The sequence below is a fragment of the Pecten maximus genome, chromosome 11 (genome assembly GCF_902652985.1).
Source record: "Pecten maximus chromosome 11, xPecMax1.1, whole genome shotgun sequence".
NCBI classification, from domain to species: Eukaryota; Metazoa; Mollusca; class Bivalvia; order Pectinida; family Pectinidae; genus Pecten; species Pecten maximus.
This window is the reverse complement of record NC_047025.1, coordinates 28,301,899-28,446,077: the sequence shown is the minus strand read 5'-3', so window position 1 is coordinate 28,446,077 and position 144,179 is coordinate 28,301,899. Positions and strand designations below refer to the sequence as shown.

General features: G+C 35.8%; 6 protein-coding genes across 7 annotated transcripts; 3 read left to right on the top strand and 3 right to left on the bottom strand.

Annotated features, from left to right (window-relative positions):
• Window positions 1-22,164: 22,164 nt before the first annotated feature.
• Window positions 22,165-23,202, top strand: LOC117338536. The gene is made up of 2 exons (XM_033899894.1): window positions 22,165-22,171; window positions 22,775-23,202. Exons 1-2 carry the CDS (start codon window positions 22,165-22,167, stop codon window positions 23,200-23,202), a joined length of 435 nt encoding a protein of 144 aa, XP_033755785.1.
• Window positions 23,203-30,025: 6,823 nt separating this feature from the next.
• On the bottom strand, window positions 30,026-38,251 carry LOC117338307 (T-box transcription factor TBX20-like). Its single transcript, XM_033899599.1, has 7 exons — window positions 37,910-38,251; window positions 36,453-36,642; window positions 32,753-33,026; window positions 32,438-32,599; window positions 31,554-31,630; window positions 31,141-31,247; window positions 30,026-30,856 (listed from the first exon to the last, which is right to left on the bottom strand). The coding sequence occupies exons 1-7, from the start codon at window positions 38,121-38,123 to the stop codon at window positions 30,597-30,599; spliced, it is 1,284 nt and encodes a 427-aa protein (XP_033755490.1). The 5' UTR covers window positions 38,124-38,251; the 3' UTR covers window positions 30,026-30,596.
• Window positions 38,252-59,968: 21,717 nt separating this feature from the next.
• Window positions 59,969-67,333, top strand: LOC117337269 (ras-related protein Rab-22A-like). Its single transcript, XM_033898163.1, has 7 exons — window positions 59,969-60,166; window positions 60,690-60,769; window positions 61,944-62,025; window positions 62,251-62,322; window positions 62,955-63,078; window positions 66,801-66,893; window positions 67,033-67,333. Exons 1-7 carry the CDS (start codon window positions 60,131-60,133, stop codon window positions 67,173-67,175), a joined length of 630 nt encoding a protein of 209 aa, XP_033754054.1. The 5' UTR covers window positions 59,969-60,130; the 3' UTR covers window positions 67,176-67,333.
• A 4,876-nt stretch (window positions 67,334-72,209) lies between these two features.
• Window positions 72,210-81,924, bottom strand: LOC117337270. The gene is given in 5 exon segments (XM_033898164.1): window positions 72,210-75,263; window positions 75,265-75,622; window positions 75,850-76,051; window positions 76,332-76,638; window positions 81,479-81,924. Coding segments are annotated over 5 exon segments (2,229 nt in total). The 5' UTR covers window positions 81,551-81,924; the 3' UTR covers window positions 72,210-73,973.
• Window positions 81,925-84,775: 2,851 nt separating this feature from the next.
• Window positions 84,776-93,002, top strand: LOC117338099. Of its 2 annotated transcripts, XM_033899298.1 has the most exons (6): window positions 84,776-84,859; window positions 89,158-89,331; window positions 89,617-89,814; window positions 90,899-90,997; window positions 92,325-92,509; window positions 92,692-93,002. In XM_033899298.1, exons 2-6 carry the CDS (start codon window positions 89,179-89,181, stop codon window positions 92,693-92,695), a joined length of 639 nt encoding a protein of 212 aa, XP_033755189.1. In that variant the 5' UTR covers window positions 84,776-84,859; window positions 89,158-89,178; the 3' UTR covers window positions 92,696-93,002. The 2 variants fall into 2 exon arrangements, with proteins under 2 accessions (XP_033755189.1, XP_033755188.1); XM_033899297.1 differs by having other exon boundaries at window positions 92,325-93,002.
• Window positions 93,003-97,149: 4,147 nt separating this feature from the next.
• LOC117338098 (RNA-binding protein 39-like) lies at window positions 97,150-129,407 on the bottom strand. The gene is made up of 12 exons (XM_033899295.1): window positions 129,295-129,407; window positions 128,538-128,608; window positions 108,008-108,048; window positions 106,351-106,464; window positions 105,974-106,165; window positions 104,964-105,081; window positions 104,105-104,395; window positions 103,761-103,826; window positions 102,044-102,248; window positions 100,580-100,781; window positions 99,016-99,200; window positions 97,150-98,788 (listed from the first exon to the last, which is right to left on the bottom strand). The coding sequence occupies exons 2-12, from the start codon at window positions 128,589-128,591 to the stop codon at window positions 98,622-98,624; spliced, it is 1,635 nt and encodes a 544-aa protein (XP_033755186.1). The 5' UTR covers window positions 128,592-128,608; window positions 129,295-129,407; the 3' UTR covers window positions 97,150-98,621.
• Between the last annotated feature and the right edge of the window lie 14,772 nt (window positions 129,408-144,179).

Below are 144,179 nucleotides of genomic sequence, written 5' to 3'. Positions count from 1 at the left end.
TGGTAGAATTTGAAAAGAGTGCCCTGCTCTGTCATGTGCGCTATATTTTTAAACAATTGTCGAGAGTACTTCCATCTGTTCAAAGACACTACTGACAAATGTTTGAGGTGTAGTGAGTAACGGGCTCTCGAGAATGCAATTATCATGTACAGAATAAACCCGGTAAGAATTAACAATATATTAATTACGCTATAATATATTACACATATTAACCGGATATTTGGGTAATATAAACTATTAATTGTGCATTTGTGATGAAAATAGTTATTTGTAAGTATAGATATTTGATCGACTTTTTCAAAAGTAAACTTTCATGATATTTTTCAATTAATATAAATGTTTAGAAACAATTAAAGCGTAGATGATAACGCCTTGCCTGACCCTGGAACAGGACCACCTGGGTTGTTATTTTTGTTCAATACCCAGAAAGGATTTCACCTGCACAATCGTCAAATAAAGAAGTACATTGTCAAACATTGCTTAATTGATAGGCAATCAGGACTTAAACAGTCATAGCCAAACTGCAGGTGCGCACCTTTCCTTTGGAGCTTCTGTCAAAGACGTGTAGGGTTCAAATCGAACAGTAACACGATCGAGGTGTGAACAACTCTATTCTTCAAACACAATCTCAGTCTTCTGTATCAGGCAGTCAATCTTCCGCAGCAATAGTGTCGTATAGTGGGTTCACGAGGGCATCTGATCGGGAACCTTCGTATCTTTCCGGACGGTTGACCACAAGTATTTCCAAAGGGCTCCTTCTTACGTTTTTACATCCCTGATGAAATAATTAACATGATTCACAATCACCTATAGAACAATTGTTCATTGTGTTGTTTGATCACAGGTGAAATTCTAACGAATTGTTTCAGATACATGCTATGGGAGCATTTTGTTCCTGGTTATTTCGCTTTTATTTGTATGTATTGTTAAGCTGTTGAAAGGACTTTTGTGGCTGCCTCAGTCAATGGTGGGAGTATCTGACTTGGTGTATGATGTCATAGCACGGTCATGCGATCAAAGTGTGAAGGCCGGACTGCCAATACTTTGTAGTGGTATTTGTAAAACACTTATATCAATAGAGAATCTTACACCTGTTGTATCAAGATTTAACGGTTTGTTACAAAGTAGCCAATTATAACCCAGTGGGTAATTAACGCCTCGCTGGAGCAACTACAACTTGTTATATCTCCTTTTTTCAGAACCAGGTTTGTTTCTTTCGCGTTTTTACCTGTCAAGGAAAACCACCATGCTATTATGGAACTGGAACATATCATAGTGATTATGTTGTTTCTAGCACACCTCATGGTACCTATATACCATTGAATAATGTTAAATGTGGAGTTTATGAATTATTATCATAAGAAAAATATCTTCCTATACATGTGGGTAAAACAAATGACGAATTCTGTAAGTCTTGTAAAAGGTTCGGCTTGAGTTTGTATATTATCACTGCAAGTGAATTATGTTCAAATGATATCGTAATTTTCCAGTAGTATTGTTAACGTCATCCCTTAAAGGGTCAAGCCTTTATTTGAAAGGTTTAAATCCAATAAAAAGAAAAGCTATTGTTACTTATATGTTTGTTAAGTGAATATAAACAGACCAAGAGTCAAATTAAGGGAGATGTGATGGGACTTTATATTGAATAGACTTTAGGTATTTATGTATTTATATCCCCTGAATGAAAAATGAAAGAAGATTAACGCTTATATTTTCTGCTTATATTTTCGCTATGTGAGGTTTTGTATGGTTAACACAAATCAAATTCAATATCAAATACGCCTATAATTTATGGTAAATATTTTACATGGTTTCATCGTATGAGGTAAGTAAATAAATCTGTGGTGCGCATATATAATCTTAGATTTTCGCAGAGTAGTCTCCCCTTCTGTTTTCTATTGTGCAACAGAATCAATTACATAAAGGAAGCTGGCTGAACGCAGCGGAGAGAAAATTTCGCGTGGGATTCAATTTCGCTTTATTCGCACCCATCGAATATTACTAGAGCAATCATACCATGAATTGTAATTTCTGTTGTTATATATCACATACATTTAACAAACACAAAAACATCGAGACGAGCTTATCTGTTTATTACAGAATATTGGCAAGGTGATGTTACTTGAAAATGTATTACTCGCGGACTAGTTCAGACTACCACGATTTGATTTGCAAATTCCAAATTACCACGAAATGATTTGCAAAGACCCGCGAAACATTTGCAATGCTACTTGAATGGTACAGACATATCATAAAGATACAATAGTGCTAAGAAATATGGCGGTCGGCTGGCACAGTGGTGACACGCTTGATTTTCTCCTAGGCGGGTTCGATTCCCCGATCGAACGTGCAAAGATATGGAGTCACCAGTCCGACCACGCGGGTTGTCTCCGGGTACTCTGGTTTCCTCCCACAATGAGACCCTTCGTCCTTTTTCATCCGAGCTAAAAAAGTGTGATTAATACAAAATAAATGTATATGCTAATATATCTTGATTTGCAATTGGTGTAAAATAAATAAAGGTTACATTTTAAAAAAATATATGGATATACTAGATAATACTTTGACACTTTTATCACGTTTACAGCGGCAATGTTTCATACTTTCAAAATACATTAAAATCTTTTCCTTTTTTTCAAATCCCAATATCACAACCAGTTCTTTTTGACTTATTAGTAGTTACAATAATTGTAAGTTGGATCGACACATCTATTGGAGTTTGTATTAGGGAGCTGGCAAAGCTGCAGCTCCAGCAATATACAGAAAACATAACATCAAACGATTAACCTCAAGATAATACGAAGTTGTTATTTAAACATAGTATTTATCGAAAAGACCAGTGCAGTATAACAAAAATCATGTGTATATCATCAATTGTAGATTTTGTGTGGAACAACTTCATATTCCCTAGAAGGGGCGGTTCCAAGGCCTTATCTCATGTGATACCTATTGATCTCTACTGTGTATTATGAATCATCTCCTAACATCATTACCAGACTCGTCCGTCTTCCTACCCTACAAAGTATACATATCTGTATAACTCAATCTACGGTGTGTCTTATCCTGTATCCTAGAGTTTGTCATTTCAGCCATACAGAGAACTGTTTATCGCCATGTCAGATTGAGATTCATATTATGTATCGCTAGTCATATTGGATAGGAATTATGGTAATGCTTTGGAGGTTTGTCTGTATTGTCGTGCCGATTCAAGTGTTGTCCCATCTCGGACGGTTCGACATGAAACTCACCCCGGTCTGTGCCAGACCACGATTACACATGGCCATCTTGTCAATCAAAGGATGATCACATATAAACCATAAGAGTGTCGCTTGCGCTTAATGTGGGATTAACCTTGGCTAGAAGTAAATGCACAAATTCCTTCTTGGGAGAAAAATCCTGTTACTTTCCAGATCTTTCATTATCTCAGAGAATGGCTAAATGTCTGTTTCTTTTCAATTTGCATAGTAAAAAGCGTAGATGGACTCAGAGTGGCACCTCTAAATGCTGAAAACATATTAAGATTGTAACAGATATATAGTGTTCGGTCCATCACTGGCTCTGCTTGTCTTAATGGTCATGTGCCTTAATAGAGAACCACGGCACAACAAACAGGCTGTCGTTATGACCAGATTGAGCCAATACTGCCTCGACTAAGTTCTAAAGCCCCCGAGTTTTGTGTAATTTACAAGTGTAGATAATATGTTTTTGTTGTATCCGGATAGGCGCCAGCCTGGTAAGAGAAACATGGTTCCTATTCATTTGCAATTCAAAGTTTTGGAAATGTTGTAGACTGGTAGTCACTTAGCTTGTCTCTTTGTCTCAATATCTCTTAAATTTGAAGCACGTTCAAAAAGTTTGAGCTATGGCGAAAAAAAGATAGCATTAAATGCACATACGATGTGAAACTGCTGCCTATGTTCTCCGAGGATGCACAGCAATATCTCTAATTAACTGTTTCTCAGACAGTTGGTGAAATCCCGACAATGTCTGCTTACTCTGTCTAACTGACAATTAATAACCGATTTGATTGTTTCTGTAGCAATTCTGACCTTTTTATTCTTGCGTTCGAAATATTTTACACAAAATACCCAAATCTAAATCAAACTAAAGTCATATTTTGAAAAAAAAACTTGAAGAAATTAGTGTAGATTTACATACAAATTGCTTTTAACTTTTATAGATACCCAACGTAATAGTTTGACAAAGTTAAAAGTAATTTATAAAATGTCTTTTATATGTATGAAATCTTCTTTTCCCGGTTTTGCAAAATACTTGCATATCTAGTTTTCGTATTTAAATGCGCATGTATGAGACTTTGTGGCTTTGCACTTGCAAGTCTACGGCTTGTGTTCATTCGTGATGGCAGACGTGCCTACTCATTGTGAAATGCTCCCTGACTTCTTGTTATTTATGCATAATATAACCGGTAACCTAATTTGTACACCAGAATCCTTACACGCTCGACAATAAATCCGGCAATATGCTTAGCGATAGCGCTACGCATTTGCAAAGCACTTCATTTCTTAGATAAACACAATCGGTGATAGTATTTCACGATATTTTTGTCTAAAACACCAATTTAGGCAAACTAATCGTAAACATAATTGTATCAAAATGTCATTGTTTTCTTGGCTTATATCACATCAGCTTGTTGGCGCTGTTTAACACACAGATATGCCGGACATTCACAATACCGCTAAATGGACAGAGGCGGTTTTATTGAATACAGAAATACAAGATAAGGCATGTGTTTTATATGTTTTCAAAAATATGGTTATTACGAGTAGTAGCCAGTCGAATGCCGACGCACTCTCTCTCTATAAAGGGATTGCTCACGGAGTAACAAAGTGCTGGAATTACTTTAAGAGATAGTTGTTTTCCCTTTTGACCACTTTTGTTAGATCCATTATTTGGCCAAAGCAGGATCAAAATGTGGATTAGCTGGAATAATTGATGCCTGAGTGATCGTATTTCCCTTCTGTATCAGCCCCTAACTGCATTTAAAATGGCCCTGTTCTGTGACGCTCTAAATGTTAGATTAGAGCTAGGACTGCCTATCGGGATTACGTATCTTATCTACGCCGTATAGTACATTTGAACTGATGGCCAATGGATCACTTTGATCACAGTCCTCAAAACCCTTAAGATTTGTACATACTTATATAAGGCCACAGTGACTATGATCAACACAGACCAGACATACGTGAACTATTTCATACTGAAATTCATCATTAAGAAAATAATATGTAATATATTTTTACAGCTTTTATGTCTTTGGAGATATTTATCATGTTTTTTTTGTTAATCATCGAAACGTATTCATATGATACCATTGCAATATTTTGAGGCTGGAAATCATGATACAACACCTATCCTTTCAGAAAATAAATTTTGCAGGTGTTAAGTTTATGACTGTCCTTATCTAACATTGATGCATTATAATTGATCCAGAGGAAACTCATTAGATTTAGTTATATTAAGCACAAATAAATTAACAGAAATTATTTCCTTTAGCTGTTAAACACGAAACAAATACGCAAACCATAACCTTATCTCATGAGATATCTACATCAATCCACGTAACTATTGTTGTATCAATTGTGTAATCTTTGAAAACGTTTCAATAAATATAATGGCATAATAATATCACTAATGCTAAATAAAACGAGCAGGATTTCCTTATACAACCTGCTGTTTTGAATATGTACGATTTTGGTAATTAGTTTCTGATGGTATCGTGCTTTCTCATTAAAATAACTCCTCAACCATACGATGCTACATACCACCGTTCAACACATCATAGCCGTGTTACCGGTGTGAACTGACGTTCGTAGCCTCTCAAATAAACTGGCCTCTGTCTTAAGATTATTAAGATTAATAAATAAAACTGAGTTTCATTATTCAAGTCTCTCGTATATATATACTTCCAGAACTAGAGGGAGATAAGCTAGTGTTAGAATTTAGCATGGGAATCTTCAGGAAACTTCGGAGCTGGGAGCAAGTTAATGAACTTCTAATTATATACCTAATTTAAACAATATTCCAATCAACATTCAATCATATTGTGCATACATATATTAATGTGGGATGGGAAAACAAACTTACATGAATTTCTTTCCCTAAAATGATATACTTGTATTAATGTAATATAATGAACTACCGTTAGACCCCAATTCTTCATTTAGTTTCATTTAAAAGTATCGTTTAACAAGGTTCAGGGTCCCTCACCACAATTTGATGTCGTATTATAGAGTAACATTTGGGTTCTCTCATCATATATTAGTGTTATTTATACAACAACGCTCAGGGTCTCTCGCTATACATTAGTGTCGTATTGATATGGGTGTCACTTTACTTCCCCGACTACGGAGACAAAAGCATGTCTGACATTGCGGCTTGGCCTCTGTTCATTACTCAATGCTATCTGTTTCGTTTTCAATGTTGTAATTTTCCAGGAAATGAAAGTTTGATAATTAAACAAGTTTTTTGACATCATCGCCATGATAAGATCACGCTATCCCGATTTGATCAGCGGAGGGAGATCACAAAGCTATGAAGATTGCTTGTAGTATGGCTGAACAGTCACATACAGTGAGTGTAACAAATTAAGCCACCGTTGACGTAATTTAGTATCAGAGAAATAAAATCGCCTTTTCCCTTTGATTTCCAGATGCCACTGAAAATAATATTACTTTGTTGACACTGAGCATTTTTGTTTATTTCGCATTATTTCCCAGAATTGACAATATATACAGAATGAGATTAATACCCGTTTATTGTACACATTAAAACAATGTCACAACAAATACCGAGAGATCCAGAGGAAATAATATCTACTAAAAATAAATTTGATCAAAATAAACGTACATACGGCTTTTAAAAAACTTTTTATTTTATTTTATAAAAGGTATCTTTATTAAACGAATTTAAGATTGGATAATGATTCTTTCCTCTGAAATAAATGTGAACATGCATTTTTCTGGCCTAACTTACTGCCCTTAGCGATCTTGCTTAATTTGCGCTTATGTCACAAGATACTAAACTATTGTGTAACATTCAAACAGACTAGGAGAAGTAAACCGGAAGTGGGACGTAAGCGTGATACATAAGTATGCCATGGATATATTTTGTTACATTTGTTTACACAATATATTCAACAAGACATTATACACGGCAGATTGAAGTCATGTTTTAACACTTATTTTCACATAACCGAGAAACTGTGTACCGACCTGACTCCAGCCGTGATTGACATGTATTGAGAGTTATATAAAGGTACTGTATCAGTGGGTCCGTCTGATGACGGCTACTGATTATTGCAGAGGTTTCTTACCGCATGCTCGCGTACAAGGCAGACACTTTCGTCTTGTTACCCGTCCCTCAATAGAAATATAAAACCATGTATTTCTGTACGGCGCTGACAGCTCTGTCACGCTATCAGATGAGACTAGGCTAATTTTGGGATATCTCTCCCATATGGGAGGGGTTTTTGTAGACCAAATCGTCAACAAGTCTACATTCTGCCTATCTGAAATCCTTTATTATTTGTATTCTGTGAATTAGAATTATATTAAAAAATAATGTATGAATATTGTTCAAAGTTGCTATGAAAGCATTTCTGGGTTTCTTTTGACACACATCTTAATTTGTTTAACGTATATGTATGATCTGATAATATGTTTTCGACATTGACTGTTACGTAAGTCTATGTGAAACAGCATAATGGTAGCAATAATACACACATAAGCATGTTCCCACGTTGCAGAACGTTACAGAATGTGTTTGTTGTATTTATGTATTACGATGTATATTTTACAAATTGAAAAATGAAATATAAAACATACAGAAAAGTACCAGTAAAATTATAGTCATAGTAAAATATACACGACTCTATTACAGTATGGTATTATTTAGGAATTTGTATTAAGAAGCATTTTAACCTGAACACAATAAAGGCTTTATTTGTGAAACACAGGAAAAAACAATCATTACAACTTGAAGAAGTCATGAGGAAGTAGGATTATTGAAATAGATTATTTAAACATCAACAGAACTCATGACACAAAAAAATATTTAGCTTCTTGCAGCATCCTTTTTACAATAAATATGTAATTTGTTGATAACTCAGGCGATAGATAAATATCAGGTAGACTTCAAATGATGTTCACTAAACAACGATGATGTTAAAGGTATGGTTTATTTTGAATGTCGATTCGCTTAAATGTTATCTTTGTTTGGCTCTGATGTATTTAACTCACAGTAACATATCGGTTTAAAAACAGCGTAATTGAAAACAATAAAGATTGTGAAATTATTGGATACTATGGTGTAAAAGATTGTACAAGAGACTTGGGTGAATATTGGCTTTAAATGTAAAAATTGATGCACGCAGTTTAATAAAGTAAAATTGTTTTCGTTCTTCTAGAACTAGTCAGTGATGCTAGCGACATCATACAACTGTTTCATCACTCTGGAATTCGTCAGTGATGCTAGGGACATCATACAGCTGTTTCGTCATTCAAGGACTCGTCAATGATGCTAAGGACATCACACAACTGTTTCATCCTTGTAGGACTCGTCAATGATGCAAGGGACATTACACAACTGTTTCGTTCTTGATGACTCGTCAATGATGCTAGATACACCATACCGCTGTTTTGCCCTTTCTAGGACTCATCATTGATGTAAGGGACATCATACAGCTGTTTCGTTATTCAAGGACTCGTCAGTGATGCCAGGGACATTGTACAGTTGTATTGTCCTTCTTGGACTCGTCAATGATGCTAGGGACATCATACAACTGTTTTGTCTTTCTTGGACTCGTCAATGATGCTAGGGGCATCATACAACTGTTTTGTCTTTCTTGGACTCGTCAATGATGCTATGGAACAGAATACAACTGTTTTGTCCTTCTTGGACTCGTCAATGATGCTATGGACATCATATAACTGTTTTGTCTTTCTTGGACTCGTCAATGATGCTAGGGTCATCATACAACTGTTTTGTCTTTCTTGGAACTCGTCAATGATGCTAGGGACATCATATAACTGTTTTGTCTTTCTTGGACACGTCAATGATGCTAGGAAAATCATACAACTGTTTTGTCCTTCTTGGACTCGTCAATGATGCTAGGGACATCATACAACTGTCTTGTCCTTCTTGCACTCGTCAATGATGCTATGGACATCATATAACTGTTTTGTCTTTCTTGGACACGTCAATGATGCTAGGGACATCATACAACTGTTTTGTCCTTCTTGCACTCGTCAATGATGCTAGGGACATCATATAACTGTTTTATCTTTCTTGGACACGTCAATGATGCTAGGGACATCATACAACTGTTTTGTCCTTCTTGCGCTCGTCAATGATGCTAGGGACATCATACAACTGTTTTGTCTTTCTTGGACATGTCAATGATGCTAGGAACATCATACAACTGTTTTGACCGTCTAGGATACGTCATTGATACTTGTCTGGAAAGAAAGAAGGGAAACGAACTACAAAACTGAGGATACACAGTAGAGCCAAATGTAAATAAACAACATAGGAAACCAAGCACAAAAAGTCAGCCTTTACCAATACATAAAATATACTCTAAATGTGAGTTCAATATATACATGTACATGACTCTTTAACATAATTACACATGCGTATCATAACAAATCAACAATGATTAAAACGCACACGCACATAAGTGCTTGTTTTCTTTTTGTATTTTCCTGGACCAAGAAGCAGATGTAGAATACAGTGAAGTGCATTAAGGTAGCAGTATAACATTGCATATAATTAATTTGTGTGGGGCCCTTGAGACTCTGTTCTCAGAAAGGAGTATCGCTTCTCACACGAATAAATCATTCTTTGTACACAATTTTGTGTGTTATTGAAAAAACTTTCCTATCGGCCCATTTAACAGGTCAACATCAAAACACTGCCGAGTATTTCTGTAAGTCTCCTAAAACATTAAAATGTAATCAAGCGGTACATATATCAGGGAGAAGGATCGAATTATGACTTACCTGTACAGGTAACACCTGGCTCAGACCTACAGCTTATCAACGCTTTACGTTAAACGTTAACGTTTGGGACACACCACTTTTGCATGTTTACTGATTTGTGAAATTTCGCACATGGTCAGATCTACCACGGGGAGATACTCGATCTACCGACTCACAAACTGAGCACCCATTGTTCTCATTGAAAACTTAATACGAATTATTTTCCCTTTGATCATCAGCATCATTATGGGGCACTGTTCTTCTGTCCCCCACACAGTTCAAACAAGTGGGCCTTGTGCATGTTGTACTTATCGTGACGTCATTGGTTACGCTATGGTCAATTTCATCGATATATATGTAGATAGACTCTAAAACCAATGATTCTTTCAACGGGTTTACATCCAATCACATTTAGACATGAATGAACGAGTTTTAACTGTTACAACTGACTCGCTACATCATTGATAGATTTGAAAGATTGTTTAAATCAACTGCCTATTCTGACTCAGCGGAAGTTAGCTTACCCAAAACAGCGTAAGGAGCATATTAAAAACTCAATATCCATTTGTTTTAGCAATATGCGGTCTACTATACTACATCAATTGTCGTAACCGTTTATTCTTGTTATAACAATTAAATACACCGTATAATCTGTTGCTTAATATTTCCCTTCTCCCATATACCATAAACATATTTATCCTGAAAATTAAACGTAATTTTATTAATATACTGTTATATAACCCATACAGATCAAAGATACTTTTTTTGTGCTGGCAGTATAATAAACTTCTTTATTGTTTCGGTATGACCACTTGATATATTCCGTAAATGAGGAGTCATACTGTCCGAGGTTGACAAAAAAGGTTTAAGAATACGACAAGGGTTTTATCAGAGAACGGAAACAGTTCCTTCGACAGACGGTACATGTTTAGCTTCCAATTACACGAGTTTGACGTGCAAAGCAAGCCGTGGAATTGTTGTGCGTCCTTGGAGACTGCGCATGTCTGTACCTCCACATGAAACACACTGCTCTCCATATCGTGTCGCTATGACACCTTCCGCCAAGAACGGTGTTAGGACCGGAAGTGGTACGACAGCCATGACGTGAGATATCCCCCAAAGGTTTTCATCGACAAGATAACGCCCTGAGTTACGACCCCTTCCACTGCCCTTTGAAACTCTTAATTGTGTGTGGCGCCAATAGGCTTTCCCCACAACATACCAAGGGAGCTGTAACTGGGGTCTCGTGGAAGACGCGAAATATTTAGAGATACCTTTCCGACGTTGCTATAGTCCCGTCTTATCCCGTTTTCTGTTTTATTTCAGATACAGAGCCATTCTTAATTGTTTCTTCACAAATTATCGCATATCTAAACAGCCCCACAAGCGTCTCCTTCAACCGATAGATATATTTTGGCATTTCATGAGCAGAACCGTACTGACTCCCCCTATCCCAATACCACCCTCCCTCCTCCTTCACCCATCACTGCCTGTGTCCATATACATCCACACACCCTGTTCTTGAAGTGTTCTTTTTCTCCCGTCAAGTTATTCCATATACCCGGCACTACCACCAGTGTATGAGCACAAAATTTTATTCCAATTATAATTTCAAATATTTTCGATCTGTCTGCACTGGTGTTTCTGATTCCCATACTGTTGGAACGTTCATGTCTTTTGTCATAACGACACCCAAGTGACATCTAGTGTTTAAATTACTTTATAATACTGATTGATACATAAAAATCATAATCTACTTTTGAAAGAAACGTTTTACATATGTTTATGTTCTCTGTTTTCATTTTATTTCCATATACAAACATAAAGAGAAATTGAAATTGTTTTATCAATAATCTTCGGCAAATTAATGGTCTTACACGAAATTGTTTAACTCTGTAACTATGTAGCGGTGGTCAGGTGGATTTTGTTTTCATAAAACATCATGGATAATAAACATTCCCTCAAATTAAGATACTCCGCATTGTGCCTATTTGACCTTTGTGTGGTGTTGACGAAGGAGAAAGCACGTGTCAAACACGCGTGTCTCGTATCACCTATAGTCTCAACATCCAGATACACCCGGACAATAAAATCACGTTCTGCACACTCTGCCCGAGGATGTCTTATATACAAATACCGCCGTTATAGACATAGGTAATATAAATGTCTCTAAAACCTTGGCAATATATCAGAGAAATATATATTGTCGATGTAGATAAAAATCGACTGACTTTAGTTAACACCCTCAACAAGTGTCTGATATCAAACACGTCCAAGTCACAAATGCATCTTATGCGCCATTGTCATTTGATATTGTATTTACATCTGCGCTGCCGTGTTTACTCTGTAAACTAAGTAAATAAAGCTTCTGGGTTATATTATGCACCAGGAACTTAAATTAGTATAATTGAAGGCGATTAATGAGGTTTTGCTTTAATGCAGATAAAGTTCATGTTAGAGGCCAATTCCGATATACCAGGGGTGTTTTATTATCACCAAATGATTAATATAAGCAAACGCTCTTACTATATTTTTCTAGGCATACACTTAATGGTCATTTTATGTTTGTGGAGATACGGCATCAAACAGTGTGAATTATATCCAAATTCCATTGTTTATTTTTATGGTTCAACAACGTAAAATAACTTGATATATTACCAACACTTTTACTTTGAGGAATTCCTTTAGCCAATCAAAAACAACGTAACAAACAACGTAGGTTTTAATATAAGGGAAATACAACAAATAACATTCATCCAATAACAATTCTTTTTTCTTCTTCAGGCCAGATTGATTTAAATATAAATTAGTTAGAAATTATCTCTATTCAAATCATTAAGACAATGACGGCTGATGAAGCAAGGTCCTTATTTACATGTTGCAAAGAATACTAACAGTCATTGTCCAATTCTATATGTGTACAAATGAATAATCACCGTTATGGCAAGGAGTATTTTTGTTTAAGTGTCATTCATATTTGTTTAACTATTTCATTGATTTGAAAATGAAGAGTATATTGAGTAACAAAACCAAAAAAAAATCACACTTTTACAAAATATCCGGTTCGCGTATTATTTACTATTTAAGAGGAAGGTAACGCATACAAACACAAGTGAAAAAAGATATTGAAGATTATTTTTCATAACATCGAAAGGAGTAAATTGAAAAACAACACTATGGGATCTTTACTGAACAAGTCAACATGTGTACAGTGTGGTAGCGCGTCTGGTTAAAAAAGACAGGTTTTAGCTCTACTCTCTATACCTTAAACGGCTATTGTCTTCTACAGCGGAAGCATCGACCTCGATAACACAACCTCGTGTTTTCCAATGATAAAATCATAACGACGGCGATTAGTGAATTTTCATTTTTCTGTATTGTTGTCATGTCATCAGATAATATAACAAGGACTAGAAAGGGAAGTTGTTTATTTTGAAAAATGTGTTCGTACTCTAAATGCTATGTTTGGCTATTTGGGTGTTTCAACGAGACGTTTAAATTGATTTCGCTTACAAGCTAATATTGGTGATTAATTAGAAATAGGAATGTGATACTGTGCAAAAGTTGTCCTCCTTGTGACTACTTCCGGTCAAATGACGTATTTGCTACTGATTCAATCGTGTGCGGAAAAACACTTCCGGTTCAGTCATCAAAATGTTGATGATAACTAATTATATCCAAAAGAGTTCCATCATAGATGACGAGTGAGCTGAAATGGAAATCAGCAGAAAACGACCTGTTACTTTTTTGGTATGGTCCGTGTATCGCGCATGCGTGAGTTGGGTTTGCGATGTAAATGAGTTTGGCAACAACTCAAGCATGGCCTTTATATATTGAAAACTGTAATTATGACGGACTGAACCACCCTCGGTCTCGGATGCTGTAATTACGGCCGGAGTCTCTTTAAATGTGTCCCATATGTCCTTAGTTTTCAAATCACTCCATCAAACACATAAAATGTATGAAACATGGCGTTTTCATACCAACCTGCTGTCTGGCGTGTTCTTTGCAATAAATATTACTATTATTGATATTATGAAGTCGATTTAACGAATGCACAGTAGTTTATATCAAAAGATCATTTCCTCTTAAATTGTTTAACTTGTTTGGGTCCTTCCGAACGAAACTGATATATATCTCGTTTATTTCAATTTGCAACATCGTGATTTACCTAGATGATATCCGATAAAATTCCGGCAAGGTATATCAGTGACAGGGATACTATTAAGTATGGTTTCACCACTACGGGATTAAGTTCCAAAAATAAATCACGATTCTTATAATTCTCGAGATCGGCAATACCTGCCAATGTAGAGATAATCAAACATGGTAACATTGCGTCACCCAATAAAAGTTAAAGCATTCATTGATAGGTTTGTAATGCTATACAATGGATATTCGTGTCAATCAATACAAGGAATAGCGAGTTGTAAACCTGTTCAAGATGAACCTTTATCAGCCAATGATCAGCACCATGACACGTGTCAGCATTAGGCGAGTGTTTTGGGTACAGAACTATAAGTTGTGGGTTGTCAATTTTGCCCCGTGATAAATGTGGTCATAGGTGAAAGATAGGTCTGCTCCGAAAATACATTAGTCACTGACACCCTACCTTCTAATTTCAACTTAGATACATCAAAGGGCTCAAAACAGCAACATCGACTTTGGTAGAGAGAACGGCAGTAGAACAAGAGTGTAAGGGTAAGCCCGACCCCCCACGTTTTGATCCCTGGGCGTAAATCATGCCCTTCAATGGGGGTTAGCGGGAGGTATAGCACGGGGTATCCGTGGGGTACGGGGAATGTCATGCTACGGCACCCTATTGTGGTCGAGCATGCCCTTAAACTGACTTCTGGTGTGTTCATAAAAATATCACTAGCCTTTGATCAGAGTTATTCCCCAACCACATGCAACACACTTTCGTAAATCTCTTAAAGTTCAATAAGCAGTAAAGGTTCACTCAAAACTGAGCGATTCTGATGCACTACCTGGACACTTATATATATAAAGGCGCATGCTATATAACCAGTAATTATGCATTCAGCAGGGAATATTTATTGTCGAAATTAAGTAATTCGAAATTGGCATGCGTGAAGTAAACCTTAGTGTAATGATACTAATTCTAGTATATACCCCATCAGGGCACCCTCACACGGTATAGTTCTACAGTCAAGCATTCGTTTGTAGTGACGTATCCAGGTAAATCATGATACTGGAAGATGATAACAGCCAGCACCTGTTATATCTGATCGGGAATCTTTAGAAACATTTAAACAGGAGAATCAGGAAACAATGGCGGACTGTCCGCACCTCTCGTGAGCTCTCGGAGGACGACCCGTCAACGCACAGGTTTGTCATTAGCATGGCTCTCACTTCGTAAACTAAGCATGATTATACGGTACAAACGTCTTGTTTAGAAGTTTACAACAAAACATATCCAACGAAATATACACCTCAACGCAAGTGATTTGACGGGTAATGAAAAGACGAGCTAAACCTCATCGCACTGAGTAACGAGGACCCCGTTAGATATACAGATACGCGTTACCCGTAAGATGTCCCGTTTGTTATTAACTACAGGTAACAATACAGGTAACAATTATAACCAGTAGGCACCCCGTCTGTCATAAGAAAGGTAACATTAAGAATATGATATACCAAAAAATGAACATTCACCTGTCTGTATGTGGTTGTTGCTCTCGGTCACTCACTTTATGTTCCACAGCGGGCTGCCAGTGCCTAGTTGATGTTACGCTTGTCTATATTTGACTTCATAGTGACAAGAATGATCACAAGGTGGCCACAAATATGTTGAGGTGATATCAGATATATAATGATCACTTATTTAGGGACGAAGGGTACTTGGGGTGGTATTCGACAAGTATTGGTTATCATTGTCTTTAACACACAGAATTGGTAAAAATCTTTCTTTTATTTTCAATTTAATTTTTTTTTTATGTTTTTCCTAATCGCTATATGTGTCAGAAAGCAAAACTCAGGAGGTCCATGACATAAGGCAAATAACAGTGATATCATGTTTACATGGGATCGGATTTCCTAGAATTCTTCCAAGCAGACCTGTGCTCCTTCGTACAGATCATAGCTAGGACAAAACAGGTGCGTGGCACATTTTATTAAATTTTTGATTCTACTGTATCTTACTCTCAATTTGTATTAAAAGGTTATAATGATTTGTCTGTGTTTCGTAAATTAACTTACTTCTGCTAACATCCCCCAGGTAAAAGTCCTTTTAAGCAGACATCGTGTCATCGAAGTTTCAGTTTTCTAACTGAACGTATTTTTCGGATATGTCATGCTTTTTGTATTTTTTGTAGGTGAACACTGTACGATTTTCTTTGTTATTCATATTGAAGACCAGATTTCTTTATGAAAACCCACTCTCAAAGTACCATATAACGAACATTGGTATCAGACATGTCTTGCGACCTTTGTGTTCTTTTGGGAGACTGTTTTTACGAAAGAGAACACGATTGAATTTGTTTGTTGTACGCATTTGGGACAAGATTTGTTCGTGAAAATCCACTCCCAAAGTATCATACACATTTGTTTTGATGCCAGTTCCGATTCAAATACAGTCATTTCAGAAAGGAGCATGTCAAGAAACAGGTAACAAGTCTTTTATCATAGCAAATACGATATGCGTTTGTTAGTTCAATGCGGTTATGGTTGGATATGTTCCCGAAAATGTACTTCTAAAGTATCATATGTAGCGGATGTAAGCTGTCGATACACTCGCCGTTTTCAAACTTGGTGTGGATGAATGTTTTTGTTCTTTTTGAAATTAATCATCTTTGTACCTCAGAAAATTGTCCTGATTGCGGTTGTATCATCGATTGGAGTAGCAGCGTTAGCGTAGTGGTCGATACTAATTGTGTTCACAAACCCCGTGTAAACGCCAACACATGCATATCGTGCACGTTAAATACCTACTTATCAAGTTAGCAACTTCCTACGACAGTCTCTGTTGATTTGTGAACCATTAAGTTTCCATCTACGCTTTGGTGAAAATTAAATTAAGAATTACGACAATCACATTTTTTGATACAAGTATGAGGTAACAATAAAACTGAGTCTATCATAGCGATCTTAATATACCAGAGAGGTTGTCAAAGCATCACTGCTCGTAACAGCGGCTCTACGATCGACGTGTTCTTTCCTAGTGATAAACACCCAATTCTATCCATATTATAGTTTCCACGTTATTTCTATTTATTTGAAATGTCGAATATTGCATTCCCTATAACTTAATTTGCCCGGAAATGGAAAAGATGAATGTGTTTTTGTTATTTTCCAATGTAAACTGTAAAACTAACTCGAAAATAAAAACTACTGATATCCATCTGAAATGATTGTGAGGAAGTGTAACAGGGGACCTGTTTTACTTTCTAATGTTAATTTGATAAACATGTCATCTTATCCTTTATTGACCGTTTACTGTTCTGATTCACTATTCCGATTTTTCTGTCGCTATTGAAAGTCTGATCTTTCCGTTTCCAATGTAACTATTCAAATAGTCTGGTAATTTGCAGTTATCATGGTAACAATATTCCAATGTTCTGATAATTTCCATTAACTATCCGTTACCATGGTAACAATATCCCAATAGTTTGGATATTTCCGTTACCTATTCCGTTGCTTTAGTTCATTCGTTATCTCTTCGTTATTTCAAATTGGCGTTTTTGTTAGTGTGTTATTTTTCTGAACATTAATTTGTATAACATCGATCTGGCATTACAGGTAACATGTAGCGGACAACGTTTCTGGTACTGGGATTCGCTTTTATTCAATACATCTCTGTGAAGTGGTTACTGGGATTGCTGATTATGTGAGAACTGACTTTTAAGGACATCACTGGAAGAACTAACAAAATTTTACCTATGTCATCCATACGTTCCTCCATTACAAAGATTCACTTTCAAGGCGCAATTGCTAATACTGTTACAATTGTATGAATGTATCATTGCCGGAATGGATTAGACATCGAAAACAATGGTAGATGATGAATAGTCGAAGGTCGTTATGAAGAAACGAGGTATACACGTAGCCTGGTTATTTACATTCACCTTTCTTGAGCAAACATGTTCAAATGACTTATGTATTTATAACAATTAAGGCGACACTGCTTATTTGACTGAGGGATATTCTAATTGGTAACATAACGTAACCAAAAGGTCCGAGGGCACTTTCACCCTTTTGCTGCAATATGGCATTTGTTTTTTCTTAACGTTAATTTTATTCTTTTTTATTCACACAAGAGTCTTATATTTTGTATTATCTATTGACTTTGAGTGACTTAACTCTATACTTTCCTAGCGTGCATTGTGACTAATGCCTGGTAAAGCTGGACGTCTTCTTTCCAAATGATAACTGGTGTATAAAAACAAACGAGCGTGTATCATGAGTCAACAGGTTTTGTTACACAGGATTCCACAACAATTATATAGCTTCTTTCAATATATATCTAATAAGGGATACAATTTCATGACGAATTTGTAATAGAAAACTGCACCGCACGGCTTTTTCATCCTTGTATGACTCGTCAGTTATTTTAGGGGGGCTATGGTATTCAAATGTTAAAATTCAAATGAAGTCTACGTCATTGAACGTGTTTTATGACATTAACTTGTTAAATATGGATATTCAGAAAGTGAAAGGGTGGTCGGTTGGCACAGTGGTACCACGGTTAACTTTCAACTCGGCGGCCGGGGTTCGATACGTGTGGGGTTCCCCGAGTACGCTAGTTTCCTCCCGTCGTGCGCTTCTACCCGTGCCAACAAGCTTGATTAATATGAGTTGATATAACTCGTTTCACACTTGATAATATTTATTGTTTTTTGTTAAAAAACAACAAATGTTTTGTAATCATTGGTAATCATTTTTATGAATCATATTATGGGCAAAGACTAACAGAGATGCTGGTAATGTCGTATGTGATGACCGCGGGTTAGATAAACGTCTAACAGTCATCGTGTTGTTGTTATTTAGGTTATAAATGACATGGTATAGTTGTAATCAATCGTTCTCTATTACACTGATCGATCAGACTGTCGTGAAAACCACACACATAGGAACTTCCGGAGGAATATATGTGTAAAGCTGCTGATTATATGTAAGTTCATTGGAATGTTGTAAAACATTAATTTTATGACTAGTTACAATACCAAATTCAGTTAAAGTTACGTATCTGATTACTGAGGTCGGCCGGCAAGGAAATATAACTTACTCGTATCATTTCGTCTACTCCTCGAGATGAATTCTGTCAACCAAAAATAATATTGTTTAGCCAGGGTAGGTAACTAAATCGTTTACATACATCTTACTGTGATTATATGTTGTCAGCTAACTCATTGTCAAGCGAGTGTTCAAATCACAGTCATAAAAACTGACAAAATACAGAAATGTTGAGTGGGTGTCGCTGAGGACGATTCGTGCCCACCACACCTGTGCTTGGCGATGACAGATCCCGATAAGGTCGTTAATGTCCTGCTCACCAGATAATACCCGTATCAGACCCACGGTCTGACTTCGCTTGAAAAATTGGAACTTACTTATTGCTCCTCAAGTTGGCGTTAAACACCATGTTTTAGTCGTAAAGTTTCTTGCCCTAACACACAGGCATACAAGCGAGGACACAAAAATAAACACCGTTGTGATCCACTATGTTATTTGAGGTAAATTCAAATTTAAAACGCCATTAACGTTGCCTAGATCTCCACTTAACAACGTGTTGGTGGACAGGTCAAAACACAATGGTATTAATTGTCAACTGGTACCCTTCATCATTGGCCGACTAACAAATGAACAAGTACATTCCATATCAACCCACACTAGTCCCTTAGGGTACTTACTGATGAGTCGATGATACATCCGCTATTCCATGGTATCTCTTACGGATTTCCAGACTTTTTGGCTGTTAGAACAACTGACGAATCCTAATTAAAAGACAAAAAAGCTGTGCGGTGTCCCTAGTATCGCTGACGAGTCCATGAAGGACGATACAGGTGTATGATGCTCTTAGAACAACTGATGAGTCTTAAAGGACAAAACAGTTGTATGGTGTTCCTAGTGTCACTGACGAGTCCAAAAAGGACGAAAGAGTTGTATTATGTAACTAGTGTCACTCACGAGTCTTTAAAGAACTAAACAGCTGTATGGTGTTCCTAGCATCACTGACGAGTCCTAGAAGGACGAAACAGCTGTTGTGTCCCTAGCATCACTGATGGAACAGTTATAGACTATAATACAGTTTTATTCTTTATAAACTGTATATGTATATTCATATATTCATAATACAAAGGTATATTAATTTGTACAGTCCTTATAAGTAGGCAAAGACCATTTCGAGAATGTGTTGTTCAACGCCAATGGTGCCAAAAACAAAAATGAAAAATATCACACTCTCAACACATAGTGAAATAAAACAAATATGCTAAAAAGATCATTCTAGGCAGTACGGGTGACGACGGTACATAGGGATTTATCGCTCACAAAATAGTCATGGTCGATATTATGATGTTATTCTGAGACCAGAAATAATATCGTAAGGACACATTTCAGCAGTGTAGAATAAGGCATCTCAGATAGAACACTGTCTAGTTGTGCCTTGTTGACCTAGGTATAAAGTAGGCCCAGGAACAGTGAGATACGTGAGAATTATCCGTGTACATTACATATGTAAGAGGTAGAAGATACTGTATCACATCATAACATCACCGAACGGTAATGTTCTGGTATAAAGGTGTATATCCGTGATATTGATTGTATGGTTGGGGCAGGGGGACTGGACTGGGAGGGGGTAGTACTTCAAACGGCAATGTCCTGGTCTGGCGAGTAAATACAGAAACTCACAAGAAAAGAGAAATGGGTACAAGCATAGGCAGCGTATGAAGTATAGGACAAGGAGGACCGCGTCAAAAACAATGGCAGTATGAAAACAGATGTGGTTAGCAGGTACAGGTGACTATTACATGTCTACTTCTTGAAGCCAATCACTCTCCTTACATTGTTATTATATCGAGCTTTTCTCAGACATTCGCCATTTCGGCCTCAAAAAGAGTGGCCAGTCGTCTGCTCTTTCCTCAGACCAGGACCGGCCGTCAAGCACACTCTACAACGAGCGTTATATCAGACGCCCGGCGAGTCTTCTACTTTTCATGAGATGTATTCACATCACAGAAGACACCAGTTCGAAATATATCCCTACTCCTCAACTGACATCTCTTCCGCGATATCGACAGGATGATCGCCATGTTTTCACACCGCGCCTTGACGTGCGATAGAGTGAAGTCGCCGTTCGACAAGAGAAATCACAATAGGTTTCCACAGATTATCAAGTTTATATGACAGATAAAAACATTTGATGGATAGGCCCGTGTTCAGTCGCGTGTCAAACGACTAATACGGCCTATCTACTTCAGTGGAACATGTTTCGGACGGGTCTCGCCAGTCTCACTCATTATTCTGTGCCGCCAGGGGGCGCTGACATGTCAAGTGATTATCCTGACACCTAGCGGTTGTGAGGTGAGAACAGTAAACACCAAAACTCCCTAACACAAACATCTTAATAACATGGAATTGTAACAATACATTCATTCCAGTCACGTTATCAGTGAATAAACTTGAAAAGAAAGACGTTTCTGTTATTGTTTTTGGTTTAGAGTTTTTATCTTCTGTAGTCTTTGTAGTTACACAATGTTAGAGAGTACCGACATCTCGTTACGATTTTGTTTCTCCCAGGAGGGCACTTGGCTGCTTTACAAAATACACAATGTCATTTCAAGTCATGATTTGTGTAATAATGACAATTAAAACGAAATGAAACGATACGTTAACGAAACCACCAACATTGGCACGACCAGGGTTAACACTAATACCCGACAGTGAAAACATATCCGCGAGCGTTTTTCCGGATGAATAATTTGTATGAAATAACAATGCCAGACAATTCCGTTCTCAGTGCTTTGCCTAATGCATCAAATATCAATTATCAAATTAGGCTGTTTGTAACATGTATCTAACTGACAATGTGTAAACCGCCGGCTTTGATAGTGGGCCTAAATGGCACTGTTGGGGAAGGCACTCTCCTTTCGAGTAGAAGCACCAGGCTAACAGAGCATCCCGGGGGAGATTCTAACATTACGATAACATGGCCGGTAAAGGCACAGTTCCGGATTTATTAAATTATCGCGTTCAGTGTTAACTTTGGGGGGCAGGTGTGAAGCAAGCGAAAACGTTCTAGAATTTCAAATGCGAAACATCCATGGTTTAGACAATCGACGATTGATTAAATTATCTAATTTGCTCATTTACATATAAACGGTAACCTGATTTTATCTGCTCATTAGCAAGTCCCAAAGTGGCGCTACAGCCGTGTATAGTGTTACTATGGTGGAAATTGTATCAATTTATAACACGCATCAACAGTCAACGAGCGATCCTGTCAGTATATATAAGTTTGAATGTTCTCCATACTCCGTCGCGGATTATGTCAACGGTAAAAATATATTTTTTTCGAAAAATAACGGATACGTGAACTTTAGATTCAATTACATGTATCATTGCAATCAACAAAAATTATCAATGTATACAATTGATGATGAAGGAACTATGCAAATACACCAGAGAATATTGACATTCAAACGAAATCGTAATGTCAACTCAAAATCGATAGAAATACGAACAGAATATAGAATTGCATGAAGATACTTGAAAAAGAACAAGTGTTTCGGAAGGGTAAGCGTCATATCATGCACTAGATTTCACCACACTAGAGTTCACCACACTAGATTTCACCACACTAGAGTTCACCACACTAGATTTCTCCACACTAGAGTTCACCACACTAGATTTCACCACACTAGAGTTCACCACACTAGATTTCACCACACTAGAGTTCACCACACTAGAGTTCACCACACTAGAGTTCACCACACTAGATTTCACCACACTAGATTTCACCACACTAGAGTTCACCACACTAGATTTCTCCACACTAGAGTTCACCACAATAGATTTCACCACACTAGAGTTCACCACACTAGATTTCACCACAATAGATTTCACCACACTAGAGTTCACCACACTAGATTTCTCCACACTAGAGTTCACCACACTAGAGTTCACCACACTTGAGTTCACCACACTAGAGTTCACCACACTGAAGTCTGTTATAAATTTGATTTGAATGTAAAACTAATGAAAATAGAAAGATATTTTCATCGCATAAATTAAATGGCAATCAGTGTATAAAATGAAAAAAAATCAAATGGTGCACAATGTCATGTCTCTCTGTACCAATGGCGTATTACTGAATCTATACTATCACTGAAAATTGTTTGTAGTACATTCATACACAGAACCGAGTCATGATGCTTCGTTCATGTATTTTACAATGTTTTAGAAGTATATCAGATATTCTCTCAAAGAAATCTCAAAAAGTAGGCAAGGACGAAATTAGACCTAAACCTATGCTAGATACCCTTATAGTAACCGGAGGCTAAATATATGTAAAATAACCAGATTACTAAGTATTCAGATACCTAGTAGTCAACAGGATTTATAGAGAGTGTTCTTTACGTTTACAGTTCAGCAGTTCGAAATCGCTAAACTCAATGGCTGAGATATGTTAAATAACAATTACTTATTAGCTTGGACTGTAAAAATGCCTAGTGGTCGTAAGTGTGTGTTGTGATGGTGCCACAGTCGGGATAGAAGGTCGGCGCTGATTGATGGAGTCCTGGAGTGTCCCATCAACAAACCACAATACGGGCACACAAAACAGGAAATGCATTGACAATTCACCACATTAGTGTGGAGTGGCTGCCTTGTACTCCTCCCAGAACTACAATGGCGGGGCTGGCATTCTCAATGGCGTGTTAATCAAACAGCAGATCGTACAAGAAATGTTCAAGTCCTATGGATCCTGTACTAATCGAGTGATTGATTTCCTATGTACCTTCACTTCCAAGTCTCGCACCCGATGTGTAGTCTGGTACTGCTTCATGTGAGAGTTGGGTAAGAAGGGTGACGGAAAATCACGAACTTGGCACCTGCAAACTTGGTCTGATTGATGCCTTCTTTCACAAAATCTCGGAGACAAGTGCTTGTGGAAGTTTAAGAAGGAAAGAGAATGGCTGCCATTATGGCCATGAAGAAAATGAACAATGCTGGTCGAGTGGTGTTGCGTGCGTATTTAGCGTTGACACCTATTATGTATACGGTTTACATCCAGTTAGCTGTATTGCACAGGTCGGTGAACTGGTGGAGGTCACGTCGACACTTCCCACACTTGTGAAGGTCAGATCATCTCGTGCTGCCCGAGAATAGACCGTCGCTACCTCGCATGCCTTCGAACCTGTACCCTCCTTTCACGTGCTCACTGGTATGACGTCTCATGCTTGATATCTTTATCAAATATCCTAAAATATTCGTTGGCAGATAAATTGCCGTTTAAAATACCTTTGCACACTAAAGCACTCTTAGACCACCTGTAAAGACGTAATTACTCTCACCTGTAGATCGTGTGCCCAGGTGAACTAATTAGTGCTACACGCAAACAACTAAATCCGTCACTGATGGACGTGTTAAAAGCAATTAAAATTGTGTAAAAAATGAAATCACAATGCCTTCACAATCCTGAAGGTGAAACAAGAAATTTAAATGCCATGACAATATCATTTGGATTGACAACAACGGTCGACCTGCTGTCAACAGGTTCATATCTACATTACGGCATTCAGTGTATACAGTTAATACAATCTAATAAGATGTGACCGATTTGTGTAACACTCTATTCCAATGCAGGTAAACATTTCGTCTCAGATAATGTATAATGATATATCTTCATTATGTAAATCTCCAACCAATATATCCCGTATTGCTTGCATCCATCCCTTATGGGCTTAACCAAATATCTAAGACTAGCAGTAAGTAACAAAAGGTATATGTCACCTCAAGATGAATATTAAGCTTGCTAGAATTTATCAGATAAACTATTACATTAGTTTGTCTCCCTTATTTTGAACTTAGATTCAGACATATTCAAAAGACCAGAATTATTAAGTTTAATTTTATTTCTAGTTTTCAAATTGAATTGATTCCATGTTCAAATTTTTGTATCGTAATTCCCGTAAATAATATTAAGCGTAATTGTCAGCTTTTATAATAATTAAACGACTTTTTATTAGTGCAATCAGTGTTTAATTTCTATAATAAAAACCAATGCTGATGGAAAACTTACAAGCATTAAGTCGGATCGTTTCAAAGAGGAAGATATGACGAAAACCATGCTTATAACAAGCAAGGAATACTAGCATATTATAGATATTTCTCCATAGCAGATTTATTTTGGAATAGCATTGCCAACTTTATATTACCTGGTTTAACATTCATTCCCACATCTTTGGCCCCTACCATCACTTACCAATCCTAAAATGATGAGTAAGCCGTATGCTGCAGTGTTGTTGTTATCCCTTACAAAACACTGTATCTGTTATTAGGATACATCCATTAAACCATTGATATTGTAGCAAATCCAGAACAGGCTTGTACATCACAGTGATTCCCGAAAATATTTTCTCTATTTAAAAAAAAAAAAAAAAAAAATTCACATGTTATCTTATTACTCATGTTTTGCCTTCTACAGTATACTTGAAATATATTAATAAAGCCACGGGCTATGAAGGAAGAGTGGATGACCACACACGCTAAAGCCAAAGGAAGGACATGGAATTAAGACGTTAACTGAACTGAATTAATTAAGGAGAGAAAGGTACATTTGAATGAATGAAACAACAAGTAAGGTGAGTTGTCTGAACATGTAGAACAATAGACAAAGGAGAACAATGTTTATGGAAACCGGAAAGTATACATAATAATGTGAAAGCACAAATAAATTCGACAACGAACAGAAAATGGCGAGGGGTTGTTAAGACAAAATGTAGGGCATTATTTGTAGGTAAGGAACACATTCTCATAAATGTGGATGTAAAAATATACAAGTCCATTGTGATGAGGCATTTCCGAAAGAGAAAATATACACCATTTCTACGTGGTGGCGAGATTCCATCATTTGTTGAAGGTCGATTGTTTCTCGAAAGAATATGCAGAGAGATAAAATTTCAAGCCACCGGTTGCACAGAAGGATATAAAATGCATTCATGTATATATATATATCCATCTGTGTATATCTATTATACATATTACATGTACCTTACTGCACAACAAGTGCAGTGTAGTCTAGAGAAGGTACTGACCCCTGACCGTAGCTATCGTACATAGTCATAGACAAATGTAACTTTCTCTCTCCTTCACTCTCAACCTGAGCTATCTTGTTACCAACCAAGCTAAGTATTGTTTTCGTTTGCGTGCTACCTGTGAATTCAATAAAATGTTTAACTTCCCCCTCGGGGTTAATTTACCCCATTTGGGTGGTCCCTGTACTATCAACCCGATATAACTTAATTATTGTACGGGGATAAATTACGCAACTATACTACATCCAATGGCCACACATAAAATTTAAGAATCTATCAAGTAAATTCCTTCAACATGAAAAAAGCCGTCAAAATTATGGGTAATGAAGCGTGAGGATATGTCTAAATGACTTACCACAACGCGACACGCATAGTGGTAACACTAGACTATATCAAACTCCTAACTCACATTTCCACGATAGGAGAAATGTATCAAATTCACTCACATACAGCCGGCATGGAGTTCACAAATAAACCATGTACTCTTTCTTCACATAGATACCGTATGACTGTGTCCAGGTACACAAAGCTAATTAACGAGTCAGGCTTTGGGCTGGTATTGTAGTGTATAGTCAACGGGGAAGTTGACGAGTACTATTTAGTAACTGATTAGGGTACCTAACCTCTCATATATAGAGACCTAATTTGTTTACAAAAACTGATACATAACACCCAGTATATTGCCTATCTGTGTGCTATAACCGGGATATTTACATTTTACTGAACAGGTGATGCTCGAATCATTTAAGTTTCTATAAATCCATATGAACGACATTTTACAATAATAACAGTTGAATTTGTTTTTTTTAATTAAACTTAGATATAATTAGCTCAAATTCGAAACTAGAACATTTACACCGAATTATTAGAAAATAAAGCAAAATATGATCATAATAAATATTTATTGTTTTCTTACAAGCTGGACTGTTAATGGTTTACTTTGATTTCCATCTGAATACTATTGTTTGTTAGCGATTTGTTAAAAGTACTGTTATAGCAAAAGACAATGGACTAACTACGAAAAAGACATCAAGGTTGCATATCCGATCAACTTAGTTGTTCGGTAATCATCATTCTTTCGCATGATTTCTAACGATGGGAAAAACATTAATCTATCGCCATGGAGCTATTTCATGAGATATATCGTATGTATGTTGCGTAATATATATATATTTGATGGTTAATATATAGAGAGGTTTTCTCATGACATGATCAGATATTGATATGTAAGCAAGTTATAAGTTATCAGTTACAATGGGATATAATTCAATGTTATTAGGCTATTTGTTTCATATTTATCCTGATCTACTAAATCTAACACATACGTAAAAAATACTTTTAATTAATTAATTGTAATTAGACTATGTTTATTCTGGTGTAGAAAGTTAGTTACAACCTTTTATTGGAGTACTTACTGTTGGATATGTATAGGAATTATCCGTATATAATTCTGCGCTGTAAACTATAGTATTCCTTGTAACTTCTTATTACACATAAGCAGGACAATTTTGTGTAGTAGTCAGTGTATTTTCTTATTATTTATTATTGTTTTATTTTTATATATTCCTATTAATTTGTTCATGCTTTACATTATTTTACATATTTCTTTACATATACAGTAAATATTGTTTATTTATTTAGTTTATTTAGTTTTTGTGTGTTTTCCGAATTATTGTATTTACTGATATACTGATATTATCGTTAAAGCAATATTATCTATTCAAGTACACAAACAACCCTTAAACAGCTGTCGGTAACATTGTGCCTTGTACATTTAGTGGGTCGATGATCGTTGTCCAGTTTTGCATGCTAGTATTATCGTCATCATTACTGAACCATTGGACTGACACAGATAACAATATAACAATACTTAAAGACTGTACTAGACCGCATACAATATATACATAGTGAGTACCACACGTACATTATGGATGTAGACTATATATATACCAACATGTATTTTACTGTGGTAAGTATATATTTGCGTCAATTGTTATTTGCTTAAAAGGTTGATATAATATTTCGTTATGATATTCGATCCAGCTTAAATCATCTTTTGTCGCGAAAATATTGATTGTAAAAGTGCTAATCTATTTTTTTTTCGGAAAGATCTCTATGTGGACGTTTTTTTTGTTGATGTTGTAATAAAGATACAATGATATTATGTTATCTTTAAAAAATGTAAAGATCGGTATGATGGTTTCAGTTAGCTCTCAATTTGTTTTTTTTAATTTTGATCCTGTCTGAAATAGTTGACTGATGCATTTTAACGTCACTTGAATAAAGACGAGGTAAGCAATGCTTTTTTATATGAACTCATGCCGTCAACACACTTTTTACTCTGTCAAAGCCTAATTGTTCAAAGAAAAACAGTGAGTCAGATTGATGCTAATTACCTTGATCAATCCTCAGATTTATTTACTACCTGTTCTGATTACCTGTGGCACGTGATTCTGGTTAGGACACGACACCTGAGTACCTACCTGTCCGCGAAGAGAGTCCCTGACCAAGTTCACAATGTACCCCATAGTACCTCCGAACATTGTCGACTCCTGACTCACGCCCTTGTGTAACAATCGCTTGATTGCTATCTCATCGCTAATCACAGGTATGTAACAATGTCAGGTAAAAAAACAAAACGTGTCAGCTGGGCAGGTGTTTTATCAACCTTCAACAAACCACATAAGGGTCATTAAAGGAGAATATATTTAAATTTCAGAAATAAGGGTTTAGTGAAATATACTGCTGCTCATGGGATTTTCTTTTCCGTGTTTCTCACACCGTTCAGCTTTCAGATCTTGCGTGAGTGTTGAGGAACACCCTCTAAAACTGTTAACAATTATGTATTGTTCTCTGTTACCAAGCATAAAAATGTTTTCAACATATTTCACTGCCTCTAACAGTATAGCGTTAAACTCAATACAAGTCTGTATAATATGAATAAGAGGGATATTTTTACGCCAGAGTTGGCCTACAATACAATCTGATCAGGGAGTGATGGTATTGCTATATCTGTTAACACATGTCTGTCTGCTATGTAACCGAACCAACAAAGTGCTCCTTCACATCGACCTGGGTGGAACTCAACAGTCGTGATATTAATACAATTTGTAATGATTTTACGACACCTTATGTGACAGTTACCTCTATATCGAAAACCATACTCCTATTGACTTAGGTAATTAAACTACATGCAACTATGTGAGCGACACTTGTATCATAGTTAAACAGTTATATGAAACACATGTGTATAGTTTCAACGACTTTACCATGAAAATAACATGTCTTTATATTTCATTTAAGTTTCCTTAAGGGGGGGTGTAATATATTACGAAATTTGTTGAATGTAATTGATGATTATATCCTCTGTTTTAATTAATCCGTCTTGTTCATTTCAAACTGTGGGTCACCAACATACATTGGTATTTAGCTGCATGTCCAGGTATATATCGGCCCGAGATGATGTCCCTCCCTTCTTTTCTCAATCTTGATCGCACAGTCGTAACATATATCATCGTGAGACTGCCTTTGTAGGTAAAACTGTCTTTTCCATTTGTTGTTAAAGAGGTCCCATCAATATATATATATATATATATATATATATATTTTGTCTTTTTACTATTGTATTCTATTTTGCTTAAACTAATTGACTAAATATTTAAGAAGGTATTGATTTTAAATAAAAAGATATATAATTAGTGGAATACTTTTTTAATGTGACACAGTTCAAAAATTAGCACCACCAACACAATATTCATTTGTAACATTCAATATTTTATTCAATCAATAATCAATATTTACATCTTAAGAGTTTACGATTCGAAATATTTATATTCAAAAAGAAATCACAACAATAAATGATGTATTACAACAATAACAACATAATCAGGAACTGTAACTAAATGTTTTCAAACGAAATTAAAAGTTCCAAGTTCCATGTATTAAATAGCACCTGATATAAATTCTCCGTGTGAATGACCTGCCCTTTGATACAAATATCAGATTTGATATAGTATTTCCTTCGATACAATATTTTAAGTTATATATATATTTTTTAGGTATTACATTGTATTTCTAAAATATATCAAAACGAATTGTCCTTGAAATCATAATCAAAAATGGTAATTAAAATCTGGATGATTACTATTTCAGAATTAAGACTTATCAATTTTCAATATTTCTTTGCTCCAAACTCTGACTAATTAAAATTACACAACTGAAATTTCATAAAATCAATCGGTCTAATGATAGGCAAGATTCATTGCTCCATGATGAAAGACAAATTCAATATAAACGATAAACAATAGCGTTAATCACAGATGGTTCATAAGACCGAGTCGTTGTGTCGTGACTTTGTAAAGTTCGTGTAAGGATGGTATCTGTAGTACTGACTAGGGTGAACACTGGCCATGGTCGGTGATGTTTGCAGTGTTGTTTTGTACAAATGATTTCGTAAAAGTAATGCCTGTTCGGCGGAAGGGCTTTGAGGAAGTGACATCATTCCTCCGTAAGGAGAAAATCCGGCGGGAAATATAGACTGAATAGCACCAGCACTTTGCAATAACCCCATCGGATATGCTGATTCTGAAAACACAAAGTAGTAATGTTGAGTTACAGAATTTGTACATTGAAATGAATCAAATTTCGATATATAGAGTTTCTGTAATTATATCATATATTGTTCTTACAATAAGTAGAAACAATTTCAATATTCACATATAAAAATGCAAAGAAAATTTATTTTTTAAGATAATGTATATTTTCATTGAATTTTTACAAATATATATATCTATGAAGTATATTAAATTCTGTCGAATGTGTAGTTATGATGTATTTTGAATAATTTGATTAATTAAATGGAAGCTTACCTCGTGCTAACATTGCCTCTCTGTATTTATAGTTCTCCTCTGCTCCCGACATTGGTAATGGTGAACGAACGTAACTATGGCCCTGCATCAGACTCTCCATTGTTTCTCTGTCAAAATAAAACACGTCTTATTGTTAACTCATATTGACTTCAATATAATAATCATATAATAAGTTTATTTATAAGATTATAGAATTATACTGTTGACCATTATATTATCATTGAAAATGTGTATCCCTGTCACACGAATTAATCAATTCTAATAACCACAGTATATTAATATTGTATTTTATAGTTTATTTATTAAATCATAAAATTATATTAACCATTATATTATCATTGCAAATGTGTATCCATGTCACCTGTATAAATTAATTCTAATGACAACAGTATATTAATGTTGTCTATATTTACCTTTCAACATCGGTAAGACGACTAGAATCTCTAAACCCCTTGGCGAATGGGTTGCTGTCAATTTTCAGCTTGGTGATCTGTAAAAAACGAAGAAAACAATTAGTTATGCTCATTTATTTCAGTCCATTTTTCAGTTCAAAACAAATAATTTCATATCAGAGGAATTAAAACAATGTTATTTGGAAATAGTTATAATGTTTTTAGCATAAATCATTTCCGTACTCGCACACATAAACACACTATATATATATATATATATATATATATCTTACTAAGTTTATATGTTTGCACTTGTGTAAAGTTTATCAAAGTTTAACGAAATGTATTGTGTATGTATCAGTATAGACGTAATGTTTTATCTGAGCCCTGTAAGGACCACACAGCGGAGGTAACCGAATCCCCCGACATGGGTAGGATTCTGTAACTGTTCGACCCCGACAGTGTTGCCACGAGACACCGAGACGTACACACACCAATGACCCCTGGATGGGTTGTGAGGCAGCCCCATCTTGGGGGAATAATGATAATGGTATAATAGGATACTTATTAAGATATCAAAAGACTTCTTGAACGACTTTGTAAGCAGCGTGAAATTGCTTATATTGTAGTAGTCATGATAGCTGGGTTACAGAGTTGTAATCGGACAGATATTTATGTCTTGCCAAAATTTAGTAGAAAACGTCATTAAAACTCTTCTTTTATCGGTATTTAATGTTCCATGCGTTTGTTGTCTTACTAAATCGGTCTTTGGTGAATTTCTGTAGTATAGTTAACAGTAGCCGGATATAAGGTGTAGTATGATTGTGGTTTGGTTAGATAATAAGGTGACATTTAACCTGTTGGCTTCAGCACCCTACCAAACAAAATGTTTGCTATCTACTTACCAGCTGATTTTGGTAAGCAGTCACTGCAATGAACACGGTTTCCGGGTAGATGAATGTTCGGTACTCCTCTCCCTCTAAACTTGTGATTATATTAGGTGTACTTGTTTTCTTCTTTACAATGTGGATTCGTGGCTGGTACTTGTGCATGGAGTTTAAGATCATCTGTAAAAACATAAAAATACGGTTAAATATATTTTGTTAAGATATGCATACACTATAAGATACAGTAGAATTTAATAATTTTGAGTTTCGAAAATTATTTTGCTGGTAAAATAGGATAAAGATCAATAAAAAAATATGTTATTTTCGACTAACCTGTCCGTTTTTGTCGAGCATGTTGTTTGTCAATTTTATTTTCTCAAAGGACAGTGTCTGTTTCATGAGCTGTTGTCCGGTGAATGGACCATCCGGATGGATAGAGAATCGTGTAGGGAGAGGAGGGTCAGCCTTTCCAGCCACGAGCCAGGATGAGCGATGGTAGGCGTATCTATAACGCTTGTTGTCCATCGGGACGATGTCCATCAAGACCACATATTGAGCCTCTGCCTCTAGTCCAGTCAGAGACACTCTCAAGGTAGGAAACATGCGTCTACAAAACACAAACAATTTATTGGAATTAAATTTCATATAACATAATATTATATCATATTACATGATCAGTTCGAAAAGATTATTTAGTGTTTGCATTTCTATTAGATTTTATATCATTTATATAATCTGGTATTGATCTGATAGAAAAGAAAAACCTAATTTAGGCCCTCAATCTTTTTATGGGACATTTTCACTTTTATTTGTGCTGCTCTGCACGTGCGGTTGGTACTTTAATGCTTTATCGCGATGATAGCTGGCCAACTGTTACGGTATTGTGACGAGCGCACGTGTATCGGGAACACCCCACACTTATTGCCATGTGATGTAATTCCGCCCAATGTGTCGGTAATGGCCTTGATGAAGTATGATAGAGCCAGCATCATTACACACTTTTTTTCTTTCCCATCACATGCTCATTATCTGCGTTTCTGTACAGCTTTGACACGTAGGAGTGTTGCGCGTGACGGAAACAACACCATAGGCAATATATCAGTATCTCTCATTACATTGTTTAATACACATCTTCGGCCTAATATTTTCACTGCAGAGTAATGACGTTTATTTATGAAAACTGTAGACTAAACGCCCCACCATGTCACGCCTCTAAACCTCCTAAAGTTGAAATACGACCTAAAACAGGCAAAAGTCTCCCCCTAACCTTGTAGTGGATTTGTAGCAGGCGGATGTGGGGACATATCGTGTCTCGAGCTCGCGTGATCAGACTCCTTTCAATTCGAAATAATTTGTAAATTATGGGCTATCTAACCAGTAGTCATCATACCCAGCAGCAGGGATAGAAAATTAACCTCGTTTAAGGTTGCAATGTGTAGATATAAGACCGCATTACACGCTAACCTAACACAGTAAATGAGAAGGTAGCAGCACAAGTATTGGCCTTTGTTTAGTTTCCGGTATCTTATTCACCCTACTGGCTACGTCTATGTCATTAAGGTCTCAACGCTGACATATCGTACCCGTATATCGAGGGTGAAAAAAGCAACATTTAACAATGTAAATCTGCAACAGGTGTGTCCTATCTCTTCACAATCGAACATGTACTTTATAGCCCGTTTGAGAGCTGCGCCTATTTAGATATTGTCTGCTGCAATGCTCCTATGACTGTTACATTAATACAACATTGTACTAATTTTACTTTGATATCTGCTGTATCGAGAAAATGACACTTTGATCATTCGCAAAGGATTTTACAAAAGGTTCAAGTGAATACCACATTTAAACTTAAATTGATAAAATGATAACCGCATTAGAGCATACTCCTAGGATTTGTTTTGTCTCCCTGTAATATTTAAATAATACAACAAACCCATCTACCTATATTACATAAATAGTACTAAATCACACCCATCTCTAAATCATAATTAAATTGTAAATAATTAAATTATTCCTCATTTCCTTGTAATATCTAATCGTTTTGGTGACACCTATCTCCCTTTAATATTTAAATTGTACTATAACACATCCATTGTACCGTAATATCTAACAGTTTTATCACGCATATATCCCTACAATATTTAAATTGTGGTATAACACACCCATCTTCGTGTAATACTTAACAGTATTTAGCATAACTATCTTCCTAAATTATTCAAATTGTACTATAACATATCCATTTTCCTGTAATAATTAAATTGTACTATAACACATCCGTTTTCCTGTAATATCTAAATTGTACTATAACACCAATTTCCCTGTAATACCTAACAGTATTTATCATGTCTATCTTCCTAGAATATTCAAATTGTACCATAACACATTCATTTCCCTGTAATATTTATATTGTACTATAACACAGCCATCTCCCTGTAATATCTAACAGCATTTATCAAATGTATATCTCTTTGATATCTAAATTATGCTACAGTGTATAACACACCCACCATAATATCTAAATTGTATTATAACATAACCATATCCCTGTAATATCTAACAAACCTGAATACCTTTGATATTTAATCACTGTACCACCTATCACTGAGCGAACTCGGTTCCTGATATGACATAACAGTAGTTATATTACTACTTCAAATTAAATATTTGTTAAAAGTTATTTAAAAAATCAATAGCGTGAATTTGAACTTCCTGTTTTTCATGTTGAATAAAGACATTATCAGTAAAACATTAATTAGTCCTAACATGTTATCGTGTTATATTACATTTCAACACACATCATTATTTGTTTGTATTTCTTGGTTGGCTGTAATTAATTCCCGGATATTAGTTTTTTAACACAACAATAAATCTAACTTGCATTCGATAGAGAACAGCGATGCGCGTTAGATACCATTGTTGGCTGACCTGTTTCCTGAGAGTTAACTAATGTGCCGGAGGCTATTACAAACACCATTCTATTTAACACAAGCAAATCACTATTTAACTCAAATAAAATCAAAATGTTTCATTTCGAATTACGATTTGACAAATCTTGTTTTTAAAGTTCACACCTATAAAACTATTTCCACTTGACTTGAGCCAGGTAATGATAGGTCTGGGATTAAGCATCGCCACAGTTAGCCTGGAGGAAGAATGCTGCCTTTTATACAACACCAACTTAATAGACTTTACTTACTAAAGGAAGGGACTTTCTATGGTCCATTGTACCCGAGCCGTCTAAGTGGAAGGCGCGGGGGAGAGACTGCTTTTGGCGCTATTTATTGATTTACAGCTTCTATTTACAGGTAATTTACTTTTGGGATGAAGATCTACAGGTTAGTGATGAAGTTTGTAAAATCAAAGACTAAGTTTGGCGTCTAGATGACGAGCGTAAAATTGTGTACTAACGACAATGTTCAGACTAGAACCAGGTATACTCCCTAAATCACCTTTTAAGGATTTCTCACGGTGGCCTAGTCTAGGAGTCAGAGTTACGGCTAGCGTTAATTTGATCAATTTCCATCATCAAAGAAAGTAACTCGGTTTTAGATCAATGGAAATTAACCTTTTAACACTGATACTTTGTTTAAATTAGATCAAAGACGAGGCTAAATGAGAATGATACAACTGGTACCGTTATAACATGAGAAAGTCTCGAGGCTCAGTATCATCTACTATATAGTATTAAAACTATCAAATAATCTAGTTTCAAAGCGTGATATCGTCATATGACCGAGTGGTTTGGTGAGCAATTTAATTCATTTCAATATAGAAAATATATTTTAATATTTTTATATAAATATATTTTCTTATGTATTACATAGCATGATAATAAATTAATTAAACAACATTCATTAGAATGATATTTTTGCAGTTAATTACATTTCAAAATGATTAATAATTAACTAAAGCAAAATAATGAATAAATCAGTCATTTCAATACGAAGTAACCTTTCGTCTTACTGCCGTTAGAGTAGTGAGCCTCACGTTTAATTAACAACGTATTCAGGGGGAAAAAACAAGAAATAATCACCTTCCAGTTTTTGTTATGATCATTTCGGTGCCAAGTTCATGGAACTTCTCCCACAATTCTTTGGTTTCAAGTTTACATTTGATGTTTGGAAGATCTCCTGTATAAGGTACATCTTCTGGCACCTTAGGGGATACCCCACAGGCACCACAGGACCGGCTTCCTTCATCCTCCCCTGGGGAACACACTTCACCTGTTGGAAGAATATACGAATATTATAATGATCATGTCCAAAAAAGTGTAATTAGTTTAAATTCTATAAAGTGTCCATGTTAAATCAAAATTCAGTCTAAATCGAACCTAGAAAATAGAAAACTAAAATCAAAAGGAATGAAAGAAGAATTTTAACTTGAGATTAGGTAACATCAAATTATATGGTAAACACCCTATTCTTTTCCTTATTTAAATCAAACAAATTTATCTAGATTAAATATTTGTTTTATTCTGAGAATAGCAAAAAATAAATAAATAAATAAATAATAGTAACTTAAGTACATAATAGACATTCGATTAAGTTTATTTGAAAATATAAAAAAAAAACTAATCTAGAAATGAAGATAATAATGTTTTTTGAAAATGAATGAATACCGTCCGAAAGATTTATTAGGATTTTCCTTCTTATTAGGAAATATATAACATAATACATATGTAATTTTCTTATTATCTTCGTTGAAAAATTGTACATTGTTAGTAGTTTAAATTACTGTACAAAATATGTAATACATAGGACGCTTTTTATATTAAACTAAGAATTCAGGAACGGTAAAATACTGTATACCGTACTAGTCACACTATTACTATTATTCAAACTTTTTTTAATTACAAAGTATTTGAAGAAAAATTCTTTACAATTAATTCAATAGCACTGTTTTGTTAGCAACAAATGTTTGGAACATGCATAACATAAGAAATAATGCAATATATAGTCTATACAATATACAAAACATAAAATGTGTAGTAAACAAATGCCTAGCGCAGAATGGAAATCCATCTAAACCTGCAAGTGTTTAATCAGTTAATAGGAAACCATATCTTTCTTTGAAAGTCCGTAATTTAGTATAAAATGAAGCAGTACATTCAGAAAAAGAATAGATAAAGGGATACATTTGTGTAAATAAACCAAAAACACAACAAAGAGAACCTTACTGGTATTATTGAATTACCAAACCAAGGCGTCAACTGCATTTTGGTATAAAATTTACTAGCGCGATTTGAAATGTAAGAACAAAGATCTACGTATATAGGTATGTATCATCATACGACTATCAAACCTTATAACATATATCATACTTCTTTTATCGAAAATTGTATCACTCAGTCATAATTATATTACTAAATCTAATTATATTCCGAATCATTACAAGGCTCCATGTTTATCTATCTTAATAGTTAGCAATAAGTAAGCTGAAATGAACAAAATCGATGGTATAGAATTCTAAAATAATGAGGAAATATCTTACCTGGTGGTGTGTCCGCTTGAGGAGGAGTAGCTAGAACCCTCGGGGGAGAGGGGGATCCAGAGGGTCTCTTGGTATCCTCTCCTAATATAGCCGCGATAGAGAAGGCATTAGCTTTGGGGGATAGATGCTGCTTAGACTGTAGTAGTAGTTTCACGGCCTCTGGAGATTCTGATCTCGGTTCCATAATATCTGGTGTATGAGAATCCATTTCCATCACAAATATATTATAAATTACTTAGTTCCTGAGTGCGACGGTATTACATCAACGGTGAAGATTTCAATAAAACAAACATGGAACTAGTTCCAATGTATATACACTGTTATTCCGTATGTTTCAGCAGAGGCAATGTCAACAATTTGTGTCAAAATACCGCTATCATCGCCAATTTATCTTCAGTACACATTACCCAAACCCGAACTATGTAAAACGCATTGTCATTGGTTAAAATTCGACTTCACTTAGCGCTCGCGGCGTTAGGACCGCCCAAGTAGGCGGAGCTATAATTTTGCAGACACGTGTGTACCGGAGGCTAATTTAATTGGACGCAGGGATCCAAATACCCTAACTGAATACAAAATAGCAGGTTTCTAATCATACAAGGAAGGCCCTGTCAAAATATTCATCTTAGGTGGTCAAAACACATGCGGATTGGTTTCAAATATAGTTCTTTTAGCTGGGTATCCAGGCGATCAGTGCTCTGTCCATGTTTCCAACTTAAGCAAATCCGATAGGTACAATTAACTGAATCATCCCCAATAAAAGTTGTCGATATATGATTAATTATTTGGTGAATTTCATGTAATATATGTTATACGCGTGTATATATTTCTATTGCATTATTACCTTAGCCTTTTAATTCAATTAAACATTAAAAAAAAAATTGTAAAGCGTATCTACACACATATGTATACGTTTTCTAATTTGCATATCATTATTATTTGAAATCAGAAAGAAAAAAAATGTTTGCATGTGGCGCATTAATTATATGATATCAAAATAGTCCAACTACCTAAGATAGTCAAGGCAACATAGTGTTTATATACATAACTACACATACTTTAATTATTTTACCTCCAATATTTAGTCTAATTTATTACAAAATATTGCTTCATAAATGTGTAAGTGAAATGGATATATATATATAAACAATAAGTAAAATGATTGAAAAAATATAACATTTTGTCAGATATTATTTGCTGAAAAACGCTAACCTATATTTATCCAAATATTTACTGAATAAAGCACATATATGACACGTATAGGTGAGTTTAACCCTGATCTGCAAATAGATAAATTGCTGACAAGCAGGATTGACAATGACATTATCGGACGAAGTTCTTGTTTCGCCTCAGGAGAACATCATCATGATATGTCAATTAAAATATTAACTCACACAATGAACTATATACGAAAAGTGTAAGTAGTCATTGAAAAGGTGATGAACCAAATCGTGCAAATTTATAATATATTTATCACCCTTTTAATGTCGTGGATTTATTCATGCTTTTTTACTGACCAACGTAAATTATTCTTACAATCTCACTGTAGTTATGTATGTTTGTTATAACTTCAGATTGTAAAACATTGTATATAGAGACATCAGGGTAATAACATTTGTTCTGTTGCAAGATTAATACAGCTCATTAAGGCAAAAATAAGATTACGATAAAGAAATAATGTTATCAATTAATCCATTCATAATTCCTATTGAATAAACATGTAGTAGATTATATAACTTGTTATATAACCAGGTATGTTCTAATGTTCTGTTGACTTTTACGCATCAATTACTTGGACAATAATACATTTATAGTACTTTACCAAATTTTCGGGTTAAGTCCTTCATCGCGGATTTTACGATACTTTTTCCAAGATCAAACCATCTTTGAAACCAGAACAACAACAGCAACATTTCAACGATGGGTGTTTCCTAAGGTGATGTCCATGTGATCCCTGATGCTCTGAGTCTGAAAGCTTGGAGCAGAATGACGGTTTGTAATTAACCCTTTTGTTTATTCTCGAATTGAACATTGTGGATAGATATTTACACTTCAAGCAATGGTTCCCTATTTTAAACTATTTCTGAAAGTAAACTGTTTTGAATAGGCTGTATGGTCGTCATCGTGATATATGTTTTATGAACCAAAAGTATCTTGATACCATTATATCGTTTGAAGGCTGCCCAAAATATATCTTTAAAGTCGGTTTCATTTTCACTCTTTTTAAACACGTATAGGCACCACTTTTTATAGCCATTGTGTATTACTTGGGTGTGCTCTCTACTCCCCTTTAACTCTCCCTTTTCATTTCTTAAACAGTTTACTATCCCTTATAAAAAGTATAAAGATGGTAGAATTGTCCACATAATCGGCAGTATAGCTGACAACATTTTTGCAGAATGTGAAGGAAGAGTACTTCAGAATAAAGAAAAACAAGAGAATACCAAAACTGGTAAATAATATCGTAATTCTAATTCTCGATAAAGCGAGAACAAACACAGATTTTTACAAGGATCCTCCAAAGAATACGAGGGAATGGAACCGTGTGTACTGACGTTTTACGGAGGATAAAATATTCGCTGATGATTTGTTATGATTTTAGCTTTATGACTCCATGAATTTAAACACTTTAATGTTTAGAACAACAGTTTTTTCTTCTCTTATTGTAACTCCTAGTGGGGTGTTATGGAGTAGTAGTATTTATCGTAATAATTATATCGTATGGGTTGTTGTTATTATTCTTTGAGATTGTAGTACCAAAAAACATTTTGTAAAGTGTATGATGAAACAAGTTATTAAGAGTGGGTGTCTTTTTCCTTTTGTTATATACATATTTTTATAATATTATCCTATAAGTTGTAAAAACTATGGACATGAATTGAGCTCGGCATTCTGAGAGATTTCAAAGTTGATATGCTAATTCAGATCCTAAGTTTTTCTTATTGTTTTATATAGACGCGTCCTTTTGGCATATATTCTTCTTCGCCAACCCTTTCCATCAGGTCGACTTAATGTCAGTAAACTTGTCCCCCTCGCAGTATAATACTAAGGCGTGAGTTTCTACCAGAGAGACTTTACAAGAGTTACGTTATCATAATGACCAATACCCGATTGAGATATCATCCGCCTTAGTAATGTTCACGTCTTGACTACAGTCTATGAAGTAGTGGCTATGATATTTCAGGTCGTTTGTGACCTAATATTTTCTCGGATCTGGTGGGAGACTCCAAGTTTAAGTACCATGCACTGCGTGGGAAACGCTAACCTTTCCGTTGGTACTTCATCCCATCTCTCTCTTTTTATCCTTCCAATCGGTAATCACTTTTGGTTATGATGTTTCCAATGTTTCGATAATGTTTTTAGATTTGATAATGCCTGGTTTCTTCTCCGTTTTTGACTAGAGTTGGTACTTTCTTTCCTTTTGTTTTGTTGAGGCATTGGGGTCCGGATTTTTATCGACATGAAATTCCAGATTTATTTTCGTGTTGTCACAGATTTTTTTTCCTTCTTTTTTTCACCTTACTCGTATGTATAATAGGTTGTAAAATACCCACGGAGTAAAGATAGGCCTATCTTAAGATTCAGTAAGGCGATACATAAAACCAAAGCAGTAATCGTTTTACTGCACCATATGGCCATTTTAGTCATTTATGACACATTTATTGTTACCGAAGATCAAAAGAATGAAAATGTAAGTCAGAACTGTACCAAAACATATATAGAAAGAAAACACGAGGGGAAATATATCTATAAACCGATATAACGTTACATTTTATAGCACTTGGCTGCAACAGGTAATTTTAACGAGCATTACATGTAAAGCATACCACAATAAAATCCAGCTACATTTATAAGGTCAGTCTTGTGGACGGAGTCCACCAGCAGGATCAATGTCACGTGGCGTTAATTTATATTGTTTAATTACACATTTAATAATCTGATATTGAATATTTATCTGATTTTGTTCTATTATATTTTCCGAGTCTGCATATATTTGTATATTATACTTATTTTATATGTGGACGATATGAGGAAAAACTAAGAAATGTTTGATTAAAAAAAACTGTGTTAAAACATTTGTCAATAAGTACACCCAGTGTCTACATTCACAAACTATGTTGTTACATTATCGATATATTACCAGTACAAAGTATAAATTCTACACAAGTTCGTCGTTTATTAACACATTATTTAATTGGAAATGTACACTAATACTTGCTAAATTACTATTACATATTATTAAAAATCATAGGGATGGGATTTATTTCATGAACAATTTGAAATACAATTAATAACAGATGACCAAGGAATGATGTATCCCAGTTTTCCCAACGGATGTTGTTAAATAAAAACATAGAATAAATAAATAAGTAAATAAAATCACTATCTGGGTATCCAATGGGTGGAATCAAACATGAGTACTAAAATTGAACTTGTAAAACGAAGAATAGCCACAAAATCACGTAAATATCGCAGCACAGCACTAAAACCGCAGTTAACTATCTCATTTTAATAGATTGATAAAAACGATATATATGTATCTCACCGAAACACTTTATTCGGTGCTATCAAAATATGTGTTTAGGGTAGGTATAGTTTTGACACGCTCGAGTGTGAGGTAGTTGTTTTTCCAGCTCGATCAGTAACTGATAGCGACTGACAAGTGGGCCTGACAACGACGTTATCGGGCGGAGCTCTTGTTTCGCCGGAGGTGAACATGATCATGATATGTCAATTATCGTAGTAACGAGCACAATGCTTTCTACATGGAAAGTGAAAATAGTAATCGGGAAGGCGACAAAGTATTCAGTGCGCGTTGCTAGTTGTCTATGTTACTCTATAGTAAACGTGGGGATTTATGAGCCCATCTGAGAGGTGTTATCTTATAAGAATGAAACATGAGTAGTATTGTCTATAGATATCGCCCAACTATCTATGAATATGCTTAATCATTTATATCGAATTAATGTCTGCATGCGTAATGGCACAAACCCATATAAAACAATGTCTTAGAAGATACGTAACGAATCATACATATTTAGTTCATCGGTAGATTGATGATATTGATATTTTTGCCTTATTTGTCTTTATATTAATTGAAATAATTATAACAGTAAAATAATGCTATAAGGATTGCCATGTCCGAAATACGCGTATTGTATATAGTTAGGTTATGATTTATATACAATTAGCACTGTCAACAGAGCAGAAAGACATATCGGCGTCAAATTGTGCTATTTTCTAATTGAATTTCTAAATCTGTTTTAAGGGGGGGGGGGGGGGGGGGGGGGGGTGTCGAAATATTTCGAATTCGTCGATGGAATATACCGTACATGCAATTTTCACGTTTAATGATTTTTCATTAAATATTTAAAGATATTCCTTGGTGTTTTGTTAATTTGTAGGAAATGTTTGCCAATACCTACAATTGTAAATGTTGTAGTCTTAAGTCATGCTGCCTTTGATGCCGGAGGTGCACAACATGTAACCCACACACAATGCTTTATACGCGGAAAGTGAAAATAGCGGTGAATGGAGCACGGATTAATGTAACAATGACACTGGTCTCGCGGTGTAACCGCTGGTGCTATTTTTTGTACTGATAGAAATACGTTAGATTTATGACCTCTGTAATAAAACGGTTTAAAGCTTTTAAGAACCGCTATACTTACAAATTGTATCTAACTATTTTACACGATGCGGGGCAGATCAAACGATTAACACGTTCCACTTGTGTATGAGTCAGTTTCACCAGTACACAGGTGTGAACGATAGATAGTCACAAACGCTACACTGATCACTTCGATTAATACTCCTTATACATTTAGATTTAGATTCTTTACTTTGCCGAGAGCCTTACGGCTCATAGGCGCATCAATAATACACGTACAAAGAATACAATTATTCACGTCTAATAAACACACTCGCAGTTTCACACACTCTCACACACACCAACATAAGTAAATAACTACGTAATCAGGAGAGAGAAGGCTATGTGTAATAATACACAAAACTTAACACACAGTGTTAAATGGTAAAAGTAAGCATTGTAAAAATTACACATAATTAAGTACAAACTCATAATAGAGAATAATTAACTGAATATGTAAGAAAAAGCTGTAGTGTTGTACACTAAAACTACTAAAATATTACTGGTTATCACGCTGCCTTACAGCATAATACAAAAATTTGGCAGTGTTGCATAGTTCTTTGACATTGTTTACAATCAAAAGTTTTATTAACTTAAACACACTTGGACTTTTTTAATAGAAATTTTTAATGTATTTTCCCCTTAATTCCTTATAAAATGAACACCTCAAAATAAAATGAAATTCATCCTCTACATCACCGACGTTACATCTGCTACATAATCTATTTACTCTTTTAATATTGCTATGGCGTCCAGTTTCTATATTAAGATTATGCGCAGATAATCTAAACTTTGTTAACATACGTTTATGTTTTGTTTCAATAAACAACTGTTTTAACAACAGAAATACGATCATCTGGATTGCCGTTTCGCAGAGCTTGAAATTGGTGGGGATATTAAAAATGTTTCAATGTTGAACAAATTTGGATGAAAGTAATAAAGATGAAGGGATGTTTATAGTAAGAAGGGAACATCTAGTCATCTACATTATACATGTACTAGTACTAAAATGTTGAGGATTTAGATGTGTATGACGTAATTGAAAGTTCGAATAATTAACATGACTCATTTCATGCCAGTACTTGTTTTAACTTACTTTATTTTAAAGATTTACATTTATTGTCAACATATAATAAACAAACCAGTTTAAATTGTACAGGTATATGTTTTGTACCTTCGGTATGACGGGGTAAATAACAGATTATTGATATTATACTAAACCTATGTAATATCTAAACTAGTCTTCATTGGGTACATATCTAATTACATGTGTACCTATTAACACTAGGTCTCAGACGATCGCTCCGATATTTTAAACTGATTCTAATGCACTTTCTTACGAAATCATTTTCTTATCGTCTCCTAAATATATAGGTTCCCGTATTACACCTTTCCCACGTTTTGTAATATACTGGCCTGACCAGAGCATGCATTTCTAATAATGTGACTTATTGTATTAATATTCGAAACTATCGCACCTAGATTGTGTAATAACAAATAAACAATGACATTATGATATTAGCACGCAATACACCCACTATACACACAAACAACACAAAGACAACTTAACACTAAACAAACGGACCTGTTTTTTATCAATTCAACAAAAACAAATCTTGATGAGCGCCGACACCTGTCCGTTGCGGTTGACACCTGGCATGGCTAACAAGCCCCGTATTCCCTCAAAATGTAACTGAATGGTTGGTCTCTGACATTTCCAAAGACCATACCTGTAGACTGGACGTTCGTACCTGTCCTCCCGCAGGTGTACAACATGCACGTTATCCGCCAGCCATGGCGTGTTCCAGCTATAGACCGATGACCATGCCACGAGTCCGATGTCGCCCCACGGGTTACCTATAGCTAGCTTGCACCTGTACAAGATAATGATCAAAGATGTGCTTGATAGAAAAAAATAAAGCCCCAGCCCCACAGGTATGTATCTGTGGTCTTGTGACAGACTCGTACCTGTTCTAGGCAATGGCATATACTCAAGCAACGTGTAAGTCGTTATCGGTGGGGTATTTGGTTGGCTGATTTAGATGAACAGTCGTTAATTAATTAACTGTTACATTAAAGAAAATGTTAGATATTCCGGGATTCCGGATCCCGAATGATATTAGCATTGCTTGTGTGAATATGCAGATGTTAGATAACATTTCGTAATGATGACTAATAGTTAAAAGCTAGAAATACAGTTAAAACGAACCACACAATTGTATATTGTAAACCCGTGAAATGATTAATTGTTTCCAAAGCATTTTCCAAGGTTAAATAAAGGTTGTTTCTGTATGAAAAAAAAAAATCTCCAACCTTTTCCTTTTCATAATTAAAATACGTTGATCGTTAATGTGTTAATTGTGTTAAATAATTAGCAATGATTTAAGTTAATATTCAATTTTCTTCATAACAAGTCGAGTCCGGTATGTGGACAGCATTCCTAAGTTTCGTTGGAAATTTAATATAAAATTTCATCATTAGGTTCAGTCAATTTTTTAAATAAAATGTTTTTCAGAACATCCAAACCAAAGAAAAAAAGTGAAATTTTCCGATTACCCAGAGTTGCGAATATTTTTTTTCTGTATTCTGAAACGTATGTGTGGATTCTCAAACAAACCTCTGAAACATTTTGAGTGTACGTGGTATTTCCCAGCAATATATGTCGATCAGATCGAGATTCAAAATGTTTTGCCAATATTGTTAATGCGAAGCGCTGTTTGGAGAGAGACAAATTAACAATTGGATCTAAATGATTTTTTCTCAAACAGTAAGACATGCTCTGGAAATGGTGAAATTGGTAATTTTTGCCATATAAGTTTCTATGAACAGAACATACTTCGAAAATGGGAATTCCAAAATAGCAAAAGGCACAACAAGGCATCAAAATTGATGTGCACTTAAATTTTCATGAAGTTGCCTTGTACAGATTTTTAGATACATATGTATGATCCGTTCCGGAAACGGCAAAACTGGTGATTTAGGCTATGTGTTTCAAGGGTATCAGGAAATAGCAAATTGTCTTGTACCGTTATTGTGATACGAACAAACGAACGGGCGGGGTTAATAACCATTCCGTACTGAAGGACAAACCTGTCATAAAGAACGCAGTAATGAGCATATGACCAAAATAAAATGTTTCACATTTTAAAGGTTATATCGCGTCCATTAGACAATTGATAGGGAATATCAGGAAAAACCCCTTAAAATCTCATTTTGTTTGAGAGTAACCAGTAACGGGCATGCGGTTAACAATCTACAGACGAGGAAAAGTACACTGCGATTGTATTTACACCATTTTACAGTCTATCTGTATTATATGATTTGAGGATTAATCATTTTCGAAAAGATTAAGAAAAAGAAAACACACTTGGATTCTTTGGAATGAACGCGAACGAAATCAAAAACAAAACACAACTGTTTATTTCCAGAGTGTGTAGAATCTCGCCTTAAGTGCATGGCGCAACTCAATGAATGGGCGATTCAAATAAATAGTCTTTTACACCGATTGAACTGTTAAGAAGGATGTAGGAATCCTAGATCTCCTGATCGTGAAAGATGCCAAGAAGTTGTTTACAGGAGCTGGAGAATTGTCTGCTGGGGGAGGCCATTGTTGTCTATAGCAACTTCACGCCTGTGCCGACAGGGATCATCTAGTCAGGCGGGGAGAGCTGGGAAACATGAACTTCGCTCACGGAGACTTCGACAAGCATTTTAGGGATCTTCCTTTTTAGGGCGGTTACGGGTTATACAGATTATGTTAATAAGATTTATTTATGTTTAATTGACCCCTGACGTACTGGCCATCACCTCTTAGCTAGCAAAGCAAAGTCTTATACTAGTAGATAAACGGATACTTTTATGTACCATTTTCATTTAAACAAAATACATAAATTTTAACATATACATCGATAATTTTTGCATATATAATCTTTAAAAAGATGACATACAGTTGACCTGATGGCTTTATTCACTGCCGATGTTAAATGCCAGACAAGGATATGGTGGATTTCGTCGATGAAACAGAAGACGCTTTCTCTCCCGAAACACCTGGTCTTATTTTACTTGAACTTCGTTCTCTCTTTCACAGTAATTTTGTTCATGATGATTGTTTGTCCTCTTCTTCTTATTTTTAAGCAAGAATAACTGCCCTTACTACAAGTCAGGCAGACAATCTATTATTGTTCCTGTACGCCTACTTAATATTCATATTTCGTTCAGTTTGCATGGCGCCATATCTAATTGACATGCTAAAATGCGACGCTACATTTAATTATCTTTGTAAAAGGATGCTACAAGAAGGGAAACCGATGGACGAAACGAGGACACACCGATGGACGAAACGAGAACACAGGTGGACAAAACGAGGACACACGGACGGAGGAAACGAGGACACACTGATGGACGAAACGAGGACACAGATGGACAAAACGAGGACACACGTATGCAGGAAACGAGGACGCACGGATGGAGGAAACGAGGACACACGAATGGACGAAACGAGGACACACCGATGGACGAAATGAGGACACACGGACGGACGAAACGAGGACACACGGATGGACGAAATGAGGGCACACGGACGGACGAAACGAGGACACACGGATGGACGAAACGAGGACACACGGACGGACGAAACCAGCACACACGGATGGACAAAACGAGGACACGCGGATAGAGGAAACGAGGACACACCGATGGACGAAACGAGGACACACGGATAGAGGAAACGAGGACACACCGATGGACGAAACGAGGACACACCATTCGACGAAACGAGGACACAAGGATGGACGAAACGAGGACAAACCGATGGACGAGACGAGGACACATCCATTGCATTTCAAGATCTAACTAAACGCAGTATGGTATTCCAAATATGATATGCGTTGGAAATTTCGTTTTTGGTGGTTGGAACCAAAATTTCCTTGTCATCTCTCAGTTTCCAAGATACGTGGTCCTGGACAATAGATCTTGGTTCAATATCGCCCATCGTTCCCAAATTATGGTTTTGTCAAAAGTGGTTTTTTTTGTTAAATAAGCCTCCAAACAATGACAGAATAAGGACCCTTCTCTGGACAACTGATCCTTTGTAATGCTGATAGCGTTTGCTAGTTCTGTTTTTCAGTCGTCCCTGAGATCTGTACTTTATCAAGAAGCCGTCAACATCCCTGTGTTAGAAATAAGCCTTGTGTTGGAGATAGGAAACGGCTTCTCTGTCACTATTGCATCTTATCTGCAGCTCTGTAAATATTTTGTCAAAGCGCCGGAGTCAACAAGGCGGTGCGAGTCGGGACAATGGAGTCTTACCACAGCAGATATACAGAAATATGAAAAGGTCTGCGGATAACATTCCGTATTTATCGACTTAATGAGCACTGTGCAGCCGCGTGTACGTGTGGACAAGTTGATGGGAGTGACCTTTCACACTTTTCCTGATTTATCAGCTCTCATGATTGTCTCCCTTCGGTACTTTACATGTTTGTTGCCTTTTCGAAGCTCGTGTAAATTTGAACACAGGGAATTAGCACAGCGTGCCAATCTCTCCCGTATATGCTTATACCTAATTTTGATATACATTGATTATTTATACCTCATTTAAATACACAATAATTACCTACGGGTTGACCATTTTGTGCCAAGTACCCGTGTTGTGGAACATTTGTGGTGTTTCATAGGTACTGTATAATAGGCACTGCCAATATATATCAAATCGACTTAGCACAAATGTCCAACCCACATTCTATATGTAATACATATATGGACCGTTGATTGAGCATTTCCACCAAGTCCCTTTCACTATATCAAGGCTTTTAAATCGTCTCTGGACCATAACATGTTTGTAAAGTCCTTTAGTTTGAAAAAAATGTCTACCATGAAATGTGACGCATGTTCTTCTCCCTTTGCCCACCTTGACGGAGTACCGTAAAATGTGGTACCTGCCCTTTCTGTTTGCTCACCTTGACTGAGTACTGTAAAATGTGGCAGTTGATCTCCCTTTGCGCACCTTGACTGAGTACCGTAAAATGTGGCACTTGCTCTCCCTTTGCGCACCTTGACCGAGTACCGTAAAATGTGGCACTTGCTCTCTCTCTCTTTCTGCACCGTGACCGAGTACCGTAAAATGTGGCAATTTCTCTGCTTTTCGAACTGTAAATCCCCCCCCCCCCCCCCCCCCCCCCTTAGCGAGTACTGACTTAGTATCGTAAATATTTTGGTGTACCTGTGAAATGTTATCTCCATTTGTGTTGAGTATAAGAATTTTTTTTATATTTTACGTCTTTGTGATCAAATTACGCAAACAAGGTAGGAATGTAAAGTGATTACAAAAATATATAACAAACAAATTATTATTCGTGTATTATGTTTTTGTTAGGACATCTTGCGGAACTGTGATAGACAAAATAAGAAGCGAAACGCGCTGGTGTTTACCAACAGCCCGTCTTAGGGTGTGTGGGGTCGACTTGTTAATGGTGATTTAATAACTCGGAAAAGCAAGAAAAACAGACCGAACTAATAGTTTTCTGACACATCAGCCGTATCTTACTAAAACAGACATGCGCCTAGGAGATCATCGGCTCCTAACTTAACAGTTTGGTTCCACAGGTCTTGTGCAATTTCGGTCAATGTATTCAGTCAATAAATTATTTCAACGGCATAAGCAATTAAAATTCTATTTATATTTACAAATGTATATCAAATGTTATTATCATGCTTTCTTATTTTTCCAACGTCTGTTCATGAGGTCAAACCAGTCCAATGCTATACCTAATGTTATCTAAATTCAACTGACCCCTGCTCAGATGAACAACACGTGTAATTAGCCATGCAATGCGCCTATCAATGTCGGACTGACACTCAGCACTGTGGAGACCAGACGGGGCTGGCACTCCGAGAGGGTCAGCGAGGATCGGTAATTCTCTGATGGGAAAGTTTACACAATACTGTCCGTGTTTTGTTTTAGGGCTCGACCGACGTTTACGATGTGTTAGTTGTACCTAACATGTTCAGTGTTATCATGTCAGAGTGCGGACATATACCCCCGTCAGAGTATCGGGGAGGGGGACTGATAGGGAGGGAGTGAAAAACACTAATAGTCATGTGAAAAATGGAGCCAAGATACAATAAAACTTGAAATCAGGAGAGTCTGTTTACAACAAAGGTGATAGGAAGAGTTTAAGATAAACACCCGTCCATCTCCAAGATAGCCGACAGCCTCACTCACGTGTGAGGCAAGTCAACTTACCGTCCCGCCCACTTTCTCTGAGTCACGGGCATGTGTCACATACCCCACCAAGGAAGAGAAAAGTTTGTTTTTCTAGTTTTTTTTGTTTTGTTTTTGTTTAACGTCCTATTAACAGCCAGGGTCATTTAAGGGCGTGCCAGGTTTTGGAGGTGGATGAAAGCCGGAGTACCCGGAGAAAAAGCACCAGCCTATGGTCAGCACCTGGAACTGCCCAACGTAGGTTTCGAACTCGCAACCCAGAGGTGGAGGGCTAGTCTTAAAGTGTCGGGACACCTTAACCACTCGGCCACTGCGCCCCCCGCCCGCTCACCTTTTTTTCTATATCCATGCAATCGATCCCGTAATCCGTTTGAGCACCTCAACACATACCAGATTGACATAATATCGCCAAAAACAAGTGTGAACTAGATATAGTTTGACATTTTTGACATACGCAAAATGACGTAATAAAACAACGTAACGGAGTGACGAAAACCCGCAAAAACGAAATAAAACTAACAAAAAGTCTAGCCAAAAATGGCGCTTAATATCGTCATTTTTCCCCTCACATTGACGGTTGTGCGTTTTCCGATTTGTCAAAATTTAATTATTTTCGCATTGGCCGGCTTTCTTTTTTTCCCATTAAATTCCCGTATGTTGTCGCTTTCATACTATATCATTTTCATGTAAATCAATATATACATTTACAAGTAAGTGTCATCAAAATTTTCCAAAGTTCCGTATGCAGAATGTCGCAAAGGCAATGGGGAGAATCTTTCTTATACACAGAACGTGTATCCTTAAGTTAAGATTTGTATCTGAAGATATGAAATAGTTTTACACAAAACAGTATGTAATAGTGAATTTAAACAGGAAGTTTAAACATAAAAAAGCCAGACTCTGAACTTTTGTTTTAATCTCCATTCCTACCAAAAGACCTCGCCCATAACTATCAACTCCAGATCTATTTACTTTCCCAGACGATGAATCCCAAAGGAAGTAGAGAAGTCTTCAATGTCTCAATGTCAACATTCAAAGAGATGTCATGTCGAAACTCGGCAAATGGTCATATATTAGGTCGTGTGACAATTTCTTATCGATTACAATATAAGCTTTATCCACTCATCTTATGGTAAAAGAGGATTCAGCAATCTTGTGAACTGTAGAAGGTATTTTTTTGTGTAAATACTGGACTATGGTGTCGGTGGTCTGTTAAATGTTCTAGGTGGTGTCACTAAGGTGTGACATTTTGTTACAGTCACAATAAAATCACCACTATCTTAAACACCTCCATATCTCCATAGCGACACACGTGGTTCCCACGGCACCATGTCTAGATACAAACTTATCATTTGGTGAAAGGGAGCATTTCGTATCCCGTGAACCCCTCGCCCTCTGCATCATAAATATATGAGCACATTAGCGCCACGGAACCATTATCGATGTGAGAACGGCGTGGTACCTGGATCTCATACGACATTGTCTCCCCTTCCTATACCAGCCGGGTCCAACTCCGGACTAAGTACTGTCAGCTTAAACTCCCATGCATCATGTACGGGTCTAAACGTTCCACACACAAATACACCAAAATTTTTTTTTAAATACGCTATAGCAAAGGATGGTGTTTAAACTATGAACACATTAGAATACCAATGACATACACGTACATTGGATATCATATACAGTTTCTGAGTACATATTAAAAAGCTGATCACTCTATCTTGAGCGGGAGGGGCCACGCTTCACTTGGGGGCTGACACACAGCGTATGGGGGTAGCGGCCTGGAGAGTGGGGCAGTTCTGCCACCATGCTGGGTTCTTATATGGTTCAAGTAACTACACCATGGTACTCTGTTTCAACTGCCCGTGAAGTAGACAAGTATACATGTATTAAACCACAGCTTATCATTTTTTCACAATGATTGGATTATATACTTTAATTACATAACAAAAGCCATTATCGAAGATTCGACGTTACTTGATGTGTTGTTTGTGAACTTTTGAAAATTTGCTTCCAACAAAGAAGTTATTGTTCTGGTTATCGTAATCATTTACCGTTGTATGTCAGTATATATGATATACATACACGAGCCTACAATATAACTCAAAACAAATTTGAATGACATTCATATTCCCATGAATGACATAAACCAATTGCTGACGTCATTATTGTTATCAGTATTACGTCATCATAATATCTTTGCACGTCACTAGTTATGCTACAAGACACATACACTTGTTCAACCCATTGATAGTGTTTGGCAAATCAATGCAATTTGAATGATATTCAAATTTCAAAACACATGTAAGTTTAAACTATCAGTCGACAGTATAAGCAATATCTCATAGAACAAACTAATCCTTAAATGTGATGACACCATTTAAAACAGAAAAGGTACAACAAATTAACAGGACGTTTTACAAATTACGTATGCATTCATGCCGATGGACTGGAAAACCTGCCCAAGTACCATTTCTTTCGACTTGCTCCCTATCTCTAGAATATTGAAATTACAAATAAATTAAATTTTTATGATTCTGATCTCCGCGATTTATCTTGATACTATATATATGATTCAAACTAGGTGGAGATAGTCTGATATTAGAAGTGACAATTCTTTACAAAAAACTTTGGTGACCAGTCAACAGTTTCTGATGAGTTGTATTTTTGAGGCGCGAAGCCTAGCGAAAAAGAGAAACCATCAACTCGAAACGAGCCAGAACAAAAGAAAACAAAAGAATCTATTTTTCAATTTCAATAGACCTATTGTTCGTTTTCTATATGATTAAATCACATGGCATCGGTCACAGTTGCAGCGCCCCCTATAGTCACTAATGATGGATTGAGGGGAGATCATCAACATGATATGATAGGTAATAGCTGCAGTTGATAATCAACAGGTGTCTGTGATACTATCTACAGTTTCGTTTTTATATCAACGTCAGTTCATTAACCTGGTCCGAGTTTTCTGTGACCTCTCCACCGCCTATTGACGGAAAAGCTGGCGGCACAACACGCTGGAGAGGCAGAAACCAAAACAATATTATGAATTTGGCTGCATTGTCACTATATAAGCCTACCAAACAAACAAGAAAGTTATCAGATCATAATTATCTCCCATCGATGTGAACCGCATGCTCGTCACTAGATGACGTCGCTTTTTCTGGCATACGTTTTTTTGACGTCACGAAAATTCGTGCAACCGGGTTAAAAAAATGTGATTTGCAACAAATTATATTGTTATGTTGTACAAAAGGCGAATATCCTCACGGTGGAATATATTGATTAAATGATGAAATTTATAGATATAGGGGATATCTAACATTGTCTTCAATAATACCAAATATATTTCACGGGTGAGGCTAATATTTTGATATTTTACACTAGTGAAAATATCACTTTTATAGAATGAATATTTTTCGATATTTCATTGGTAAAAATGTAATAAATGTACATATTTATTTCCGCGAACTATATATATTTTTGCTGAGAACGGTCGCGTTTACTCGTAACGTCACAATAACAGGTCCTATTAACTGACAACGTGAAATTTGAATTTGAAATGAGATAATCTTGTCATTGTTTTAAGATATAAGTAACTATTAAATTGCCTTAATATTTAAAAAGTAAAAAAATAAGCCATAAAGCTCTAACGAGCGTTATTCAATTTGCCTCCAACCCTGTGAGAATTATGGGACAATAAATTTCTAAGGAAGGCAGTTTATTACTTATAATTAAATCGTCGTTAGAAAGTTAAAACTCTTTGGACTAATTGTAACCGTCTCTGTTCATTTGGACGTAACGTTTGTGTTGCCATCATTTGCAGTTTTCCGCCACATGTTCTAAAAACGTTGACAATACCATCATTCGGTGTACTGCATGGTTAGTGAACCCCGTCGCCTATTGCCACTGTCGCAATTTTCGGTCAAATGTCAAATCTAAGCTAAAAGGCGGGACCTTTATAATTATTATCATTATTATTATATGCTTAGAGATCCAAGTAACGCCATGTTCAACAATCTGCCACACGCACGAGTAAAGACATTTGTGACTACGCCGATAGCACTTCGTCAAACGATAGGTAACAATGACATACCATATCACGATTCCCAGACTGAGAGTGAGGCAAATGCATTGCTTTCTTCGTCGTTTTAATGTCAGTCACGGAGACGGTAGTCCGGAACTCGGGCTCCTGTGTAAGAAATACCATCAATATTACTGAAACCTACCAATCAAAAACACATTAAAACTGGTAAGTATTCTATTTCGTTGGCAAATAATTAAAAAAAAGAATTTGTTTATATGATAAGACTCTGCCAGAACTAAAAAAATCTGTAAACGATATTTTTGTGAACTTTATCAGCTAAATCATGACGGCGAGATTTCTGTAAATCGATGTTATTACCTCCTTCATTAACTACGTATTGCTGCGTAAAAATAAACAATAAATAGGACGGACTACATTTACGCACTAGATGTGTTTATATTCCAAATCCATAGAGTACTATTCAACAGTTCTTTCGTTGCATCATTTCGATTGCGTTTATTTGCTAGATTTGATTTGGTCGTCGGGGTGAAAAATAATCTTTTACAACGAAACGAAACTACGGAAAAAAATTCAAACATTCCGGTTGGCGTTTTACATTACGTTATTTTGTCCGGAAGTACATGACAGACATGACAAATCATTTACGCAAATGTTATACAATTCTAAAATATAAAACTACCAAGTAACCACTTGTGTTTCAAGTATAATCAGATGCAAACAAAGAACAGAGCCCTACATCTGTTACAGTAGTAACCATTTCCAGCTTCCCCATCATTCACAAATGATGTCACGTCAACTTCAAGATCCGACAGCAATTTGTCGCCAACCAGAAATGGTTACCATAGAAAGCAGTCAATCTACACAGGCAAAATATCTTGAGGTAAATTTGACCTGAAACTGACCTGAGTTTGACCTGAATTGACATGAAGACATTTTTGCCTTTGTACAACGGAAACGACTGTTCCACCAATTGTGGCACTGTTTCTTTATATAATGTATCGGGAACCAATACAAACTGTTAAAGGAAGCTTGTACAGACGATAATTTTTGGAGACAGTTAAATTCACCATGAGGAATAGTTTCCAGAATGATAAATATGTGCAAATACTTTATTTTTCAAAGACGTGATTTCTTTCTTCAATGCTATGTTCAGTACAATTTGAAGGCTGGCTGTGTGTAAAGGGAGACAACCTACAGCTGTTTTGAAATCTACTGGTTAATTTGGTCATTTTCCCCATTAATTTTCTTTTTCGATTTCAACGCTTTTTATTTTAAGTAAGAGCATCACTTTAGAAACCTAGAAGGAAGACACAGCTATAGGGATTCCATTGTTTAAATGCATACAATACATCAATCACTGAGCCCATATTAAAAATTGATCTTCTTTGTGTCTGTAAGGGACAAAAGGGGAGATACAGCGATAGTAAAGCGTGTCTCCCTATATTGTGAATTATATAGTGATGATTATGCAAAAAATATTGCAAATCCTTTTGGTAAATTTTAATTTTGGAGGACAGCAATTTGAAGAGATCTAGAGAAGAAGGAAGTGAAGAGTGTAGAAGGAGAGAGGAAATTTATCCATTTATTTACGTGTCTTAAGTCGACGGGAACAGAAGAGAAAGAGAGACAGGGAGTGGGAGGGAGGGGGGGGAGGGGGTATTTCTTGTCAGACTGGTCTCCGTATTGTTATCTTAGGGTCGGGTATTGTTATCCCGCCACATCACAATGCTGTGGTTTTTTATATAATGCAATGTTGTCATATTCGACCGCAAAGTGTAATTAAATCCATATAGGACGGCAGGGCGATCTGGTCCGGCTGTGACGGGCTGACAAAAGACCGATTAGCCCTATCAGGGATTCCCTCCATAGCGGCTCGCTGCTCAGTTAGGAACATCCTAATTAAATTCTAAAACCACAGAAGCAGCAATCATATTAAACAGTTTTGCTAATTTATGTAAATAATCTTCATCATAATATCATAACAATTTTCCTGTGGGTTTCACACAAAGACATGGTTCATTAGATGTGTTTGATATCTCGTAATAAAAAACATACAACACTGCTAGTGTAGTATTTATAACGTAATGAGATTGTGACGCCCATTCTGTGGCGAACGTCCATCTGTCCGCGGGAATTTAGTCCGAGTAATTCATGGTTATTGAAATAAAGTCTGGGTTGTCACGTGACACTATCCCAATTACCAGCCAGACTAATTGAGTCAGGTTATCAGCTGTATGTAAGAGGCTAGCAGTGTCGTTTATAATGTAACAGATATTTAGACAGATATAATTTATATCTGTCTGAGCAGCCAGTATCAATGTCGTGGTACAGAGTCCTGGCAGCGATTCGTGTCAGCTATTTCAAAGTAAATCCAAACATCTTTCTATTTTTCATATCAGATTTTTGAATTTCTGATATAAAAAAAAAGATCGACGTTATTATTCTAACATTGGAAACTATATTCTGATATTCAGAATCCGTAATAGGACGATACTTTCGTCCCCTGTACTATCGCACCCAATTTGTCTCCCGCCGTTTGTACGTAGGTTCGAGAACCCTCCCAGCGTCGAAAATAACCCTACAACGAATCTGCATTTTTATCGTCGGTACTGCATCACCGGATCCATGGCATCGCTTCCTATTTTTTGATATAGGTGCTATCTTTTTTGGTGGAAAATCGGAACACGACCGGATTTTTCTGGTTTGGTTTATATAGGTAATGGTCATTTAATGACGGTCTATCCTACATGCGTGAGTTTTGGGAGTCTGTGGTATGGCTGTCATCTTATGATTGCGCCGAGCTGATGGCTACCTTTATAGTGCTGAGTCACTGAATCATAAACTGTCGAAAACACCCAGCAAAACATCACATCCGTACACAGGGTATTATATATATATAGTCGCCTCATACGATCATGAAATGGGACAGCAAGGTACACCACGCCTACCCGCCGGGCAGTACACAAACGGAAAAAAACCCAACCCATGAACACATGAGGAAGGGGTCATTGTACAAGTGTCTGTCCACTTTTTAGATCAAGAATTCGATTTTTTGATATCACAAATTCGATTATCGTATATCAGAAAGTCATTTTGGTTCCATGGAGATAAAGGGATCGGTCAATGCCACAAAATCTCACAACTTCAGAAGCGTCACTTTTTTCTGATATATAGAGAATACGTATTTTTCTATCAAGATTTGACTTTTTTATGTCACGAAGTCAATACATTTTTTGATATGGCGGCGAATACCGAAGTACGAGGGGTGATTGATATGTTGTGAGCCTCGTATTGAAGGAGGTACTCAAGTCCTACTTTTCTCTGACTATATTGGGTCGTGTACCCAAGGACAGGTCACATTTGGTTAGTTTATATCCACGAGGTAGCACTCTAAAGTAAACAAGACAAGCGACTTTTGCAAAATGGACAAAATCTGTGAAAGAGCAGTGATCCAATATTTGCATGAAAAAAGGTTTAACACCTAAGGATATCCATAATAATATGGTAGTAACACTAGGGAAAGATGCCCCTTCATATGCTACAATGAAAAGGTGGGTGGCGGAATTTAAACGCGGCCGACAGAGCCTTGAGGATGACCCCCCGTCCTGGAAGGCCTGTCAATATTGCAACCCCAGAAATGGTCAATAAAGTTCCTGATATTGTTATGACTGGCAGACGAGTCACAGAAATATATATACATATGTAGCTAGTAGAGTTGGCATTTCACAGGAAAGAGTACATTCCATTTTGACCGAGGATCTTACAATGAGAAAACTTTCGGCCCGATGGGTACCAAGCCTTCAGACAGTTGATCAGAAGCACACCAGGCGCACATTATCGCGTGCTAATCTTAACCTTTTTTGAGGAAGATCCAGCCAACTTTCTTCAGAGATTTGTCACTATGGATGAAACATAGGTCCATCATTTTACCCCATTCACGATTGTGGCTTTAAATTGATTGCGCATCTGACTTATTCACCTGATCTCGCTCCATCAGACTTTCATTTCCAAAACTGAAAACAGCTATTTCGGGTACCCACTTTCAGTCCGATGATGACGTCATCCATGCACTGAATGACTTTCTGAACAGCCAAGAAAAGGAGTTATATAAAGTGGAGCTGAGGCCCTTAAACACTGCTGGCAAAAGTGTATAGATACTGCAGGGGATTATGTTGAAAAATAATACAACATGTCCGGCAAAATTCAAATCCGTCAATATGAGACTCACAACCATGATATCAATCATTAGCCCTCGTAACACTTCTACATTTTAAAGGAATATTAAGACCAAGTTGGAAACCTTCTGGCTGTTTTGGTAGCTTTAAAAAACAAGAGAATTTTGTACATCGATCTATATCTAGTTAGATTTCCACAAACTAATGTGATATATCCTTGCAGAGAAAGAAATGCGACCCTTTCGTTCAAAATATGATAATAAACACTCTTTTAATTGATTTTAAAACAGATTTGTATTGTGTTTGTTGTGACCGTTATCCCGTATTTTCTTAAGTGTGTCGGACATCATTGTCACAAATGTAGAATTACACCACCACACACTTATTCTGGTATACATATAGAAAGTTCGTTAGCTCTTAAATCATCCGAAGGTTTCTTATGTTTTATCGGCCTTTAAAAAACTAGTATGGGCCGATCCCGTAGTGTTTCCGATTTTATAACGGATTCTGAAGTTTTGTTTAGTATTTGTTTAGTTAAACTATATTTTATTGAGATAAATGGATCAGACAAAAGTCATTAAACTTATGAAACACCTTCTTCCCCGACAGACATCAAAACAAATACAACATACAATGAACCAAGACAGAATAAATTGATTAAAAACTACTGTACATTAAATTTGATATGTATATATATATATCAGTCGTCGGTCTTTTTTAGCTATCTGTGAGCTTCTGGACCTCCTTGATATTGATTCTCCACCTTCCAATGGAGCTCATTGATTTCTTTTCTAAAAAATTGTTGAGCATTGATTTTATGTTATAAATTATATGTATTGATTTATGTTCCACTTCTTGGGTGCCTCATAGAGGCCTAGTTGGCTTTAAATTATGCACATTGCTATCACTATTTCAAATTCCCGCGCTCTTTGTAGAAATCACGTGATGATCATGTGACTTGCCTGGAGTGTAAAAAATGCTCGAATCAATATGGCGGACGTAGTATAATGGTTGCTCCCGTAACATACACGTCTTTGTTAGAAATCTGTGAATCGTTGACTTTAATTATGCTTTATTGAATCTCCAGGTTATTATGAGTGATTTTCTTTCCCCGGTGACGTGAGCCATGGCTGTGAGGGAAGTGAAACTATGCCTCCTGGGCGTAAGCGATTTGTTATCTGTTTTATCCTGTCCTTAACTGATTTCCTGCTTCTTCAGAAGCTGCATGTCTCTCTTCTTCGTACTGTTTTAAATTGACAGTGTTTGTAATTCGTACGAGAATATATGCGAACATCATTAGGTGGGACTATTCATTAGACCTAAATGTTAAATAATTATCTTTGAAATAAAATATTTACTTTCGATTTAAAGGAAAAAATGTCATGTGATCACTTCACATCAATACACAACATCCACGATGATGTCATATTGTTACACATTCTACTGACATGATATGTATACATAGTTATGTTCACTCACGTTTAATAAAAATATCTGAAATTGTAATTCATACATGAACTGCATGTAGATTTGTGTTGTTCTGGTAAAAAAATAGAACATCCAAATATCCTCAAAAAATCCTCCAAAATCACTAACATGTGTTAAAATACCTAGTGTCAAAAACACAAGATTGTGCGTATTTAAAAGAAATCAAAGAGCTCTCTTTTCTGTGTTTACATTTAAAGGAAACTGCAGTGGGGAAATCTAGCATTGTGATGCGGTTTGTTAAAGATCAATTCCGGTCAGCCCTGGAAAGTACCATAGGGTAAGTTGTTGACAGTAATAGTTATCTTTGAAACAAAAGAACATTAATCAGGATATGTCTCCTGTTTGTACAATTCCTAGCAAACACCCTTTTACACTTTTACATATTTTATATAAGCGAACATGAACCTCTGTCCAAGACATGATGGACTAAAAGTGTAGACATTGTTCACTGATTTACATATCACTACTCAAAAGCTGAATGATCATTTTGACATGAACATGGCTGCCTTTCATGTTGTAAACAAGAAAGATACATTACACATTGATATACATTTATGTGACATATGCATTAACCTCTAGCTGACAGACATTTCGAGGGCATCTTCTTCATTTATTTTGGATTAAAGTCCTCTTTGCCTCATTTGTGATGAAAATTACTCAATTGGGAAGGATATTTTTAGGAGTAAACTGATAGTTTTGGGAATTTGTCTTATCATGTGACATAATTTAAATTTTGAATGGGCTTATTATCACTCCCCAAATGCTCTGGGCTCTCTAAAAACATTCACACTAACTGGATTAACACTCTTTTAGAAAATAAAACACTCCCATGTGTCTATTCCCACAGAACATATTTGAACACAATCTGACAGAAGAACATGAGGGTCACATACATTAAAACAAATACAATCACATACAGACCTCTTTAAATACACATTCTTTCCACACAGCATCATTGACTGGAATAATCTTCCCACTGACCTAGCCGCTAAAATAATGATAAAATATACACTCTGTCTTCTTTCAAAACCAGACTATAACTAGTTAAACACGTTCCCCAGCCAACATAGTTAACAAACGACCATCCTCTGCTTTTAAGTTCTACATGTTGACTGCTTTGTATATAAGAAAAAAATCCCCCAAAATAATGATAAAATATGTACTTCTTCTGCACATGCGCCCAGGTGGGATGTTATACACTCTTTCCTAGGAGTCTATTCCAGAAACGAATGAAGATTTTCATATTATTCCTTATTATTATGTGGACTAAAATCACTGCTACTAGGGAAAAATTGTGGCGGGACTGGACTGGGTCGATCATCGGTGACCAGGTAGCTCAATTGGTAGAGCATCGGCTAGTGTTCGGAGGTCCCGGGTTCGAACCCCGGTCTGGCCGCTACATTTTCTCCTCTCCTGTTACAAAATTACCATGTGATGTTTTGTGTTGACAGTGCATCCTTTATGACCAAACGCATTGAAGTGGATGGAAAACACTATGCCTTCCAAATCTGGGATACAGCTGGACAGGAAAAGGTCGGTACTTATCACTTGTGTGGGAAGGGAAGTAACCCTAACAAAAATGAAAACCTGATTTGGTTGTGTCAGGTTATAACAGATAATGTTTAATTTATCATCAAATTTGATTTTAATTGGGAATATTACTGTTAAGTTCAACTTATAATTTGTGTCTGATGATTTCTTACTTTCCTGATATCAGTCTCTATATTTTTCTATTATAAATGTTTCATGTTTTTACAGTACAGAGCACTGGCTCCGATGTATTACAGAGGATCAGCTGCCGCTATTGTGGTCTACGACATTACAAGGGAGGTAAGCATTCCTGTCCTGGGCAATAAAATTGTTTGATTAAGGTTGTACTAATAATGGGAGAGTGTAAGTGTGGTCATGATCTTTAGTCAAATTACAGACTGATAATATTGGGATCAAATCTTGTCGGTGAGTAATATCTCATAATTTTAAATGTTCAAACATAAAGCTGATGCTATGCCATGAGATACAGGCAGGGTGTAATAGATTTTCCATATTTCAATCTTAAGTCCCCTACTGATGAAACCGAAGAGACTAAAGGTTTTCTCTCTTTCCATCTTTTTCGATAAATGTATATGTATGTAACGCCGATGTTTGTCAGCACTCTATACCACTTTGTTCCTTTAGGGATTTTGATCAAGCTTCACCCGATGATATAAAAGGACCATAATATCTCAGAAAAGTTTGAGTTGAAGAGTTTTTGGATCAATGTCACTGTTACTATTTCTAGTTGGGACAGGATGGGGACATGTAATGATTTAGCAATACCCAGTATGCTTGTAAAAAAACTTATCCTGAAAACTCAGTAATCATTTTATTGAAATTTAACTTATACAAGTTTTTTTTTAATGATTTGTAATTACAGTTGAACATTGTATAATCACATAACCATGTGTTATATTCTTTCTAACTAGCAAACATTCCGAGCTGTGAAGGAGTGGATAAATGAATTACGAAAGAATGCCTCACCGAATATAGTATTAGCAATGGCCGGTAATAAATGTGACCTTGAGGATCTCAGGGAGGTTCCTTACAAAGGTGTGTATTTAGTATAGGAGTGATGGGCAGATCAGAGGAGTGTAGAAACTATCAAGCTATCAAAGAGTTATCCCACAATCAAAAACTACCAGTCTGGTTGTCCCATAATCCAAAAACTACCAGTCTGGTTGTCCCACAATAAAAACCTAACAGTCTGGTTGTCCCACATTCCAAAAACTACCAGTCTGGTTGTCCTGCAGTCCAAAAACTACCAGCCTGGTTGACCCACAATCAAAAACTACCAATCTGGTTGTCCCACAATCCAAAAACTACCAGTCTGGTTGTCCTGCAGTCCAAAAACTACCAGTCTGGTTGACCCACAATCAAAAACTACCAGTCTGGTTGTCCCACATTCCAAAAACTACCAGTCTGGTTGTCCTGCATTCCCAAAACTACCAGTCTGGTTGTCCTGCAGTCCAAAAACTACCAGTCTGGTTGTCCCACATTCCAAAATTACCAGTCTGATTGTCCCACATTCCAAAAACTACAAATCTGGTTGTCCTGCATTCCAAAAACTACCAGTCTGGTTGTCCCACATTCCAAAAACTACCAGTCTGGTTGTCCTGCATTCCAAAAACTACCAGTCTGGTTGTCCTGCATTCCAAAAACTACCAGTCTGGTTGTCCTGCATTCCAAAAACTACCAGTCTGGTTGTCCCACATTCCAAAAACTACCCGTCTGATTTTCCATAATCCAAAAACTACCAGTCTGGTTGTCCCACATTCCAAAAACTACCAGTCTGGTTGTCCCACATTCCAAAAACTACCAATCTGGTTGTCCCACATTCCAAAAACTACCAGTCTGATTGTCCTGCAGTCCAAACACTACCAGTCTGATTGTCCTGCAGTCCAAAAACTACCAGTCTGGTTGTCCTACATTCCAAAAACTACAAATCTGGTTGTCCCACAATCCAAAAACTACCAGTTTGGTTGTCCCATATTCCAAAAACTACAAATCTGGTTGTCCCACATTCCAAAAACTACCAGTCTGGTTGTCCCACATTCCAAAAACTACCAGTCTGGTTGTCCCACATTCCAAAAACTACCAGTCTGATTGTCCCACATTCCAAAAACTACCAGCCTGGTTGTCCCACATTCCAAAAACTACCAGCCTGGTTGTCCTACAATCCAATAACTACCAGTCTGTATGTCCCACAATCCAAAAACTACCAGTCTGATTGTCCCACATTCCAAAAACTACCAGTCTGGTTGTCCTTCATTCCAAAAACTACCAGTCTGGTTGTCCTGCATTCCAAAAACTACCAGTCTGATTGTCCTGCAGTCCAAAAACTACCAGTCTGGTTGTCCCACATTCCAAAAACTACCAGTCTGGTTGTCCCACATTCCAAAAACTACCAGTCTGGTTGTCCCACATTCCAAAAACTACCAGTCTGGTTGTCCTGCATTCCAAAAACTACCAGTCTGATTGTCCCACATTCCAAAAACTACAAGTCTGGTTGTCCTGCAGTCCAAAAACTACCAGTCTGATTGTCCCACATTCCAATAACTACCAGTCTGGTTGTCCCATATTCCAAAAACTACCAGTCTGGTTGTCCCACATACCAAAACTACCAGTCTGGTTGTCCTGCATTCCAAAAACTACCAGTCTGGTTGTCCCACATTCCAATAACTACCAGTCTGGTTGTCCCAGATTCCAAAAACTACCAGTCTGGTTGTCCCACATTCCAAAAACTACCAGTCTGGTTGACCCACATTCCAAAAACTACCAGTCTGGTTGTCCTGCATTCCAAAAACTACCAGTCTGGTTGTCCCGCATTCCAAAAACTACCAGTCTGGTTGTCCCACATTCCAAAAACTACCAGTCTGGTTGTCCCACATTCCAAAAACTACCAGTCTGGTTGTCCCACATTCCAAAAACTACCAGTCTGGTTGTCCCACATTCCCAAAACTACCAGTCTGGTTGTCCCGCAGTCCAAAAACTACCAGTCTGGTTGTCCCACAATCCAAAAACTACCAGTCTGGTTGTCCTGCAGTCCAAAAACTACCAGTCTGGTTGTCCCGCATTCCAAAAACTACCAGTCTGGTTGTCCTGCATTCCAAAAACTACCAGTCTGGTTGTCCTGCAGTCCAAAAACTTCCAGTCTGGTTGTCCCATATTCCAAAATCTACCAGTCTGGTTGTCCCACAATAAAAAAAACTACCAGTCTGGTTGTCCCACAATCCAAAAACTAACAATCTGGTTGTCCTGCTTTCCAAAAACTACCAGTCTGGTTGTCCCACAATAAAAAAACTACCAGTCTGGTTGTCCCACAATCCAAAAACTACCAGTCTGGTTGTCCTGCTTTCCAAAAACTACCAGTCTGGTTGTCCCACAATCCAAAAACTAACAGTTTGGTTGACCCACAATCAAAAACTACCAGTCTGGTTGTCCCATATTCCAAAAACTAACAGTCTGGTGGTCCCACAATCCGAAAACTAACAGTCTGGTTGTTCCACAATCTGAAAACTAACAGTCTGGTTGTCCTGCATTCAAGCCACCACTTACCTGGCTGTCACACTGTCAGTCCACTACTAATCTGGTTGTCCCAATATCCATTCACAAATAATCCAGCTCTCACTAATCCATTTGCCCCACTTTCAACCACCTATCAACTGTTGGTCCCACTAACCATTCACCACCAATCTGGTTGTCCCACAATCCAGGTACCATTAATCTGGTTGTCCCACTATCCAGCCATCACTAATCTGGTCGTCCCACTATCCAGCCATCACTAATCTGGTTGTCCCACTATCCAGTCACCAGTAATCTGGTTGTCCCACTATCCAGCCACCACTAATCTGGTTGTCCCACTATCCAGCCATCACTAATCTGGTTGTCCCACTATCCAGGCATCACTAATCTGGTTGTCCCACTATCCAGCCATCAATAATCTGGTTGTCCCACTATCCAGTCACCAGTAATCTGGTTGTACCACTACGAGTCACCACTAATCTGGTTGTCCCACTATCCAGCCACCACTAATCTGGTTGTCCCACTATCCAGTCACCAGTAATCTGGTTGTCCCACTATCCAGTCACCACTAATCTTGTGTCCCATTACATTTATCAATCCATGAATAATCTGGATGTTTCATTATCTATTTTTCATTAATTGTACCACCATCCAGCCAGCACTAAGCAGGTTCACATTTAGAGCTATCACAAATCTGTCTGACCCTTTATCCAGCCTGGGTTATTGGACATATTGATCTTTATCTATAGAATGTGTTTCTAGTATAATCCAGCCATCTCCCTATATATTCTGTGAATGTACATGACTGTTATTGAGACTACAGAGTACTATGCTCAACACTTACCTGTAAAAAACTTTTAATGGTTGGTATTTGTATTGAGGCTATGCTGAATGTACTCTGAAACTTATAATTAAAATGATGGGTATCTCAGACTTAGTGATGTCCCATTAGCAATAATTAATGATGTTTTATGTTGAATTTATGTTTCCAAATCTGGGATAAAGGTCGGTACTTATCACTAGTGTGGGAAGGGAAGTAACCCTAACAAAAAAGAAAACCTAATTTGGTTGTGTCATTGTTACAACAGATATTGTTTAATTTACCATGAGGTGTGATTTGAATTGTGAATATAATTATTTCTATTAAGTACAACTTGTAAGTTTTGTCCGATGATTTCTTACTTTCCTGATATCAGTCTCAATAATTTATGATGTTTAATGGTGAATTTATGTTCTGTATGATTTTTCAGATGTTGAAGAGTATGCTCGACAGAGGAATGCAATTTTCATAGAAACAAGTGCCTTGACGGCTGTAAATGTACCAGAACTTTTTATTGAAATAGGTAAGACATGTACATATAAACAACAGTCAAGTTTGGAACAGCTACAGTGAAAATTTAAACAGTCAGCCTCCAACATTCAATGATTTTATAGAATAAAACAAATTATTTAGAATGATTGAATGATTCATCTACATTTCAGCGAGACAGCTGCCCCCAGAGGATATGGTACCAACAAGGATGAATAGCAGTACAATTAATTTGAATAACGATTCTGATCAGAGAAGGAAATGTTGTGGAGGGACAAACAGGAATGAGATGGGTAGTCGGTCTAGTATTATGTAAATCCAGGATCTCCAGCATTGGACCCTGCATCTCTGATTACTACAACTTCCTGCATCAACATTCCTCATGTTGGTTAATTATAAAGCTCTGCCTACTTATTTATCTCAAAAACCCTGCCATTCAATCAGTTAAATAAAAGTAACAAAAGATTTTTTGAAGCCCAGTGAATTGGTTGTTTTGTCTCTTAGACATTAAAGACAGTGAATTGGTAGTTTTGTCCCTTAGACACCAAAGACAGTGAATTGGTAGTTTTGTCACTTAGAAATTAAAGACAGTGAATTGGTTGTTTGTCCCTTAGATATCGAAGACAGTGAATTGGTAGTTTTGTCCCTTAGATATTAAAGACAGTGAATTGGTAGTTTTGTCCCTTCGACATCAAAGACAGTGAATTGGTAGTTTGTCCCTTAGACAACAAATACAGTGAATTGGTAGTTTTGTCCCTTAGACAACAAAGAGAGTGAATTGGTAGTTTTGTCCCTTAGACAACAAAGAGAGTGAATTGGTAGTTTTGTCCCTTAGACAACAAAGACAGTGAATTGGTAGTTTTGTCCCTTAGACAACAAAGACAGTGAATTGGTAGTTTTGGCCCTTAGACATCAAAGATAGTGAATTGGTAGTTTTGTCCCTTAGACATCAAAGACAGTGAATTGGTAGTTTTGTCCCTTAGACAACAAAGACAGTGAATTGGTAGTTTTGTCCCTTAGACAACAAAGACAGTGAATTGGTAGTTTTGTCCCTTAGACAACAAAGACAGTGAATTGGTAGTTTTGTCCCTTAGACAACAAAGACAGTGAATTGGTAGTTTTGTCCCGTAGACAACAAAGACAGTGAATTGGTAGTTTTATCCCTTAGACAACAAAGACAGTGAATTGGTAGTTTTTTCCCTTAGACATCAAAGACAGTGAATTGGTAGTTTTGTCCCTCAGACATCAAAGACAGTGAATTGGTAGTTTTGTCCCTTAGACAACAAAGACGATGAATTGGTAGTTTTGTCCCTTAGACATCAAAGACAGTGCATTGGTTGTTTGTCCCTCAGACATTAAAGACGATGAATTGGTAGTTTTGTCCCTCAGACATTAAAGACGATGAATTGGTAGTTTTGTCCCTTATATTATATCAGCTCTCCATTTTTGACTATGATCCAAAACGTATTGAAAACTGTGAAAAATTGTGATTTGTCAGGAGGTTGAGTTTTTGTAGAAAGATTCTATAAGTGAATTTTGTAATGAGAATTTTCAATGTATGTAACAACTACTTTTTTAATATTAATACATTTTTGAGTAATTCATGGAATCCAGATTAGAATTTGTATCAAAACAATGCGAGTCATCATTTGTTTTATTCTAGATCAGATACAACAAACAGCTCCCCAATCTTCTCTCCCTGCCTCCCGTTCTCACACGTCAATCAATGATATATTGGCGCTCCTTATTTTCCTATCTGATATCGTCCACTGAAAGGCCGGAAGCAGTCTATTTAAATTTTTTTAATAATTTGCATATTTTTAGAGCACAGTAGATCATGAAATAAAAAATGTTGAGAAAATAGAAGTGTTTGAAAAGTGCATCGTTCTATAATATCCTAAACAATTAGAAGTAAATATATATACTGTTGTTAATAATTTGACTGTAATACCATCTATATTCGGTTACAGTGTATTCCTGTGAAGCCCAACTCTCTCACTCTCGAACAGTTGTTAAACTGGTTGTAAGTGTCAGTAGATGACTAGAGAGAGTGTATGGTGCCATGCTAAAGTGTCCCAATCCACGTCTACCAAGTATTTATAGCTGTACATATGTAGCTCTTATTTATGCCTGCTATGATAATTTCAACACATTCCCAATACTGTTGTCATTATGTTTGGCCATTAGAGCTACCTATGCAATCATTTTTCTTCATACAAATGACACTTCCAAATGTCACAGAGGTCAAGTGTTAAAAATGGAGCATTGTTTGAAAAAAATGAAGGTTTGAATAAGAATAGTTTGCGATTTAACAATCGTTGAATGTCCATAGAAGCGAAACAGGTAATTTGGTCTTCAGTCATATTTTGGTAACCATTGACAATCCGTGCGTGACGGGTCATCAAGGTATGATACCCTTCTGACATATATAGAATGTAGGATATATTGAAGATGTTTTTTGTATTATAAATATTATTATTGAAACAAGGAAATATATACACCACATATCCCAGAATTATTTAAAAATATAAATTTCGATCTTTCACGAATCTGAATTATTGAGAATCCATGACTTACAAGATGTCACTTTACAATCTGCACAATCTAATTAAAATTATGCTTGTACATGTAATTTCGCTCCTCTGCTTACTCCACTATGCACTTGTATGATGGTAGAGGAGCATAATTCGGTGGATTGTTGAGAAAAAGACTTTGGTGTATCGTTGATCAGTAGACTTCGATGCATAATAGAGGAACAGAATTAAATGTATCGTAGATGATCAAAATTTAGTGTATCATTGAGCCAATTAGAGGATAGCATTTAGTTTATCATTGAGCCAATTAGAGGAGTAGAATTTAGTGTATCGTAGAGGAACATAGTTCAGTGTATCGTAGATTATCAGAATTTAGAGTATCATTAAGTCTACTAGCGGATCAGAATTCAGTGTATCATTGAGCCAATTAGAGGATAGAATTTAGTGTATCGTAGAGGAACATAGTTCAGTGTATCGTAGATAAGAATTCATTGTGTCGTTGAACATATTAGAGGATCAGAATTCAGTGTATCATTGAGCCAATTAGAGGATAGAATTTAGTGTATCGTAGAGGAACATAGTTCAGTGTATCGTAGATAAGAATTCATTGTGTCGTTGAACATATTAGAGGATCAGAATTCAGTGTATCATTGAGCCAATTAGAGGATAGAATTTAGTGTATCATAGAGGAACATAGTTAAGTGTATCGTAGATAAGAACTCATTGTGTTGTTAAGCATATTAGAGGATCAAAATTTAGTGTGCCATTGAACCTATTAGAGGAGTAAATTCAGTGTATCATTGAGCCTATTAGAGGAGTTATTAAGTGTATCATAGAGGAACATAGTTAAGTGTATCGCTGAGTATATTGGAGAATCATCATTCAGTGTATTGTTGGATAGAGGAGAGCAGTGAAACCGAATTACAAGTCTATTTTTAATTAATGTCTTGCATATCCCTAAACTGTATTGCGTTTTTGTAAATTTGGCCAAAGCTGCATTAAAATGTTATTAATTACAAAATATGAAATAAGTTTGATTGAAATTAATATTCCAGTGTGTTTTGTGTAGCATAATATACGTTACTAATATATTGATATAGTATTTGATAATAGTATTGAAATATCTATAGAAAATGTAATCGATGTTCACATTTTTGAAGGTATGTTTTTATATATGTGCGACACATGTGTTTGTTTATATTTAATGGTATGTTGTTGGTTGGTTTACGTACTAGGTAGTATTATTAACGGTCTTGACTTTTAAACTGTACTTAAATAACGTCACGCCAAATTGTTACTCTTTTTTTCGGTGTTATAGAATGAAATGGCTTTCTATTTGGATCTCGAAGAGACTTAACATAGATCACAGTATAAGTATATGTTATTTAGATTAATACTACATTCCTGTAGAATATAGACGGAAACGGTTACGTCCGATACTGACTGCGCACTTCATTTATGATTTGTAACTGCATACTTATAGTAGGTACAGTGTAATATTGATTATAATGAATATAACAGTATAAAATTTATGATTCGTACTTTTAACTCATGAATGCTCTAAATGATCTGACACGGAATAAAATATATTAACACTAGACGTCCTTATAATAACACTAGATGTCTGATGTAAAATATCTGTGTATGACTGAAAAATATCTCTGACTGAAAAGAAAAATGTCAAAGAGGATATGTCTGTGATTGAACAGCTATCCATATGAAAATGTTAAGGCAATGAAAACAAGATTTTTTCAGGGTTAAGGTAGGAATAATTCTAAAATAGGTTCTTTTTTTTAGTGGGATGACGTCACGAGATTAGAGTTAATTTATAAAATGGATGAATTAATGTTTATATAGTATACAGTAGTAAGAACGAGTCCACGTAACAAGATGTTAATACTAACCGAATCGGTGATAAAACATTCCTCAAATACATCACAAATTATTTTTAGTATAATATCTAGTATGACAAACGATATCAGCAATATGTTTATTGTGGCCCAACCCCATTGTTTGATTAAAACAGCTGTCAATGTACGATAACAATACAAATGAAAATAAACAAACGCTGTGCCCTACGCCAAAGCAATCTGGTAAATAGAAGTATTTGCTAAATTAAGTATGTATGATTCGTGTCAATTTTTTTGTAATGTATAACACTGTATATGAGACATGTCTATTGTGAGACTGGTTTAAAAAGTAATTTACTTGGTTTAACTATTAAACTGTTGCGTTTTGTTTACAATGTATTCGTCTACTTCTCTGTAATACGAACTCTAACTCGACATCGATTTCGAGAGAAAAAAGACAAAAGCAAAAATATAGATGAACTTCGTATGTAGAAATTACATTTGAAATTGCAATTATACAATTAATCATGTAGAAAGGAGGATCAAGAAAATTTACATTTTTCATTTCAATTTTGAGGATAGATTATTGTCAACTTAATAACTTGATGCTGAACATTTTTACTGTGTCTTTGGTATATTATTTTCAGTTAATATTTATGCGAGACCTTACGAACGTTTAACAGCATGGAGGTTGTCATATATTATCGAGCGTCGGGGGGATACCAAAAACAAATAAATAAAATTTAGATAAAATAACTTAAAAGTTAGTCAGAAAGGCTAAATATGAGGAAGTTATAATTCGTTACTTTTAGGCATGTTTAAGGCAGGCGAATAGACGATGTTGTCCTGATGTAGGATAAAGTTATTGGAAAAGGTCTCAATAGGCGTTAACATACATTGGTGTTAATGTTTTGTGTGAATTAGTACTATTCTATGAAAAGTGTTGATTAGTGTTACTTGCTCCAGAGTGCATTTTGATGTTGATTAATTTGATATTAATCGAATTGTCTTGATGATTGCAAATGTAATTATCAGTAGAATGGTGATACTTATTTTGCACATGTTAATCGCCTTTGAAAACATATTCCTGTTGTTTATCAATATTTATCAATATCAAATATTGTTTTTGTATCAACGAGAAGTAGTTTGTTATTATTTAATGATATAAAATAATGTTAAAACCATACACGGAAATTACTGAGTTATGAATATGATTGCGTTTGCATCCGATAGCTTGAACTTTTTTCTCCATTGTTATGTTTTCTGTTTACAAATGCTAACATTTCCTTATAGTTATGGACCAATGCTGCTTAAAAGAGAAAATACATGGTAAGCGTGTCAATTAATGATAAAACATTTTTGAACTGTATTGGGTCCCGAAACTACAAGATATTTAAAAAGAGGTATCGCTTTCTAAACCAGTGTCGCAATCAAATTATTGTCACAAGTTGCTACTAGCATTAGCAAAAGTAAATCAATATTACTGATTTACCATTTTGTGACGATGTAGTGGGATTGTCGCAATATGGACCTTTGAGTTTCTGACAAAATATAAGAACATTTATTTTGTTTGTCCATCTGAAAAATGAAACAATGAAAAGAACAAATTCGTTTTCTTTTATGGGGACTTTCTTTTACAAAATAGGTGATTAAGTAAACAACAATTATTTGATAGTGATCATTTTGGGAATATATTTGTTTTAAAATAAAAACAAATTTAGGTTAAGATTAATCATTCTGAATTGATATGTGTATTTACAAAATACCAATACCGTACAGATTATTATTTTAAAGATAGATTTTAACCATTTGTTATATACAATATAAAACAAAATGTTAGACATCATAACAATTTATATCGAAGCAAAATGATAATATATAGCAAGGTATTATTATGACATTGAGATATAATTTGCATTTAAGATATATCACATACTTCCATATGAGTAAAATGTCAACATGTACATGTTTGTATAAGGGTTACAAGATTTCAACATTTTGAAATTTTGAAAAGATGCGTCAAATCACTGTGGACTTTGTACGCGAATTCCTCACCTAAATTGATACATTTAGTATTTATTTAGTATGGTGTCCAGGTAGTTTTCTAAAATTCATAAATCTTTAAACGTGTCTATCATGCAATTGTTGATTGCATGTCATTGATTTGTGGACGTCACACCATTGAAGGAGCTACATATTCGTCCTCAATCGGAGGTGTGGCCCTGGACATGTCCATGTATGTAGGTTCCTCGTTGACGTCATTTGGCTGACTTGGAACACTTGTGGCATCAGCAACAGCTTCAAAAGAATCAGTTCTGCTTTGAACTAAATTTTCCGCCGAAGTATCCTGACTGAAAATGCTGAATGGGTCCATGTTGTCGACGAACTTAGAGTTTGGCGTTGATGTAGAAACTGGACTATTCACTGATTTGTTACTCGATAAATCGAGTGAATCGACATTGTGAGAACCTTCGTTGGGAGATGTCATAAGTTCATAACAAGTTGTATCTAATGTTATTGGCGACAAATTTGATTTGGTCTCCGAGGAATTACTCAAGTCTTGGTTACTGTCAAAGTCTATCAGTGGACGGTCATATTTTGTCATATTTGGAAAGGGATCCCACACGAAATTACCGTCAGGCTTCGCACGAAAAATCAGCTGATCTTGCGTTCCTTTCGCGCTGTCAATTATTACCTCATGCGATTTGTTCTCTGGCAGATCAATGGCAACTAACATTTCGACAGCAGGAGGAAAACTACGAGTCTCTGGTGAAGTGGGCGACAGTATGTCTGTAACAATGTATCATTGCTAGTAGTAACGACAGAATCGTCCAAAAGCTCTCCCGTTAATAAGTCAAATGACACTGTCTTCTTTGGTTCATTTTGTACCACAGCATAATCTGCACTGTTTGCAGTAGCAGCACGACGCTTAGACGCTCCAATAAGCACAGAATCTGATGAATGTCTGCGGCAGATATTATCTTGGCTGTTTGATGTGGAATCGGTCAATTCTTTCGTTTGATCGTGTTTAACATCAGTCTGCTCATAAAGAGTGTTTTTCTGCATGTGCTTTAACATTTGGAATGACGGTATCTTCGGTATAGATGTTTCGTCTTCGCCATCAGACACGGATGACGAGGACGATGTTGACGTTACAGATGCAGTTCGCCTATGGGTTGCATTCCGTTCTTTTAAAAATCGAGAAAATTTTACTTTTCTGCTACCAGATTTTGTCTTTTTGGTCTTTTTCTTGAACTCTTTCCGACGAATTGGTAAAGATGTTGGCCTGTCTGGTAAAGAAGGTGGCACATCTTTCGGATTTACTCGAGGATCCATACCAAGAAATTTACTCAGATCTTTTCTGTATTTTTCAAGATCCTCGTACTGAGTCTCCGTTTCATCGTTTACGTGATTATCATGTTTAGAATGAGAATGTATGTCACTATAAATTTCACTGTGATCCACAGGGACAGCGGAATCGATGTTGTCATAAGTTTTGTTGCCTGTCGATAGTTCAGTAACGATGAGCACGTCATTGACCGCGGCACTGATAGACTCGACGCAAGATGACGTAGATATTGCACTATCAAACGAACTGTTGTTTCTGTGATCAGCCTTTAAGCCACTGACCGTTGGTCGTGCCACAGAATCCGAATTATCAGTATGTGGGAATGCTACAAAACCGGAGTCATTGGATTTGACAGAACCAGACCGAAGGTCCGGACTTCGATCTAAACTATTCGGAATAACCTTATTTTTCTCCGAAGTCGGGCTTAAATCTACATCATCATATCCTGACACTGAACGTACGATATTGGTCCTGGAATCTTGCGGCATCTGACAATGGACGTGACTGTAACCATAATTGTCATGGTTCACTTCTACAAACCGCTGATTTTCCTTATCGTGAATGACTTCAGTGGAAACAATTTGAGGCGATTCTTTCTTAGCGTCAACTTTCGATGTTGAAGGGAGGGAAAGTTCGTCATAACAATTTGACATTTGATTGTCATCTGTATCCTCCAATTTAAGTAGGCAAGCGTGGAGGTTTAGGTGGAGGGGAAATTTCACGCGACACCTGATCTTGCAGACTGTCTTCACTTTTAGTCCTCAATCTGGTGCTATCTGATTTTCCACTGAAGCTATCGATAGAGTCACTGGACGCATTCAGATCTTCTCTGCTTCTCTCTAAAAGCATTCTATATCGCTTCTCACTATTGGAAGCTGACGACGTCCTCCCGCGCCCTTCTAAAGATCCTACGGACAACTTCCTGTGTCTCTCTTCCACAGCACGTGCTATGTTTTTACGAATGCATTGGAATATATCGAGGACGTTGCTTGACCGGAACATAAATCTTGCCTCGCCAAAGTCTGATTTCCTGTAAAACACAAAGAGGACGTTACTTCTCGGTTTTGCTGAAGTGGAATCCCAAATACGTTTGCTCTTTTTATATTTAATTCCACCAATTTAATTTTACCATACTTAATGTACGATACAAAAATCAAATTTACATAAAACACATTTTATTTAGTAGAATTAAAGGGTCAATGCTAACTTTTCAATGTTAATATACGTTTTAGTTACATACTGTAACCCAATACTTACGCTCCAGATTCGATGATAAGTATTTTGGAGTTGCGTTGATCAAGGTTGAACCTTTTCAAATTGCTGAGTTTCCAAGACAACATTTGAGCCTTTGACATCGCCTTGATTTTTAATTCCTGTGGCGAAAGGATCATCCAGTATTCACCGCTAAGTGAGTACTTTCTGGAGTCCTCGTTCTCTTCAATGATGACTTGGAACAAGTCTAAAATGAAAGTAAGGAAGGGATATGTATGTACACTAACAACAAAAGATACTAAGACCATTAACTGTCAATATATTCAACGGAAATGTTGTTTCGTGGTGACAATATACTTGGAGAATCATAGTCATTTGTTTAAAAACAACTACGAAAATTACAGAAATTTACGGGGAAATGGCGATTCTTAGGATGTTGTAAATGAACTGAAGCAGTGTTTAGAATTACGGAAGGCTGCGTTGCCAGTGTGCGATTTCAGTCACTAATTGATCGACTGCTGGTTTACCTTTGCCATCTGGACCGGGTGGAGGCCAAAAAATGTACTGGAATGCTTTGGCCCATTCCAATGTTTCTTCGTCAATCAGGGATGCAAGACATATTACTGGATATTTCTCCACAATCTCAAATGCACATTTATGGGTCTTCGAATTTGCAGATTGGATGCAGGTGACATTTTCAAATATGTAGGTGAGTTTGTCCGGTAATGATTTGTTCACAGAGCTTTCGTCAGGATAAAGGTCTAGTTTGGCCGCAAACGTTCCTTCGGAAATGTTGCTCATTTTGTGCAAAATTGCCCATTTTGTTTTCCATGCCTGAAGTATAAATACTACAATACTGAATATAATATCTTTTAGCAAAGTTAGGTGAAATACATCGAGATTAAAGTAAATAAAAATGTTTAAATTTCATGAATAAATGTAAATTAACATAGACTTATTCTTTTGAATCAAATTTCATATATTTTTTCACAACGTATTATCCTACCTGTCCTGACGACAACGCAAATTCAGCCCAATCCTATCAAGCCTTTTTAATTTAGTTTAATTATTGCACATTATCTTTTTAGTGACAAAACAGTATATACATAATGTATATATAATTTGAGCATTAGGTCAAGTTCATCCAGCAATCTATTGTTTAATCCAAACAATAGTATAAGCTGTATTGTTTGTCCCTATATGACAAGGGAAGCCCTATCTGTCTCCAGTGTTGTTGTTGTGTTATCGCTGTTATCGGTAATTGATTTAGACAGTACTCTATATGTATATTACATTACCATCGCGTTGTGTGTGTACTTTTGACCCATTTCATGGAGATTGCGTGATCTAATCATGAAAAACTATTCCAGAGTAAAACCTCTAATATGTTTGGGTTTTTTTCTTAAATAGTTCATCACTTTAATATTATCCTTGGCACGTAAAATGAATAGAAGGATAGATAGATTTAAAAGTTTACAAGAACAAAATTCAAATTAGAAAGTCGGTGATTAATAGTATATGATACTATTCTATGGGTAACCAAACTGTTAATTACAAGTACTTGATTATAAACATATCATGTTATAATGACGATACCTACACAGTGAATTAAGATAGTGTTTGTGTGACGATAGCGAGATACCTAGCCTTGACCCTCCTGTTGCCTAACGTATCCAGTTACACGGACATGCATTTGTTATCAGTGTTCAATATTGCAGTATTGCATGGCTACAAATGAGCATATCAGATAGGTATAATTAATAACACATGCTCTACACAAACAGTTATATTTGTTCTTAATTTTTAATACATTATGACGTCATTGTCATTATGAATTTCGACATTCAACATATAGTACGTAATAATATACAACAAGTGAATATAATCATACCATTTGATACTAATGACATGTATATTGTCAAATTAAAATTCACTATCGCCTCAATGAGAAGGTGTAGGGAGTGAAACAAAGCAAAGTAAATACTATTTAGCATATATTTGGCTTTCAGCAGCACACAAAAAGGAGTCCTAAATAAACGGAATGACGAGGGTGACATGCGTTGAATGTTTACCTTGCTGGTTTCCCGTAATCACATATATATTTTAGCGGTGATCTTATTTCAGCGCTTTTCGTGCTATAATCATTCCGCTAGATTTTTATCACGCTACTTGCTGCAGATTCTTTATTTTGCTTTATACAACTTTTCTGACTGCGCCAATTCATCATTGCACCAACCTGTCTGAATTCAGATACGCGCGAAAATTTGAGTGTGCCAAAATGAGTACGTTTACAGTAAGTATTTACTGTCGTGTTTCTAGCGCACACGTCAACAAAGAACAACATTAGGCAAATTGGGTTTCTCTATAACCTTAACTTTCCTTACGTGTCCCCTGTTTGGGAACACTTAAACTAAAGTGGGAATGCATAATAAAAGATTTGTGGTACTATTACTAACTTCCCCTGGCCACATCCTTAGAACATGGTTGCATTGATGGCCATGATAATTACATTGATACCGAACGTTTTCGTACGTGTCCTCTTTTTGGGCACATTGATTAAACTAAAGTCGGACTGCAAAATAAAAGGCATGTGTGCCAGTAATAACTTCATCTGGTCATATCCCAGTGACATTATTGTGTCGATGGCATAAGGTTTATATTTATCTACCGGTATGTACTTTCGAAGAAACAAAAAATAGCAAATAGAGAACTGGAAAAATTATATCGAAAAGATGTCATTTTGATAAAATTGTTTCCAGTTACATCAATATAATAAAATTTCTACTTTCTGCAAGAAAGAATTAACGAATTTAAGGAAGGTTCGGTTCCGTAATTAACGATGACTGTCTGAAATCCAATAGTGCCTTCCTATGGGCAATAGTAAGTTGAGGAGTTACCTGAAGGCAAGGAACGGTGATGAAACAGATGTTCAAACGTTTCTATCTACATCTCGAGACAATGAGTCATGCAACCATAAGAATGTTAGTATCAGTGATATAGTACTGCGGTATAGTACGGCAATCGACAAGGCCAGATATCTTGTGTTTAGATTTGTAATAAACACAGACCACATCTATAGTTGTTGACCTTGCTTTATCAGCATAGGTATATACTCCTTAATGACTGTGGACGTCTGAGACTAGAGGTTACAATATATCACCAACAAACATCCTAAAAGATGTATAATATCGTTTAACTTAATGCGTACAGGTGATTCATTCAAGGTTTAAGTGTTTACGTCGAAAGATCAATCGTTGAACTAATAACTTATCAATGGATTCTTTATCTTTATGTAAAACGTCAATGTACTTAAACACGTGTATTTACGTATAGCGATAATACTGTGTAACCTCTGACGGGTGATTATGACGTCATAATAATTGTGACGTCGTAACCATAATGATAGAGATTACTGGCCAAAACTAACAGATTGTTGTAACCTTGGTTTTAATGCTATCTGAAAATCTGAGCAACAACTGAATTTGTATGTTAAAGGAAACTTTTTTTCAGAATTAATGAAATGAAGTAAGTGAAAAGATCAGCTTAATTTTGTTCAGATATCATCTTTCTTAACAAAATCGTAGGCAAATAACCATGACCTCGAACATGTTTAGGAGTGCAGATGTATGTTTGTTTGTTGGTTGATCGGTTGGTTGGTTTTATCGCCCCGTGAACAGTCGGGGTCATTTTGAGGCGATGTTTCCTTGTAGTAGTTAATAACTGCCCCATTGAGAAACATATGGAAAGCCCGTCGACGTAAAGTGCCTTGCCCATGGACACGACAACAACGGTCTGTCCGTTTCTCAGCTTCCTGAGAAACACAAACCGAAATGGGCAACGAGTGTCGAGCCATGCACCTCGGAACTTCACCTAAGATTACGTTGCCGGCGCTCTAACCGACTTTAGGGGTACATAAACATGCCTAATAACCGAAAGTCGGTAAATGATCAATTAAATAAAGAGCTGTACCTTGGTAATGGGTGGTGGGGTTTAGGTATTATGTGAATTTTTGGTATGCTATTTTCTAGATTCGACTTTTACTAAATATAATCATAAAAAATTTAACAGATGATGATTTCATAAACGTTATATAGTTGTACTTCGGTATTTGGTTTTGGGTTTTGAGATATCTAGTTTGCTACATTCTCAATTCGATTGTTTCTTTTAATATAAGTCAAATTGTTCATCTAATTAAATGAACAACATACAACAGCTATATTGTATAGTGTTATGTGGTGACAGAATTGTGATGTTTTTAAATCATTTTATACACGGTGATTCAAAGGTGGATTCAACATCACACATTTTGACTATTTAGTTTTAAGTCATGACTTTACCCTAAAACATTGATAGCTTATGCTGATTGCTGAAAATGAATAAACGAAACAAACATTTTAGCGATCTTTTACATCAGGTTAAAGGCCAATAAATGACAAAGGATAATAAGGAAATTATTAAACAAAAAAGATCGCATTTTGAAGATGCCGTTTTCACATTATTGTAAGACATAATTCAAAATATATACAAAATATAACTTTGAATATACAGTGCAACTTCCGAAAACCGAACCTTCTAAAAACCGAACACCTCTGAATACCGAACGAATTGACATTGTACGGAATTGGTCCTTCTTTATTATAGTATTAAAAAACTTCCAAATACCGATCCCTCTGAATTCCGAACACCGGACCGATTTTGCGTCCGGTTCCTGTTAAAATATACCAAAAATTACTTCTGAAAACCGGCCTTACCTGAGCGATTATGACACGAGGTCAGGCCAGTCAACCGTGAAACAACAACTGTGACGGGTATTGTGTGAAGCCTTATTGTCTCGGGACCTACGTAGGTGATTTGTACAGGTATCCAATATATATCCCAAGGGGGCATTACGACGGATGGCCTAGTGTATAATCAACACGATAATTATGAAACAATGTCACACTTCATTGAAGCGCGTCAGTTCGTTTATCTTCTCAATGCAAGTAGAGCTAGAAGCCTGAGTTTCGCATTTAATTTAAATGAGGCCCAAAGGGGGTTGTTTTCGTAAAAGAAGCCACTGATGTTTTTTTAGACAACAGCGATGTCGGAAATACGACCAGTATCAACTGATCAATTGTAATTGATATTGAAACAAAACATCTTCACACCCTTTAATATTAGTCGATATGTAAAATATTCCGTATTGGACTATCGGCCCCATCCACATGACGGAAGCTTCACCGGATGTAACAAAATGTAGGTCGATCGTAAAGTGTAGTTGTACATGTGAAAAAACTGTTTAAAACTATAGTTAAAGTCATTTGCCTTTCTTATATATTCTGCAATATATACATGTACATTGATTAACTTTCATAATATGCATATTATTCAGACAAACCAAATATTGTCTACGTGTGTACGTGCCGGTTTGTAATCGGGTGCATTCTAATAAAAAAATCGTCCGACCAATTATATCCGGAATTCGACCGGTCATTTTTCGATCAACTTCTCCAAACCGAACCCTCTGTAAACCGAACAAATAGTCATGTCCCATGCATGTTCGGTTTATAGAGGTTCCACTGTACAATATCAACTGCAATATTAGTATTAAACATAAAACAAATATGCCGAAATATCATAATTAAAACTACATCATACACATAAATGGGTATAATATGGTTCCCTTCAAACTCACCTTCAACTTTCGTCCTTTTATATTTGATGGCTGTTTCACTTGAAGATAGCCCGACTTCTGGAGTCCGGACATTGTACAAATACAAAACTTTGATTTCTGTTATTTGGCTTAAACCATATAACAGTACCGTAGTTCCAAAGTTCTAAAATGTTCTTCAATAAACAATGCTTAATGCAATATTGGGTATTTCGGTATCGCTGCACACCTCTCGGTGTCCAAGTGTTATAATAAATGAGGTGACTCCTGCAGTTCGGCTATATCACCGCGCGGTCAAAATCTGCTCGGTGTTTGGTACTAGCGTAGCGCCATTGATAACAGTGATAGCGCGGGCTAGAACGGGCTCAAAGTGTCAATATATAGGTGACCCATTATACCCTGTATGTAGAGATGCATAATTGTACATTAGGTGTAAGGATGTTGTTATCGAGGAAGGAGCGCTCGTGCGAATTCATATTTACTAAGACAATTTATCTAATTGAAATATGCATACAATTTTGTTGACATGAAAATCTTGAGGATGTTTTAAATCTTTCACATTACTGTGTTGTGAAATATTTGGAATTACTTTAATATCAAACTTGTTTACATTTGATACTAGTGTTCTTATAAGTCTTTCTTTTGTTTAATAGACGTTACTAGGTTTAAACAGTAAGTATATACGCACTTCTTTAGAATTAACTTTTATCTGCTATTATTTTTTTATTTAAAACAATTAAAAATGGATATACCTCACCTATTCTTATACAGTTTTGTAATGTTTATACCATTTTACGTATCTGTCCTTCCTAATTAGGAAAATGTTAGTCCCTTTAAAATTCTTTGAAGACGAAACAGCTGTGCGCTGAAGGTTTACTCTATAAACATGTATTGACAAATTAATATTGTATGGTGCTTGCATTAATTATGCATAACAGTTAATAAAATGATATCACAATGTAAGTGGACACAATGTATGTGCAGTTGCTTGCCTGCTGATTCCAAAGCAACTAAAGGGGATTTAAGATTTCGCATGAAATAAAGTGTATATTGAAATACATTATGTACGTATGCAGTGACTCCCCTTTCCCAAGTCCATGCTGTTCTGTCCATAATAAAGTAACCGTAAAACTTTAAATCAAGGACACTATATACTCTTCATTATTAGCCGTTTACTTCGATCTACATTACAACGGAACAACATGTAGCAGGGACAGATTACAACTAAGCTGTATAATAAGCTTGATGGTATAAGTTTCCCAATTGTTAATTTTCCATTTCTAGATAGTATCATATCCGCTTTCTCTACCTACTGTGTTTACAAGTCCCAGTTGACTCGATATTCAAAGACTTGTTCCCATTATCACGATTTCAGCGAAAAATGCCGATTACTGACGGAAGACGCAGGTTGGCGAAGAACACGGGAAAGTTTGATGGTCGACAGCATGACCTCATTTGGAAATAGTCTGTTTGCTAGTGCGGTAGGAAGTTCGACGTGATCGATGCTTGTTAAGGTGTCACGTGGTTCCATCGACACCACCTTATTAATTCTCATTTGATTTGACTTAGACTTTTAAAAGAAGAAGACGCTATACTCTCCTACGGAACACCTGGTCGTATTTTACTTGTACCTTTTCAAGAGTCTCCATGCAAATCTGTTTGTGTTCATATTTTGCCCTGGTTTTATCTATTTTCAGTTAGAATAACGGTCTCGCTATGATGTCGGTATTCTCTATTGTTTTCATATTTATTTTTCATTTTTCATCAACAGTTTGACACCACGAAGGCTTCAATTAGACCTTATTGTTTTTATCAAAGGAATTGTATTGCTTCCTTTGTATTAATGTTACTAATTAATTAGATTTCTAAACTATCCAGTTTCCTTACTTATGTTTTCATTAATTATTATGTAGCTTGAATGTGTAGATATTTATGGTAACATACGTTGATACAAACATCGACTGTGCATTTGATATTACACTGTATTATGATGACCTGCATTTAATCCGTAGATGTCTATTTTTAAAACATTACAGGTTAAAATGATAATTCGATGTACGAAGATAACTTTAATGATTAATGTTTTCTACAGGATTATAATTATGATAATTAGAATACAGTGTACTCTGTGCTATATACATGTTATTCTATAAAGTTATACGGTTTTACAGTATTATGAAACGTCTGACCCTTCAGATAAAACTTTAGCCCGTTACATGTTTATGCTGGATACATCTGGTCACTGGGTCACCGTTTTAAATCAATCGAATATAAATGTTTGACCGATCTTAATCAAAGTAAAAATCAGTATCAGTAAAATGAATACAAACCAAAAAAGGCTACTTCCTCTTACAATCAATTTTACTGTGGTGTTAATGTTGGGTTGAGAAAACAATACCGAGAGAAAAATACTGGTTTTAAGTTTGTTATTGTATTCCTAACAATCTGAATAGATAAAAAGAAAGACTAATTGTCAAAACTACTGGTGTTTCAATCTTTTCTGTCTGTCGTCATTCCGGATGACTATTACAATACAGTATATAGCTTGGTCTTTTAACTAATAGACTAGTAGCTGGATAAATTGGATTTTTTTAAAAACATTTTTTAAACACCTTTTTTTTTTATATGGCAAGCCAAACTAAATATATTACTTTAAAGAGTTTGCATTATGATAAACGTATCAAAATTGATAAAACTATTACCTTAAATATGATGGAGGATCTGGTCAAGGTTTCATCAGCTTAACTTAATCAAATTCCTTATTTTAAACATTTCGAAAGGAAATCTTATTGAGTTTAAAGAAGATAATTGATAGCATTTTTCTTTAAATTCTGTTAAGCCTTCCTATACACAATTTCAATTCCTAATAAATCATGATTATACAACATATTTCATTTCTTTCTGAGATACTAGAGTTGATCGAGTATTATCTTAGAGGTATCTCTGTTAATCCTAAAGTTATCAATAAAATATTCATAGATATATTTCATACATTTCTAATGCATTTCAATATATTTCTTAGAATTAAATACCTTCAGTAAACGGAACAAAAACACAGTTAAGATTTAATCTTAGCACCAAGCAACAATAGCAATAAAGGGGTAGAAATGGAAAAACAGAAATAGTTTAAAGTTTAATTTTGTCGAACAGAAACAAAAATCTGTTATAGTGTTTAGGTTTTGGTGACATGCAGACGGTTGGCAACAGTCGGACATGTTATTTGTATATACAATATTTTATTAGACATGAATATACCTGATTGATCCTGTCAACTGACTACCTGTGAATCAGCTATTTTATCTTAATAGGGAATGTTATCTATACAGATATCGACATAGTCTACATTGAACGTTACCACGACCTAATCCAGGGTATGTTATTGAGAAAAACACGGCAATCTGATTGGTAAGTTACATTACAATTGCTTTATTGTATAACTTATTTTTCTTTACATACTAACCATTATATGATGTAGAAGAGATAAGTGGCCGCCGTTATTATAGTTTTATAAACTGTAAACAAGCATGTAATTCTCACTTACTGGGACGATGTCGCATGCTTAAACACAGGTTATACTTTGTGAAAGCCACCATACAAACGACATGAATTAATTTTATTAACAACAACATTAGACAAAGGTAAATAATACAATGACATCAACACACGCACGGGGTTAATAGTAACACATAAGGCTGGGGGCGGAGATATCTCTGTGATGTACGAGAGTTATCTTTCTTGATATATCGCGCGAGACCTCAACAGATTTTCATTATGAGTGTGGCAATTTCAAAATTAAGCAGATAACAGTAGTTTTATGTTGTTTTATGCATAGGTATACATCTTAATGGCATGCATACAGAATTAAAAAAATAACATATACTGTTGTAAGTCATTCAGAATAATGGGTCAAAGGTAATATTAACATATTACAAGAAAGTGGGAAATGTTAGCTTGGCTTAGCTTTGGGGAAGAATGATTGTTCTATTTGTTTTAAAAGTATACATTCAAACATTGTGGAAGTTCATTTAAACTCTGTTTTCATCTCGTACCATTTATGACCTAAATATGCTATACCTGGTAGATTTTTATCACACAAAATGGCATTGATACTGTCACTGAACTTCTTGTATGTAGATTTTAACCTGAATTGTTTCCCTCTCATGCACACTGATCCCTGCCCATCCAAGACTGATTAGTGTGTGTGACACATGAGTAGCATAGGCAGTGTCAACATTATTTGGGTTACCTATATAAATTGTTAACTTTAGCGGTATTGCTGTCATTATCGTCACCATCACTATATAAATTTGTTTCCCTATACATTTGTTGTACTGGCTCTATCCCCAATTCGCTATTTTCCATATTACTAGCCGTAATAACTTTCTTATGATCAATAATTAATTTCAGAACTGTAACAACAAAGACTCCAAATCGAAATGAGTGGGTAAGGGGCTAGGTTGGTGTGACAGATGGGTTTTATGCTGTACCTTGATAGCACAATGTTAAAGTCATTAAAGGGAACTCTTACATTATCTTTACATTTCTGGTTATCAGCATGGACTCAAAAGTAAACTAATACAAATTAATTAATTATATGAAGTATTGAGTCTACTTTGACGTATCAAAATTCTCACGGGCAATATCACATTAATTATCATATTGAAAATTATATGTCTACCCCCTATCCTTATACAGGACACCAGGGGTTCATTGGTTTTCGTGGGGAGACAACATAACAATATATAAGATTGGGGAAGGAGCCTTCGTTGTAGGTAACAGATTTCACATAATTCTTATTGAATTATGATCCTATATATCATTTTTGTGTAAAAATTTCCAAACGATTTGTGGAAAAGAGGTATGGTAAAAATTCACAATATAACTAAATGATTATGGAGAAAATACAACCTCTGTCCCTCCAAATGACATTGTTGGACTGTACATCTTTCTCCCTGGAAATCATAGCGCCATTCTTTCTTACGTCAAAATAATGTAAGCAAGTAGAATAAGAGAACTCAAGAAAAAAAGAGATCAAGCGACAACCCTGCATGAAGATCAACGGGGGCGAAATAAGAAAACAACGATAGTCAACTACGGGGAAGTTTCGAGTTCATGTGTAATGATGAAGAGAAAAGGTGCCATATTTTCTATTTCCTAAGATCTTTTAAACACTGTTTTCGATTTTCACGTACAAAACAACCTGCGTTCAAGGATAGCACAAAACATCATCAGTACCACTAACATATATATTGAGATGGAAAATGGTTTTAATGAAAGACTATTTGTTGCAACATCTTCGACAATTACCAACGTTCTATAGCAGGTCCAGAATCACCGAAAGAGTTGTTCATGTTAAATCATGATGGCTCCTGAAGAAAAGTTTAAACAAATTCACAATCAAATAAAATAAACGTCATACATTAGACTGATATTCACCCCACATCTGAAAGGAGGAAAGCTCTTAGGTAACCTGAAGATAGCTCAAGGCTATTTCTCATCTGGCATGTTATCTTTTTAGTTGAGAAATCTGGTAAAGGAGAAAATATATAAACAATGGGAGAAACGTATCTAGCCTATTTACAGAAAAGCTGTGTCAGAATTGTCGAGGAATTATCTCAAAAGGCACAGAAAAATGCACACCTTGAAGATTTTACGCATTCCGTGGCCTCCGACATGGACGATGGTATGGTATCATGACTTATGCAAGAAACAGTTGGCGTCGGAATTCCAAAATTTACGGATGTTTTTGGTTAAGGAGATTTGACACACAAAGTGCTAACAATCAAAAGCCAGCACATGCAATGATTCTTGTATATGGAATATACATTAGATTTTAGATGGAGAACCTGTAAAATACCATTTTTATGACAATAATGCTTCTGTTACCAAATATATTCGCGAGGAGAGAATGGACACAAAAAATACAATGACGTGTGGCACAAGGATAAAAGCATAGGGATATTTATTGGTGTAAACAAAATTAAAACAATTAACCAGACAAACTAAGGAAAACATGTTTAGCATATCCTAACACTACATGGAAAAGCACAAAGAATAAAACTGTACATCAAGATGTAAAGCAGATCTTGTTTATGAAAGCACAAACAACACCATCAGGAATCTAGAGGCAGACAAAATGTTGAAAGACTTCGTTTTGAAACTGCAAGTCAACAAAAATGCTGACGGTTACTGTTACTGCAAAGAAAGACACTAATAAATTACCATGACAAACGAATTGTATTTAAATAATGCTCCTACAGAAGGAGAATCAATCTTTCCATTTTTGACTGGAATAAAAAAAGTGGACAGGCTAATTACATCAAGGTATAGGAGTCATAATAGAGTGGGATACTAGTATGTATAATTTGACTCTACTGATTTGCCACTCATTAATTCATTATATTTTTACAACATTAACATCTATTTACTTATTTATCGAAGAAAGACAATGTGGTGCTTTTATATCATAAATGATGTGATAATTGATATAAGAGCTGCCTCCCTTTGGATTCGGGAACTTGTTTATTGCGCATGCGTGCTTGTTGTGCAATTTCCTTTCCAAGAACATGATTGACAAAGATGGTAAGGCAAATTTATTGTGAATGATTTGGTTGAATAATATTTGTTTAAAAAGGATGGCGGAGAATAATTGATATAAACTTCTTTCTGGTTATAGTACGTGAAAGCAAATATTTTTGATCACTACAAATGTTGATTTTGTTGAAGTTGTTTTGGTTGTCAAATACTGTGCATATTATGTAATACCATGTATGAAATCTGATTCCTGCAATATAACACTTAGAATTTTGTGCATTATATCAGTTATAGAAATGCATGCGACTAAGTGCACATCAACTTTTGGAGAATGCTTTTTGTATGTCTAACCCAGTTAACTGATTGGTAATTGATATATATATATATATATATATATATAAATGCTGGTTTACTGCAGCTAATCTTGTAAGGAGGGGTTACAAAGTATTATTTTGCATCGCCTGTTCCGTAACTTGTATAGTAGTATGTGTACAGCTAAATACAACAGACCTTTTACATAATAACTTCTATAAGTGTCGTTATAAAATCGTAACACATGTACCGATATATAGTCTAATCACAGCAAGGACCCTGAAATAGAAACAAGCTAAAGATGACCTGTCGTCAAGCTAGGTAGGAGGGGGTACATATCCCGCCTGCCTCTCGTGTTATAGCTCGTATCACTTACATTTGTATTTCGTAACTACAAAAGAATGTGTACATGATACAGACTTTTCTGGTGAACGGCTATTATCATTATATATTCGTAACAAATATGCTCAGTTATGGCTTACATCACAGCAAGGGAAATCGAAAGATAGCGGCAAAATTTCTAGTTTGCATAGCCAATACATAAATCAAAATAATGAAAAACGTATGAGGCGAAGTTGGTGTGTGGTGCAATCAGTTTGTTTTTAGAAATTTGCTTCGTAACTTTTGGCGTCTTGTTATGTTTTATCATTTTTAACAACCCTTTTCATAGTATGTCGTCCGCTATGTCTAGTGCTTTCATTGGGTGAGGCAAAGGGGTAAGGTCTGGCCCCATATCCGAGATTACAAATTACAAACTAGTATTCACTAGTGTCTTTTGTACAATAATCCAAATTCAATATAAGAAAGAAAGAACATGCACTTTTCCTAAAGTCCTCCGCCTTTGATTCTTGTTGCAGAATTTATATCAATAAGGAAACATGATGAATGAAGAAAACCCACCTCAAAGCCAACAGTCAACCACAGAGTCGGAAGACGCTGACATTCGGAAAGTTCAAGTGGGTGGTATAACAATACCACTAAATCTAGGCTATGTGAAGAGTCCCCTTGGAATTGCAACAGCAGTATCGGGAGTAAGTACATAGAGAAGTTGTAGGATGTAGAATGAATGTGATACTATTAATAACAACATGTGGCTAATACTGTCTTTAATAGTGGCTTTTTATTACATCATTATCTTACTTGTGGAATGTCGATCATTTCTGTTGTGTTGTGTAGGTGATGAAGATATTTGAATACCACGTGTTATGCCATCTTCGCTCGAATAGTTCCTGTTGTGTGGCTTCTGCAGTTGTACAAATTATATATGTCGCAATATGGCCATGCACTTTTAATGAACACTCCTTGTCGTTACACAGATCCTAGCTCTGCTTGGCACCATCCTGGTGTCCGCTAGTTACAACATCAACTGCTATGCCGGTTACGGATCTACTTACGACTTCTTCGAATTCGTCGCAACCTCTTGGTTCATCCTCTCTGTCTTTCGTTACATCATATTCCTCCTCACAAACAAGAAAGGTATCCTCTGTGGATCATTCGTACCATGGACTCTACTGGTAAGTGTTCATGTCAATGTTCCCAATGAAAAGAAAGTATTAACAATGAAACGAAACATAAAATAGTAATTGCACCTTCTATTTCAATGTCAATTATCTTAACAAGAAAATCAGTTGTTTCTGTCTTTAAGTATACACAGGTTTATATCGTAAATGCCTGGATTGTATTTGGTTACATAAACTGGTATATCGTGATTGGCTAGACTATAAACCGGTATACCGTGATTGGCTGGACTATAAACTGGTATACCGTGATTGGCTGGACTATAAACTGGTACACCGTGATTAGCTGGACTATAAACTGGTATATACCGTCATTGGCTGGACTATTAACTGGTATACCGTGATTGGCTGGACTATAAACTGGTATATACCGTGATTGGCTGGACTATTAACTGGTACACCGTGATTGGCTGGACTATAAACTGGTACACCGTGATTGGCTGGACTATAAACTGGTATACCGTGATTGGCTGGACTATAAACTGCATGATATATACCGTGATTAGCTGGACTTTTAACTGGTATACCGTGATTGGCTGGACTATAAACTGGTATACCGTGTTTGGCTGGACTATAAACTGGTATATACCGTGATTGGCTGGACTTTAAACTGGTATATACCGTGTTTGGCTGGACTATAAACTGGTATATCGTGATTGGCTGGACTATAAACTGATATATACCGTGTTTGGCTGGACTATAAACTGGTACACCGTGATTGGCTGGACTATAAACTGGTATACCGTGATTGGCTGGACTATAAACTGATGTACCGTAATAAGATGATATTATACGCTGTATATATATGTATCGAAAAAAGTCGTGTCATGTAGAGTTTGTCATGTAGAGTTCGTGTCCATGTAGAGTTTGATAGGAGCAGCAATATCTGTGAAAGAGCTAGAAAGCCGGTCGTTAAGTTTGTCTGTTTTTGTTGTTTTTCTTCTTCTGAAGAGTGGCACGATGAAGCCGCGAAAGTACTAGGGAGACAGCAGATCTGTGTTTGACTTTATATTTTATTATTATTTACCGTCACATGGACACTTAAACTTTATTCTATATATAAATGCATATCTCATTGCAGATGATGGCAAACACCGCAGTGTATATAATTATGTTCTTTTTTGGATCCATCGCAATGGCTGTCAACTCGTGTTGGAGAGGGGGCTACAAAGCTACGGCGGTATGTCCAACAATATGAATTACCCTCTAAAGAAAGCTTGACATATCATTTTGACGTGATAGCATACTAGTATTATAAGCTCTTAAGTGTAAGATGCAAAGAAAATATGATTTTGTGAATGTGAACTACATGTATCGGTATAAAACTACACCGATAAGGAGGATCTGGATAATCCACTCAATATACGAATATTTTGGAAAAGGTCGAATAATATTGCAAAACAAGTTTATTATTGAGGATTTGTATCTTTCAATAATCTATGTACACTATTGATAGACCATGAATTAATGCATTGTGCTAACAAACCAAGAGGAATTACACCACATTATAACGAAACCGTAATCCTAACTCAAAATCGATAATACGTACGAAAATTAGATTTCCATGGGGAACTTTGAACAGTACAATGATAAGAATATCGGAGTAGTAAGCGCCTTCTGCTTTTACATCGACGACACCCGTCATACAAATGTGTATATTTTCAAATATATAAGAATATCAAACTTTGAAATCAGCTTTACTGATTTTTAAGTGACCATTGACTTTTGTAGGGCGGTATATTTCTGACTTGGACATTCCAAATTCAGTTGTTCCAAGCGCCATTATCTTAATGTGCGTTTGTAAACTCTAATTCTGGTATTAGATTTTCTATAACCGTAGAAATTCATAATTCAAGATGGGTGTGATTTAGAATAATTGTCTCAAGAACAAGTAATATCAACTACACTCCAATACAATAAACCATAATGCAAGTTCTGATAATTTAATCAGATGGTGCTGATCAGAATCCATGTTTAAAATCTTGTCTATAACAGTAGTATACATGTATATACTTTTTCTGCCGGTAATCTCGAACATAAATTGCAATTATTACGACCCAACTTAACATACATTGTATATTAAGGAGCATTTTTTGTGCCAATAATATATTTCGTATTCATCGAATACCTAGCTGTTACTTGTCGTACATATATGCCAGCATCTGGACCTAGGAGTGTCTCAAAATTAAGTATCCTTTCGACAGTTTCGGTGTAATTACCTATGTTAAGGAATGGTTGGCTGTTGTTGAAGTAATGGCTAAAACATAATGTCAGTTCTTTTCTTTATTTGAAAATTTCAAAGTAGAAACAAAAGTGGAATATTTCCCATCTAAACAAAATAAGAATGATTTTGGTACTTTGCAATTTTTGTTTTCAAAATAGTAAATTCTAATAGAAAATATTCAGTGAATACATGTATTAAGGGTTTCTCAAACCTGAAAAGCAGTACGCATCTCCTCAATTCTTGTCTCTTGATAAATAACATCGTCTTTCTTCTCATCCCACAGGCATTCGGATTTTTCACAGTGGGAGCCTGCGTTGCCGAGTTCATACTGCTGTTGCTTAAATTGCGACAAGAGCATGAGCCCACTCAGAACCGCATCCTGATCTTAATGGGAGTCCCAGCACAGAGCCAACAGAACGCTCCTCCAGCTTATGACCCCGACAGTAATATGGCTACAGACACGCCAAAGTACTGATTCTTCCTTACTGTTAATGCATCAAATATTACACGCATTTCCTTTGATGTTTTATACTCATTTAAATTACGCATCTTTATCATTATAACGCATGATCATAAATTTTCAACACTTTAAGTTGCATTAACGATTTATATTACATATTTGAGTTATTTAATATTTTACAATTCAACAGGTGACGATACAACACATCGAAACACAAGAACATTACATGAATGTGCGAGGACTAGTTATGTCAAGTGACATTAATAAAAATTCCATGCGAAATATTGCACTATACTGGAGTTTATTGGGATTCTACCCGACATTTTTGTGTCGTACTTAACTTAAATTGCTTGTTAATACATTGCTCTATGATTTATATTATTATATAATAAGTATACTCGTGTGTGTTTGCATAACACCTCAATTTTGTTATTCATAACCATGTAACTACTTGTCAACTCCGTGTTTATGTAATTAAAAGCAAAGTCAATTTTCTTATTATCTAGTTATACGCTTGGATTTTTGCATGGTTATTGAATGCACAAGACGGTATACTAATAGCCGCACATTAGAGATCTTAAGGAGTTTTTGGTTCTTTGAATAATTCTATCAACATATTAGACTCCTATATTAACAAATCATCAGATAAATGAGCAGTGAAGCGTATCTCTATTATAAAAATATGTCGTGAAAATGCTTGTGAAAATCCCGTGAAAGCACAAAACCCTGAAAACACGATAAAAAAGAACATGACTTTCCCCAGACAACTGACATTGAAATCCCTAAAAATGGCATCCCGTGAAATATATATATCGTGACTTTCTATTTGCCAATGAAAACTTTGAGAAGAAAAATCTGGTTTTCACTGATTCATTAGGCCGTAAAAACCAGATATATGAGATGCGAAATGAACTGCATACTAGTGCATCCGTTAAAAAAATGCACATTGTGGTTCATAAAAAATCTGTTGATATAAATGATGATATATATTGCTAAATACTTCCGTTTTTATCTAGCTATGTTACAAATTCCTTGTTAATTGCATATATTTATTCCCCAAAAGCAAAACTTCCTGATAATTTGCAGGACAAAATAGTAAGGGGGACATATGCAGGAACATGGATTTCATACTTTGTGCTTAGAAATTAGTGATTGGCTTAATTTGTTCATTAGGTTTCCTAATTTGTTTTAAACAGAAGTGACTTGATGACAGAAATGTCAAGTGAAATGCAAAGGGCATAAAGAACACACGATATGGTACATTCACATTAGAAAATCTGGAAATATTGAAGTTTTACATAGTAGGAGCAATCGTTTTAAACGAAACTAATGAAAATGAACAATAAACAATGAAGTGACGATTTATCACTGTCATGCAGTCAACGTTTAGTGTAATTAGGGTGCGATTATATGAAAAAAAATCTGTTCCTCCCCTGAATTTTATATACCAGAGTCTATAAAAATGGTACTTTGCTACTCCTGCTAAGCAAGTAGCATTTTGGGGAGTGGGACGACTGGTTCGTCTGTTGTCCATATAATGTGAACGGGTACTGGATGTCTCTGGCAGTATGCTTCAGTGAGGTGCCCTATAAAGTCGACATGATCAGTTTAACACTATCACAAGGAGCCTTAACACGAACGTATCTCAGTCTCCCAAAACATGCATATACACAGCTCGCGTGCGTCTCGCACACAGGGGAGGCCGTCCTTAAATGACCTTAGTTGTTGATAGGACGATAACACCAAACCAAACCTCTGAAATTTTAGAGCAGGAACACCAATTTTTGACGGCATTTCTGAAAATGAGAAGTGATCGTTTTCTTCAAAATCTGTTTCATTTTGGGAACACGGACATAAGTATGTTGACCGCGATTAATGCACGCCAGGGCCCCAATATGCTACACGCAATTTTAAAATCGATGAGATGCTTTCTGTGTTTTGTTTTTTGTGATTTCCTCGGGGGCAAGACAAAAAGGCAAGAGGTCCATGAGCCTTAACGGTCATCTAACTCTAAAGATCCATGTACAATTGTAGTATACATACTCAGTAGCAATTATAGTGGCACTGTTGGTCATGACGGCCATCTTGGATTTTGGGACCAACACTAAAAATAACAACATTCCAGGTAAGGTAGAGCCGAAATCCACTCGTGGGACTTGAAAACTAGTTTGAAATTGGTATTGTTCAGGAAAATCATGATTGCACAATCATGTTACAAAATGGCCACCGTGGCTGCCATGTCAGAGTTTTTACGCGGCTGAAAAATAACAACACTTTGAAAGGTCCCCTTCCTTAACATCCTCGCCAATTTCCAGCTAAGAAGTTAAAACTGTGTTTTTCAAGATGGCTGCCATGGCGGCCATCTTGGATTTCGGACCGACCCGAACAACATTTGGTCAGGACCATCTCAGGATCATTTCAGCTAAGTTAGAGCTGAATCCCAATAGGTAGAAAGAAGTTTGAAATGTGAAAAGTTTACGCGCGATGGACGACGACGGACGAAGCAATATACATTGAACACCGTGTATGACCGAGACCGGATATAGCTACATCTAAAGCGGTAAACAGTTAGATGCTGGAGTCAGATTGCGGTTAGTTTTCAAGCTAGTTTGTATGAAATCAAGCTTAATGATGCACAACAAATAGCAAAAGATGTCAGACAGATGTTTAGCGAGTGTTTACTGCACAGAAACGTTATGGAAGTTGCTTCAGAAACTTAAACGATCTATAGATAGACTGCCTGGTACCGACGATATCGCAGTGTTGAAAGAAATTAACGTTGAATTTGTAGATTTAAGGAATGTATTCTAGCTAAAAACTTGATATAGTTGATCAAGGTATGACTATGAAGTGTACTCCCCAGAACTATGTAAAGATTCCACAATGTAAATATTGGAAAATGCAGAAAACAAAATCTGTCAGTGTATGGCGTATAGTAGATTTCAAACTTTTAGCTATACGTCGTACATCTAATAACTATACGCCGTACAGTAGCTCAACAACGAAAATTCATGTATTTCGCATATTTCGTGCATTCCAATAACTTCTATTGCATAAAGTTGTTTTACTTGATAATGTTCATTTTAAATGGAGAACTCTATAAAATCAAATCTTTGAATACATTTCCAACGTCTAAAACAGCGCTCATGTGAACGTTAACTCGGTACTGGGAGGCCGATTTTATTTCATAAAAAAACGTATTTGTTTGTTTCATCAATAAATCATATTCAAACAAGCATGACAAATTTGGAGTATAATAGCTTAAAACTACATTAAATACCAGAATATTTACCATAATTTGACCTCCCGTTGTTTTCTGTCCGCTTCAGATGTAGCTATATCCGGTGTCGGTCATACACGATGTTGAAGTATGGGGTATGCGGTATTATAATCAAATCGATAGGTCTTTTCGCTATAACCATAGGTGTACAAGAGGCTATAGGTCCCCTCGTTAACAACAGGTCCGCTACGGCACAAGCACATTGATATTGTCCGAGTCGACATCATTTCGTTGCGAGACGTGATCCTTGGTTGCAAATTTGATTATCTGGTACCACGATGTCCTCTTTTGGCGTTTTTGTTACTAGGTTACTTCGGAGTGTTGTGGTATCCCATGGCTGTTGCGATACCATCTCTGGATAGTTTCCGATAATCCTTTTGTGGGGAATGCTTTCTTGCTCTCTTTTTTTTGCTTTGTGGTCCTTTCTCGTTTTTCCTTTGCTTTCATTAAGTTGACTTATTACTTTCAGTGACCAATCAGAATTGCCACAGGTGTTTAAAGCGGATAGGACTTCGCTCTTTAATGAATCAAATCGATTCAGTAACGTTCGTACGTCCGACTTCTGGTGTAAAGGGTGGCGAGACCGGAAGTTGATATTCTATTAAAGTGTCGTCATCGGTAAGGAAGAAGATAGTGCCGTTTCATTTTATGATGTTGATATATAGTTTTTAGTCAAATCCTTTCGTGTACTGCTAGTATTGATTGGGAATTGGCTATTGCTTCTTTCTCGTAGAACACTTCAAAAGGTTTTTGTTTTTAGCTCATATTATACCAAATATTGAAGTATGAAGGCCTTGTAGTTATTATACAGTGGATATCAGAACAATCTGTTGAATTTCTCAACTGGTAAAACTGTTTGATGAAATATATCAAAACCGACTTGGATATCCATAGTTACTCTGATGGCTTCTATCTATTCCAATTCTTCAAAATATTCTCTTCTTTTGATTTAATTGGCAGGACTTTGCATTTTCTTTTGGTGGAATATAGTATTAGTATCCTCTTGCTAACCAATGTTGTGGTTCGTTCCAATAGCTTATGTAGCATTTGTTCACCATTTATACTTCTCGTTTTCCCGTTTATATTGTAACATCTACCTGACTCCAGGATGAATTGCTTCTGTCCATGGTTGGGTTTCCAAACTCTTACTTCTGTTACATATAAAGGAAACTATCCTAAGAAATTCTATAGGTGGTACTCCTAAAAAAATGGAGTCCTGGGATGGGGTAGATGTTTTACTGGAATAGCCCTTATCAGCATCAAATACAATGAAGTTAATCCAAGATATTTTTTTCAGCACAAGCAGCAAAATATCCTCCATATTAACATAATACCGATATATTTGATGAAAAGACCAACAAAACTTTCTTTTTTTTTCAGATATTTAATGAAATGAGAATGTCAACCAACATGATGGACAGATACTGTCAATATAATGATCGCAATACATTTGTTTCCATATACCGTAAAAACATATTTATACCAATACTCAAAATTCTGAATGTACTAATTTGGTTTTTGTGAACCGTTATCCAAATATGATGTATTGTAGGTGTACAAATGCATCATCAGTCTAAAATTTGAATAGGACAAAATAAGTATTTTTACAGTGTCTTCCTTACACACGTTTAATGATACCTACACAAATTAATTAACAACAATTTAAGAATGCATTTCCATATCACAAAAAGCAATAAATTCTCAAGTCAAAAGCTAGTGGAATACAAGACCCTTCTTAAACGGTAATGAATCTCTCTAGCTAAAACATGCTTAAAATATAGTGAAGGATTTCTGAAATTTCCTAAAAACACCATTGAACTAGATTATGTAGTCATTTTCTCCATACTTGTGGTTTTCAGAATGCCCATATCACTTTCATAAGCAGCATCTTTACTTGATTATGATAACAACAAAAGTACCAAAAGTATCACTTGGGTAAAACCAATACCAACCTTTCCCGTGCAATAAAGCATATAAAGAATCTTATTTAACACAAGCGACATCCTGATAGAATCCTTCTGATCTATGCACTCTTTGTAACAAAATGTTTGAAAATATTATAACATTGAAGGACTACACTTTAATTACAATCCTTGGTAAAATTGAATTGAACTCATTGAATCTCTCTTTTATTTGACTTGTGCATCAGGAGTTTGGTAAAAAGTTAAACCATATTACACTACTTAATATTTGAAAATTTCAATTGAATCAAAGTTGCCCGTCTCACTTCATAACTAAATATACTCATATTTTCTCCCATTGCCAATTATAGAATTAATAGTTTAGAAACAATCACAAACTGAAATTATTTTGCAAGAACATAAACCAAAATCTTTTTATGGTAAAATTATTAGCAAAATTTCACCAGAATCTGATCGTATTTGGAAAGTGTCCATCAATCAGAAAACTTGATACCAAGTAACAGGGCATCCAGTCGACCCTTGTAATTTGGTAATTTCAGATGTTAAACCAATCCCTATTTCTTAGAAATGTGAAGGGTCCAAACAAGAAAACCATAGTGTGAATGGACTGACACTCTCCACATCCAATCAAACTTCTGACAGGTATATAATTATGTTAACAAATATGAGCAAAAGAAACATTTCGCATGTATAATGTGTAAAAATTAAAGAGCATACATGATGCTGCATATAAATAAATTTTGACATTAATATGTTAGAAATTTTTCAACATCACATATATAAAACAAAATTTCCATGAAAATAGAGGATGTTTGACAGCCAAAAATCAGTCTTCTGTTTAATGATCTCATCAATGTTAAAATCTGTGTAGTACATTTTTATATTTGATAAAAATAATATTGTGAAAAGCCTTTTATCTCATCGCATCACAGGAGCTGCTGTAGGCATGTTGGGAAACATTCCTGATGGGTAGCCTGCCTGTAGGGCTTGAGATGAGGGTAACAATAGCTGGTTAGCTCGTGTGGCTTCTGGGAACAAGGAGTGGTAGTTAGGTAATGGAACATATGCTGCCGTTATCATTTTTCCTGCAAAAAGAAGGGAAGAATTACAATACATATAAGCATCAGCATTTACAATATAAAAAATCAACTATTAAAACTACTTCAGACCATATCTATTTGTTTTAATAATCAAGATGATTTCCTTTATCTGAAACAATGAAAACATACTGTCAATAAACTTAAGTATAAAACCCACAAAATAATGTATATGCCTAATTTCAGTTTTTGAAAGTTAACAAATCTGTGTTTACCTCCGAAGTAGCGGCCATGAAGTGCATTGACAGACGCTACAGCTGCTGCAATGGTTGGACATTTGACATAGACATTTCCTTGGGGAGAGGCTTTATCAACAAAAATGTGGAGAACTCCTCCATGCTTGTTACACTCATCAATAACATCATCCCGGATCTCTTGATCCCAATTAGTCCTTGATTCACTTTGAAGAAAAAAAAGGTTTTTCTAGATTAAAACAAAATATTCAATTATGGGGAAACAATGAGAGAATGCAAAGGTCACCAAACATCAGGTTTTCATGAAATGATAAAATAACATGAAATCTGTTAGGATGTAACATCTGTATGTAGTAGAAATCTCGACCACTTCTGTATTATGATTCTGGGTTTAAGTCCCCACTAGCAGAGTCAATCCTGATAATATGACCATTTTGTTTCTTCATGAACAGCATTTCTATGTTCTAACCCAGTGTCTAGTCCTTGAGCACAGATTGAGACCCTTTGGGCAATCCTATGCAGTATTGGAATCATTTCATTAATCCAAGACAGGTATAAGATTTTATGTTGGGGATTCTGACCATCTCCACGTTACAAGGTCAACTCGATGGTTGTCAAAATAACTCCATTATTTCCCACCATTTATATAATCATTAATTCTTATCTCTGGTCAGTGAAATTCAAATGTTTTGAAAAAATCATCTGAAGATATGTTTGACAAATAATAAGGCTTTGGTATAGCATAAATTCAATTGAGCATATCTATAATTAAAAACAAGAGCTTGTCTTGTCAATGTTTGCCAATAAATAATTAAAATACATCAATTGGTATTGTTTTGCATATAGGACAAGTCAGATTTATATTGTGTACTTGACAGAATTAATTTGTATAAATCAATCTGAGCCCAGTTGTTCAAAAGGTGATTAGTTTAATCAGTTGATTAGTGAAAAATTTCATATCTCCTTTACTTCAAAACCTGTGTGTGTGTGTTTTCCTTAAAATAGACATGTATAGGAAGAGACTGATGAGTTTTACAGTTCAATTAAAAATTGTCACGTTAATTTTGTCCAGAAATGATTTCATCACGATTTTAAAATTGTTGTTAAACTGTGATTAGCCTAATCATCTTTTGAACAACTGGGCCCTGGTTATAAATCATATACATAAAACATTTAAGTTGAAAACGTCAAAAAGCAAGTTTTTTTTCCAAAACATTTATTTCAACTCTGGCATTTGATTGTCTAACCTCAAAGGGACCCTAATGTCAAATATCAGTACCCTAGCACAATTATAAAGAAATAAGTTAATGCCTTTCAACACTTGCATCAAAAGCTTAAAAGTTTTTTCTTAATGATTAAAAGTCGCAGTCCAAAATATGTCAAAAAGCAGGATTTTACCCCTCGGGGAGGGGATAGTATAGCCCTGTATGGACACCAATACCAAATATCAATATGCCTTTCAACACCAAAATGTTGAGATTAGAAAACCAATGCCAATGCTGATGCCGGGTAACAACATTAGCTATCCCATCAAACATACAATTTTTATCATACACATGGCATAAATTAAGTACAAAAAACTTACGAGCTTGGATCAAACATGTTGGACAACATGAAGCACTGAGTAGCTATTGGTGGAGCAGTGGACACTGCCGTGGCGGCTGTGGTGGGTGGAGCAGGCTGGCCCACAGCAGCAGTCATACTACTTGACACCCCAGTAGAGGCACTCGCTGAACTCCCAGCATTCAATGCACTTGCAGCATAATCTGGAATTTGGAATCCTGTTCCTGAAAGTGAAAAGAATCGCATATGTAAATTATTGTTGCTCTTTATTTATTGTACATGATAAAAATTACACAAAATTTTCTTCTAGACACTACAAACTCATCCATAACTTCTAAAGTCGATACAGAATTTTGACAATGGGCACAGGAAATTTCATAACCTAACCTGTACTCAGGTTCTGGCAAAATGCATTTCTGTTGAAAACATAGGATTTTCCATCATGTCTGATTCTACATCAGAGAGGAAGTAAATACAGATTTTAGTTTAATCTTACCAAGTTATTAATATATATGTTCTTACCAAGTTATTAAAATATACATGTATGTATGAATCATTCTGTATCTTTTTCACTGTGAGAATACAACTGAAAACTGAGAATTCATATCCCTAATAGAATTCATTATAATAAAGTCTATTTATGTAATTTTAAATGTGTAGTGATGTTAAGTTGGTTTATAACTAATATTCAATATCATTTGATTTGAGTAATACAAAGGTAAAAAAAATCTTATGGCTTGGTGTTGTCTTATAATTAGCGACAATATTAACTAATATACCGTATTTGACCTAATGAGGGCGCAGGGCGCGGGTAATTGACAGTGGGGGCGCCCTTATTAAGATTAGTTATTCTGAAGTTTTATGAAACAGACTATACCTTATAGCAGAATACCCAACGCTGTGGAAACGGTAAAATATTCAGTCATAAAAATATTCCAGATGAAGATATCTATTTATTATCATATATTAAGCTGAAACATCACTTGGATTTTCCTGTGAACTTGTAAACTATGACAGCTGATCTTTAGACCAGAGAACGTGTGTTCTACCAAGGAACTCTTTTGTGTTCTATTTATAGACACAGGTGATTTCCCAGATCATATCAGACATCGTTTTCTTTGACCTAATAATTGATTTAAAATGTCTTTTACTAGCTTTCTGTTCTGAACAAAAGTTATTAATCAACAAGAATGAAGTCTTTTACTTTATCTTCAAATAAAGATGGTAAGTTATTATTTGTATCTATGTGTGTTTAGTTTCGGGTGCTCTTTGCACTGACATCTGTAGGAATAGACAAAATGTGGCGAAAACTTGTGTTCCAGTTACTTAATTTGCTGAAGAATATTGAACACAAAGTAGCAAAACATTTCACATGAATTATTACTTTTGAACACCATTTTGACACTCAGTCAAAGATTTATTTCCTTGAAAAAAGGTAGGGGCGCCCTTATTAGGTCAAATACGGTACATATCTTTTGTAACCTACCTTCTGCTAACTTGGCCATCAGTTGTAGGCGCCCTGTTGCTCCTAAGTCAATACCAGCTCTATCCATTTCATCACTGTCTAACATAGATGCTCCTTGAGCTTCTCCGGTTCTTTCTGTGACATGCCCAACTTTCATTGGTCGGCCAGCCAGCTCAAAACCATTCAACTGCTCTAACGCCTTCTTGGCATCTTCTGCATCTTTGAACTGAAAGGCATTCAGTAATGGTTTGAAATCAAATGATACTTGCTTAAAGTTAATAGCAGATTTTTTAAAAACCATATTGAAACAAATACATTGAAAGATATTTTCACCATTCCTTGTCTATTTAACTCTTTATGTACTCATTCAAATTTCGCGGTCGCTACCGGAAGTGAATGCTGGGTAGGTCCTTTGTATATTGGAGCATATGGCTATCACATCAGACGTCGATAAAACGATCTTTTACTACTGTGTGATGCCTAATATTAAATGAAAATTATCGTATGGAACGAGTATCGAGTACGGAAACTCTTTTACCCAATTTTTCCCGTTGAAATACGGCGAAATCACCAGTCAGAATCGCGGGAAATGAAATGTTGATCGGCACATGTGTCACACGTGTGCAAGTAATCACGCAGCCAAAACATCATTTTTCGTTGTATAAAAATATTTTACACATTTCTTAATTATTTTGATGATAAATGTTACTTAATTATATATATTCTATCGTTTTTAATAGCTTCATTGTGTTTAACACCTCCACAAATCTCACAGAAAACGAAAGTAAATTTGAGGCCGCCATTTTGTAGCTATGTAAACAACCCGGGATGAACCGGCAGCATTCTTTGAAATAGACAATCTTAACGAATGAATGTGCTTCTGGTACGTAAAATAATTCATCAATACAATATTTACATTGCTTATTATTTCTTAAAAATGTCATTTCCGTGTCAATTCCTTCGTATGACTATGCTGAACCAGCAAGTAATATCAACATCTTTCCCAATGTTTTCTGACGATTTGAGTCGTCACAAAGGATGGAAGGCATGTTAATTGCGACATGTGTAGTCGTCATAAAGGATACAAGAGCACGTTTTTGTGACGTGTGTAGTCATCATGAGTACGGAAAAAGTTAATCAATATTATTCTTAAAAAATATTCTTTTAGTAGTTATGCCTGATGCTTTTTACAGCAGAACAAAATATGTTCAATTTGATAGTGAACAAGTGTTAATTGTCACAGGCCTGTTACAGAATTCCCCAAACTACACCCACAGCACAGTTGATAATAAAGCTTGAATAAACCACAATATTGTTCATGTAATAACATCTCACTGAAACTGAACATCTAAATTTCCACAAATCAGAGGATCACAAAATGGCCGCCATTGCTTTAAATCCAGAAATGCAGGATGTATTTGTATTATCATGAATCACCTGCTTACCAAATTTCCTCAAATTGGACAATATCTATATATTTTTTACCAATCAGATCTCCATTTCATTACCATGGCAACCAAACTATTTGAAACTGCTGCCATTGTTTAAGGCTTCCTTCAAAACCCCTTTGTACTTCAGCAAAATATGACCATTCCTAAATTTCCACCAATCAGAAGCCAGAAAATGGCAACCATTTTTAAGATACAGAAACAGAAGTCACCGTCATGTTTGCAGTTTCATGATACACCTCAAGTCAACACACACAATAATAAGGATTACTTCTCAGGAAAATACTTACAGATATAAAGCCATATCCCTGAGATCTTGATGTCTCATGATCACGAATCAACTTGATATCTTCAATCTGAAAATAAAAATTCAAAGAAATTAATCACAATTGAATGTTGAAGCATCAAGACAAGTTCAAAACAAACTATTGCTTACTAATTATAACATTATTCTTAATAAAGCCTATCAAAAATAAATTGTTAAACTTCACAATTATCTTTTAATATTTTCATAATTTTTTAAGTGTTCCAAAAGCTGAAAACATGGCTTGGTGATGTGTTTGGGATATTTTGCTGATTTAATTACAATGATGTCCTTTCCAACTAGTTTCTTGTTAAGACAAAAAGTACTTACTGCACCAAATGGTTCAAATATTCCACGTAACATATCTTCAGTAATGTTGAAATGTAAAGATCCCACATATAATCTCATTGGACCAGAGTTGCCTTTCTGTAGAACATTTGCTGCATTAGCTAGTCTATTTTTCTCTGCTTGAGAAGGCTGAACAATAATTGGAACACCTAACAGTTTTTGGTTTGTTAATCCAATGGCTAATGGCACTGACTCTGTATCCTGAAACTCCACATAAGAAATTCCTTTTGATCTTCTGGTCTTGTTATCCATAATCAGACGAACATCTCGTACCTGAAATGAAAAAATCAAAATGTTTCCAATCAACTGCAGTTAAAATCCCATCTTGCATACAGGAGGACTAACTTATGTACAACCAATCTTAAGTTTGATAGCTTGATATTTTAAAGAAAGCACTAGATACAATTGAGTCAAGTTTACATATGGATGTATTGCAAAGCATGAAACCCAAATTTTACGTTCAATTATTCCTAAAATTCCCACAATAATTAATCGTTTGTCATCCAAAAATATCACTAATCCTAAGATGCATGAAGAAAACCTATCCATGTTGCAGTGAAATTTTCCTTCAATATAACTAAAACCAATTTAAATCTAAAGTAACCAAGTTGAATGAACAACTCATACACATTTTACAGTTGAAAGGCATTTTTCAGATTCATCAAAACCTTTACCCTAAATACAAAACACCCCCTTTCCAGCAAGTACTATTTTATATACACAATGCATATCCAGTATTTTCATGTTAATGAACTAATTTTGAAAAAAAAAAACCAAAAAAAACAAACAAACCTTATAAGGTATCAATTTGTATGTGATTAAGTTCTGTGCTTGAACCTACCTTCCCAACAGAAGAAAAGAATTCTTCAAGGTCCCTTGGACGAATTCTGGCCGACAGCTGCATGCAGAATACAGTTCTAGCATCTCTTTCTTCAGGCGTAAGCTCTGGACCTGGTTGTCTGTAATACATCGTGAATTCTTTTGATAATCCAACAATACCTGTCAAAACTTAGTATTATCCAGGTAGTATTAAAACACTTTTTTAATGTTCAAAACTTTTTCAACATAGGATGCATGCACTGTTTGAACTATTAACTAAACATAGGATGCAACATTAAATTAACACTAAATATTTAAGTGATAGAATATAGGACGTTCATATCATAAACGGTGTTTTTAACATAGATGGAGATGTCTGCACATATATATAAATATATATATATCAGACTAATTCAAAGGAGTTACTGCACAAAAACTGTCAACTCGGTACATTAGGTCCAACATCTTGATATAGTAAATTTGTCTTATGTGCCCCTACTTCTTTAAAGTCAAATAAACAGTAAACTATAGAGGAAATTCAGAATCTGAAATGTATGTTGGGATGGCCATGCATTCCAGATTTGGTTATGACAGCACATGTACTCAGGGAGGTATTAAGCTCAACTGCCAGCTAAACAGAAAACTTTAACGTAGGTATGGTAATGAACGAAGTCCAATTAATTGTCAAGTAAAGGCAAAAGTCATAAAAAAACCATGTGACGAGATGTTCTTACTTATCTATATACCTATAAAACATGCAGACAAAAATACTGTTCGAAATATCAATATTATGCAATAGAGTTTAATCCTTGATGCATTTTGAAAGAGAACTCAAGAGAATTTTTGTTTTCTTCTGTGCATGTCTTACAAGATCCTTAGACCCAAGACTAAGTAATGGACATATGCCTCAGAAAAAAATTCCCTAATGGACTATCATGAAAGGTGGTCAAAATAAACATTGCTCTTTTGGAAGGTATGGGTATAATACATCCCCTTAAATCTTATTTACATTGTACCACACATCTGTATTACCTTGTGTATCTGTAAGGACTTCTACTATTACTCCGCCCTCGTCGGTCACGAAATCGGACTGGTGAAGGACTCCTGCTCTTCCTCCTCCTTTCCTTGCTGCGACTTCGCTTCTTTTCCTTTCGTCTCTCTTTATCCCTACTTCGACTTCTTCTACGTTCCTTCCTATCTCTGTCACGGTCTCTACTCCTACTCCTGAAAACAGACACTAATAGGTCAATCTTTTCTTACATAAACTTTTCTTAAATTGTGATTATCTAAATTAGCTGGATACTGTATTAAAATCAAACCTTTTAAAATATAAAAGTTAAACATTAAAATATTATACACATTATACCACAGGATTTACGGTTAAAAATATTTTATTATCAATTTTTTACCTCTTTCTATCCCTGTCTTTTCTATCCCTATCCCGATCACGATCTTTCCTGTCTTTGTCTCGATGGCTGTGACCTTTTTCCCTGTCCCTATCCCTGTTACGGTCTCGATGCTTTCTGAAATTTAAAATAAAACAAATCTTAGTTTTCACATGAATGAAATATTTTTATCTCTTTTATCATGCATTAATCAAATCACCACAAAAAAAAAATCAAAGGAAGTGGATAAAAAAATGGAACAAGGATAAAATGGTAAGGATACATTGTTTACTGATTAGCATAGGTATTAGGTATTTTGTTCTTTTTATGGCATGCAACAAAATGATCATCATCTTATACGCATTTACCAGCAATAACTTCTAATATGCAGAAGTTCACTGATAAAGCACTGTGAAATCTGAATTAAAAAGTTCAGATTTTTCTGAAAAGACTAAATGAGTTTCTCTACATAAGCAGTTGATTTGATTTTCATATTAAATGTTTACAAGTGTTAACTGCACTGTTTATATGGGACTGTAGATTACTTTAATATGAAAAACCTTGAGTTTTAGACATGACAGAACAAGAACGTTTAATTGGTGTTCGGGCGAGCTTTCAGGAGCAACAAGTGAAGTGAAGAATCTAGCCAAGGTTTTAATCCAATACCTGTTCTTGGCTTGGCTATTAAAATAACGAAGCAACACCTGTGTGAACGCATGCTATTACCATGTCCAAAGTTCTCTTGGATCTGGGGAGAGCACTTTACTGAGCCATGAAGAGTCGATACTTAGGATTTTTTGGACCCTAACACTTCATCCAACGTACCTGATTTCTGGGATTGCCTTACAGCAAGCTTTTATGTCATGAAAACGTTCTGATCATTGTCTCTCCCTTATCAGAGGACCGAAAGTGATAGCACCTAGTAATACATACAGACAGAATCAAACATTAGACTCCTTAACAAGATTTATTTAGGAATGCAAGGCTAAGAAATTGAACCACTCCTTGTCCACTCGCCCAAGTCTTAGAGGGGTGAACCTAGAATACAACATTTTAAAAACATATTTGCTTCTTCCAATGCCTGGGGCTTAAGTTTCCCTATATTCCCTTTTACAAGTACATTTCCTGTGGAAGAATGGAAATGGATTCCCTGTTATGGGTATCCTCTCTGTGAAGAGGCCAGTGTACTTTTTTTTTTATTTATACAGATCCCTTCTCTTCAGTACCTACATGAGAAGGAAACACCAGAATAAATCACAATCAATTAAACTCCACTTCAACTTAAATGGGCATTTGCACAATCTGTTTCTCAAAAAGAAACTAAAAGATGATGCATCATATTTAGGTCAAGAGGATTCCTGCAACAAGAAATGAAAATGCTCAAGGCCCCTGGATTTTTTTTCAGTCAAATTCTTGATTATGTACCATGAATGTTACCTGCAATAGCAACAAAAAACTGTAGTAAATCCAGTACATTAATTCTGTGAGGAGGAAATGTTGCATCTTTCAACCAAACATTGGATTTCGTTTCAAAATTATATTCAATTATTTTCGATGCTTTTATTATGATCCGTTAATGCAAGGCATTAAAAAATCCCGGGTGACTACAATTAAATTACAGGAATGTGGAGGGGAAAACTAGTTATAAAAGAAAATATTATAATTTAAATTGATTACTTACCTTTTCTCCCTCTCAGATGAAGCATCTCCTCTTCCATCATCCTAGGATGTCCAAACAAACAGCAAATCAGAAATGGCACAGACAGCAGATGGAAATTAAAAGTTGGGAAAGAAAGAGAAAATAAATAATCTCATTAGTTTTTTAGCCGTTAAAAAATCCAGATCTTTTAGTCTGGTGACATTTTCTTCAAAGTAATATTTTTGAAATACTTCGGAATATTACAATACATTTTACCTTTCTTGCTCAATATAGCATTAGTTGATATATGGCAGCTGAAAAATAAAAAGTGCAAATATTCCAAATTCCAAATCTCTCATCCATGCATATGAAGCCTCTGTATTGAATTGTTCAACAATTATTACTCTGTATCTAGAATCTAGTAAACCAACATCATTATTTTTTGTTTGTTCTATTTTTTTTTCTTGTTCTGCGTTTTCTTTTCTTTTTTTCTTTTGTCAAATTAAACAAATAAATTGCTCTTAATTTCATTTTGTATACTTATTGATTTTCGTTCCAAACAAAAGCTTCATAGTAATGCACCTCCTCCACTCAGTTTTCTTAAGTTTGTATTGAGTACCTGCTTCTTGATTTCCTTTCTGATTTAGACTAAACTAAGTGACATTAAATCTAGTTTTTTTTATCCATACTAGTAAAACTTCACAAATGTTTGGGGGGAAATCTTGATACATACATAATATATAAAATGTAAGTACTCATGGAGCTATTCTTGAATCAAATCTGTGTAATGGGATGATTTCCTTTCACAAAATAAATACAAAAACAAATTCCAATCAGGAAATAATACAGCCAATCAATACAAACATCAAGAACATTCATAGCATATGCACTTCAACATAACATTCACGCATAGCCGGGACAAAAATTTGTAACATGTGGCAATGATCTTCGTTTTTGTTAATTACAAGCTTAAGGGTGACTTGGAGTTTCCTTCTGCAGCAATCTGGTCAGCTTCTTGCCAAAAGCCATCAGGTATCCAACCCTAAGACGAGAGGGATGGACAGAATTCAGTTTGCTGTTCATTACTTGGTCGTGCATACAATTTTATTTTATTTGAAAAAAGAAATTATTTTATCCCTAACTTAAAATGAGAGGAAAAAATTGTTGCTTGATATGGATCTCAACAGTAGATTGTCAGGATTTTTTTTATCCTTCTGCACCATCCATCATATCAACCACCATTGGTGTTAACTTCAATTTTGTATAAAAAAAAAGAAATTGATGTGATAGCATTTTTCCATTATTTTTTTTTTTATCAAAAATGGTTAATGATATGCTGACTACACATTTTCTAAATTTACGTTAAGAAACATCAATAGCACAGCTTCTTCACAATCAGATTGTAGTACCTGAACTTGCAAACGTGTCGCTTTGGTGTACAAGCCGAACAAGGGATATCTACAGATAAAACCAAACAAATTTTCTCATTATAATCAATATCCATTACATTGAAACTATTTGAGTTCTAAAAATGTTGATGCCAAAGTCAAGCATAAAATGATAGTTTGAATAACAAACAAACTGCATGAGCAGTAAAGAAAAAGTCAGTTTGTATTTCATATATCCCAACGCAAGATTCTCATTTGACAAAACACAACCAACTATAAATGCCCAGACAAGAAAAATGAATAGCCATTCGTTTGAGATCACTTATTAAGTATTCCCTGTATTAAGGTGTCCCAAAATATTCTTAATTAGTGTATACATATACATATCTTGTTCAACATTTGACACAATTTTCATTGTCACTGTGAAACTCGATTCTAAAGTGTGTAACCATTTTCACATTCATACACGACTAATTTGCTATGAAAACCTTTAAAAATATTTTGCAAACTCTTACCAACACCGCTAATCATATGTGCCCGATACTGGAATATACACATCCCTCAGCAGAACTAGCTATATTAACACATCTCCATGTTTTCACAATTTTACCAAGAGAAATCATCATAAAATATCAAGTAATTATGAATGAAAATACTGGATCAATATATTTAAAAGAAATATAAAGCAATGAGTAAAAAAATATTCATGTCATTAAAAAAGGCTAACTGTTAGCCATATATTTCTAACAGGTTAATTTGATGCATGTCATTTAGTACAAATAAAGTTTGATCTTTGTTAAAATTATATTCATCATTATCGTTAAATGGTAAACCAGTTTTCAAATACAAACAGAAAACGTCATGACAATGAATTTGAAAACTCAATTATAGGAACAACAAGAGATCCCAGAGGGATCTTGGCGCCCACCATTGAATGATCTTTGTAGGTTCTATGTTAGATTGATCTTTTCTCTACTTTTGTCTACTTTTCCCTTCGTCTTACTAAGTTGTGTAAAATGAGAAACATCCTTCCAGTACTTTTCAAACAAGGGGACCCTATATATAAAATGTATCAATAATGGCCGTCTGTTTAGTTATGCATATTTTTATTTCGGGTCAGTTGGAAAACAACATGGCCGACAGGCAGCCATCTTGGATTTTGACAATTGAAGTTTGTTATCGCTATCTCTCAGAAAGTATTAAAGTAAAATACACACAATACTAAAAATTGCAGGTATTGAAGCAATTTCTGTGTTGTATGGCACCTATTGCTATTACATTAAAAGGGTTCATGTATATACATGTATTTCTGTAGAATATTATTAACCTTGAAGTGTTTTCTTTGAATTTCAAACTTGCTTGAGATATTATGGACTTCTGTGAAGAATGATAAGATTACCTCAATGAATGAATCCAATAGAGCACTGATAATCTTTAGTATTTTGTGTGTTTTACAATCATTCGTCAAGAAAATTTATGATGGTCTGTATTGGTTTCAAAGGTAAGAGTTTAATAGGAAAAACAACCATGATATTATTATATACACAATTAATATTTATTTACCATTAAAATAATGTTTTAAAATCATAAATAAAATTAGCAATTAGTGAATGAACAATGATATCATGTGATGTTTCATAGACATATTTAGCACAAGATTGTATGATAGGTGTACAGAACTATACCTATGATGTACATACTTCATGGAAAGTGTATGGCTCATTTTCCCATATAAACACAATATGAATATTATCTTGTCTAATGCCACACTGAGTACATATGAGTCAATTTGCATGAAATTGACAATATAGTTTAAGTTGTTTAAAAAAGTTTTATAAATCAGTTAAGTCGTTTTTAATGACACCAAAAAATATAGAAGGCATGCCATGGAACTAGACCATGCGCACCTGATATGTCATCATGAAATTACTCCATGTTCTTCAGCTATTTGAGCAACATGACGTGGAAAGAAAGGGTTTACAGGCATTTACTGCCGTGCCAGTGACCCCACTTTCAGATACTTACCTGTTACAATAAATCAACATTAATTTGCTGAGAATCATGAGTTGCTGAAGACATCAATCATGTGCTTTTATCACATTCTTGCTTTAAGTCTTACTCCAAATGGCAGAGGCTTATTTGCAAATATTCTAAGTGACTAACTGAGTTAAACAGATATTCAAGAAATGTTTATATATACACCTACACAATATAAAGCAAACAATTTAAGTGAATGGTATGAATAACAGCATACAGCTGAAACATTTTGTAGTCCAGCTTGAATTAAAATTGAGACCAAATAATGAAAATATATGGTCTCATTGTTCAAATACAACAGCAGTGATACCGGGTATATGAAATATTGCAACTGTTGTTCATAACATGGTGTAGGACAAATCCAAACTTAAATTTGTGATCTGCATGTAGAATAGTAATGTTTGCATTGTACAATTAGAGATGAATTGAAACCGACACATGGACTTGTTTGGTCTTGCAGAACACAACTGGATAAATATTGATCAACTCCATGAGTGATTTGATGTGGATTGCGTGTAGGGATGTACCTGTAATGAGAGAAAAGTTTGAATTGGCAAAAATATCAAATGAAACTTTTAAATAAATTTGATTCACACATAAAAAAACTTAATTAAAGGGTTGTAACACATATTTAGCATGTGTCTGCAATGTATACATGTTTACTGAAAGCAATATAATTGCTTGTAAAATAACTTACGTCTTAGAAAACTGTTGTCCGTGTCTACATACTACTGTTTTGTTTTGTTTTCATATTGGTTGGTCTGTTCTATTCCTGAAATAGATATGAACTGGTTCAGTATTGAGCAGTAAATAGATAACTACGGCGCAAACTTGTAATAATACAAAAATTTCAATAATTGATTGATGATAGAAATACAAAATCAACAATTGGTGAACAAAAGAACATACATGTATTGGCATTACCTGATAGTGATTTAGGTCTGTGGCCAGTACAAAGGATCTGATCATTGGTGGTAGTTACATGGAGGAAACGATTGTCCAATACCCCAGTATTTCCAAATGTCTTGTGTAGTTTTGAAGTTTTTGTTTATTTTCTTGATATTCATTAGCACTTTGTTGTGGTTCTTTTTTGTTGATCAGTTTCATTATTCATCGGCACTTTGTTGTATCAAATGTCAGTTAATTGATATTTCCAGTGATACACTTTTCAGGTAAGTCCTTGAATCAAAGTTGTAAACATGCATCTTTTGCAATCGCCCTAATTAAGTATCCGATATATAACAGGTCATACACCTCAAAATCATTTGAAGTAAGTTTTCAAGTTTTAACAAAATTTTCTGGCAAATATTTAACAATACATGAGAGTCATTGGTGTGATATAAGCAAGTGACTAACTTACAGAAAGTACAGTAAGTTGAATGTTCGTATCTGATCACAAATTCATACTAGTTCCATAGATTTCAATATTTGATTGATTTCAAAAACACTAACATTTTACTTGCATATTGGAGCATAATGATTTCTGAAAAAAGAGTCAAGTTTGAGTAAAGCAAGTGGCAAAATCTATACAATGCTTGAAAGGTCATCAAATTTTGTACATCAATTGATTTACAGATAATATCAGATACAGGAAGCACACAACTAAAAATACATTGATGTAACGATATAAACAAAATGTGCTCTCCCCATAGCTATTTAGCCAGTGGGGGTAGTTTCTAGTATGTGATTAAATATGGTACAAATACCACATTTAAGCACACAATCACTACATTAATAATATGTCACATGGGCATGGTTGTTTATCTGTAAATTTGTTTTAAGTTTCTTAAATGCTCATGTCTCAGTTTAGGACATTTTTCAATATCAAAACGGTTTCATGATTTTGATGAGTAGACTGTTTTGTAAAGATGAGTTTGTTTTGGTTGATATTGCAATAGTTATAAGATCTGCTTCGCTATGTTATGTATTTAACTTAAATTCTGCTAGTTCAGTAATAGATCTGTATTAGGTTTTTATTTGGTTTAATATGTATTTAACTTAAATTCTGCTAGTTCAGTAATTGATCTGTCAGGATTTTTGTTTGGTTATTTACAAAGGATCCTTCTCCGATAAACATTGTAATTCTATGTTGCAGGCTTTACATTGCATCTTCATTTTGATTGCATTGTGTTACAAATGAATCTAAAATTGTTTCGTGCAGAAAGTAAGAGAATGATCAGACCAATATGTTGGAATAACTCCTGTCTGTACTCCAGTCTCTGTAGTGTAGATATGATCGAGTAGTGTTCCATAACATGTTGTTGGCTCTGTAATTACTTGTTTGCATGAGAATTCGCTTCGCATAAAGCGCAAAAAGGCATCTGATATGTCCAGAAGATTGATGTTAAAGTCACCAAGAATAAAAAGTGATCTATTTCTATCAATGCACGGTTTTATGTGGTCTGTTAAAGCTTTCAAAAATAACTGCATACCAAGTTTTGGTGTTTTATAAAGGTAGACAACTTGAATGTCCGTTTCCTTGACTTTTGCATGGATGGTCATGGATTCAATTCCATCATATCTATGGGGGTGTACGCTGTCCACAGTAATTCCATGCTTTACATACACAACTAGTCCATGGTTTGGCCTTGTTTTGCCATTATGATCTTCATCCAGTCTGTGTGCAGTAAAGCCAGGTAAATCATAACATTCCTGTCTGTCTGTATCAACAAGCCGTGATTCACAAATTCCAATGATATCTGCACTTTGAATGTTTGGTTCATGTCTTACATCATCTATGTGTTTGTGCAACGACCTTGCATTGTTGAATAAGAGTTTCACATGCGCATTGTCAATGTTGTATAATGGAATATAGCACAAATGCATAGGTATCTTACGGAGTCTGTCCATTTCCACATGTACATTTTTGTCAACTGTTAATGCCTTGTCGTTGAAATCAAGGATGTATAGATTTGATAATGTTCTAACTCGTGACAATGCAACATAGTGGATATGTGGAGCTCTGTAATTGGACCTCAGGTCAACTACCAGTTCATCAACAGTGGTACCTTGCGCTTTATGTACAGTTTTGGCAGCAGATGGGGCTAGAGGAAACTGGGTTCTTTCATAAGTTTTTCTATTGTTTAAAAATGTCCGTTTCGTTTCAAACATTGGTGTCCACAACCTATTGATTCCTCTATGATATAGATGTTTGTATTTTGTTCTCCTTTTAGATCCAATGTTTTCATCAGTGAAAAGTATCCATATAATGCCAGGTCTTTCATGGTTGCTTTCTTTGAATTCAATGTGTTTTACAATGCCTGAAGCTCCATTTGTTAATCCATCTTTTACATCTACATTCACCGTCACGTCATATAACATTTCTTCTGCAAGTTTAAGCAAGCTAGGTAAGTTTCCAGTTTTGCTGTGATTTTCTTGCTTATTCATTTCTTTTATCAAGTGAAGTTTTGATTGCTTGCTTATATTTGAAGGGGCAATGACATCTGTATGGGCTGGCACATTCACCTTTGTGGTGACTAGGTCTTGTATCAACTCGCTGTTGAAATAATCAACTCGCTTATTTTCAGTAAATAAGTGCAAGGCATTTTTTGGATAAGTAGGTGATGCAGGTGTAATGGTGTGAGATTTAATAAGATCTCTGTCCTCTGGTAAGAGTTCATTTAATCTCAACCTGTTTAACATCTGAGCAAATTGTAAATCATCTTTCTGTCTCATGATTTCTTCTAGTTCAAATAGTTGAAAATGTTCTTTCCATAAGTTCCTTGCTAAACCTATCTTCAAATCATTAAAGATCCACGAGTCTGCAACAGGTGATAGCTGAAATAAGTCTCCAACTGCTATGATACTTATACCACCAAAGTCTCGCTTTGTGCCTGTCAGTTCTGTTAAGCGTTCATGCATGAAAGCAAACAGCTTATTACCAACCATTGAAATTTCATCTACAATGATGACAGAGAGATCTTTGTATGTGGTTCTGAAGGTATTCAGTTCATCACTGTGCATGTGTTGTTGTGTCTGAAACATTTTCTTATGAAATGCTGATGCTATTGTTACACCATTGATATTGTATGCTGCTTTCCCTGTAAAAGCTGTGAGCAGAATCTTTATGCTGTCTGGGTCATGACCTTCTTTTGAGTTCAATTGTCTTTGCAATGCTTGGAATAATGCTCGGATAACGACTGATTTTCCAACTCCAGCTCCACCAGAAAGAAATGCATAGATAGGTTCATTTTTTGTAGAAATCCATTTCACGACATGGTTGAAAAATTCCCTTTGCTTTTTGTTCAAAGAACGGAGCAATGTCATATATTCATCATCTGGCAAAAGTACTGATCTTGTTTCAACTGATACTGTACTTTCTGGTAGGTTTAGGTCTTGACCAATGTCTACTGTTCTGTGTGATGGTTCTGGTGGTACATAATGAATGAACTCTTCAGACCGATCAACTGACTGTTCTGCATCTTCCGCTTGCACTTGTTCAGTGTTAGGTGCAACAGTATCAAACTCTGAGACTATGTCTTCCTCTGCCTGATGTCTAGCCATGTCTAGTTCCTCAACATGATGTTCATATTTGTCAATAATAGGTAATATCTGTTGTTGTCTGCTGTTGAAGTGTTCTTCATACGATTCATGACCACTTAATAGATCTTGCTCTTCATTTCTCCATGGTACAAACAGTAATAGTTTTTCTCTGTAATGGTTTTCAGCATTAGTAGTTTTGCTATACCTGACATATCGAATGATTCTAGGGTTCTTGCGTTTCCTGATTGTAATGCCACTTCGCAACTTCATAATTGTGTTTTCATTATTGAATTCTGTATCACTCTCAGATTCTGAGTGGTCATCTTCATCTGAATGAAGTCCTGTATCATCATCATCATTATGATCATTTTCTAAACTCTGCTTTGGTTTTTTGTATTTCACATCCAACTCAGAAACATAATCAGCAAGGCAATAGTTCTCTAGCTTTTTTGGTCTCCTTGCATACCGCTTGATGATATTGTCAGATTCAACATCTGTAGAGTTTTTAGGAAGATCTTTCAGTTGTTCTTGGCTTTTCAGAAGGAAAACTCTGTCTTTAGGTAACGAGGTATTAATGAATACGACTTCACGAGAAGATCGGGTCAAGGGCATTTGTAGTACAAGATATGATGCTTCTTGGGCACTGATTTCTACAAAATTGAGAAATTTGTTTCCAATATGTCGGACTTGACGTTTAAGATCCATGTTTCCTTCTGCTGCCTCTTTTGAAGCTTGTTCTAACATAGTGCTCATACCTCTTTGTGATTTGCTTATGTATGATACAATGTACATTGCACAGGCATATGGGTCTAAAACAAATTGCAAGTCGAGATTTGCTTTCCATGCTTGTAGTACTGTGGTATTGTAGTAATTTACCCTTATTTCTTTAGGTTTCCTTTTTAAAAATATCTTTGGTCCTTTTAGTGAACTTCTTATACATTTAATGTACTCTGCCTCTTCAATTTGCACAACTTCTGTTAGAAACTCTTCATAAGACATGTCACACCCATCTTTGAATTCATTCATTCTAGCATGAATTTCCGAGTATTTCTGTCTGTATTCATCAACATCTGTTTCAAGTGGTTCCAATAACATAGTGTTTGGAAGTGGGGGAAGTGGAAATCCAAATCTACACACAGATCTGCCACCTTTCTTGCAAGTTTTAGAATGTTTGTGTACTTGCATTTTAATAAATTCCTGCATGTCATCATCTACATCAAGAGAACATGTCACATATTTATCAACATATCGAATAATGTCTTCTTCTGAATCAATGTTGTATTTGGGTGCATTTTCAGTCCAGATCATCATGTGAACATGTGGAGAACCTCTGTTCTGAAATTCTATACGTTGAAAAGTGTCCGTTACACTTCCAATTGGGGCATGTTCACTTTTCAAAACAGTATTCATAAATACTTGAACCCTATGGTCAAAATATCGACTGCATGTCACTGGATCTTTTTGTACAAGTTTAACTTTTTCAGACCAAGTCATATTTCTTATTTGTTGGTCAGAGCAAGGTGTGCCAGACAACACAGCAAGGGTTTTAAGCAACTCGTTCCATCGAGTATCGGCAGAAGACAATGACATAAACCATGTTGGTAATCCTATCTGTCTTATCATTGCGAAGACGTCTTTTTTTCTTGAAGAAAGATATGCTGGAGAATTTCTGAGAGTTCTGAAGATATAGTAACCTTCATTTAAGCTTACTAACTTGTCGGCTATTTCAGGATTTTGTGCATCTGATGCAGTAATTTTGTTGCCGTCACTCTTTTTTCTGCGGATTGCCAAATTTACTTTGTCTGCTACCTGTTTTCTTTGTATTTTGTTCAATTTGAAAAATATATTTGGAACAGATGCTGCAGCTCTTCTATCAACACTTCGAAGTTCCCATTTTGCTAAATCACTGTATGAAACAGGTGTTTGTCTCTCATTGTTTTTCAACCTTTTTTGTGCACAATATATTGATGGGAATGATAGGACCTCAGCATCTTCGTCATGATAGAGACCAATTGGTTGCTGACCTTCACCTGGTGCAAAGACTAGCTCTTTGTTTGTGTCAAGGTTGGCTTCATCAATGAGCGTATCAGAATTGCCTTGAATACATTCATCTTCATTCATTTCAATGAAATTATCATCTTTCTCACAAGCATTGCTGCTGTCATCATACCTTTTATTGTCTGTATCATTCTCTTTGAAGTGTCCGATTTTGAACTGATCAGTAGGTATAGAACTACATTGGTTTTTCAGCACATTTGGTTCATTATCTTGTGCTTTTGTGAATTCTTGAACAATTTCTTCAGCACTTTCAGCTGTTTTCTGAAGCCAATCATCATCAATTTTAATACAAGAATTCTTATACAAATCGCTGTTGTTCATCAACCAATGAAGGGCAGAGAGTACCATGTTAGGCCGAACATTCTCCGACAAAACACATGATTTATATGTTAGTCTTTTTTTCAGTTTTACCGCAATTGTGAAATGTTCATCCATTTGTCTTGGTAATGCATTAATAGTTGGCTGAATATCTATTGGGACATTCACTACATTTCCTTTTACAGAGTATTGTCCGCCTCGTGGTAATTCTCGTATTTGCATAAAAGGTATTCTCAATGCTATGAGACGTTCTTCTAGTGGATGCAAGTCTAATTCTGGTGGTTTTTCTGGCCATTTCATTCCATTCTTGACCGACAGTTTTGGGACTTTGCATTTCTTCAATGAGGCATAACATGTATGACAAATCCATTCCTTACCATCTACCGATTTGAATCCTGTATAGAAATCTGTGTATTGTGGAAAAACAGGAATCGGGGAACTTTCTTTTACACTTTCACTAAACCATGTCTGTTGACAACATGTGCACACATATTCAGGCCCTCTCTGTATTTTTCTTTGGAAGACAGTTATGCATTCTGATATATCATTTCCAAAACGCCTCTTTTTGTATTGGTGTCTTTCATTACCACTAAATGTATCGTGGTTTCGATTATCTGCCTTTCGTTTTCTATCTAAAGCTTTATGTTCTGTTGTGTTCCGCTTCCTTCTTTCTACTTGTTTTAACCTTTCGTTCTCAAGGAAGTTTTTATTTAAGCGTAACTGCCTTTTCCTAGAAACATCTGCTTTAGCTTCGGCATGTAAAAACAATGGATCAAGTCTAGCTTTCTTTTTCACCAGCAGCTCTTGCTCGAGATATAGAGGATCTTTTCTGGCTTGTTGTTTGCTCTTTAGGTCAAGTTCCTGGAACTTTTTTGGATTTTTATCGCGTGCATTGGCCTTGCTTTGTTTATCTATGGCACGGTGTTTCTCTGGATTTTTATCACGTGCATTGGCCTTGCTTTGTTTATATATGGCACGGTGTTTCTCTGGATTTTTATCACGTGCATTGGCCTTGCTTTGTTTATCTATGGCACGGTGTTTCTCTGGATTTTTATCACGTGCATTGGCCTTGCTTTGTTTATCTATGGCACAGTGTTTCTCTGGATTTTTTTCACGTGCATTAGTCTTGCTTTGTTTATCTACGGCCTTGTACCTTTCTGGGTTTTTTGCACGTGCATTAGCCTTCTTTTGTACATCTATAAGCCTCTGTTTTTCTGGATCTTTATCACGTGCTTTAGCCTTGCTTTGTTTATCTACAGCCTTGTACCTTTCTGGGTTTTTTGCACGTGCATTGGCCTTGCTTTGTTTGTCTATCGCACGGTGTTTTTCTGGATTTTTATCACGTGCATTGGCCTTGCTTTGTTTGTCTATCGCACGGTGTTTTTCTGGATTTTTATCACGTGCATTGGCCTTGCTTTGTTTATCTATCGCACGGTGTTTTTCTGGATTATGCTGCCTTTCATCTCTCTTCCTTTTCTTGTCTTGTTTCTGAAAGCTTGCTTGTTTCGAACTCAGTCTAATTCTTTTCATATAGTTACGCATATATTCTTTCCTTGAACAGATAGAAACAGAAAAAGTGTCTGTGCTATTTCCCTCGTCTGTTTTCATTCTCCAACATTTTTTCCTCTTTTCCTGATCTTGGAAATATGACTCTAGTGTGATCTTTCTCCTGAATGAATCTTTTTCAGTTGTTTGGTTTTTGTTTGATATTGAACTTGCATGACTAGTTCCCGATTTGGTGGAAGATGCTTTAGATACTGTGACGGCAGTTATTTCAAAAACATCATTTATTTGGCACGCCAAAGATTCTGCAAGATGAAGACAATGATGTAACACATTCTCAATAGTTTGATGATGTATAACAGTACTAGAGCCATTTGGATCAACTATGCCAGATAAATTTCTCGAGTGAGAATCACATATACAGTAAAGGTTATCCTGTTTAATGACAACAAATGTATTTCCTCTAAATGTCACAAATGCACCCTTGCTATCATCCTGTATCAAAGATAATGTTAAAGCTTCATCCAGTGTATAAAACTGAAATTCATCTAAATTTTGTCCTGTACTGTCAAGCGTGCCCATAAGTGATTCTTGAAATGTGAAATGGTATAGCTCATCATTGTACTCAACACATCTTGGTATTTCATTAATTGCTAGCAGATCATGCTCAATGGTACTACTACGCTGCAAAATTTCATACATTTCATTGCCTTTTGTAAGGATTTGATCTACATCAAATGGTGTCCAAGCTGTTGTATGTTTGTTGCAACTGTATATGAGAGCTGACAAACTATTCATGACACATTGCTTACCAGCATTGTCCAAAAACCTTGGATCGCTTTGGTCAAAGTGTCCTTGTACTGCCATTGGTACTGGCTCAGTTTGCTGTTTTTCTTCTGTACTTTGAACTGCAATGTAAATATTTTGTTTGTTTCCAGCAAATGTTTCAACAGAACAATCCTTTTCCATAACATCCAAAACAACATCATAATGAGCTTGATATTTGTGAATTAGGTATATACTTTCATCATGAACATCTACAAATGGACGGACTTGTTTTGCTGAAAATTTTAGCCAAGTAGACTGTGCATCATCATAGATAAAGATATCCGTTTTCAAAAAGTCTGCTGCAGCTAGTATTTCTACCTCTGTTGCCCATGTACCATTATGCAACATACGTTTCTTAACCACATAATTACTTACAGAGCGTTCACCTGATCTTAAGTGACTTCTAAAATGTAAATCATTATCGATCATATGATTCACCACTTCAGTTCTAAGGAACATGTGATTTTCTTCACTATCGCATAGAACATGAGACACAGCTCTAAAAAAGCAATTTCCATCACCACATATAGTTTTTGTTTGCTTTGGTCTGGCTAGTATGCGACTTTGTTTCGTGATTTGTGTGTTACTTTCCAAAATAATATTCTTAAATCCAAACTGCTCTACAAATGTCTCCTTTGATTTCAAACACAGTGGTGTAAATGGATAAATTTCAGGCTCAGTCTGTTGTACAAATATAACATCTGTTATATTATCATCAATAGTATCAGTGTATGCTTGATTATTATCAGAATCTATTCTGACCTTGCTTTCATTTTCTATTCGAGATATTCTTTCAAAAAGACTGTCTTTTTGATCATTGGGTATTTGAGTCAGAGTATTATCTTGTTCTTTATGAGTTTTCTTATCTTTTGTTCTGCTCTGAGGTAAGGTTTTTGTTTCATTTTTTGAGTTGCATTTCTGTTTGTTCTTCGATTTGTTCATTAGTTCGTGTTTTGTTTCGTTCACACTTCTTGTAACTTTTGTTTCAATATCTTCAACCACTGCATCACAAGTTTGTTGTGATGGCACGTGTGATGTGCAATCAGTAGGTACTGACCCAATGGTGTTCGTCTGCCCTGCACCATCCCTACCATCGGTAGTTACTGGTGGTACACACGGTGGTGTACATTCGCACGGTGGCGAATCAGACCTCGGTGGGACATCCTTTTGGACGCACAGACTTCCCTGAGGAGTTACCAACCTCAGGGCATTTGGAGATTTTCCCGCAGTTGCCAACACTGGGGATGGTTCTCCCAAACCATCTGATGCTGAGGCATCAGGCGACTCTGCTCGTGCAGCTCTCCTCCCCCTCATCCTCTGCTTCTGCATCAAAGCCGCCTGGCGGATACCAGCTGCACGTCTTCGACCCATCACCTGCAAGTTAATTAATAATACATAACAAGAATCACCTGTAATTATATGTATCGGCTTCCACACTTTGTCAATTATATTTAAGTCCATACAGAATTGCGAAAGTGAATTTTAGTGCAAATTCAGAAAGCCAGGTCTTAAACCTAAACTATGTAATCCTGTGATGATAGTATCATTAACCTAACAAAGTTTCAATTCACAGGGATACAGTAACATTGTGAAAGATGGACTTTAAAGCAATTTTTTAAAATAAAAACATTTCAGCAGTACTAAACTGCTGATAAAGACTGCAAGTATCTGGACGTAAATGATAGTCTGGACAGAGGTCACAGAATTCAAATACTATATAAGTGAAATAAGCAGGGAGTGATGATGTCGTTCGCTTACGTACTAAAGAAAAGTGAATTTCCTCACCTACTTGTCGCTATGTTATCAAAGTGCAGCAGGGCTAAACAATATACACCTGTCAAATAGCAAAGAAACAAAACATGAAACAAGAGAATATAACATAAGAATTGAAATTAACCCTGCCTTGTATAAATCAACAATAATTTAATACCTGATGAAACTGAAGCAATTAACACATTTCAAGAGTTAGTAAAAGATAACACAAAGGAAGACCTGCACAACATAAATGCAGTAATCTCCATATGAAATTATTTTCATTAAATTCAATCAAACTTGGACAAGGTTTCAACCAATCAAATCCTTTGGCTTGGCAATTGTGCCTTTCCATCCTACATATCGACATTGTCTCTATAAGGCCAAACTATATGTACAGAAAAATCTACGATTGTTAATATTTATTTCCCCAGTTTACAAGCAGTTTTGTCCGTTTTTCTTCCTCTTCCTCCAAGTCCTATATTAGTCCAGCCAAAAACATTCCTCACTGGGTCAAAATTGCAACAAAATTTATTTTTATATATTTTTTTAATGTTTAAGATTATGGGACGACAGACAGGTCAATTCCAGTATACCACCCTAACTTCGTTACGAGGGCATAATAACTATAGTCGAAAAAGTGATTTAAAACGATCTATTCCTTGTGGGAAGGTACTCCAATAACATAATATTATTAGAGGTTTATCAAGACGAGAAACTTTTGATATGCGTCACGTTACATCCTCTAATTGCCACTGTTCACATTCCTTGCTGCTGGGACAAAGCTAATAAAGTCGTTCAAAAGGTATTAAAGGGTCATTCCTTCGTTTGGACATCAGAAACATGCAAAATTTCTATTGTTGAAATTAATATCCTAATGAATATTAAATGGTTTGTACCTACTAGTACTGAAAATATCATCTTAACGTACTTTTATGCATAGCAAAATGACAAATTGTACAAAAATACTGTCGGTCTTTGCAGCAATTAGTGATACTTCGAAGTGAATTCTAAAGACTTTAATATTTGAAGAATTTTGGTTTACATTGTCAGTAAAACTGTCATATTATCGTAAAGGTTTTAACTTCTACTACCTGGCAAAAATACATATTTTTCATAGTTTTATTTTGATGACCTAAACTTTATTCAACGAAGGAATGCCCCTTTAAACTCACATTTCAGGTATGATGAATACACATATTTACAAAACTTGTGTCCATATTCATATCCAAGAAGCAGTGATTATTAGAATTTCCAATATAAATAGAATAATTTCAAAACAAGTTATATTAACTTATATTAATCAATCTTTTTGGGGTTTTACTGTGGGATGAAACCGGAGAAAACCAATGTGGTCGGGAAGGTGACTCCAAACCTATTCACGCCCAATCAGGGAATCAAACCAAGACCATCTTGATGAAAGGCAAGTGTGTTACAACTGTGCCACCCGACCACCCAATAACTTAACTCTCATTCACTTGTAAATGCTACCATACTTGTTTTCAATTGGGTTTATAAAAAAAAAAAGTGTAATTTTTATCCATAAAAACAATCAGAACAGTTTAAAATCATGGAAACAGACTTTCTAGGATTAAATAAATTGTTTTGTCATTTTATAACAACATATATTCAGTAACATGTTTTATATCAAACGTCACTCAACGTTTTGGACATCAATAGACTAATACATAATCAACAAGTAGGTATAAATATAGTGAACATAAATTATTGTTTAAGATGGTTTTTGGCACATTTTAACTAACACTATCAGATCAGGGCGGGGACAGGGATCAGACAGTCTCTGGATGAGAGCCACGGTCAACCAATGTCCGATCATAAAAAGCCAACGAGTACTGACTCTCATGTTATGGGAGTAGTGGGAATGGAGAATCAAAGTGCAGAAAGCTTGTGGCGACTTTTGCATAGGTAAGGTCATGCAAAATAAATTCATAACAAAAACAATGCATTTAGAATGTAATTATTTACATTTTTTATTTGACTGCATGAATTAAATGATTAAATCTGTTCACAGCTGCTGATACATCTAAATTTTAGTGACATAAGATATAAACAAATAATAGTATCTATTCTATTGTAATTTGATTGTACTAGTGTGAGAAATATTCATTAAACATGATTGTGTAGGCCTAGGGATACCTGTTTAATCTTAACAAGAAACAAAAGTGTCTCCAAGTCCTGATCAATTTCATGGTTATATGTTCAAAGAACAAATGCCCTACGATATTCTGACGATCCTGATGATCGCCTTTAATTTTGCACCCATGACTAGTTCATGGTCTCTTAGGAGGAATTTCCTTCTTCAAGAAATCACCATAGTGTGCCCTTGTCTAATCTTGAACAGATCTAGATAATAAATCGGGCCTGAATGTAAGCAGTGTATCACACAATAACACAATGGAACCTCCTCCCGGTGGCAGCAGTACAATGCACTACACTAGAGATCTTCAAGGCACATATACACAATGCAGCCCTTGATGATCTCAAGCATACACCGTAAACACACCCTCATGTTTTCATCTTAAAGTTTCCACTAAAAAAAAACCTCTCACTGTAACTAATTCTCTCACTTTTTTAACAGCATCCAACCTATTAAACTATGCACAGCTGCCTGTTATGGTACAGTGCGTACTAGCTATAGGCCTTTATATATATCCCGTCCGTATATATAGAGAATACATGGTCAGTGTCTTAAAATATAAGCTGTATTTTGGCGAGGGTAAAGAAAGACAAAAGTGGCGAGCCACTTTTGTCTTCCACTTTTGTCTTTCTGTCCCGAGCCAAAAATACAGCTTATATTTTAAGACACTGACCATGTATTCTATTTATCCTGCAACAGTCATAAACAGCAAAAATATATACGGTGGGTGTATTCCGACAATGCGGTGGCAGTTGCAGGATAAATATATATATATAGTGTACTGCATCAAATACGCTTGTAAATGGTTTAGTAAACCCAATGGATCGCTCGGTAAATGCTAAAACATTGCTGCTAGCATCGTCTTCATCCCATTTTATAAACAAAAACAATAGAACACTTTGTGCAACATGTACCAATTCCATGGTTCCGTACGAGTACACATATTAACAAGGCTATTACGCAGTAGGGTTGAGCCTACACGGGACCGGACAGTGTCATCACTCAAATGACAAGGCCATAAATGTATCGTATTTACAATGGAAGAGGTTCATAACTACTCAAGAATGTAGACCATGTGTTATAACATATAAATATGTAGTGCAAATAAACGTAACAACTGGAGCAAACCCAATAAAGAAATCATTGAGGCAGTTTTTCACGAAAACATGTGCCCATCATTACCTCGCCGTATCCCAGATTGCACTATTGTCGAATACTTCCGGTCACGTGATTCAGTAATATAAGGGTTCGAATACCGCTGCCAACGATTTTTTTAATATAATTTCAATTGTAATTAGTGTTCTAAGAAAGATATAGTAGCTTTTAAATAAATATTCTTTGATAAATAATTTCCTAAAAAACATTAATCATGCGATGAAACAGTACCATTTTGATAACATGTACTGAAGTATAATTCAATACAGAGATCCAAGCTGTGCTACATGATCATTTATAACTGTACTTCATTAGTCTAATATAATTTGCAATAAAAAAAACCCATTTCAATCAATGTTTAAAACATTATTTATGAAATGAAACAGTATCATTACTAGCATCTTTGATTTATAACAATACTTCAATGATAATTTGTAAAAATTATTTCAATGTTTATAAGTTTGAAAATATATATGCTGTAAAGAGAAATGACTGAACAATTACATATAGTGGACAAATGGTGGTATTCCTTCAATCTTGTCTGAACTAAGGTGTTTCTCAAACTGAAAGACAACAGTTTATGTCTGTAATAATAAGAAAACAAGAAAAAAATTATATATACATGTATATATATAAAACTGATAATTGACAAAAGAAGACGTTACATTTTGCACTAGCGCTTTCACTCTATAAGATCTTCAGGTGCATATGATCTAATAGAGTGAAAGCGCTAGTGCAAAATGTAACGTCTTCTTTGTCAATTATCAGTTTTATATATATTTTACTTACATGTCGTCAACATTTTCTAGATACAGTGTATATATTGTTTATACAGGATTTCATACCAATATTAACCCACAATAAATGTATTTTGAATAATATTCATTCATAATTTGTTACTTTCTGACATATGGGAAATATATATATCAAAACACTGCCATAAAATATCAACTTCAAATAAGAGAAAAAAAACTAAAAAACTGGACATATGTGAGCCATTTTATTAATAAAACATGCACAAGATATACGAACAAAAGGAACAATAATGTACAATGAGGAAGATCCTTGATCAGGCACTTGCACGTCGGACATCGTCTCTTCCCATCGATCAAACAATTGACAATTAGAGACTTCAAGTGTAAATATCCAAGATGGTCGCCAGTCAGCCATATTCTTTCCCGATCGCTTCAAAAATGGTACATGCACAACAAGGGACCAAGGGAAAACTGCATGTGAAATTTTAGAAAGATCCCTTCAGTACTAAGCGATAGCAATTTTAAACATCAAATGTCAAAATCCAAGATGGCCACCTGTCGGCCATATTCTTGTCTGATGGCTACCAAAATGGAATATGCACAACAATGGACTAAGGGGAACCTGCACGTGAAATTTGAGAAAGATCCCTTCAGTACTTTCTGAGATTTAGCGATAACAAACTTCAAATGTCAAAATCCAAGATGGCCGCCTGTCGGCCATTTTCTTTTCTGATCGCTACCAAAATGGAATATGCACAACTAGGGACTAAAGGGAACCCGCATGTGAAATTTGAGAAAGATGCCTTCAGTACTTTTTGAGATTTAGCGATATCAAACTTCAAATGTCAAAATCCAAGATGGGCGCCAGTCAGCCATATTCTTTTCTGATTGCTACCAAAATGGAATATGCACAACTAAGGACTAAGGGGAACCTGCATGTGAAATTTGAGAAAGATGCCTTCAGTACTTTCTGAGATTTAGCGATAACAAACTTCAAATGTCAAAATCCAAGATGGTCGCCCGTCGGCCATATTCTTTTCTGATTGCTACCAAAATGGAATATGCACAACAAGGGACTAAGGGGAACCTGCATGTGAAATTTGAGAAAGATGCCTTCAGTACTTTATGACATTTAGCGATAACAAACTTCAAATGTCAAAATCCAAGATGGTCGCCCGTCGGCCATATTCTTTTCTGATCGCTACCAAAATCGAATATGCACAACTAGGGACTAAGGGGAACCTGCACATGACATTTGAGAAAGATGCCTTCAGTACTTTCTGAGATTTAGCGATAACAAACTTCAAATGTCAAAATCCAAGATGGTCGCCTGTCGGCCATATTCTTTTCTGATCGCTACCAAAATGGAATATGCACAACTAGGGACTAAGGGGAACCCGCATGTGAAATTTGAGAAAGATCTCTTCAGTACTTTCTGCGATTTAGCGATAACAAATTTCAAATGTCAAAATCCAAGATGGCCGCCTGTCGGCCATGTTCTTTTCCAATTGATCCCAAAATCGAATATGCACAACTAGGGACTAAGGGGAACCTGCACATGACATTTGAGAAAGATGCCTTCAGTACTTTCTGAGATTTAGCGATAACAAACTTCAAATGTCAAAATCCAAGATGGTCGCCTGTCGGCCATATTCTTTTCTGATCGCTACCAAAATGGAATATGCACAACTAGGGACTAAGGGGAACCCGCATGTGAAATTTGAGAAAGATCTCTTCAGTACTTTCTGCGATTTAGCGATAACAAATTTCAAATGTCAAAATCCAAGATGGCCGCCTGTCGGCCATGTTCTTTTCCAATTGATCCCAAAATAGAATATGCACAACTAAGGACCATGAGGAAGGTGCCTATGAAATTTTGTAATGATCCCTTCAGTACTTTCTGGGAAATAGCGATAACAAGAATTGTTTACGGACGGACGGAGGGACGGAGGGACGGACGGACGGACAGACGGACGGACGACGGACCACGGACGCAGGGCGATTTGAATAGCCCACCATCTGATGATGGTGGGCTAAAAATAGCAAAACAATGATATTCAAAATGATGAATAAAACAAATCTCAATTGGAAGACATATGGTTTTATTTATTTTGAACAAGCAGTATATTAATACAAACCTCTTTTTTGTATGGAGCCTCCAGCATTGCTTCCACATCGAAGTCGTCAGCCATCTTTTTTTTTAAATATCCTGCAACAGTATTTATAGATTTTGCTATTACTACATTGTTGTCATATTTCTTCCAGCATTTAAATTCAGCAAATTATCTCAAGATATTACTAGTAATTAATTCCATATATATAGGCATAAATGCCTGTGTCCAGTATTATTATTATGAGTCGGTCAGTCCCCGAGATAACAATTTTTATTCTATTCAAACTAAAACAAAAAACAGTGTCAAGACCTATTTGTTGACAGTAACTTTAAAGTTTGTAGTAAAATAATCTACTACCATTTAACTTGCCGAAATCTTTCTTATATTACACTCAAGACCTTTGCGTATGTTAGAAACAAATAGCCGGTGCGTGTTACAAGTGGGGCAAAGGGGGGGGGGGGGGGGGGGGTCGTCATCGTTTGTTTACATATCTGGTATAATCAGTTTGTTCGTACACCAGTATCCGTGTATTCATTAGTTAGGAAATATGCACTGCTATAAAACATGTGTCATTACAATCGATAAAAAGCGTGATAAAGCTATTGGTATAATGGTTATAAGAGAACAGTTTGTCATTCGATTTGTCCTTGGATTTTACAAGCTTCCGGTCACAGATATCTGATATTATATATTTTATATCATATTCGTTCATAAATTTAAATATGAATCTTCTATAAATCAATAAGGGGAAATAAGACAGCAATTTCCATCGATTATTTACCTTGTTAACAAAAGAAACAAGGAGTCAGTCTTTTATCCTAGGAAGCTGTACCGATATAAATTTCCCTTCCTGCGATAGCGTCGTGCGGCATACGATTTGGGGTTTGTTACGAAATCACGGGCCAAGGGAAACAACTCTACCAAGCAAAATAATTATGGTTACACTACATAAAATGTCACCACTAAATATATATGATTCCACAATCGATTTTTGGCTGGCATAGCCAATGTGATCGACATATGATATTTCTAAGGTGCTTCAGTACATTGAGTCGAGTAAGATTTGAAAAATAACCAAACGGTTTGTAGTCAATGATGAACCCATGGATCTACAAATGTTTTGATGTGGTATATTTAAGGGATAGTAACAAAAACATGAAAAAAACCCACATGAAAACAGATATTTCAATGTAAAATTATTTGAATTAGATCAAATGACCCAGTTTATAATCGGTATGTAATCAAAATTTACAGACTTCAGAGAGCTGATCTAAAACATACTGTATTTTTTTTTTTTTTTGTGGCAGTTACAATAATAAATTGTATTAGCATTATCTTTGTCTAATTGTTTTTGTTCAAATGGCCCAAATAGTGTTGTATAATATTTTTCATGATTAAAAATGCTAGTTATATTCATGTAAAACTATACAAACTGTCTAATTTGAGTTTTTTTAAAACAATTTTGTTACCAAAACGAAAAAAGAAAAAAAAAAAAAAAAAACTGGCATGACATAGGTATATAAACACAAATACAATGATATTTTTGTAACTGTTTCAGACAAATCAAGGTGCCAAGGTCACTGTTAGGTGCTGTGCATGAGGGATCGAAATAAAGAAGAAAAGCATGTAGTATATATAAATATAAAATAGCAAGAAATAAGACATTTTTTTAAAAGTGCATTCTTGATGTTTTTTTATTGATCATCCCGTATCGTTTTCAGTTGGTTTTTTTACTTTAAAAAGGTCTTGGTTGTATTAAAGTTCTGCTGAACGGTAAAGAATGACTTCAAAATCTCACTTGAATTGGCGTTGTATAATTAAGTTTAATTGTTAAATCAATTAATCCGTGATATCCATCATGTTTCGTGATAGACCGCAGCGTGATTTTCCTTACGTATATGATTCTTGTGAATTACTTTCCCAGTATATTTGGCATGTTTCCCAAGTTTTTAAATTGTACTCAATTTACTGCTTTTTTCTCTCTATATATAGATATTAATTAATCTGGATCATGATAAGATATTTCACAGTTGTCAACTTTCATTAGAAGAAATTTGTCTCCGAAATGTATTGTTATATGAATTCGCCTTCTGTACCTGATCACGGGGATTGAGAATTAGTTACACAGTCTACCTGTATTTGGAAACTCCCCTAGTGTACGTATGTGTATAGCACATGTTCAGACGTTTTGGGGAGACTAGATTAAAATTCGGTAAAAATGATACCCCGGTGTTCATTGTATATACATGTATGGGGGTATCAGATCAACACGACTGAAAATGTGCTATACACCGTGACTAGGGGAGGTCCAAATACGTCTAGGCCTAACTAATTCTCGAGTCCCTGTGTACCATCAGTTCCGGTGATTTGTTGAATCGCACGTTCATGTTATATTCATTGTACAGGCATTTCACTATCAAATGATTTAGACCATGCAACCTCTAATTCGTTACGGAAACAAACTAACGTTAGGTTCGCCTAATAATCAAACCCAAGAGATCGAGATGACTGTCGCATCAACTAGTGTGTACGAGTTACTTCCCCTCACAAAAATCAGACGGCAAGCGTAATTACTCATGCATGGATTATAAAGCAGATCATTGTATATGATTTCTACTGTTCTATACTTTATTTATCTTAGGCAGACGTCTTCAAACATATAAAAGCGTAAATCACATTACTAAACTGGATTTTGGACCGACCAGAAAATGAACAACACTTGGTCAGGACCGTCTCAGGATCATTTCAGGTAAGTTAGTTCTGAATCCCACTGGTGGAACTTGAGAAGAAGTTTGAAATAAGTGGCAGCCATCTTGGATTTCAGACTGACACGAAAAATAACAACACTTTGTTGGCTCCCCTTTCCAAACATCCTCGCCAATTTCAAGTTCAATGGCACCAGTGGAATTGGAGAAGTAGTTTAAAATGTGTTTTTCAAGATGGCTGCCATGACGGCCATCTTGGATTTCAGACTGACCCGAAAAATAACAACACTTGGTCAGGACCATCTCAGGGTCATTTCAGGTAAGTTAGAGCTGAATCCCACCAGTGGAACTTGAGAAGAGATTTGAAATAGGTGTTGTTCAGGAAAACCACGATTGTGCAATCATGTTACAAAATGGCCGTCATGACTGCCATGTCAAAGTTTTTACGATGCCGAAAAATACCAACACTTTGTTGGCTCCCCTTTCTTAACATCCTCACCAATTCCTAGTTCAATGGCACCAGTGAAACTGGAGAAGTTTAAAATGCGTTTTTCAATATGGCTGCCATGGTGGCCATCTTGGATTTCGGACCACTTGGTCAGGATCATCTCAGGATCATTCCAGGCAAGTTTCAGCTAAATCCCACGGGCGAAACTTGAGAAGAAGCTTGAAATGTGAAAAGTTTATGTACGGCGAATGCGTACGACGGACGAAGCATGATGACTATATGTCATCCTGACCCTTCGGGTCAGATGACCTAATAACAAACAAATACTTCACGGAAGTACTGAACTCATCTTTTCTTGTCTTGTCTCTCTCCTTTCCTTTCGAAGCTGTCCAGATGAATCTCCGGAGAATCTGTAGTTTGCTTGAAAGCCACCCTGGTAGAAGATTATATTCCCATATTTGGAGAATGGAGCAAAATCACAAATAAGTCCGTCACCATGCACATATACAAACTTAAGATATTGCAGCTACTATTTGTTAGGGGCTGTAATCAAGATTTATCATATATTTAAGCGATATGTTTGTTCCCCCAAAAGTTAGCTATAGGTGACTGTGTTTCAACAGCACCTAAGAACAGCAACATTTTATATAAGCTCTCTGAAATCTTTAGTTTTACATTACACACAAAAAGGCGTGTAATTAAAAGTTAACCAGATTTACTGAAGCATATTAACACATCTTGTACGATCGGATTTCTTTTCCTTTGTATCGAATAACAATAACATGCAAAGATAAATGTACGGCAAATAAGCCTCCGATAGATACCATTATTATTGGGGGGGGGGGTCGGTTTTAAAAACATAAAGCAAGACAATAGACATTTCGGATAGGTAAATGGGCCAAGCAGGGCTCTCGGAGATGGATGTTGATCATGACCTTTGCTTGTTGTGTTACATGCATCGCTAATATAAACCCCTGATAGATATATTCTTGTTCTTATTTGTGAGGTGATAGCTGATTATAATACATAATGAAGTTTAAATAATTAAGTATCAATACTGAAAGCAAAAATACAAAATTGTGTATGACTGACGTTGCGATGGATTTCCAATGTAGATTTCTATGACATTAACATTATTGTTTCAGCATTTTAGTGTTAATTCTATTATTTTTTCGATCGTGCTGAATTTCATTTGGGTATGAACTTTACCATCCGTAACTCCTTGGGGAATCTAAGCGAGGCTGGTACGTTACTTGATTGTCACGCACTTGTGGAGATTGACAACCAAATACAAACCCGTGCACGTGCTTCAAACAGGTAAGTATTTGGATACTCTTTATTCTTGTATACAGAAAGTAACTCATTTCCTATAATATTTATTCAGGAAAATAACTACAAATCTAAGAAACACATTTTCTTCAGGGACTTGGTTCAAGGGAAACAGCAGCTAATTGGCTGAACTGAATTAGTTGTGCTAGACCTTCACGAACGAAATACTTATTGCTACCATGCAGACAGTGAAACTAAAAAATACTTAATTAAACCACAAAAATAGATGAATTATTTAACGACAATGTTGCGCATTTATCTTATCTTGGTATTAAATCTGTCGCCATTTCTATCAGTTGCATGCATGTCACATGTATTGTTTACACGATAAACGTTTTGTGCATGGTAGGGGCAACGTGCGATGGTGTGTAAATTCCTTTCGTGTAATATTTTTTATCGCTTTTTGGTATTCGAAACTCAGTAATTAGTTTTGTATGTTGCAATAAGATAAGGTCTCTGGATGGGGAAAACGATCTGTCATAGGGATATATCATCGTGTCAGTGATATGTAAATGTTCAAGTACAGACGAATAGGGACGGCGTCTTAATGCAATATACGGATTTCCTGTACAAATATACAACGTACAAATATATTTATTCAGTCACAGTTAGACGTAAATATGAATCTAAGTACGTATCTTTTATGTACATTTGAAAAATTACTGTGCAGCTCATATCTGACGTTCGAACATTTCTTTGACAGCTAATTAGCCATTTGATAATGAAGATTTCTCTTATTACAGATCGATATTGTACTCATCTACCCAATTCATAAAAAAACATGACGAGCTGTACCGATCGATTGGTGACGTTCTTTCATTGAGGATAAACACTTCGTGGGAGTCATCATCAGCGATTTTGTGACAGATTGTTTTTTCACGAAGGCATCGGCGATTATGTTACTTGTTATAAGTACACTGGAAAACAATTGAAATATTGTGAACATAAGAACTGTTCTGTTGATTATATTGATCGCTATTCCGTCTTCTATCAACTCATAACAACATACTGATGTATATGCAATGAACGTAATGTAAAGTGATTGGTACAATTCTGACTATGGAATCATCGAAGTCGTCAGAATGGACAACCTATTAAAACTGGTTTATGCAAACCTCGTTCGAGAAAGCGTACCAGATAGAAAATGTGATGTAAAAGATGCATTCAATAATGTACTGTAGACGATATCAACTTGCTTCGTGACTATATTCGAGAAACTGTTCGCTTTGAAACTCAAAAAGTGGTTAGAAAGACCTTCATATTACAGATGTGTAATGCTGATAAGGAAGTTAAAGAAAAAAAAACAGTAAAATATCATGTAAATGAATCATGCAGAAGGTTGGTATTGTAAAACTTTGTAATTATACTTCAAATGTAATAAAAGTTAGCGGGTCGATATGCTCTCATTATCAGTGCATGTTGACCATGGAAGAGAAATGGCGCATAGACGGAGTATAATGATTTGAGTCGAGGAAGGGTGGCGGACTATATACTATTATGATTTGAGGAAGGGTGACTGACTATATACTATTATGATTTGAGGAGGGGTGGCGGACTATATACTATTATGATTTGAGGAAGGGTGGCGGACTATATACTATTATGATTTGAGGAAGTATGGCGGACTATATACTATTATGATTTGATGAAGGGTGACTGACTATATACTATTATGATTTGAGGAAGGGTGGCGGACTATATACTATTATGATTTGAGGAAGGGTGGCGGACTATATACTATTATGAATTGAGGAAGGGTGGGGGACTATACACTATTATGATTTGAGGAGAGGTGGCGGACTATATACTATTATGATTTGAGGAAGGGTGGCGGACTATATACTATTATGATTTGAGGAAGTATGGCGGACTATATACTATTATGATTTGATGAAGGGTGACTGACTATATACTATTATGATTTGATGAAGGGTGACTGACTATATACTATTATGATTTGAGGAAGGGTGGCGGACTATATACTATTATGATTTGAGGAAGGGTGGCGGACTATATACTATTATGATTTGAGGAAGGATGGCGGACTATATACTATTATGATTTGAGGAAGGGTGGCGGACTATATACTATAACGATTTGAGGAAGGATGGCGGACTATATACAATTATGATTTGAGGAAGGGTGGCGGACTATATACTATTATGATTTGAGGAAGGTTGGCGGACTATATACTATTATGATTTGAGGAAGGGTGACGGACTATATACTATTATGATTTGAGGAGAGGTTGCGGACTATATACTATTATGATTTGAGGAAGTATGGCGGACTATACACTATTATGATTTGAGGAAGGATGGCGGACTTTATACTATTATGATTTGAGGAAGGGTGACTGACTATATACTATTATGATTTGAGGAGGGGTGGCGGACTATATACTATTATGATTTGAGTAAGGTTGGCGGACTATATACTATAATGATTTGAGGAAGGGTGACTGACTATATACTATTATGATTTGATGAAGGGTGGGAGACTATACACTATTATGATTTGAGGAAGGGTGACGGATTATATACTATTATGATTTGAGGAAGGATGGCGGACTATATACTAATATGATTTGATGAAGGGTGACGGATTATATACTATTATGATTTGAGGAAGGGTGGCGGACTATATACTATTATGATTTGAGGAAGGGTGGGGGACTATATACTATAACGATTTGAGGAAGGATGGCGGACTATATACAATTATGATTTGAGGAAGGGTGGCGGACTATATACTATTATGATTTGAGGAAGGTTGGCGGACTAATACTATAATGATTTGAGGAAGGGTGACTCACTATATACTATTATGATTTGAGGAGGGGTTGCGGACTATATACTATTATGATTTGAGGAAGTATGGCGGACTATACACTATTATGATTTGAGGAAGGATGGCGGACTTTATACTATTATGATTTGAGGAAGGGTGACTGACTATATACTATTATGATTTGAGGAAGGGTGGCGGACTATATACTATTATGATTTGAGGAAGGGTGGCGGACTATATACTATTATGATTTGAGGAAGGATGGCGGACTATATACTATTATGATTTGAGGAAGGGTGACTGACTATATACTATTATGATTTGAAGAAGGATGGCGGACTATATACTATTATGATTTGTGGAAGCATGGCGGACTATATACTATTATGATTTGAGGAAGGATGGCGGACTATATACTATTATGATTTGAGGAAGGGTGGCGGACTATATACTATTATGATTTGAGGAAGGGTGGCGGACTATATACTATTATGATTTGTAGAAGGTGGCGGACTATATACTATTATGATTTGAGGAAGGGTGGCGGACTATATACTATTATGATTTGAGGAAGGGTGGCGGACTATATACTATTATGATTTGAGGAAGGGTGGCGGACTATATACTATTATGATTTGAGGAAGGGTGGCGGACTATATACTATTATGATTTGAGGAAGGGTGGCGGACTATATACTATTATGATTTGAGGAAGGGTGGCGGACTATATACTATTATGATTTGAGGAAGGGTGGCGGACTATATACTATTATGATTTGAGGAAGGGTGACTGACTATATACTATTATGATTTGAGGAAGGATGGCGGACTATATACTATTATGATTTGAGGAAGGGTGGCGGACTATATACTATTATGATTTGAGGAAGGGTGGCGGACTATATACTATTATGATTTGAGGAAGGGTGGCGGACTATATACTATTATGATTTGAGGAAGGGTGGCGGACTATATACTATTATGATTTGAGGAAGGGTGGCGGACTATATACTATTATGATTTGAGGAAGGGTGGCGGACTATATACTATTATGATTTGAGGAAGGGTGGCGGACTATATACTATTATGATTTGAGGAAGGGTGGCGGACTATATACTATTATGATTTGAGGAAGGGTGGCGGACTATATACTATTATGATTTGAGGAAGGGTGGCGGACTATATACTATTATGATTTGAGGAAGGATGGCGGACTATATACTATTATGATTTGTAGAAGCTGGCGGGCTATATACTATTATGATTTGAGGAAGGGTGGCGGACTATATACTATTATGATTTGAGGAAGGGTGGCGGACTATATACTATTATGATTTGAGGAAGGGTGGCGGACTATATACTATTATGATTTGAGGAAGGGTGGCGGACTATATACTATTATGATTTGAGGAAGGGTGGCGGGACTATATACTATTATGATTTGAGGAAGGGTGGCGGACTATATACTATTATGATTTGAGGAAGGGTGGCGGACTATATACTATTATGATTTGAGGAAGGGTGGCGGACTATATACTATTATGATTGGAGGAAGGGTGGCGGACTATATACTATTATGATTTGAGGAAGGGTGGCGGACTATATACTATTATGATTTGAGGAAGGGTGGCGGACTATATACTATTATGATTTGAGGAAGGGTGGCGGACTATATACTATTATGATTTGAGGAAGGGTGGCGGACTATATACTATTATGATTTGAGGAAGGGTGGCGGACTATATACTATTATGATTTGAGGAAGGGTGGCGGACTATATACTATTATGATTTGAGGAAGGGTGGCGGACTATATACTATTATGATTTGAGGAAGAGGTGGCGGAACTATATACTATTATGATTGGAGGAAGGAGTGGCGGACTATATACTATTATGAAATTTGAGGAAGGGATGGCGGACTATATACTATTATGATTTGAGGAAGGGTGGCGGACTATATACTATTATGATTTGAGGAAGGATGGCGGACTATATACTATTATGATTTGAGGAAGGGTGGCGGACTATATACTATTATGATTTGAGGAAGGGTGGCGGACTATATACTATTATGATTTGTGGAAGCTGGCGGGCTATATACTATTATGATTTGAGGAAGGGTGGCGGACTATATACTATTATGATTTGAGGAAGGGTGGCGGACTATATACTATTATGATTTGAGGAAGGGTGGCGGACTAGATAACTATTATGATTGGAGGAAGGATGGCGGACTATATACTATTATGATTTGAGGAAGGGTGGCGGACTATATACTATTATGATTTGAGGAAGGGTGGCGGACTATATACTATTATGATTTGAGGAAGGGTGGCGGACTATATACTATTATGATTTGAGGAAGGGTGGCGGACTATATACTATTATGATTTGAGGAAGGATGGCGGACTATATACTATTATGATTTGAGGAAGGGTGGCGGACTATATACTATTATGATTTGAGGAAGGATGGCGGACTATATACTATTATGATTTGAGGAAGGATGGCGGACTATATACTATTATGATTTGAGGAAGGGTGGCGGACTATATACTATTATGATTTGAGGAAGGGTGGCGGACTATATACTATTATGATTTGAGGAAGGGTGGCGGACTATATACTATTATGATTTGAGGAAGGGTGGCGGACTGTATACTATTATGATTGGAGGAAGGGTGGCGGACTATATACTATTATGATTTGAGGAAGGGTGGCGGACTATATACTATTATGATTTGAGGAAGGGTGGCGGACTATATACTATTATGATTTGAGGAAGGGTGGCGGACTATATACTATTATGATTTGAGGAAGGGTGGCGGACTATATACTATTATGATTTGAGGAAGGATGGCGGACTATATACTATTATGATTTGAGGAAGGGTGACTGACTATATACTATTATGATTTGAGGAAGGATGGCGGACTATATACTATTATGATTTGAGGAAGGATGGCGGACTATAAACTATTATGATTTGAGGAAGGGTGGCGGACTATATACTATTATGATTTGAGGAAGGGTGGCGGACTATATACTATTATGATTTGAGGAAGGGTGGCGGACTATATACTATTATGATTTGAGGAAGGGTGGCGGACTATATACTATTATGATTTGAGGAAGGATGGCGGACTATAAACTATTATGATTTGAGGAAGGGTGGCGGACTATATACTATTATGATTTGAGGAAGGGTGGCGGACTATATACTATTATGATTTGAGGAAGGATGGCGGACTATATACTATTATGATTTGAGGAAGTATGGCGGACTATATAATATTATGATTGGAGGAATGGTGGCGGACTATATACTATTATGATTTGAAGAAGGGTGGCGGACTATATACTATAATGATTTGAGGAAGGGTGACTGACTATACACTATTATGATTTGAGAAAGGGTGGCGTACGTTATACTATTATGATTTGAGGAAGGGTGGCGGACTATATACTATTATGATTGAGGAAGTATGTCGGACTATATACTATTATGATTTGTGGAAGGTGGCGGGCTATATACTATTATGATTGGAGGAAGGGTGGCGGACTATATACTATTATGATCTGAGGAAGGGTGGCGGACTATATACTATAACGATTTGAGGAAGGATGGCGGACTATATACTATTATGATTTTAGCAAGGGTGGCGGACTATATACTATTATGATTTGAGGAAGGGTGGCGGACTATATACTATTATGATTTGAGGAAGGATGGCGGACTATATATTATTACATTGTATGATTTGAGGAAGGGTGGCGGACTATATACTATTATGATTTGAGGAAGGATGGCGGACTATAAACTATTATGATTTGAGGAAGGGATGGCGGACTATATACTATTATGATTTGTGGAAGCTGGCGGGCTATATACTATTATGATTTGAGGAAGGGTGGGGGACTGTATACTATTATGATTGGAGGAAGGGTGGCGGACTATATACTATTATGATTTGAGGAAGGGTGGCGGACTATATACTATTATGATTTGAGGAAGGGTGGCGGACTATATACTATTATGATTTGAGGAAGGGTGGCGGACTATATACTATTATGATTTGAGGAAGTATGGCGGACTATAAACTATGATGATTTGAGGAAGGGTGGCGGACTATATACTATTATGATTTGAGGAAGGGTGGCGGACTATATACTATTATGATTTGAGGAAGGATGGCGGACTATATACTATTATGATTTGAGGAAGGGTGGCGGACTATATACTATTATGATTTGAGGAAGGGTGGCGGACTATATACTATTACAGTGTATGATTTGAGGAAGGGTTGCGGACGTTATACTATTATGAATTGAGGAAGGGTGGCCGACTATATACTATTATGAATTGAGGAAGGGTGGCCGACTATATACTATTATGAATTGAGGAAGGGTGGCGGACTATAAACTATTATGAATTGAGGAAGGATGGCGGACTATATACTATTATGAATTGAGGAAGGGTGGCGGACTATATACTATTATGATTTGAGGAATGGTGGCGGACTTTATACTATTATGATTTGAGGAAGGGTGGCGGACTATATAATATTATGATTTGAGTAAGGTTGGCGGACTATATACTATTATGATTTGATGAAGGATGACGGACTATATTTTTAAAAGCATTGAACTGTTACCAAATGGTAGTATACAGTCGATATGAATACAATTTTGGTGACAGATAAATAGAATTGTAGGTTTCAAAACCCCTCATGTTCGCATAAGTTTAGAAGATGCATGTGCATGTACAGAGTTTTGACGATTTTAACCTAAATAAAAACAAAAACAAAAAACGCTCATTTACGAGGGAAAAAGTCGAAGAATATCCGATCCTTTTAAATGATTTAATGCTGAATTAACTGACGTTTCGAACATATCCAAAAATAACAATGACGTTAAATTTCTGCCCGTAGTCATTGTTTTTTCTATCAATATTTTATGGATTGAACATCTCAAAACCATGGCGAAAAGGAAAACATTCTACGAGTGGTCAGAGCTGTTAAAGTAGCAACCTTGTCCCAGTCGTTTGATGATCCGTGTTATGTTCCTATGACAAGATCAGAGATTATATACATAAAAATATAAAGACAAATTAAGCCCGGCAAAGGAGAATTAACTTCAATTCTGAAAACAGAGTGACGATGACACTTTATTTTAAACAATAACAAAAATGTCAAAAATATTCGTCCAAACTTCCCGAACGTGGGGAACCGGAGGAAATATTACCAAGATGTGCCAAGCGAGAAAGAAAACACTCAAATACGAAACGAAATGTTTGTCCATTCGGTGATGGATTGGCATAGAATTCGAACGAATTCATCATTCCTATAGACAAAGGCAACGACGAGAGAGAAGTCTTCATCGATTCAGCAGGCCATATCGGCACTGGAATCGAGTTCATTCACACCAGCAGTCCGTCACAAAACGTCTAGCAGTACTTAGCGTGGGATAAAACCAAATCCAAACGAAAATCAATAAGTTGAAAACTCAAAATCCAGAAAAAAGGCGAACAAAAAATAAAAATATAAGTATTATGATATTCCAATGACTGCGTCAAAGGATTAGCTAAAATGTACCTTCTACCGACATGGAAGGTCATGGAAAACATTTACTATCAAGAAGTGTTACCGATATCACACAGATCACAAGTTCCGGACAAAACTGACAGGAATGTGCGAGACTGACGGAACAATTTCTTCTATACAGAGTTATAGACATCTAAAGGAGACGAAAGTGCCATATTTATTGCAGAGGACGTGGCACCCATCAATTTAGTTGCACTTGCATGTGGACGTTAAACTCTATGAGGAAAGACTCTCTTGAGATATAGCACGGAAGCAATGACGACATAATTGACTACTCAGTTTGAGAGCGTGGCGACGAGGGAGACATGGACAAACCTAGTCCAAGGACCCGATAAGACCACCATTTCCATTCCTTAAGACTATATTGCAATGCATGATAAGAAAATGGCTAAACGATAGTGGTCTGACATAGACAGGGACGACATTACAAAATGACATGCTCTCTACACCTTCGAGTTGGAACCTATACCTTCCAAACTAATCAATATCTTACCTAATAATCACACACGGAAACGTCAGATTAGTGGCAATCTTCGAGACGGTGTCCTATACCATTAGTGTGGATATCCGGGTTACTTCGAATCCAACGCTGTGAGAGATATAGTGTCATCATGAACAGTTCACATTGACGTTGTGTCATACTCTGTAATCCTGTTATTTTGTTTACGCTCGTGATGAGATACATAGACACATTTCCAGCTGGTTACATCATCATTACGGACAACAGCGATAGTTCGGGATGGTACTGATTAGCGTTTTATCGTGAATCTAGGGATAAGAAGGAATTGGCTTTCACCTGGTAATTTTCCTTTGGAGTTCATACACACAACAACAGACGATTGTAGATTAACAAATCTGTAGGATGAAGACATTATCTATTGTATAAAATGTCGAATCGCTGTTGAGGTATTCCCGTGAAATCCATTTTCAAACCAAATTTGACCATAATGTGTATGAGTGTATATCATTTCTTTACTGTTTTCATAGCATACAACAACATTCATACTCGCCATGCATGTTGTACTAAATTGTAGATAGCCTTTACACATTCAATGTTGCTTAAAACTGGTTATATACGCATATCAATGTATATACTCTAATACTTTTTTGAGTTTATGCAAATAAAAAGAATACAATACAATCATTTCAGTTTTCATTCAATATGCAAATACCTTTTTGTACAAGTTATCACCATACACAAATCTATCAAATCCGTCACGCTCGATAGTGATAAACCATACCCTTATTGTAAGAATCTTGCAACTAACGAACGGCGTGGTCAACACCACAACGGCTAGTGATATGCAAGCCAGGATCACGGAAACTCAAAATAATCAACTTTACCCATTGCAATTTACTGACATGACTGACTACCACTATAGATTGTAAATTTAGTTGTCCAATATACGACAATATCCTACACGTTTAACAACTTATGCATAGACCACAGCAGATTTTCAGATAAAATCCACAATCTATTCCTCATTATATAAGAATGGATTTCATAAATTTCGTGTGGAAAATATTTCGTCGATTTTCTAAAGTCACGAAATAAACGAAATTAAATCCTAAACGATTTGTTTTCAACACTCTCCCCAAACACACAGTCGTCAAGTAACCCTTGATGTCGCTAATTGTTCTTCACCTGTATCGTTAAAGCTGTACATCATTTTGCGCGGGCCAGCAAACCCTTTCTTGGGTTCACTCCCAGTCTTATCTTTAAACTATATAACCTGGTGCTTTCTTGATTGTTTCATCATAACATGGGTAAAAGGAAAATAAAAGTACTGTATCTTAACATATCGAGAAAGATGTTTGAACTTCATAACAAAAACTTTCCGTATCGGAAGAGAAAGTTTCGCCTCATCTCCAAATTTCTTACTTTGCACACTTTGATAGATCACATAGGGCTTGTCCATCACACGCAGACTTGCTTTTTATACCTGTCAGATCCTTTACTAAATTTTTCATTTTCAAAGGGTCATCTAAGGACGTACAAACGTTTCTGTCAGTGTTTCCAAACTTTGAAACAGGAGGGCAAAGGAGTCGTTAAAGTTCAAAATTTCCGAACCAAATGATATACATGTATATTTTTCCATTCTGCTTGCAAAAGTCTCTTTTCTTCCGATTGCCTAGACCAACACTCTATGAATACCTAATTTATGTTTTCTTACCCTCGTTTGAAACTGAAATGTTGTCCATGGACACGTTGTATTTTGTCTCAGAAAATTCAATTGTTGCAAGGGAGGCATCTTTGAGGAAAATACGAAAGTGTCTTAATTCGGCAGAATTTTGGTGGGCATATAAATCAATTTCTCTTCTATCGACATTGTGTTTTGTTGGAGATACGTCTTTGAGTAAATAAAACTGTTTCTTTGCGGTCGCTAATTGACAAGACTCTCGGGAATTTTTGTCTTCTCAATGTTTATACTTGCGTTTAATCTCCAAAATTCCGGAAAAAAGAATTGCATATTTAATGTAAGATTCCACTTTACCTTAATATGGTCATGATATTTAGGTTGCCTACATCTTCAGTCTTAAAATCTTCAATTACCAATAAGCTTGTGACCTTCTAATGTGCCTCATTCACTAAATTAATTTTCGTTTGTCAGACCTGCGTGAAACGTGATTTCTTTCAAGTTTACTCTCAAATTGTCGAAAATGGGTTACCACGTATCATTACATTCAATGATTTTCTTGTGTACCACGCTAAACATGTCATTATAACATGTTCAATATTTGCTTCGTTAGGTATGTTTTACCGGTTCCGAGAGCTCTACATATCATAATA

Coding starts and splice junctions, on each gene's coding strand:
- LOC117338307 (XM_033899599.1), bottom strand. CDS start 38,123: ATGGAAATGGATTCTCATACACCAGATATTATGGAACCGAGATCAGAA. Junction 36,643..37,909: donor TCAAGCGGACACACCACCAG/GTAAGATATTTC, acceptor TTCTTCCAACAG/GTGAAGTGTGTTCCCCAGGG. Junction 30,857..31,140: donor AGAGGCAATGTTAGCACGAG/GTAAGCTTCCAT, acceptor TTGTGTTTTCAG/AATCAGCATATCCGATGGGG.
- LOC117337269 (XM_033898163.1), top strand. CDS start 60,131: ATGGCTGTGAGGGAAGTGAAACTATGCCTCCTGGGC. Junction 62,026..62,250: donor ATACAGCTGGACAGGAAAAG/GTCGGTACTTAT, acceptor ATGTTTTTACAG/TACAGAGCACTGGCTCCGAT. Junction 63,079..66,800: donor CAGGGAGGTTCCTTACAAAG/GTGTGTATTTAG, acceptor ATGATTTTTCAG/ATGTTGAAGAGTATGCTCGA.
- LOC117338099 (XM_033899297.1), top strand. CDS start 89,179: ATGATGAATGAAGAAAACCCACCTCAAAGCCAACAGTCAACCACAGAG. Junction 89,815..90,898: donor TCGTACCATGGACTCTACTG/GTAAGTGTTCAT, acceptor ATCTCATTGCAG/ATGATGGCAAACACCGCAGT. Junction 90,998..92,324: donor GGGGCTACAAAGCTACGGCG/GTATGTCCAACA, acceptor CTCATCCCACAG/GCATTCGGATTTTTCACAGT.
- LOC117338098 (XM_033899295.1), bottom strand. CDS start 128,591: ATGGCTGACGACTTCGATGTGGAAGCAATGCTGGAGGCTCCATACAAA. Junction 106,166..106,350: donor AAAGACAGGGATAGAAAGAG/GTAAAAAATTGA, acceptor GTCTGTTTTCAG/GAGTAGGAGTAGAGACCGTG. Junction 100,782..102,043: donor GATGGCCAAGTTAGCAGAAG/GTAGGTTACAAA, acceptor TTTCACTTTCAG/GAACAGGATTCCAAATTCCA.